This window comes from Eschrichtius robustus, chromosome 8, assembly GCF_028021215.1.
Source record: "Eschrichtius robustus isolate mEscRob2 chromosome 8, mEscRob2.pri, whole genome shotgun sequence".
Lineage (NCBI taxonomy): Eukaryota > Metazoa > Chordata > Mammalia > Artiodactyla > Eschrichtiidae > Eschrichtius > Eschrichtius robustus.
The window spans coordinates 111,705,244-111,849,422 of record NC_090831.1 but is presented as its reverse complement, the minus strand read 5'-3'; the positions used below and the strand labels follow the sequence as shown (position 1 = coordinate 111,849,422).

Below are 144,179 nucleotides of genomic sequence, written 5' to 3'. Positions count from 1 at the left end.
CAATATCTAAAAGCATAATATTACTTTCATAATTGCTTGAAAATGTCCCATGGCACTTTTCTTATGCTGCAGTGCAGCTTTGGGGTTTGAAAGATGTGAGTTTGAATCTTCGCCTTGCCACTTGCTTTACTGGGACTTTAGACAAGTTGCTTACATTCCCCTAGGACTGTTTCCCAGGATGCGGTGTGGGCCAGTGGGGACCAGGCACTCCCACTAGCGAGTACTGTGTGCATTAGGGAGGCACTATAATGGAGTGTCTAGTTCTGGGTCAGCTCCTCCCCTGTCTAGGACACTCTGGGAAGGACAAGTTCCAAAGTCTCAACACCCCGAAGAAACCTCTTCTTGGGAGTTAGGGTTTGGTCAGGACTCCCTAAGAGCTGCCTGAGTCATAAGAAAATATGAGTGCCTCATGCTCCCTGAAATACTTCCAGAATGGGGTCTCCAGGGCCCACCTCACGCAAAACGCATCGGGGAGGAGGTTCTACGGTTCCTCCACGTTAATCTGCAGTAGGTTTAGCACATCCACTTGCTTATTAGCAAAGGGACCTCTTTGCTGGGTAGTTTCCCCTGTATTTTGGGTGTATCCCAGGCCCCTGGATCTCTGGCAGCATTCAAGGTATTACCATACAGTAGTTACCAAGGTGGCCCAGGAATATTTAGCCATTATTTTTAAAAAGGTGTTGAATGGATTTGCAGAAGGACTTAGCAAAGGGCACTTTGGAGTTTGCAATATTCTGTCAGAAAGGTCTCTGCAGGAACATTACTCCTGTAGGTTCTCGGTTATAAATATTTAAAAGTCTGAGTCCACGTGTCCGTTCTCTACGTCTGCGTCTGGGGAGGGTGGGATGAATTGGGAGATTAGGTTTGACATAAATACACTACCATGTGTAAAATAGATAGCTAGTGGGAACCTGTGGTATAGCACAGGGAGCTCAGCTAGGTGTTATATGATGACCTAGATGAGGGGAATGGGGGTGGGGAGGGAGGTCCAAGAAGGAGGGGATATATGTATATGTATAGCTGATGCACTTCGTTGTACAGCAGAAACTAACACATCATTGTAAAGCAACTATATTCCAATAAAAAAAAAAAAGTCTGAGCACACAGAATGCCAAATTTGCCTATCAGCTCTGCAAATAAAACTACCTATTATTTTTCCATTTAGTACTACACATTTCCTAATTTATACATGCCCCAAATCAAGCTGTTCCTGCCTTATACAGTGGCTTGTCTTCTCTCTGGAGTGGCCTCAAGTGAGCCAGCTGCTAAGAAGACTGATGTTTTTTATTTGCAGTTTGTTCTCAGTCCTTGACCTCAGAGAAACTACTTTCATGAGAGGTTAGGACTCTGCTATGGTGGGAGCAGGGGTAGGGGTGATAGTGGTGAGGGAGCAGCTTTTTCTGGAACAAGACCATCCAAGGCCCCTTCTGACCTGCTCCATGAGGCCTGTGAAGAGTAAGGGTCTCCTTTCTCAGGAAGCCTTTCTCCTCATCTTGGCAACACCAGAGACCATGTGTACACCAGCATTAACACATTTTGCGGGGCAACAGGCAGAAGGGAATCAAATCTATCTTTGCCTGAGGACTTGAGAATTTTCTGGCCCTTTCTTACTCACAGTATTTCTTATGCCTGCTTTCTAGCTCTCTGTGTAGAAGGAAGCAGAGAAAAAAGAACTAGCTGATTGCTGTTTAAGAGTGAGGTGAAGGACCACATCAGTCGTTCTGAAATTAAGCCTAAAGGGAATTCCCTGGTGGTCCAGTGATTAGGACTCTGCGATTCCACTGCAGGGGGCACCGGTTTGATACCTGGTCGGGGAACTAAGATCCCTTGTGTTGCGATGCAGCCAAAAAAAAAAAAAGGAAAAGAAAAAGAAAAAGAAAGAAATCTTTATTTATTTATTTTGAATTTTATTTTATTTATTTTTTTATACAACAGGTTCTTATTAGTCATCAATTTTATACACATCAGTGTATACATGTCAATCCCAATCTCCCAATTCATCACACCACCATCCCCACCCCGCCGCGGCTTTCCCCCCTTGGTGTCCATACGTTTGTTCTCTACATCTGTGTCTCAATTTCTGCCCTGCAAACTGGTTCATCTGTACCATTTTTCTAGGTTCCACATACATGCGTTAATATACGATATTTGTTTTTCTCTTTCTGACTTACTTCACTCTGTATGACAGTCTCTAGATCCATCCACGGCTCAACAAATGACCCAATTTCATTCCTTTATATGGCTGAGTAATATTCCATTGTATATATGTACCACATCTTCTTTATCCATTCACCTGTCGATGGGCATTTAGGTTGCTTCCATGACTTGGCTATTGTAAATAGTGCAATGAACATTGGGGTGCATGTGTCTTTTTGAATTATGGTTTTCTCTGAGTATATGCCCAGTAGTGGGATTGTTGGGTCATATGGTAATTCTATTTTTAGTTCTTTAAGGAACCTCCATACTGTTCTCCATAGTGGCTGTATCAATTTACATTCCCACCAACAGTGCAAGAGGGTTCCCTTTTCTCCACACCCTCTCCAGCATTTGTTGCTTGTAGATTTTCTGATGATGCCCATTCTAACTGGTGTGAGGTGATACCTCATTGTAGTTTTGATTTGCATTTCCCTAATAATTAGTGATGTTGAGCAGCTTTTCATGTGCTTCTTGGCCATCTGTATGTCTTCTTTGGAGAAATGTCTATTTAGGTCTTCTGCCCATTTCTGGATTGGGTTGTTTGTTTTTTTAATATTGAGCTGCATGAGCTGTTTATATATTTTGGAGATTAATCCTTTGTCCATTGATTCGTTTGCAAATATTTTCTCCCATTCTGAGGGTTGTCTTTTCATCGTGTTTATGGTTTCCTTTGCTGTGCAAAAGCTTTGAAGTTTCATTAGGTCCCATTTGTTTATTTTTGTTTTTATTTTCATTACTCTAGGAGGTGGAACAAAAAATCTCTTGCTGTGATTTATGTCAAAGAGTGTTCTTCCTATGTTTTCCTCTAAGAGTTTTATAGTGTCTGGTCTTACATTTAGGTCTCTAATCCATTTTGAGTTTATTTTTGTGTATGGTGTTAGGGAGTGTTCTAATTTCATTCTTTTACATGTAGCTGTCCAGTTTTCCCAGCACCACTTATTGAAGAGACTGTCTTTTCTCCATCGTATATCCTTGCCTCCTTTGTCATAGATTAGTTGACCATAGGTGCGTGGGCTTATCTCTGGGCTTTCTATCTTGTTCCATTGATCTATGTTTCTGTTTTTGTGCCAGTACCATATTGTCTTGATTAGTGTAGCTTTGTAGTATAGTCTGAAGTCAGGGAGTCTGATTCCTCCAGCTCCGTTTTTTTCCCTCAAGACTGCTTTGGCTATTCGTATCTCCATACAAATTTTAAGATTTTTTGTTCTAGTTCCATAAAAAATGCCACTGGTAATTTGATAGGGATTACATTGAATCTGTAGATTGCTTTGGGTAGTATAGTCATTTTCACAATATTGATTCTTCCAATCCAAGAACATGGTATATCTCTCCATCTGTTGGTATCATCTTTAATTTCTTTCATCAGTATCTTATAGTTTTCTGCATACAGGTCTTTTTTCTCCCTAGGTAGGTTTATTCCTAGGTGTTTTATTCTTTTTGTTGCAATGGTAAATGGGAGTGTTTCCTTAATTTTTCTTTCAGATTTTTCATCATTAGTGTATAGGAATGCAAGAGATTTCTGTGCATTAATTTTGTATCCTGCAACTTTACCAAATTCATTGATGAGCTGTAGTAGTTTTCTGGTGGCATCTTTAGGATTCTCCGTGTATAGTATCATGTCATCTGCAAAGAGTGACAGTTTTATTTCTTCTTTTCCAATTTGTATTCCTTTTATTTCTTTTTCTTCTCTGATTGCCGTGGCTAGGACTTCCAAAACTATGTTGAATAATAGTGGTGAGAGTGGACAGCCTTCTCTTGTTGCTGATCTTAGAGGAAATGCTTTCAGTTTTTCACCATTGAGAATGATGTTTGCTGTGGGTTTCTCATATATGGCCTTTACTATGTTGAAGTAGGTTCCCTCTATGCCCACTTTCTGGAGAGTTTTTATCATAAATGGATGTTGAATTTTGTCAAAAGCTTTTTCTGCATCTATTGAGATGATCATATGGTTTTTATTCTTCAGTTTGTTAATATGGTGTATCACATTGATTGATTTGCATATATTGATGAATCCTTGCATCTCTGGGATAAATCCCACTTGATCATGGTGTATGATCCTTTTAATGTATTGCTGGATTCTGTTTGCTAGTATTTTGTTGAGGATTTTTGCATCTATATTCATCAGTGATATTGGTCTGTAATTTTCTTTTTTTGTAGTATCTTTGTCTGGTTTTGGTATCAGGGTGATGGTGGCCTCATAGAATGAGTTTGGGAGTGTTCCTTCCTCTGCAATTTTTTGGAAGAGTTTGAGAAGGATGGGTGTTAGCTCTTCTCTGAATGTTTGATAGAATTCACTTGTGAAGCCATCTGGTCCTGGACTTTTGTTTGTTGGAATATTTTTAATCACAGTTTCAATTTCATTCCTTGTGATTGGTCTGTTCATGTTTTCTATTTCTTCCTGGTTCAGTCTTGGAAGGTCATACCTTTCTAAGAATTTGTCCATTTCTTCCAGGTTGTCCATTTTATTGGCATAGAGTTGCTTGTAGTCGTCTCTTAGGATGCTTTGTATTTCTGCAGTGTCTGTTGTAACTTCTCCTTTTTCATTTCTAATTTTATTGATTTGAGTCCTCTCCCTCTTTTTCTTGATGAGTCTGGCTAATGGTTTATCAATTTTGTTTATCTTCTCAAAGAACCAGCTTTTAGTTTTATTGATCTTTGCTCTTGTTTTCTTTGTTTCTATTTCATTTATTTCTGCTCTGACCTTTATGATTTCTTTCCTTCTGCTAACTTTGGGTTTTGTTTGTTCTTCTTTCTCTAGTTCCTTTAGGTGTGAGGTTAGATTGTTTATTTGAGATTTTTCTTGTTTCTTGAGGTAGGCTTGTATAGCTATAAAATTCCCTCTTAGAACTACTTTTGCTGCATCCCATAGGTTTTGGATTGTCGTGTTTTCATTGTCATTTGTCTCTAGGTATTTTTTGATTTCCTCTTTGATTTCTTCAGTCATCTCTTGGTTATTTAGTAACGTATTATTCAGCCTCCATGTGTTTGTGTTTTCTACATTTTTTCCCCTGTACTTCATTTCTAATCTCATAGCGTTGTGGTCAGAAAAGATGCTTGATATGATTTCAATTTTCTTAAATTTATTGAGGCTTGATTTGTGATCCAAGATGTGATCTATCCTGGAGAATGTTCCATGCACACTTGAGAAGAAAGTGTAATCTGCTGTTTTTGGATGCAATGTCCTATACATATCAATTAAATCTGTCTGGCCTATTGTGTCATTTAAAGCTTCTGTTTCCTTATTTATTTTCTGTTTGGATGATCTGTTCATTGGTGTAAGTGAGGTGTTAAAGTCCCCCACTATTATTGTGTTACTGTTGATTTCCTCTTTTATAGCTGTTAGCAGTTGCCTTATGTATTGAGGTGCTCCTATGTTGGGTGCATATATATTTATAATTATTATATCTTCTTCTTGGATTGATCCCTTGATCATTATGTAGTGTCCATCCTTGTCTCTTGTAACACTCTTTATTTTAAAGTCTATTTTATCTGATATGAATATTGCTACACCAGCTTTGTTTTGATTTCCATTTGCATGGAATATCTTTTTCCATCCCCTCACTTTCAGTCTGTATGTGTCCTTAGGTCTGAAGTGGGCCTCTTGTAGACAGCATATATATGGGTCTTGTTTTTGCATCAGTTCAGCAAGCCTGTGTCTTTTGGTTGGAGCATTTAATCCATTCACGTTTAAGGTAATTATCGATATGTATGTCCCTATTACCATTTTCTTAATTGTTTTGGGTTTGTTTTTGTAGGTCGTTTTCTTCTCTTGTGTTTCCCACTTAGAGAAGTTCCTTTAGCATTTGTTGTAGAGCTGGTTTGGTGGTGCCGAATTCTCTTAGCTTTTGCTTGTCTGTAAAGCTTTTGATTTCTCCATCGAATCTGAATGAGATCCTTGCAGGGTAGAGTAATATTGGCTGTAGGTTCTTCCCTTTCATCACTTTAAGTATATCATGCCACTCCCTTCTGGCTTGTAGAGTTTCTGCTGAGAAATCAGCTGTTAACCTTATGGGAGTTCCCCTGTATGTAATTTTCATTTTTTTCCTTGCTGCTTTCAATAATTTTTCTTTGTCTTTAATTAAAAAAAAATTAATTTAAACCTAAAAACTCAATCTGAGGTGCTGGTTAAAATGCATATTCCTTGGCCCCATTTCCAGCAAATCTGGTTCATCAGTTCCAAGCCCCCTGCGGATGGCTTCCAGACTAGTTACTGGGGTAACTCTGGCAATTACTTAATCCACCCCAGCTGATACATCCCAAGGTTTTAGACTTCATTGTTCCCCAGCCTGGGGCCAAATATCCAGTCTTCATCGAACTCTTAGCCAGTCACTGATTCACTGTTATTTGTTTTAACTCTGCTTCCTGTTCAAGTACATGACCACACGGTCCTCCTATATAACAACAATTCAAAGTTCCTGTGTTCCTCTTCCTCTGTTGTCGGGGACACCCCCACGCAAGGCAAAGGGAAACAAGAGCAGCTGTTTTTCAGTGGAGTGAAAAGGCTCTTTGGTCCATCTTTCTCTCCCAATGCTTGCTCCCCTGACCCATCCCCTCCTCCAACTGGCATATTGGTCATTTCTCACATTTTTTAGTAAATAAAATCACAGTCACATCAGAGCTAAGCAGCACCTTTGAAAGGACCTGATCCTACCTCCTTATTTTCCCAGAAAGTAAACTAAAGGAGAGAGAGGTTAAGGGACTTACCCAAGGTCACACAGCCAACAGGGGCAATGGTGGGGTTCAAACCCAGGCAGTCTGGCTCCAGCACTTCTGCTTTAACCTCCATGCTCTATGGTGCATAGATTTAGTGAGAAAGCTGCTCTAAGAGTGGAAGACAGCCTGGCATAACTACGTTGGGAAGACACATGTAAAGTTTAGGGGCAAGGCTATCCTTACGCTATTCTTGTGATTTTGTTCTTCTGTCAGTTTGTGGGTAGAAAAATAGGCAAAGCTGAACACTGTCTTGACTATTCGGAAACACAAATTACATCAGAGAGGAGATTAAAACCCAGATTGTAGGGTTATTTGGCCTCTGTCACTTCATGCTTTCCCATAACTCACAAGAAGAGGCAGGTAGCATGGACAGGACAGGGAGCCCTGGTTGACTCCAGAAGCCTGGGATTCTACTCCAACTCCCAACTCTGCCTCTTCCTAATTCTGTTGGTACAGAACTTCTCTTCTCTGGGCACTATTCCTTCATCTGTAAATTGGAAAGAGGATTTGTTCAAGGTGATTGCTGAGCTGCTTCCAGTTCTATGATTGGATGCGTGTCTCACCAAAGAGTTGGCAGGGGTGTTTGTGTTGTCTCTGGGCAGCTGAGGTTGAGGGTAAATGTCTTGGTCACTTGCATTTCTATTGACTGGTTTTGTGTCAATACATACCCTTAGGAATGGGGAGAACCTTCACAGCCCTTCTAACTCCCTCAGTATTCTGCCAGTGACCGGTATTGAATAATACTGCTGAGTGGCTGTGTACAGGGCCAGAGCCAGCTGGGGACCCCCAGAGTCTTCATAAGGCTGCCCTCTATAGAATCCTCCTGCTCTCTTCCTCTTCAAGAAGTCATTCTGGAGTTTAGGGGGCTCAAGTATTCAACAAACAGATCTGAGTGACCCTCTGACTCTGTCATCTCATGGTGACTGGGCAGGAAGACAGCCTATCTCTCTGACTCTTGTGAGGCTGCTCCCCTGACCTGTATAGATATCTGACTGGAGGCAAAGGATCCCTCATTTTGCTTCTTGCTTGGGTTGTCTGGGGTGCCTCAGGGTGTCTTTGACAAAACAGAAAGTGTTCAAAATCTTAAAAGTATCCCCCTGTCCCTACCTTTGACCTACAGCCCCGTCATCACCAATAATTAGTCAGTTTCATCTCTTCTCCCATATCCATATCTCCCATATCCCTGGGGTAGGGAGATGGGTTCCATCCTGGTTTCATGACAGAAGGGTTATGAAGATCTGTGTCAAAGCCTAAGACTGTATAAAACCCAACAAATTATTTGCTGCAAAGGTAAGAACTTCTGTGCTTTCATTATGCTATGGCCAGGTAAAATTCCACTTCAACAAATATCATGGTAACTATGCAAGTTTTTTGCATAGCCCAGCTGTTTTCATATTTCCTTGTTGACTTGTTACAACATCCCTTCACAAAGAGTTGTCCGAGTCCATTCAGGCTGCTATTAAAAAAAAAAAAAAAAAAGCCATATACTGGGCAGCTAATAAACAACAGAAATTTATTTCTTTTAGTTCTTAGAAGTCCAAGATCAACATGCCAGCAGATCCGGTGTCTGGTGAGAGCCTTCTTCACGGTTCATAGATGGACAATTTTTTGCTGCATTCTCACATGGGAAAAGGAGTAAGGATCTTTCTAGGGCCTCTTTTTCTAGGGCACTAATCCCATTCATGAGGGCTCCACCCTCATGACCTTATCATCCCAAAGCCCTACCTCTAAATACCGTCATATTGGGCATTAGCATTTAACATATGAATTTGGGGGCGGGAGACACAAACATTCAGTCTATAGCAAGAGTCATTTAGTTGAACAAACTAATTATGTCTCTTTTTTAGATAGAACACGTCCCTTCCTCACAAAAGTAACCAATTGATGGCACCTACCTTATAAGAAGAGTAGACCAGAGTTCAGTGTAGTTATGTCTGACTTCAGGGCATTCTTGATCTCCAGAAAGCAGCAATTCCTTTTAACTCCTCTTTTATCTCTTTTCATGCCACAAATCCCACTAACACGCCTAAAACCCCCCAAAATTTAATCAGACCCTTGGGGATGCATGTCACAGTGCTTTCCTCTACTGAGAGATTGAGCATAAAATCTCCTTCACTCCTTACTCCTTTCAGACTACGCAATGGTGTCTGGTGGTGAATTGTGTATACATTCCACCAAAACGAGCCAACGAAAAATGGAGTGAAATTGGCTCATTTTTTTGCTGTATGGATTCCCGAAAGTTCCATCACATTGTCAAGTAGGCTTCCAAAATGGATAAGCAATGGTCAAAAATCTAGATGGCAACATTATGTAGAGGAACAAGTGCTATCAATAGACTAATGTGTTTCTCCCTTAATTTTACTTGTTAGCTGTGTGAACTTAGTAAAGCAAACAGTCTCTCTGAACAGAGATCTTCCTCTGTGGGCTGGATGATCTCTCAAGTCTTCCCAGCTCACTGATCCTGTACCTTTATTTCCCTGCTTATTTATAAAGCTTACCTTTTTGCATAGGACATCTTTGTTCTGCTTTTCTAATTTTTAAAAATATTTAATTTATTTATTTGGCTGCGTCGGGTCTTAGTTGCTGCACACAGGCTCTTCCTTGCAGTGTTCGGGCTTCTCCCTAGTTGAAGCACGTGGTCTCTAGAGTGCGTGGGTTTAGTTGCCCAGCAGCCTGTGGGATTTTAGTTCCCTGACCAGGGATCGAACCCGCGTCCCCTGCTTTGGAAGGCTGAGTCTTAACCACTGGACCACCAGGGAAGTCCCACTTTTCTGATATTTTAAGAGAGTAAAAGTTATTTTGCAAAAAATATTGAACTTCCCAATTTGCCATATACATTATTTTACCTAAAATGTCAGTTTCCCTATCCAGAACTGAAAACGTTCATTGATATAGTCGACCATTCATTTGATGTTATTTCTTTCCACTCGGCGTTAATGTGAAAGAGCTAACTTTAGCTCATAAGGAAGGAACGACTGTTTCCAAAACTTTGGGAGAAGAATGAGGGAAAGAAGATTTCGTGTTTGTCTTGCTTTTATTTTAGTTTTTCCTCCGGAAGAACTCCTCCTATAGTAACCGCACCAGGACCCATCAGAGGGAAGAGGGTCCTCACACCTATGTTCAGATGCACGAAGGGTCTTGGGCACATTATCCCTCACTCGTCCTTCCACCCCAGATCCTCACTGAGGCACGTAAGTCATGTCCTATACGGGAACTCTACCTATGCCCACAGCCCCTGCTCAGACCCCTCCACCCAGCTGCAGTTGCCACCCACCCCCCAAGCCTGGGACTCTGGCCAGGGAATTTGGCTCACCAGGCAGAACCAGCTGGATAACAAATGGTCCCAATTAAGGTGCTCTCTGATCACATTAAGGTGTGAACCTCTCCAGCACTATTTTTATTTTGTCTCACCTAGAGGAGGACTGTCTGAAGGAAGAGTGGGGAAGTGTAAACAGGCAGTGAGGTTGGAATATTCTGAAAGCCCAGTACCTCCCACAGCTCCTGGACTGAGGCAAGCATGAAGGCTGCCCAGAAAAGGGGCCATCATGAAAAAAAGCCACTGACCGGAAGTCAAAAAGCCCCATGAAATATGTACAGCATTGGAGTGCGTAACTCGAAAAGGGAGCGGGGAGCCTCCAGAGTCCCGCCCATCCCTTACCACACACAGTGGTGCCGGAGGCACCTCCTTGGGTGAAAATCATCAGTGATCACTTCCGAGGGAATGTCCAGCTGGAATAATTTCAGGAAGTCTCACTGCCTGCTGTGTGGAGGCCTTGATACCATTCCCTGATAGAAACAGCCAGAGGTGCACAGGGAGCTTCTGCTTCTTCTATAAAACTCTCTACAACCCTCACTTCACAGTCTGTGCCTCAGCATCCTTCTATCCTCATCCCAGCGGCTCCACCCTCACACCCACACACCCCACCTCCATCATATCAAGCCATTCACAGTTGTCCACATCCTTTCACTTCTCCATCATTGGGATGCCTTTCCTCTGGGCGAGCCTCTTCTCAGCCTTTAAAATTCAGCTCAGATTGTACCTGTTAAAGCATAACCTTCTCATACTGGCCTGAAGTCTACCCTTCTTGGTCTTAGCTTTGTATTCACTCCTGAATATGATGTTTGCCAAAATCATTTCTTCACTTCTCTACTTGACTATCAACTCCTTAAGGTCAGGGACAAGGTTATATACATCTTTCAGCCCCAGGGCTAAATACAGTACTTTTACACATGATAGTTACATTTCTGTGTCATCATGGCTAGCTATGGTGCACAGTTGTTTCATCAAAACCAATCTAGATATTGCTGTAAAGATATTTTTAAGATGTGATTAACATCTAAATCAGTAAACTTAGAGTAGAACAGATTACTCTCCATGTGTGGGTGGGCTTCATCCACTCAGTTGAAGGCTGTAAGAGAAAAGACTTAAGTCCCTGGAAGAGGAAGGAATTCAGCCTCCAAGCTCCCTTCAGACTTGAGTCACTACATCAAACTCTTGGAATTTCTAGGCTGCTGTGCTGCAAATTTTGGACTTGCCAGTCCCCACAATCATGTAAGTTCATTCCTTAAAGTAAACTCTCTGCCTCTCTCTGTCTCCATTTCTCTGTCTCTGTGTCTCTGTCTCTGTCTGTCTCTGTCTCTCTGTGTCTCTGTCTCTCTGTCTCTCTCTCTCTATATATATATATATATACACTATTGCTTCTGTTTCTGTGGGGAACCCTAACTAACATAATGCTTGTTTACTGCACCTCAGACTTAATAGCAAAGAAAGGAATATGGCAAATGGGGCTAAAGGCTGAATAGGAGAGGGAAAATGGCTGAAAATATGTGGATACGTAGACAGATTGAATGACCAGAAAATAAACAACATGCCACTATTTTTGAAATAATGATTTCTACATTTATTATGCACCTGGGTACCATATGTGCATAGAAATATTTTAATGCAATTGGATATCCTTAAATTTTAGAGGTTCCCATGTAAATATCAAACTTTAAGGTAGAATGGGATTAAGATATGGAAAAGGGGATTTAGGCCAACATAAAGCACATATAACAAAGCGTATTTATATTTTGTAGGGGATTTTCTGGAATCTTTAGAGTCTTTTGGGACTGGATTAATTCCCTGGGATTCCTAAACCCTTAGGAGTCCTCAAGCTATTTTCAGCATTTTTAGAAGTCACATTGAAGTCCTACCCCTGCCTGCTAAGACTGCATAGGCTCATTAAAATGTCAAATTTTGTTTGCTTTTGGCTAGAATTCTCTTAAACCAGTGTGATGACATTGGTTATCCTTTGCTGCTCAATATCTCTATTTGTTAATTGTATACAGCTTTGATTAATTTTTTAAAAATGGAAGCATAGGGCCTCCCTGGTGGCGCAGTGGTTGAGAATCTGCCTGCCAATGCAGGGGACACGGGTTCGAGCCCTGGTCTGGGAAGATCCCACATGCCGTGGAGCAGCTAGGCCCGTGAGCCACAACTACTGAGCCTGCGCGTCTGGAGCCTGTGCTCCGCAACAAGAGAGGCCGTGATAGTGAGAGGCCTGCGCACCACGATGAAGAGTGGCCCCCGCTCACCGCAACTAGAGAAAGCCCTCGCACAGAAACGAAGACCCAACACAGCCAAAAATAAATAAATAAATAAAGTGTAAAATTAAAAAAAAAAAAAATGGAAACACAGCTCAACTAATTAACAAATATAAGATTTTGATAGCAAAATCTCTTCAGACAAAGGGGACCCAAGAGGTGGAGAAAAGTGGGGAGATAATGAAAGGAGTTTCTGGTGATGGAAAGGTAGGAATGCTCAGACTGGATGATTGCTGAGCTCCTTCAAGACCCCAGAGCTTAGTGAAGTCAGCCCAGTAGCTTATTAACCACTAGGCTTATGGTGGCCAAATGATAAGTGCCTGCCTTCAAGTTCACATGCAGGTGAAACAAGTAAGATGGCTTAGAGAAGCTGGTCCAGCCAGCCAGTGGGTCCAGCTGAGAGGCAAGGTGCTAGAACAGCAACTGCGGTGGTTCTGCTCCTTAAGTCTTGACTGTGGGATGTTGAAGCAACACCCCTCAACCCAAACTGCCTAACTTTGAGTCCCAACTCTGTCCCTCACTAGGTCTGTGACAGCTTTGTGCCTCACTTTCCTCATTTGTAAACTGATGATGATGTGTTCTAGATTTGTTATAAGGATCAAATACTTTAACATGCAAAGCACCTGGAACAGTGCCAGGAACAGAGGAAGCCTCCAATAAAACTGGATTTTTGTTATATGTCAGACATTGTATCAAACATTTTGCATACACTTTCTCTGTCTCCAGAATAACCCCTCAAGGTAGGTACTATTATTATCTCCATTTTACAGATGAGAAAACTGATGCTTAGGGAGTTTAAGAAACTTGTCCAAAGTCATCCAGCTCATCAGCGTCCGAAGCTGGACTCAGACAAACCTCGACATTGCCAGTCACTCTTTGCCTGCCCCAGTGGGGTGAGGGGTGTGCCTGTGGGAGACCCCAGAGTTGCTCACACACTGTGTGCCTCTGGGCAAGTCACCCAGCCTTCCCAAGCTTCCATATTTTCATCTGTAAGGCTAGAGGGTTGTTTCCCAGTTTTGATAATTTATTAAGGTTATGTATACTGTTATCTTTGGGGAAAGCAGGGTGAAGCACAGCAACCTTATGCACTAACTTTGCAACTCCTTTGGAACTTCTAAAATGATTTCAAAGTAGAAATTGTAAACACTACTGTAGGGATATGCTACTTGGCATTCTTCTTGATGTCAGGCACTGTGTTTTGCACACAAATGGTGCTCATAAATCCTTACTGATGTGACCTATTTGATTTCTAGAAAGTGAAATGTGACCAGTACTGAGCAGATTGCTCTGTGTGATACAAAATACAGAGGTCTCTCTGTAAAGTCTTGATTTAAGTAGCAAGAACAAGTAATTTAGATGATGAAAACATCTTATTCTTTAAAATAACATTTTTCATGCATTAAGAATTTTATATCAAAAAAAATCCATCACATCAACAAACTAAAAAAGAAAAATCATGTGATCATATCAACAGATGCAGAAAAAGAATTTAGCAAAACCTAACACTCACACATGACAAAAACTCTCAGTAACTGTACAGCACACAGAATATAGCCAATCTTTTATAATAACTATAAATGGAGTATAATCTTTTAAAATTGTGAATCACTATGTTGTACACCTGAAACTTATATATGATATTGTAAATCAACTATACTTCAATGAAAAAAAATCTCCAAAAAGTCCTCCTTTAGCTATCTTGTTAGTGAGTATTTTAATTCTTGGACTGTCTTATGTGTGATAAATGTTTTATCCAGTTCATCATTTATATTTGCATGTTTTTGTATATAGTCATTAAACATTTTTGTATACACTTCAAAAAAAAACACCTCTCAGTAAACTGGGAATAGAGTGGAACTTTCTTAACTTGCTAAAAACTATCTGCAAAACTCTTAGAGCTAACATTATACTTAATGGTGAGAAACTTGAAGCTTTCCCACTAAAATCAGGTACAACGCAAAGATGTCCTCTCTCACCAGTCCTTTTCAAACATCCTAAAAAATGAAGGAAATGGACTCCATGTTCATGGATAGGGAGACTCAATATTGTCAAGATGTCAGTTCTTCCCAACTTGATCTACAGATTCAATGCACTCCCAGTCAAAATTCTAGCAATTATTTTACGGATATCAACAAACTAATTTTGAAGTTTACATGGAGAGGCAAATGATCCAGAATAGCCAACACAATATTGAATAGAAGAGCAAAGTTGTAGGACTGATGCTACCTGACTTTAAGACACCTTAAAGCTACAATAATCAAGATAGTGTGGTATTGGTGGAAGAATAGACAGATAGATCAATGGAATAGAATAGAAAGCCCAGAAATATACCCCTTTAAATATAGTCAACTGATCATTTGCAGAGAAGCAAAGGCAACACAATGGAGCAAAGGTAGTCTTTTCAACAAATGGTTCTGGAACAATTGGACATCTACATGCAAAATAAATGCATCCAGACACATACTTTATATCCCTTCACAAAAATTAATTCAAAATGGATCATAGACCTAAATTTAAAACACAAAACTATAAAACTCCTGGAAAATAACATGGGAGAAAACCTATATGATCTTGGGCATGGTGATATCTTTTTAGACACAATATCAAAGGCACAATTCACGAAAGAAATAATTGATAAGCTGGACTTCATTAAAATTAAAAAGTTCTGCTCTGGGGGATCCAGTGTCAAGAGACTTAGAAGGCAAGCCACAGATTGGGAGAAAATATTCACAAAGGACACATCTGATAAAGGACTGTTACCCAAAAATACATAGAACTCTTAAAAATCAACAAGGAAACAATTTAAAAATGGGCCAAAGATCTTAACAGACACCTAACCAAAGACACATAGGTGGAAAATAAGCATGTGAAAATATGCTCCACATCATATACAGGAACTATCATACATTGCTGGTGGGAATGCACCAGTGGGGTACAGCCACTTTGCAAGACAGTTTAGTGGTTTCTTACAAAACTAAATATACTCTTACCTTATGATCCAGCAGTTGCACTCCTTGGTATTTACTTAAGATAGCTGAAAACTTACGTCCGCACGAAAACCCACACCTAGATGTTTATAACAGCTTTGTTCATAACTGCCAAAGCTTGGAATCAACAAAGATGTCCTTTAGTAGGTAAATGGATAAATAAACTGTGACACATCCAGACGATTTAATATTATTAGACACTAAAAAGAAATGAGCCATCAAGCCGTGAGAGGACATGGAGAAAACTTAAATGCATATTACTAAGTGAAAAAAAGCCAGTCTGAAAAAGCTACATACAGTATGATTCCAACTCTATGAAATTCTGGAAAAGACAAAACTATGGAGATAGTAAAAAGATCAGTGGTTGCCAGGGGTCAGGGAGGGGCAGGAGAGATGAGAAGGCAGAGTCTAGAGGATTTTTAGGGCAATAAAAATACTCTGTATGGTATTATACTGATGGATGTATATCATTATATGTTTGTCCAAATCCACAGAATATACAACACCAAGAATGAACCCTGAGGTAAACTATGGACTCTGGATGATTATGAGGTGTCATTGTAGGTTCATCCTTGGTAACAAGTGTACCACTCTGGTGAGTGATGCTGATCTTGGGGGAAGTTATACATGTGTAGGGGTAGGGGTGTATATATGGAAAAGCTCTGTACCTTCCTTTCAATTTTTTTGTGAAACTAAAACTGCTCTAAAAAAAATACAGTCTTTAAAAAGAAAAACAACTTAGAGGGCTGGATGTAGGGTTGTCTAAGGGTCCTTCCTGGGGTAGGACCACTGTCTGCAATAGAACAAGCCTCTCCCATCAGATTCTCTTCCAGCAGAAGCAGAGGTTCTGTGCACACCCTGCCCATTGCCGCTGGCTGCCAGTCCCGTCTTCCGTCTCATTCAGTTTGGACACTGCCTCAATGGTAAATACTAGCATGCCCAACCTCCGCCCTTGATGCAATCACTGCTGCCTTCAAGAGCAGCTGGAAATCCTTCCTGCCAGGTGTATTTTGTCTGATAATGTTGGTCACTGTGGAGGTGAAAACAGAACTAAAAGGCTCTCTGTGTTTCAGCGAGCTGTGAAAATCTGGGGCCAGGCAGGTGGGCTCCAAGCACCATTTCCAGAAATAGCAACAAAGGGATTCTTTTAAAAGCCTGGTGTTTTCCTTTTGATTGAACACTCTCTTAGCGACCAGGCATTTTGCTCTGGACAGAGAAATCTGTGTGCCTTTCTTTGTTATACAACAGTCAAGCAGAGCCAGGACACATCAGTCAACTGCTCTGTGCCTCAGTTTACCCACCTGTTATAAATCACCTCTACTTGGTGGGAAGCATGTCATTTGTACAATGGGGAGGGAGAAGGAGGGAGGGAATTAGAATAGAAATGAAAAGCTTCTTTTTTCTTATTTCAGTCCATGGCCAGAATGTAAACAGCAGCCTATTTCTAAAACTCAGCTGACAGAGGAATAGCAGTGAGCCAATGCTGGCGGGGCCCGGGACCAGCCTGACCAGAAACGACTGACATGGTTCTATCTTGGTCCCTTCACAAATAGTGCTCACTGGGGGTTCCTCCTCAAGGCCAGGCCTCCTGGGCTGTCCTGGGCGTCAGATGGAAATGATTTGGGCACATCCGGTATGGCCTGAATTTGATCCTTTGGGTAAGATTTGAAAAAGAAAAGAAAGAGAAGAGGGAAGGCAAACCGATTCCCTTAAAAACTATGCATACTGAAAGCTTGATATTTAAGGCTCACCCCTTAGAGCTGTATTCCTAACTCTGGGTTTGTAAGACACAACATGTTTTTCCCCTAATCCTTTCCAAAAATGCATTCCATAAATTGTTAACATCCCTGCCAATGGCCCCAGTAAACTCACATACCAGCTTTAAAGTCAACCCCTTTTAAACCAATGCATCAGTCCTTTGAGTTAAGGGGATATTATTTCCAGATTCCTATAGCTGCTAGCTTCTTTTTAAAGTTGCAAATGATCCTGTTTCTTTGTTGCTGTTAATTTTTAGAGAGAAATAGATACAGTGGCAGCAATACATGTATACAGTAGCTGTGACATCCTCCACGGCCCCTTAGTACCCTAAGATACTCTGACAACCCCCCACCACCTGCCTCCTTGTTTAATTGCCCCTCTCCTAAGGGCTCAAAACTCTCCTTGTTCAGAATGACCAGAAGTTCCCATATATGGTATTACTGTGCCACTGCTATTATTATTTGTTTTATGACAGAGAGTGAAGTGTGGTGGTTTAACACATGGGCTCCAGAGCCAAACCACCTAGGTTTGAAGTCCAGCTCTACCACTTACAGCTGTGTGACCTTAAGCAACTTGCTTAACCACTCTGTGCCTGGGTTTCCTTATCCATAAAATGAGAATGATGACAGTACCTTCTTCATTCACTAATGTGTATAAAGCAGTTAAGCAGAGCCTGCACAGAATAACTTCCACCCAAGTGCTAGTTGCTATTGCACAATTTTTCTAGGTAGTACATTCAGCCATCGGGGACTGCTCTAATGACTCAACCATCAACATGGAAAATGTCTAGAAAGATCTGGGGACCAGTTAAAATGTATGCAGGGAATACAGGAAAGCAAGCCTCATGACTTATGGCCCCTCTGGGTCACAAAGGCTGCTGAAGGAGAGCATCTTAGACTTTATGGATCAGGGTGGGCCTCAAAGACTCTCAGGCCCTACCCCTCAGCCTAGAGCCTCTTGTTGACAAGTTGAGAGCAAACCTAGTGCCAGTCTCTAGGTCTCCATGTTTTCTGTCCCCAGACCAAGTTTCTCCCATTGCCTGGAGCTGCTCTCAGAGGGGAGAGCTGTCATTCCCCACCCAGGTCCTCATCACACCCAGTCCTTGGGTAGTGAGTCTCCCTGTTTGAGTTTTCCCTGCTCTGATCCCCTTTACATCTTTTTGCCAGAACAGTTTTGCTCAAATACAATTTTTTCTCACTGAACTCCAACATCTAAGGATCTGCAGGTCTTCTCTCCTGTATGTGACGTGCCGCTGATTTTCATGCAGACATAAGAAACCAGTTTCATTGCTTCTCATTTTTTATGTGACTTCTTTTTCTCTCCAGTGCTTAATAATTTGCTTTCCCAAAGGGTAAGTGTTCAATAAATGCTTATTGCCAACAAATAGGACATTGGGGCCCTGAGATATAAATACAGAGACAGAGATAGAGATAGAGATAGAGACAGAGAAAGAGACAGAGTTAGAGATCCTCTGGCTCCCATGCACAATCCCTGAGCAGAACAAGGTTCATGGAGTATGTGCCTTGCTCTAAAACAGGACTGCCAGATTCTCAAAGCCTGTCTGCGATGTTCTTCCAGGAAAAGCTACTTTTTGATGAACTCAAGGAGACTTTATCCATCATCTGGGCCAGTGCAGTTCAAACTGTCCCAAAGTTCAGATGAGGTGCCACATAGGCCAGGCGAGGAAGGGGGGGAGTGAGCAGGGAGAGTTCTGGGGCCCTGGCTCCACTTCCAATGGGACAGCTCTGCTTTCACAGTGTCCTGGTTTAGAAAGAAGGAAACCATAATCTAGAGCACTGCCCAAGGCAATTAAGTTTCAGAGATGAAGCAAGTGACCACAGGTCATTCAGCTAGTTAGTGGCAGAGCCTGGAGTCAAACCCAAATCTTGGGGTCCTTTGCATCTCTCCATGCTGTACCACCAACTGTCTCATACATAAGATATCTCAAGCATTCTGTAGAATGCTCAAATACTGCTTTTTAAAAAGCATTAGGAAAGAAAGCACCAAAATCTCCATAAAGTGTACACAAGACTATCTATTGCCAACAGCCCGAGACAAAGATATCTTCACACCCAGCTTGAAAGTGTACTGTTTTCTCTCCTCCACCCCAACTGAAGATAAACAAGGCCAACGCTTAGTGTAAATAGCTAGTCAGTAACTTTTTTTTCCAGGTCTTTCTTCAACATAATGCTTTCCTCTGCTTTAGCACCCTTTTCCTCTGTCAAAGCAGAGGGAAATCTACCACCGATAATTTTACCTGTGGTTCAGTTTACTGACTACTTTTTTCTTATGAATGGGTGTCTTCAGTATGCTCTATTCCTTAGTGGTATTTGCTTTAAAAATTTTATCTCTAATGATTTCATAAAGATTTTTGGTCCCTTATTAAAGGAATTTCAGGCATGTGTGATGGAAAAAGGAAAGATACTTTTTCTTAGTGGTTGGGAAGATCTTGTGATCACATTAGGTACTCATTCAAGGTACCCTTAAGGTGACTTAGAAGAGCAAATGCTATTTTGATCTTTCAAAGGCAGAAATCCCTACCTAGTCCTCTGGATCTGGGTAGAACTTGAAGCATCCCTGGTTGATTTTTTCAACCACAGGCTACCTCAAAAGCCCTCACATGCATATTTGCCAGAATTCTGCCTGGTGGGGAGAGAGACATAGGTAGCTGGGGTGCCCTATTCCCCCGCCCCTTGTCCACCTCCACCAAAAATCTGAACCTTCCACTGCCTCTGACAACTCCCCTGTTCCAGGAAACGAGGAGTCATTCTTTATTTCTTGCTCCATAAGGGGAGGGCCCCACGTGACTCCCTGTGGAAGGGGACGGTGGGGTGGGGAGGCTGAGTGGCTCCTCGGGAGCCCACAGCGGCCCCGGCTCAGGCCTCCTGGGGGAGGACAGGCTCTGTCCCTTGCTGCTCAGCATCACCAGGCTGGAGACTGACTCCCCTTGGTACAGCCCCACAGCAATGCCCTCCTTCCCCTCGTCTTCCCCACACATCCCGCCTTTACTGAGCTTTCCCCTCCCTCAGCCCCAGGGCTCCTGCTTGCATTCTTTCTATCTTCTGGCATTTTTGTCATGCTGTTTTACTTTGTATTTAATAATAGCTCTACCTTTTTTTTCTTTATCTAAAATCAAGAATCATGCCTGTATCATGTGTTCGCTTTGGGAATAAAATTTATGGCAATGCTTGCCATTGGATTAATTGCTTTTCATTAGCTTCATGCTTCTTAATGATTACAAATTGTTTGCCTGTACAAGAAACAGTTCCATCCTGTTCTCCGAATTTACTGGCCTTCAATTGCAACCAGAAACTGGAAGTCTTGGATTGCCCATGCCTGCGGAATGAGGTTCCTGGCTTTTTGCATCAGGGTCTGGCTATACTGAGGGTGGGTAATCCTAGATCTTTAGACTTCAAAGCTCAGATCATGGTCCATGGGCCAAATAAAAAGTGAAGTTAGCTTTTCTAAGCCATAGACTGTTCTGTGTCTTGGTTCTCAAATCCATAAAGTGGAGTGAGAAAGACAGAAAGACAAGATATAGATATTTAATAACCAGTTTACTTTAAAATCAGTTTCAAAAAACCTATACTTCATATAATGAATGGGGTTTTAAAAGCAAGCAGGAAAGAATATACCCACCAAAAGGGAGCAGCAGAATAAATCCCCATGGAAAATGTGTGCCTTTCTGTGGTCGGAGTCATTTGGTCAAGAAATGATGAAATTACAAATTTCTGAAAAGGGTGTGTGTTTTGGAGTTACTGAGGTCCAGGTCTCAGCGTGAGATTTAGGCAAGGCCAGCATTTAACTTCGATGCAGAATAAAGAGAAGGAAGTGGTCACGACCAGCATTCTTTCCCACCAAGGCAGCACCTCCCTGGTCTAACGTTGCTCATCTGTCTCTTCGTCTCCTGAACTTGGAATCCAGCTCTCTCAGCAAGCCTGTGCGCCCAGCATTCCCTGCGAGACAATTCATCCTTTAACTCTATATGGGAATGGTTGGTGAAGAGCGAACTGCGGCTGGAGGTGCAGGGGAGCTGGAGCCGTCCGGCCCTGCACAGAGGACCTGCGTGTGCAGCAGTATCAGCCGCTCTTGGAGCTGAGCGCTGGCGCTGGGGAGCAGCAGGAGTTTCTCCGTGCAGAGCAGCACCGCTGCCCTTGCCCACAGCCCAGCTATTGACTTTAGTCCTCTCAGTAACTAGGATCCGCCTCGGACTAACACCTAGGAATAGAAGAAAGTACACCCAGAAGAACCAAGCACTCCAGACCAATCTGTATGCTTTGCTCCCATAAACACAATGGTTCACTTATTCAATCATCCAACAAACAATTGGGTACCAACTGAATGAGGAAAGAAGCTAAGCTATTATGACAGAGAGGCATACACTACACTGACACTGGCTTAAGAAAGTTTCTCTCTCTCTCTCTCTCTCTCTCTCTCTCTCGTCCCTGTTACATAAGATCATTTAGTGACCCAAATTCCTTAACTATAGTTAACCTCTTTTCCCCTAGCGCTATTCAAAGTATGGCCCAGGGCTCCCCTGGTGGCACAGTGGTTAAGAATCTGCTTGCCAAGGCAGGGCACATGGGTTCAAGCCCTGGTCCGGGAAGATCCCACATGCCGCGGAGCAACTAAGCCCGTGCGCCACAACTACTGAGCCTGCGCTCTAGAGCCCGTGAGCCACAACTACCGAGCCTGCGTGACACAGCTACCTGTGCCCGTGTGCCTAGAGCCCGTGCGCCACAACAAGACAAGCCACCGCAATGAGAAGCCTGCACACTGCAACAAAGAGTATTGTTGCTCACCGCAACTAGAGAAAGCCCTCGCTCAGCAACAAAGATCCAACGCAGCCAAAAATAAAAGTAAATAAAAAATAAATAAATTTATTAAAAAAAAAAAAAAAGTATGGTCCAGGGATCGGCAGCATCAGCATCACCTGAGAGCTTGTTAGAAAGTTCAGTTCTTAGGCCCCAATTCAGAGCTGTTGAACCAGTATTTCTGGTGGCTGGGCCCAGGAATCTGTATTTTACCAAACTCTAGGTAATTCTTTTTTTTTCAATTTTTTTTTTTATTGTGGTAAATTTACGATTCTAGCCATTTTTAAGTGTATAGCTCAGTGGTATTAAATACATTCGTAATGTCGTACTACCATTACCATCAGCCACCTCCAGAATTCCTTTTATCTTGCCAAATTGAAACTGTACTCATTAAACAATAACTTCCCATTTCCCCAGCCCCTGGCAAGCACCGTTCTACTTTCTGTCTCTATGATATTGACTACTCTAAATATCTTACATAAGTGGAATCATACAGCACTTGTCTTTTTGTGATTAGCTTATATTACTTAGCATAATATCTTCAAAGTTTATCCATGTTGTAGCATATGTCAGAATTTCCTTCCTCTTTAAGGCTGAATACTGCATTGTATGTATATATCATATTTTGCTTATCCATTCTTCTGAACACTTGGGTTGCTTCCATGTTTTAGCTATTTTAAATAATTCTTCTGTGAACATGAGTGTACAAATATCTCAAGAGCTTACTTTCAGTTATTTGGGATATATACTTAGAAGTAGAATTGCTGAATCAAATTGTAATCCTATTTTTAATTTTTAGAAACCGCCATACTGTTTTCCACAGCTGCTGTATCCCTAAACATTTTCTACAGCTGCTGAATGTAAAATTCCCATCAACAGTGTACAAGAGTTCCAGTTTCCCTACATCCTCACTAACACTTGTAGTTTTCTGTTTTGTTTTTGTTTTTGATGGTAGCCATCCTAAAGGGGGTGAGGTGACATATCATAGTAGCTTTGATTTGCATTTCCCTAATGATTAGTGATGTTGAGAATCTTTTCATGTGCTTATTGGCCATTTGTATATCTTTGGAGAAATGTCTGTTCAAGTCCTTTGTCTATTTTTGAATTGAGTTGTTTTTTTATGTTGAGTTTTAGGAGTTCTCTATATATTCTGGATATTAATCCCTTATCAGATAGGTGATTTGTAAATACTATTTCACACTCTATGGGTTGTCTTTTTACTCTGCTGATATTGTGTTTTGATACACGAAAATTTTTAATTTTCATGACGTCTAATTTGTCTATTTTTTCTTTTGTTGACTGTGCCTTTAGTGTCATGTGAAGAAATCATTGCCAAATTCAATGTCATGAAGCTTTCTTCTAAGAGTTTCATAGTTTTAGGTCTTATGTTTAGGTCTTTGATCCATTTTGAATTAATTTTTATACATAGTATTAGGTAAAGGTCTAACTTCATTCTTTTGCTGGTGGGTAGCTATCCAGATGATGCTTATGCACTTTGGTTTGAGAAGCCCTGGTCTCTAGCACTGTCCTCATTTACATGGTCAGAGCCAGGACTCTGGATGTTTTTGTGCCAGCTTGAAGGAAGGGAGGAGAGAAAGTAAGTCCAGGGCAGCAATTTCCTTTTAAGGATGTGAGGGTGGGAAGTTGAACTCTTCATTTTAGCTCACACTCCATTAGTGAGAACTTAGAAACATGGCCACTTGAGCTGCAAGGGAGGCTGGGAAAAGTAGTTTCTGGCTGGCTGGCTATGACCCCACCTGCAGTGTTTTATTATACAAGGAGAGAATGTGTCTTAGGTGGGTATCTAGTGGCCTCTGCCACTCGTGTCATGTGCTAGGCACGGTGCTAGTGGGAGGAGATGATGCTTGCTCTTCAACAAGACAGTCCACACACTCAAAAGTGGTCTAATAAGGTGTTCCCTCCTGGTGCAATGATTAAATAACAGGGCCTGAGTGTGGGATAGTCCCCTCAAACTAGAGTGCACTAAATATGCAAGTCTCTCATCTTTAAAAATCGGTATTAATATCTATGGACATTCACATCCTAATAAGGCCACCAAAGACATTGCTCCAAAGTGGGGATTGGCCAGCTCTGACCAGTGAACCAAATCTGGCCCACTGCCTGTTTTTGTAAAAAGAAGTTATTGGAACACGGCCACATCCTTTCATTTTCAAATAGTCCATGGCTGCTTTTACACTACGACAGCAGAATTGAGTAGTTTTGATGGAGTTCATACGACCCACAAGGATGGCCGCATTTGCCAGCTAGCCCTTCACAGGAAACGTTTGCCAAGACCTTCACAAGCACTCTTAGTTGTGAAGTTCACAAACCATTCTTGGTGGTGGGTGCTTAGTAAAGGCTTTTCAGGTGGTCTTGGCAGATCCAAGGAGACACCCAAAGTTAGGCTCCCCCATCATCAAGGGAGAAGAGGGAAGTCAGGTAAGGAAGCTGTTTATTCTAGGGGCTGAATGATAATTTAAACTTTCTTCTGCAGCTAAGCACTATGCTAGACATTTAGATATGTTATCCTACCTAACTCTCACAAAACTCCACAACGTAGGAACCACAGCTGAGCCAAGCTGAGCCCCTTGGCTTCTCTCTTGTGGTCCAGGGCTATGTTTTTAACTGGTCACAGGACATGCCTATGTAGATAATCTATTGACACCTTAAGCCCAATGTATTCAAAATAACTGATTGTCTGTTTCCCTAAACCAGTCCTTCGCTTCTTCTTTAGACTGTAAACTAACACCTATTTCATTGATTTCTTATCATTAGCATATCCTAGATTGGTGCACTTATGAATCAGTTCCTTATTAATTAAGGTTATTCTGGTCATTCCTGTTTAAAACCTGCCTTAGTCTGTCTGGGTCTTCCCATTTACTCAGATCCCTTCTAATCAGTCTCCAAGTCCTGTGAAATTTATTCACTCCTCTGGCTTCCTGTCCTTCTGTTGTGATCCTTAAAGCTCAGTGTCAATGATATCACCCTCATGAACATTTTGTGAACCTGCAAATGAGCACCAACAGCATTTTATTGTTCCTGCTTCATGACATTATGCATATTCCTCCTAGAACCATAGCTAATGACAAACTTGAGTTAAGCTCCTTAACAGAGAGTAGGCTTCTTGAGGACCAAGAACTTGCCTTCGTATTAGCACTGAGCCAAGATTCCATCCTAGGATCTTTGCTTATAATGTGCTGAGCACGTTTACCTACACTGACATCTGTAAGAGTTAACAGCAAGTGAGAAACCATAGCAGAGACCTGTAGAGATTGAGATACTGATTTCCTCCAAATTATGCTTTTCATAGGAGATGTTTGTCTGCTTATTCCCTACAATCACCTGAAAGTATCTCTACCCAAGTCTGGATACTTTGATAATTGCTTGTAAATGATAGAACAGATTTTGACAGAGGGACCATCCTTTGAATTTTAAGAATTTAGATGGTAATTGGAAGAGATAAGACTATATTAGCAGAACTATTGGCTGAGCTGAAGCCATAATTTCTCTTTTGCTTTGCCCCAAACAATATAGTCAATAAGTACATTTTGACTAGGGGGTCAAAGTAACCTCCATTCTAGACCCAGATTTTTATTTATTAGCAGTTTGATATTTGGCAGGTCATTAAGCTTCTGTGGAGCTCAATTTCCTCCCCCTTGCAATATGGGGACTACATACCTGCTCCTCCTGCCTTACTGGGTTATTGTGAGCAGAGTAAAGTGAGATAAGGTAAGTGAAAAAAATGTATAGCGCATAGCTTTTGCTGCTGATACCCTAAAACACAGTGGCTTAAAATAATAGCCATTTATTTAGCTTATGACTTTGTGGATTGGCTGGACTGTGTAGTCTGGGGCAGCTTAGTTGATCATTGCTGGGCTCACTCATGTGTTCACGCTGAGCTGGCAAATTGGCTAGTGGATGGGCTCAATCACATGGCTGCTGTTTGTCAAGCTGTAAGTCTGGGTAACAGGAGTGACTGGGCCATGTGTATCTCATCATCCAGGAGGTCAGTCTGGACTTCCTCATGGGCAGCCTCGGGGTTTTAAGACAAGGCAAGCTCCATTGTGCACATGTTTTTCAAGTCTCTGCTTATGTCACATTTCCTGACATCCCACTGGCTGAGCCCAGAATTAGGTGGGAGGGCATTCAAAGTTCCATAGTAAGGAAGCATGGATGGATGGATAAGGGAGGAGAAGAATGTATGGCCATTTTTGCCATCTACCAGACCATTGCCAATTGGGATAACAGCAGCAGAATTTCTAGCACTCAGTGAAGACATGCAAGTTTCTCACCTTTTAAAAATGGTGTTAATATCTATGAACATTCACACCCTAATAAGACCACCAATGACATTGCTCTAGAGTGGAGATTGGCAAACTCTGGTTTGTGAATCAAATCAGGCCCACTGTCTTTTATTGTAAATAAAGTTTTACTGGAACACTGCCACACCCATTCATTTTCATATAGTATATGGCTGCTCTCACACTACAACAGCAGAATTGATGGTAATTTTATTTTTAATTTTTTAAGGAATCTCTATACTGTTCCAGCATCATTGGTGGGAGCTGCAGTATTTGAATCCAAGTGGCAGGGGCATTGGAGTCCTTGCTGGAGCCATCCCACACTGTGCTTCGTGTATTATTCTCAGCTGAGTAGCCTTCCAAGCTTAACTCTCTGGCCTTCCCAAAGAGTCTGTGAGGCATCTGATCTCTTTTAATAAATTCCTTTTTTGTTTAGACTAGCTAGAGTGGTTTCTACTGTTTCTAACTAACTAAGGATCCTGACACTGATAGTTTTCTAAGGCTGGGGTTCTATGGCTTCAAATACCCTATGCTGAAGAAGGCACAATGCTTTATTTTTTTGCAAATAAAATGTTTAGTTTACCTACTCCTAGGTATGCATTCATATAATCCAATTAGGCATTCATACACCAGCTCTGGACTCCCCAAAAATCGAAGATGGTTTGAGAAAAGAAGGAAAGCAAACTCCATTTTCTCCCATTTAGAAAAGCAAACACTTCAATTTTGTTTGAAAAATCTAAGCTCACTAGCTCCACTCAGTGTCCTGATGAACTTATGTGGCACCATATTTGTTTGTAAAAGGATGAAAATAGCTTCATTGGACAACCTTATTCTTTGGCCAGCTTTATAGTTTTATGTCTTATGGTTAGGTATTTAATCCATTTTTGAGTGAATTTTTATAAATGGTGTAAGTGTCCAACTTCATTCTTTTGCATGTGGATATCCAGTTTTCCCAGTGCCATTTGAGAAGAGACTGTCTTTTCCCCACTGTGTAATCTTGGCACCATTATCAAAAATCATTTGGCCATATGTGCAAAGGCTTATTTCTGGACTCTCTATTCTGTTCCACTGGTCTCAACATCTGTCTCTTTGCCAGTCCCAGTGGTCTTGATTACTATTGCTTTGTAGTATGTTTAGAAATCAGGAAGTGCAAGGCCTCGAAATTTGCTCTTCTTTTTCAAGATTGTTTTAGCTATTGAGGGTCCTATGAGATTCAGCTTTAAGATTTTTTTTCCTACTTCTGCAAAGAATGCCATTGGGATTTTAATAGAGATTGCACTGAACCTATAGATCTCTTTTGGTAGTATGAACATTTTAACAACATTAAGTCTTCCCATCCATGAGCACTGATAACTTTCCATTTATTTGTATCTTCTTTGATTTCTTTTAGCAATATTTTGTAGTATTCAGTACACAAGTCTTTCTTCTCCTTAGTTACATTTATTCCCAAGCATTTTATTGTTTTTGATGTTATAGTAAACAGAGATTGTTTTCTTAATTTCCTTTTCAGATTAGTGTATAGAAACACGTGATTTTTATGTGTTGATTTTGTATCCTGCAACTTTGTTGAAATAATTTCTTAATTTTAACCATTTTTTTTGTGGAATCTTTAGGGTTTTCCACATATAAAATCATGTCATCTGTGAACAGAGATTATTTTACTTCTTCCTTTCCAATTTGGGTGGCTTTTATTTCTTTCTTTTTTTTTTTTTTAATTAATTAATTTATTTATTTATTTTTGGCTGTGTTGGGTCTTCGTTTCCGTGAGAGGGCTTTCTCTAGTTGCGGCAAGCCGGGGCCACTCTTCATCGCGGTGCGCGGGCCTCTCACTATCGCAGCCTCTCTTGTTGGGAGCACAAGCTCCAGACGCGCAGGCTCAGTAGTTGTGGCTCACGGGCCTAGTTGCTCCGTGGCATGTGGGATCTTCCCAGACCAGGGCTCGAACCCGTGTCCCCTGCATTGGCAGGCAGATTCTCAACCACTGCGCCACCAGGGAAGCCCTTATTTCTTTTTTGATATCAGAGTAATGCTGCCCTCATAGAATGAATTTGGAGTGTTCCCTCATTTGAAATTCTTTGGAAGAGTTTAAGAAGGATTGGTATTAATTCTTCTTTAAATGTCTGGTAGAGTTCTCCACTGAAGGCATCTGGTCCTGGACTTTCCTTTGTTGGGAGGCTTTTGATTATTGATTTAATCTCCTTACTAGTTATATGTCTCTTCAGATTTTTAAATTTCTTATGATTCTGTGTTGGTAAGTTGTATGTTTCTAGGAATGTATCTTTTTCTTCCAGGTTATTCAATTTGTTGGCAAATAACTGTTCATAGTACTCTGTTATAATCCTTTTTATTTCTGAGACATTCTGAGTTGCAATGTCCCCCATTTCATTTCCAATTTTAGCTATTCGAGTCTCATATTTTTCTTAGTTATTCTGCCTAAGGGTTTTTCAATTTTGTTGGTCTTTTCAAAAAAAAAAAACAGCTCTTATATATCCGGAGAAAACCATAATTTGAAAAGATACATGCACCTTAATATTCATTGCAGCACTATTTACAATAGCCATGGAAGCAACCTAAATGTCCATCGACAGAGGAATGGATAAAGAAGATGTGGTACATATATATAATGGGATATTACTCAGCCATAAAAAACGAACAAAATAATGTCATTTGCATCAACATGGATGGACCTAGAGATTGTCATACTGAGTGAAGTAAGTCAGACAGAGAAAGACAAATATCATATGATATCGCTTATATGTGGAATCTAAAAATGGTACAAATGAACTTATTTACAAAACAGAAATAGAGTCACAGATGTAGAAAACAAACTTATGGTTACTGTGGGGGAAGTGGGGTAGGGATAAATTGGGAGATTGGGATTGACATATACACTCTACTATATATAAAGTAGATAACTAATAAGGACTTACTATATAGCACAGGAAACTCTTCTCAATACTCTTTAGTGACCTATATGGGAAAAGAATCATAAAAAGAGTGGATATATGTGTATGTATAACTGATTCACTTTGCTGTATGGCAGAAACTAACACAACATTTTAAATCAACTATACTCCAATAAAGCTTTTTTTCAAAAAGCTCGATTTTAATTTTTTCTATTGTTTTCTATTCTCAATTTATCTCTGCTCTAATATTTTTTATTCCCTTCTTTCTACTAACTTTTGGTTTAGTTTGTTCTTTTCTAGTTCCTTGAGATGTAAAATTAGGTTGTTGATTTGAGATTTCTTCTTTTTAATGAAAGCATTTGCCACTAAAACTTTCTTATTACTGCTTTCACTGTATTCCGTACATTTTGGTATGTTGTTTTCATTTTATCTCCAGATAGCTTCTAAATTCCCTTGTGATTTCTTCTTTGACTTGCTGGTTGTTTGAGTCAATTATTTATTTCCACGTTTTAGTGGATTTTACTGTTTTCTTCCTGCTGTTGATTTCTAGTTCCATTCCATATGGTCAAAGAAGATATTTTATATGATTTCAACTTCTTAAATTTGTTTAGACTTGTTTTGTGGATTAACATGTGGTCTATCATGGAGAATGTTCCATATGCACTTGAGAATGTATTCTGCTGTTTGGGGTGGAGTGTTCTGTATGTGTCTGTTAAGTCTAATTGGTCTAACTGTGTTGTTCAAGCCCTCTGTTTCCTTATTGATCTTCTGTCTGGTTGTTCTATCCATAGCTGAAAGGAGGGATTAAAGTCTCCTACTATTATTATGTTTCTGCCCATTTCTCCCTTCAGTTCTGTCAATGATTCATACATTTGGGAGCCTTAATCTCTCTTTAAATAATATAGGATTTATGATTCTTATAGGGATCATATTTCTCAACAGTGGAATGTAAATGTTGCCTTGGGGAGAAAGTGTGTTCATGTAGCTGAAGCTCTTCAGTGGCAGTGAGGGCTTGGGCCACTGGACCACTCTCCTGTTTAGAAGAACTTCTATATCTTCCATACACCCCACCATGGCCCAGTCTGGCTTCTGTCTACTTCTCCAATCCCATATCATGATGCTTCATTGCTCATAACCATTCTCGAGCTATCCTGATCTGTTATCTGTTTCTTAAACACCTTTTTCTGCCTCAGCACCCACACATGCATGCATGTGTACACACACACACATACACACCTGATTCAAGGTTTATTTTTGTTATGAAGATATATTTGTAAAGGTACATAAAGTGTTAGCTTGATTGATATTTTAAAATATTTGGACAAATAGTATTGGGCCTCGTAAACATTCAGGAAGGGCCTGGAGAGAAGTTATATGAACAGAATTAGTTATTATAGCAGAACATTGCAAGCATCTCATTGTTTCCCTTTGGGACATTTAAATTCTATCCAAATAATGGAATGGTATTTATCCATATAATAAGATTGCTTGAAGCCCATGAAGCATGGAGAAATGCTTATGATGAAGAAAAGCATACAAAATCAAATCTAAATTAAGAATATATCTATGTGAAAATGCACATAAGAAAGAAAAAAATGAAATAGTTCTCAGGATTGTAGGATTAAGGAGTTTTCTCTAGTTATTTTCAAAATATTTATATTGCTACATTTAACTCTATAATTTGAATAAAAGGCAAGAACACAACTCATTAAATAACCTGTTTCCACGCCATTATAGCAGCTGCCTATGGAGAAATGCTCTGAGATGAAGGACTACTCAGCCTCACTTGCCTTTCTATCCACCAGCAGCAGGGTTTCCAGCTTTGCTTCCATGGATTCACACAGTGGGAAGACAGCCACGAAGCACAGTACAGATTAAGGTCAAATATCTCTAGACAAGAAATATTTTAAAATAAATCTACAAAAAAATGGACAGTTTAATGCTCAAGGGAGATAAATTTGGGGGATTCTTTTTAAAAATTTTTTTAAAGTATTTATATATTTATCTTATTTATTTAGCTGTGTTGGGTCTTAGTTGCGGCGCACAGGATCTTCACTGTGGCGTGCGGGCTCCAGAGCGCGCCGGCAGGCTTCTCTCTAGTTGTAGTGCATGGGCTCCAGAGCGCACAGCCTCAGTAGTTGCGGCACGCAGGCTTAGTTGCCCCGTGGCATGTGGGATATTAGTTCCTCTACCAGGGATCAAACCCACATCCCCTGCATTGGAAGGCATATTCTTAACCACTGGACCATGAGGGAAGTCCCTGGGGGATTCTGAAGAGTAAGTTTGCATGACCTTGTCTGGCACCCAGCTTCATGAGGCAGAGAACTTGAATTCATTCAATTCTTCTGCCAGTGAAAAGACAAAGGAACAGGTGAGATCCAGCACAGGTAAATCACAGGCATCCATGGGAGGCTAAGAGCTCTGAGGGATAAGCAGATGTTAGACAGGAAATAAAAAGAAGGCAAAGTGGGGCAGGCGATGGAGGGGAGGTGAATGCAAAAGCGAGCCTTAAAGAATGCTCGTGTCTCTGAAAGTCTGCGTGAAGTTCCGTGTGGTAGACCTTGTGAAAAGTCACCCTGACAAATCTTGGAGAGGATTGGAGAAGAGTAAAAGCAGAGGCAGGAAGATCATCTAGAAGACTGTTGAAATGTTTAAGGAGCGAAAAGATGAGGATGTGACTCAAGGCCTGAGCAATGGGGACAGAGAAGAGATGAATTTGAAAGGTATGAGGAGAGAGAACCAGCAGGACTCAATAAGTAATCAGAAGAAGGAAGGTCAAGGATGATGGCCAAATCCTGCCAAACATCTGAGTGCATCCGTAGGAACAACGTTGCCAGACAAGTCTCCAGAAACCAACAAGGACTTGGTATTAGTTTGTATTTTAGATTGAAAACTGTCTGCATCTTTCCCAGGTTACAATCCCATGGGGATCCACGATGTTTATATTTACACTTTATGTTTACCTAGGCTGAGCTCTGTAGTTACATAATCAGAGAAGGAAATCCCACAATCAATTCCAGGACTCTTTAGACATGACCTTTTGTAAATAGCCAGAGCTAGGTTTGCAGTCAAACCCAGAGGCATTTATGAATAAATACTGACCCCCAGTGTCTAGGTGCAGAAATAAAGATTAAAAATAAAGATAAAACACCAAGACTCTTAGGCGAGTACCTGGAATTCCAGCTACAAATAATGCTCCCTGCAATCCAATTCAGAATCCTGGGGTGCTTCAGAAACAAAAATACTGACTAGTATTTTACGATACCGATGGCTAGTGGCTGCCAGGAGAACTCTAGTGAATGTTCTATAGAATAAGTGTCAGAATGGATTTGGTCTCATTCATGGGTGTGTAACTATGTGATGGTCTTGGCCCTCTCTGCTCCAAGGTCCAGGTTTAACTACTCCAAAGAGTCTTCTCACTAAAAGAGTAGATTTTTATGCAATTAATTTGACTGATACAAACTCCAGCTGCGTCTTATTCCCCACCTAGGTCAGCATTACATCAAATGAAGTTTCCTCTCAAGTGGATGCAGGATAGTGTGGTTGGTGGATGTGCCCTTTTCAGTATGTGTGTGGCTAGAGTGAATTCATAAGAAATTCTTGAGTAAACTCTCTGCAGCAAAATAGCTCCTTCTGGACTTCCCTGGTGTCACAGTGGTTAAGAATCTGCCTGCCAATGCAGGGGACACGGGTTTGAGCCCTGGTCCGGGAAGATCCCACATGCTGCGGAGCAACTAAGCCCGTGCGCCACAACTACTGAGCCTGCGCTCTAGAGCCCATGACCCACAACTACTGAAGCCCGCACGCCTAGAGCCCGTGCTCTGCAACAAGAGAAGCCACCGCAATGAGAGGCCTGCATACTGCAACGAAGTGTAGCCCCGCTCGCCGCAGCTAGAGAAAGCCTGCGCACAGCAACGAAGACCCAACATAGCCAAAAATAAATAAATAAATTTATAAAAAGAAAAAAAAATAGCTCCTTCAGCTGCAGTTGCTGTCAAATGGCATATGTCTTTTGCAGACTGGAAATGGGGCACTGGCTGTTTGGAGACAAGCTTATGTCACTTTCTGGTCTATGCTGAAGTTTTTAAGAACTTGGCTTTGCAGAGAATTAAATGAAGCTGTCTTGAAAAGGTAGAGTTTCCTTCATGAAAACACGATCGTTTTCGTGAACGTTGTTTTTAAAGTAAGAATAGACTTCAGGCTTAAGTGGTCAACCACAACATAAATAAAAGGCCAATCTTTAGTGCCAACAGAACCTATTTGACTTCTGCTTTGGGCAATGAGAAGCATTCATTACAGGCTATTGACCCTCAGCAGTCTTAGCAGAAGGAAGCATGGAGCAGCAGTAGAAATCATGGCTGCTTTGAGGTCACATGGATTCAAGCTGGGCGATGGCACTGAGCTGAGTGACACAGGGGACATGGGAGGTGGCCGCTGCAGGGAGCTAAAATCGAAGGAAACGGAGGCCCAGAGATTAAGTAGAGTTTAGGAGCCAAACGGTGGCATTAAGAAGGTATGCCATCCTAAGGTACTAAAAGATTAAAGTAGAAGGTTTTGTATCAGGAGAAATTCTATTTGTTCAGCTACAAGGTGATGGCAATCATAATCCTATTTTTGACTTGTATTAGCAGAGAAGCTAATTGTCTGATACATAACCGTAGCACTAGACCTAGTAGAAAAAAATGAGTGTACAACTTGTTTCTTGACAATACAGACTAAAGAAGTTTTTCCTTTACTAACAAAAACTGAGATTTCAAGAATAAAAAGTATAGAAGCCAGGCACCTTTATCCAGTCACCGCATATAGCGTAACATGTTTTAGTGACTGTACTTAATACAAGGTTGTTTTAGTTGCTTCTTTGTCAATATTTATTTATTTGGGGGGGGGTTTATCTTGGAAAATGTCAAACCTACAGAAAAGCTGGAAGAATAGTACATTATTAACTCTTTCCTCATCAATTATAACATTTACTAGATTTGCTTTCTGCGTCTCTTTAAATATATAGGAGCAATTGTGTTGGCTCAAACATTTTAATGTGAGCTGCAGACATAATGACACCTCACCCTTAAATTTTTCAGGCCCCCAAAATATCCTCTATAACTTTTAATTAAAATATCGAATTAAGGTTCAAATCTTAAAACCCTAATCCCCGGTGTGATGGTATTTGGAGGTGGGGTCTTTGGCAGGTGCGCAGATTTAGATGAGGTCGTGAGGGTGGATCCTTCATGATGAGAACAGTGTCCTTATAAGAGGAAGTGACCAGAGCCCCCTCCCTCTCTACCATGTGAGGACACAGCGAGAAGGAGTCTTTCTGAGCACCAGAAAGAGGGTCCTTATCAGACGCTAAATCTGCCAGTGCCTGGATCTTGGACTTCCCAGCCTCCAGAACTGTGAGAAATGTGTGTTACTTAAGCCACCCAGTCTGTGGTTGTTTTGTCACAACAGCCTGAACAGACTGAGACAAATGTTCTATAACCCATTATTGTTATTCTTTTCTTTCATCTCAAACGGTCCCAGATTTGGCATTTGAAGCCAATTTTTGTGTCCCACCAGTCTTTGGACATTTTTTTCTTTTCTGACTCAAGATGTTCTAAGCTCACCTTATACTTTATCTGCCTCCAACCTGGAATCAACGATTTTCCCAAACATGCCTGGGTCTGTGGAACAGTATTTAGAAAACAAGATCAAGGGAACTACATGTGCTCATTATTACTAGGTCATGGCTTCTAGGCCCTTTCAGAGCACAGAGCCAGAGCTGGGGTTGGGGGGTGGGGGAAAGGTGGGGTGGCATTGGGAAGAAAGAGAGAGGAAAATGCACACACATTCCTACAGGTATCTCCAGCTCAAAACTAGTAACACGGGGGTCTTCTTTATCTTCCTCCACTTTCTATCTCCCTTCTCCCATTGTGAGTAACCTAATTTACAATAACATCAACAAATTTGCTCAATTTTTTAAATCTATGAGATTCAGAATTACATCCTAAAAACACTCTCCGGAACATTTTCATCTTTAAACACTTGAATTTAACATCAGCGGTACCATATCATCCCAAATTATCCCGCAGAAGTCACACAGAGCAGACTAACAGCTCTTTAAACAGCAACGAGAGATAATGCACCTATATATAGGACTCGAATTGGACAACTTAGCAATGGCTGTTTCTTGAGAGGACCAAAGAGGACAAATTTAGAACAGATTACTGTGGCTTCTGCTTTAATTGGTTGAAGACTATTTCAGGTGTTTCCTTTTCAAAATTTATCCTGTTTGATGTTTGGCATTTGTTTCAAAGCAATCCAGTGGACAGTGTGAGAAGATACACATACTGGTTAATGAGGTGGTAGTGGCTGATTGGTGAGTGTTCTTTGTGTTATTTATACTCTCAGCTCTTGTGGATGTTTAAAATTTTTTATAATAAAAAGATTTTTAAAAATATATTCCTGTCAGAGTAAGCATAAGCTTAAATGGCTAGCCCCAACTCAAATAAACGGCAAATAAGATGTGGCTCTATTATGTGAAAATAGGAAGTACTGATGACAATCTAGCTTATCTTTAAAAAATTGTCTAAGGAACTTTCATTTTTTTTGGACTTAAGTTCCGTGTCTTAAAGGCTAGTCTACATAGCTAGATTATCCTCCAATAAATAAAACTTCACCAATTGTGGAAAAAGATTGACTTAAATTCTGCCTATCATTTTGCCAGATAGCTTTGTCACTAGAGGGAGATTGTATGATTAAAATATTCTTATAGTATGGATGTTTCACATTCCCCTTGGGATCAAAGTCCCCTCACAGACCGATGTGGAAACCATCAGGCTACAGCATAACATGGCATCTGCCACAGCCAGATCTTCTGAGAGCCCAGGCATGATTTAATACAACGAATAGTGTTACATAAGTGAGCCCCAAACTTGCAAAATCCAACCATGCAGAAGACAAATACAGGAGAAATGATCAGGGTCTGCAATGTTGAGGTAATTTGAACATATGAAAGACTTTCCAGGTAAGAGGAAAGCTGAACTTTGAAAAGAGGCTTGCCACTTTATGTAAAAGCATAAAAATAATTAAAAATGACGCTGGGGATGATGAATCTTCTGTCTAGTAAAGCTGGTTCCTCTACCTCATTTTGTCATAAACACAAAGGAGCTAGAAAAATAAAAAACTATAACTACATAGTAGGAATGGGGGGAAATGTACATGACCTCTGACTTCTCTTTCCTGAGACTGTCATCATGATCAGGAGGATTTCTGCTTGTGGCCACCAAGTTGGCCAACTGCTGTCCAATGGGGATTGGCTTTAACCAGCTCACACACTAACCAAAAGAAAGCATTTTCACAACAAACCTATAGAGCCTGGGGAGGCTTCCCAGGCCAGAAGACAAATAACCACTGCCATTAATGTGCACATGGAGGGACTGCATTTTAATAAAAGTGGTCATGACCCAAGATGAGAAATAGTCTGCAAACTTGGAGCAAAAGAATCTGGCTGAGCTTGGAAATAGCCAGATCATGTTAAGAAATTTGCCTCGTACATCTTATCAAGGAAACATACACGACATTATGTACTCTAACCGAAGATGCTTTGTTAATTCAGTGCTCAAATTAGTACTGGATGATGCAAGAACTTCCATTTTCTGAGGCAGAATTTCTGTTCTTTCAGAAAAACAAAGTCTGAGTGTACTGGGATACACTACTCATCTGAGATATTTAAAAATTAAAACTCTAGGAGTAGCATCTTGCTATGGCTCTTTATCTCACCACACTGGACCGGCATGAAACAATCATTACAGCCTGGGCAAAAGACACATGTCTAACTGGCTCCAGGGCAAGCCCAACCTGGCAGCAGGATGGGCTGCGCTCTCCAAGGACCAAATTTCTGGATAAGCTGTCTATCATTTTTTAAATTTAAAAAAATCCCCATTTTTTGGTCTTAGCTTGACGTGGTACAGAAGGATGCCAAGATGAGGATGCAGGTTAGGCAGATTTCAAGATACCTACTTCAAAAATTCTGGATCCCTTGTAAGCCATGCAAAGAAAACAGATTCACTAGGTGGTCTCAAGGTTGAAGTGCTGGAGTCGTTAAAAATAATTTTACATCAAGTTTTCATAAATATCTCTTCGTTTATTTCAGCCAAGATCTCAAAAACCAAATTGTACCAGAAAGTGTCAGCAAAAATAATCCCTCTCTTAGGAAGTCTGTAAGATTCCAAAGTGACTGGGTATGAGCACAGCTCTGTGTGCAGGAGCACATCATGCTGCCGGGTGTCCACTGGAGGTGGATATCTAGATGCAGGACAAGGGAAGAATCCAACTCTAGGCTCTTGAGCTGTGTTAAGACATGGTCACTTCTTGGGCTGGAAAATTCAGACGCCAATTCCAGAGATGAAGCTGTTCAAAAATGGTCTGAGTTGAAGCTTAGCCATAGGTTTGGAATTCTAGGAAGATCTGGTAGTTGTATTCTTGGCCCTGATCTCTGAATTATAAACAGTGTTATTTGGTTAGGCAACAGAACTGTGAAAAGAAGGACTATGGCAGAAAAGCCAGTAGTTGGTCAGGAACGTCAAGCATCCACATTCCATGTCCTTATGCATCACAGATGCAGCCAGCTGTGAGCAAACCAGGTTCATTTCTTCTTTTCAGCCATCTTCATCAGCTGATGCTCTAAGTCTTGATTTAAGGATCAGTACAGACCAAGCAGTAGCAAGGGTTTTAGAATTAGTTTCCTTCTAATGACAGTTTTACTATAAAATGGATACAAATAAACCAACCCACCAATGGAAAACCATGAAAAACTGCTGATATCTGTAACAGCTTTTATAGTTGTAAATTGTTTACATGACTTTATCACTGAAATATATGTCACTTGCTCTGAAATAAGGCAGTAGCTTAAAGAAATGATCACTTACCTATCTCCAGCATCTAAAAACATTCTATATCATTAAGATTGATAAGCAGTCAATTCTGTCTGTGGCCTACCCTGAATACTATAGACTACGTACCATAATGTTTTGCCCTCAGCAGATAAAGAACAAATGTATGTGACAAGTGCGACTATACCATTTCCCCTGTTCAAGTGAATAAAATTACACCCACTATATTCTACCTTCCCCTGACCCGACCTTCAATTTTTAGAGAATTAGGCATGTCTACGTGTGGAAATAAGTACAACTCTTTGTGTTATAGGAAGATAAGAGCAGAGAATAATTCAGCAGCCTATACTTAATATTTATGAATCATATGGAAATTCTTGGGATGGTACCATTTTCAGTCACAGAACTTATTTTTAAATTAATTTTAAAGACCCCAAAATTAAAGTTTAAAAAGCAAAAATAAAACAAAAAGAGAACACGAACAGCTATAGCTGTCTATATGCTGCTAATTCTAGCAGCCAGAGAGGAATTCCACCAAATGTCATGAGGCAAAGGGCCTTGGTGTTTGTTGTTGGCTGTCTTGGAGGAATCCATCCGTGACTCTCCCATTTAATGGGCCTCTAGTCTTAACCTATCAAAGCATCCCTTTCCCTAGAGGAAAAGACTAGTAATAAATACTTAAGTATAGTGTGTTATCTAATGCCCTTTATTATCATCCTAGAAAGTCTCAGTAAATATAAATGTGAACTACTTATTGGAGTAAGTAGTGCCTGTCAGTGGTCACTCTATACTGATTTACTGAATGAGGAATACCTTGAACTTGACCTCCACTTGTTGCTCCCCCATCTCGGAAACTTATGACATTGATTAAGCCCCACTGGTGACCAACTTAGTGACTAATTCAAACGGGGCCGGCAGGGGCTAACGCACAAGGCTTACGACATTAGCACTCAGGCATCCTAAAGCCTTTATCTGGGCCAACATAAGTTACCTAGTTACTTATACAAACTCTACCCCACAGCCTAGATCTGGGAAAATCAGGAAAAATCAGCGGGGGAGAAAAAAAAAAAAAAAAGCGAGATCAGCACCCACAACACACCGCATACCACTCCTCCTGCAGCTATCCCTAGCTAGCACGTGGGAAAGATTTTATTTGTCAGCGCGTTTCACTTTTCCTTGATCCTCTACTTTCTTAATGGCTGCTTGGATAGCCTCTTGGTTGCCCAGGAACTGGTGAGGTCCAACGGCATGCAGGTTCTCGTCCAGTTCCAGGAGAATGGGGACTCCAGTAGGAAGAGTAATGTTGATAATGTCTTCATCTGAGATACCTGGAGATTAAGAGAGGGAGGAGCAAGGCGTTAAAGACAACCCAGGAGGAAGCTGTGTTTACTTATTTAACTACACATTCACTTAGTCCCATATTAACTGCATGTTTGGAACCACACCAGGTACTGTGAGGGATTCCAGCTATAGTTGCTGGAAGCCAAGGGCATCCCAGAAGTTTTATTTATTTATTTACTTATTTATTTGGTTGTGCCAGGTCTTAGTTGCGGCAGGTGGGCTCCTTAGTTGCGGCATGCGAACTCTTTAGTTGCAGCATGTGGGATCTAGCTCCCTGACCAGGGATCAAACCCTAGGCCCCCTGCATTGGGAGCGCAGAGTCTTATACACTGCGCCACCAAGGAAGTCCCTCAGAAGTTTTTTTTTAAAAAAAAAAAGCTAAGACAGAAATTCAAATTACATTAAATCTTGGGACAGTAAATACCTTTTGGGGCAAATTGTTCCTGGTTGTTTCCTATCTAAATCTTAAAGGAATGAAAATTATTCTCTCCATGCTCACATGCGTGTTACTGGTTCTCCACAGAAATCAATCTTGAAAAATCTGAACGTGAACTAGGGGGGGTTTCCGGTTTTTTTCCTTTTATATGTTGTCCCCAGGCTGGCTAAAATTAACCTCAAAATCTAGTTCAATTGATTAGAAAGTGGCTGGTTTTCCAACACTGAGTGAGCATGGGATGCCCTGGGCTAGACCCAGTCAAGGAGGAACCCTCCCCTAGGTGCTCAGGAAACACAATCAAGAGGAATCAAAAGAAGGTTGATCGACATGCCTTGTAAACAGGTCTCGTTCCCCTGCTGTCCCTTAACAGCCCAACTGCTCGGACAGCAAGCTATGTGTAATGGACAAATCACCTTCAATTCTTTTTTTATTTTATTTAAAAAATTTTTTATTTATTTATTTATTTATTTACTTATTTATTTTCGGCGTGCTGCGCGTCCTGCGGGATCTTAGTTCCCTGACCAGGGATTGAACCCACGCCCGAGGCAGTGAAAGCGTGGAGTCCTAACCACTGGACCACCAGGCAATTCCCTCAGTTCTTTTTTTTTTTTTTAAACCTTGGGTTTATTTATTTATTTATGGCTGTGTTGGGTCTTCGTTTCTGTGCGAGGGCTTTGCGGTGCGCGGGCATCTCATTATCGCGGCCTCTCTTGTTGCGGAGCACAGGCTCCAGATGCACAGGCTCAGTAATTGTGGCTCACGGTCCCAGTTGCTCTGCGGCATGTGGGATCCTCCCAGACCAGGGCTCGAACCCGTGTCCCCTGCATTGGCAGGGAGATTCTCAACCACTGCGCCACCAGGGAAGTCCCCCTCACTTCTTTTTTAAATAGCCTGAATCAGGGAATTCCCTGGTGGTCCAGTGGTTAGGACTCCGCGCTCTCACTGCCAAGGGCCCAGGTTCGATCCCTGGTCGGGGAGCTAAGATCCCACATGCCGTACAGTGCGCTCCCACAAAAGTTTTTTTAATAAATAGATAACCTGAATCATAGGTTGTTCAATTTTGACCAGAAGAGCTGGAGTTGTAGCAAGGGTGGTAGCAGCAGTGGTCGTGATAAGGTTTCTATTATTATGAGTGTTTTTAAAAAACAATAAACAGCTAACATGTACTGAGTACATTCCGCATGCCACGTACTCTTCTAAGCACTTTATGTGTATTAACTTACTTAATCACCGTTGCAATCCTAGGAAGATATGCACCATTATTTTTCCATGTAACAATTTCTGACACAGAGAGGTTAAGCAAACAACTCAAGGTCACACAGGCAGTAAAACAGCAAAGCCTGGATTTAAACCCAGGTGTCTGTAACTAGTGCACAATATCTTTCAAGTTTCTCTGAGTTCAAAACGGGCAAAGAGAAGAGAGGAGACCTAAAGAGATGGAGTTAAGCTAATTAAAAGGTGACTGAAAGTATTCAAATTATCTACTTTAAAAACATACCTTTACTATATAGACTTCTAAATTCTAACCATATGCTTCTATTCTTTATTAATAGAAAGGACCCAGGGTAGAGCAAGTTCTGAGGGGAGTGCAAGGGTCCATTTTGGAAGGTGAGAATGGCAGAATAAGTTAGTAGAAGTTAGTTATCAATGCACTTTGTCATTTTACCTTTGGTCATAACTATGAGCACCAGTCATAGAATCATAGCACTGGATCTCAACCGCTGGGGTGGTTCTTTATTAGAATTTCATTTCTAGGTCCAGAAGAGCTGCCTAAGAACTCTTATGCACAAACTGTATACTCAAACAGCTATGAAACAATGGAGAGGATCACAACTTGGAAGTCAGGGTCTATTCTAAGTACACATCCCATCTCCTCCTCTGCTAGTCCCCTTCCAAATACTAACTAGCATAATATATACCTTTAGGCAAGTAACCTCTCTGGGCCTCCACTGCCTCTGTCTAATTAAAAAAAGAAACACACACTCTTCTCTACCACTATTACAAACCGTGTGGGGCAGGAGGAATGGACTTAAAAGAGAACATACATGAGAAAGTATAGCCCAACAAGTGTTTCTTCTTTCTCTACTACGAATTCTCTTCTAGGTAGAAGACATAAAGGGTAGGCTACTAAAACACTACTTTGCCCTGCCAAGCCCCCATCCCCACACTGCAACCCTACACAAGATTACCATCCCAAACTAAAGCTGGCAAGAACAGATAAATTCAGACCAGACAGCCAGCTGTTTAGCTGGGAGATGACTGCCTTGGATTCTAAAAGCCCTCAGGCTCTCTCAGGTCAGATCTGTCAGCTGGACGCATAGTAGCTGCCACCCGCATCCCCTGGAGATAGCCAGAGCGGAATGCAACAGCACGTGGTTTAGAGCCAGGTGACCGCTAAGGATATAGAGAAACTGAAATCCTAATACACTGTAAAATTAAGAGTATAAAATCCTGTGGAATCTTTGGATAACAGTCTGGCAATTCCTCAAACAGGTAAGCACAGAATTACCATGGGACCCTGCAATTTCACTCCTAGGTATATATACCCAAGAGAAATGAAAACACATGTCCACACAAAAACCTGTACACGAACCCTCCCAGCAGCATTATTCATAATAGACAGAAGACAGAAACAGTCTAATGTCCATCAACTGATGAATGGGTAAATTAAATGTGGTAGATCCATGCAATGGAATATTATTTGGCAATAAAAAGGAAAGAAGTGCTGATGCATGCTAAACATTGACAACCCTTGAAAACATTATGCTAAGTGAAAGAAGCCAGTCACAGAGTACATATTGTATGAGTCCATTTATATGAAATGTCCAGAATAGGCAAATCTATAGTGACATAAATAGATCTGGGGTTGCTTAGGGCCAGAGGGAACGGGAGGACTGGGCAGTGATAGCTAGGTATGGAGTTTCTTTTGAGGGTAATGAAAATGTTCTGAAATTGACTGTGGTGATAGATGGGTAACTCTGTGAATATACAACTCTGTGAAAATACAGCTCTGTGAAAAGCCACTGAACTGTACACTTTAAATGGGTGAACTGTGTGTCATGTGAATTATACCTCAAGAAAGCTGTTTAAAAAACTACTAAACAGATCCAGAGACGTTAAATAAAACTCTTCGAGTCACCAGACTGTTAAGGTAGTAAAATTAGACCTTTTTTTAAATTCCCAAATTCCAGGACCTCAACTCTGGTCATCTGACTTGTCTATGGCTATTTCCACCGCAGCCTAAGGAGAGAGGAGAATGTGTTCATGCTCTGCCCTTGTGAAGGGCTGGGTGCTAACTGGACACCAGCACCAAGTGTTCTCATGTTTTCAAGACTAGTCCAGGGATCAACAGATTTGTCTGATCCCCTTGAAACAGCTAACACACTGGGATCATGATGGGCCAGGTTGAGGGTTTGCAGTCTGTGACCTCAGAAAAAAGTTCTGGGTCTTTGGCAGGGGGCGAGGGGCACACATGGAACTCATCTGACCATGGCCTCGGATCTAACAAGCCCTTTCTTTAAGAGCACCACTCTCAAGCTCATGCCTATAGCTTAGATAAAAACCCACTTTTGTGTGGGACCAAATGGAAGAGCCAACTAACAAAGGCCACGAGAACTATAATGTTTCACCTATAAAGAAAGGAAGGCTCAACAAAAATAGAAATGTTTCCAATAAATAAAGTTGACATTCCACTTTAATGACTACTCAAGCCATTCACACAGCAGACTAATTACTTCCAAATATTTAAAATACTTAGACTGGTTAATAATCAGTCAATGAGACTTAAGCGACTGGCTTTTTAAAATAGCAAATGAGGAAAAACCACAATGAAGCCATTACTCATTACTCAGTTTTGGCATAAGCCACATTCTTTGTCCTAAGAGAGTTAAGCAAGCAGAACTCCTAAGGCTAGAAAAATGCATCTGCATTGGATTAAACCAAACTGAATCAATACTATATTATGTAATATCGTATTACAAATTCATTAACTGGAACATCGTATGAAAGTTAAAACGCATGGTCAGATATCACATCCTCTAATAACGGCTTAGATTGTTTTATACAGCATCCAAGAACGTTCTGAAGGGAAACATCTAATGCTGCATCAACCCATCTCTATCACTGCCCCTTCACCAACCCCCAACCATTGTCTTTAATTCTTGAATCTTCATGTAGGAGCGTCTGGGAGTTAACTGCTATCCATTTAAATGATTGGGATATTTTAAGTAAGAAATAATGAAAGTTTGGTGGTAAGTCAAAGGAGTAGCTCAAAGCCAAAACAGGAAGAAATTCAAACAACTTCATTTTCTGCATACAGGACTAACTTCAGAAAGTCAAATCTGTACCTTCGATGACTCCCCTGAGTCACTGCAGCAGGAACAGGAACCACAGACAGTAACTAAGATTACTGCACATATATACAGCACTCCCACTCGCCTTCTGTTAGAAGTGGCTGAGCAAATGCTCACTTCTCCCACCGGGATTATAAGGGACCATGTTTTATACATCCTTGTGTCACCCATGCTTTCAGAACAGTGCCTTATATGCTGCAAGACTTTAGTAAATGTTTGTTCTACTGTAAGGAATTCTATCATGTGTTGCTGCTAGGATCCAGAAATGATTTAGCTTTATGATCCAATATTACAACTATATGTATTATATGAATCTGCTTCTTACATACAAATAAAGGCTATTAGGAATAAAATGTTAACTAGAAACTCTAATGCCTAAAGCCTATATGTGAAAGCACTCTGAGGACTTTCTCGGAGGTACAGTACCGGCTACGTTTCAGAAGGAAATCAAAAGGGAGATGTATGCTCCTCAAAAGTAAGGACTTTGTATGTCCAATTCTAGGTGCTGTATCCCTGTACCAAGAATAGTACAGTACCTGATTTAATGGACCCTTGGCATATAGATGAAATGAATGAATCTGAACTCTCTGAGCTTTCAAATTAAATCTAGTCCTTTACTGTTGAAGCCTTGGTTAAAGATTGTGTTTCCTTTATTACCTTATTAAGAAAAAAAGTCAAATTAAATTTGTCTTCTATATATATTTTCTTTGGTTTTCTCCAAACTGTGTGCTCAAAATCTTTGAATATCAGGAAACAGGAGGAAAGATGTTCAGGGAGACAGATCTGTTACAGGACAAGAGGAAACCCCAATTCCATAATGCTTATTTTTGAGGATGACAGAGAGAGAGGAAAACAGCTCCGATCAAATCATTCAGCTGTGAGGTTCCACCCCTGCCCTGCTTCCCTTTCCCAATTGAGTTAGTCACAATCCAAATCCTACTGATGGGTGATCTGTGATAAGAGTACTGTATTCTTCTATTGCCAAAATAAGAGCTGACAGAAGCGATTCTGAATTCCATATACGGCTTACCTATTTTTAATTATAATTCTTTTAGGTTTGAATGCTATCCATGTACAACTTAAAGATTGGCTGGACAGCAATCAGAGAAGACAAAGAAATAAAAGGAATCCAAATCGGAAAAGAAGAAGTAAAGCTGTCACTGTTTGCAGATGACGTGATACTATACATAGAGAATCCCAAAGATGCTACCAGAAAACTCCTAGAGCTAATCAATGAATTTGGTAAAGTAGCAGGATACAAAATTAATGCACAGAAATCTCTTGCATTTCTATACACTAATGACGAAAAATATGAAAGTGAAATTCAGAAAACACTCCCGTTTACCACTGCAACAAAAAGAATAAAATATCTAGGAATAAACCTACCTAAGGAGACAAAAGACCTGTATGCAGAAAATTATAAGACACTGATGAAAGAAATTAAAGATGATACAAATAGATGGAGAGATATACCATGTTCCTGGATTGGAAGAATCAACATTGTGAAAATGACTCTACTACCCAAAGCAATCTACAGATTCAATGCAATCCCTATCAAACTACCACTGGCATTTTTCACACAACTAGAACAAAAAATTGCACAATTTGTATGGAAACACAAAAGACCCCGAATAGCCAAAGCAATCTTGAGAACGAAAAATGGAGCTGGGGGAATCAGGCTCCCTGACTTCAGACTATATTACAAAGCTACAGTAATCAAGACAGTTTGGTACTGGCACAAAAACAGAAATATAGATCAATGGAACAGGATAGAAAGCCCAGAGATAAACCCATGCACATATGGTCACCTTATCTTTGATAAAGGAGGCAAGCATATACAGTGGAGAAAAGACAGCCTCTTCAATAAGTGGTGCTGGGAAAATTGGACAGATACATGTAAAAGTATGAAATTAGAACACTCCCTGACACCATGCACAAAAATAAACTCAAAATGGATTAAAGACCTAAGTGTAAGGCCAGACACTATCAAACTCTTAGAGGAAAACATAGGCAGAACACTCTATGACATACATCACAGCAAGATTCTTTTTGACCCAGCTCCCAGAGAAATGGAAATAAGAACACAAATAAACAAATGGGACCTAATGAAACTTAAAAGCTTTTGCACAGCAAAGGAAACCATAAACAAGACCAAAAGACAACCATCAGAATGGGAGAAAATATTTGCAAATGAAGCAACTGACAAAGGATTAATCTCCAAGATTTACAAGCAGCTCATGCAGCTCAGTAACAAAAAAACGAACAACCCAATCCAAAAATGGGCAGAAGACCTAAAGAGACATTTCTCCAAAGAAGATATACAGATTGCCAACAGACACATGAAAGAATGCTCAACATCATTAATCATTAGAGAAATGCAAATCAAAACTACAATGAGATATCATCTCACACCGGTCAGAATGGCCATCATCAAAAAATCTAGAAACAATAAATGCTGGAGAGGGTGTGGAGGAAAGGGAACCCTCTTGCACTGTTGGTGGGAATGTAAATTGATACAGCCACTATGGAGAACAGTATGGAGGTTCCTTAAAAAACTACAAATAGAACTACCATACGACCCAGCAATCCCACTACTGGGTATATACCCTGAGAAAACCATAGTTCAAAAAGAGTCATGTACCTAAATGTTCATTGCAGCTCTATTTACAATAGCCAGGACATGGAAGCAACCTAAATGTCCATCGACAGATGAATGGATAAAGAAGATGTGGCACATGTATATAGTGGAATATTACTCAGCCATAAAAAGAAATGAAATGGAGGTATTTGTAATGAGGTGGATGGAGTTAGAGCCTGTCATACAGAGTGAAGTAAGTCAGAAAGAGAAAAACAAATACAGTATGCTAACACATATATATGGAATCTAAGGAAAAAAAAAAAAAAAGGCCATGAAGAACCTAGTGGCAAGACGGGAATAAAGACACAGACCTACTAGAGAATGGACTTGAGGATATGGGGAGGGGGTGGGGTGAGATGTGACAGGGTGAGAGAGTGTCATGGACATATATACACTACCAAATGTAAAATAGATAGCTAGTGGGAAGCAGCTGCATAGCACAGGGAGATCAGCTCGGTGCTTTGTGACCACCTAGCGGGGTGGGATGGGGAGGGTGGGAGGGAGGGAGATGCAAGAGGGAAGAGATATGGGAACATATGTATATGTATAACTGATTTACCTTGTTATAAAGCAGAAACTAACACACCATTGTAAAGCAATTATACTTCAATAAAGATGTTTAAAAAAATTAAATAAATAAATAAATAAATAAATAATAGTCAACCCATCCAAAAAAAAAAAAAAGATTGGCTGGGGAATAATTGGAAATGGGTTATTTGAATCATGTAACATGATGACAGTATAACGGCCTCTAATTTAGAATAAGGCAGAGAGAAGAATCCATTCTACATCTAATTTTATAGTTAAGTGGCCTACAACTTTTAAAAATGAAGGTTTCTATAAATCAGTTATACTTATAATAAGAGAAAGCTTAGCCACACCACTAGATAAGCATTTGCTTCACAGAAGAGAGGCCTGACTGCTACTTCAGAAAATATCCCACTACAAAATGCCAAAGGTGACTGACTGGTCAGTCCCCATCCCCACAGCAAGTCCCAGCTGACCTTTCCTCCTTGAATCTCTAATTTTACCTCATCACTTCTTTGCCTTGTTATATGTGCAGCTGCACACAGTTCTTCAGGGGTCAAGTCTGTCTTGCATGCCACTCTTACTCCAAACTTGAAACTGCCTATTCCTTTCTTGAACCCAGACTAAACAATCCACTCCTGCTGGCAAGATGAAGACTACATCCAGTGCTTCAGTTCAGTACCTGGCTTCTCCTTCAATGTGGGCCGGCAGGAAACAAACAGGAAGTGACTACGCCAACCGCAGAGAAAGAAACACACGCCTGTCTGGAGCACTAAGGAACAGGGTGTTGTTAGACACTAAGCCTGGGTTAGGAGTGTTTGTGGTGGTGCTTGGTGAGAGGTGGGCCCTGCTGTAATCCGGACTTGTTAGGCAATTATTTCTGCTGCCACAAATCAGTAAAGCAGTCCCTTAAGCAGGAATTTTCTCACTATATAATATTTCATATGTCTGTTTTAAGTCTTCTTTCTTCTGAAGGGATTAAGAACTACTATCAAGTTAAAAGTAAAGCATTCCATGGGACTACACCAAACTAAAAAGCTTTGGCACAGACAAGGAAGCTATCAACAAACCAAAAGGCAGTATTCTGAATGGGAGAAGATATTTGCCAACGATATATCCGATAAGGGGTTCATATCCAAAATATACAAGGAACTAATATACCTCAACATCAAAAAACCAAACAACCTGATTAAAAAATGTGCAGAGGACCTGAATAGATATTTTCCAAAGAGGAAATGCAGATGGCCAACAGACACATAAAAAGATGCTCAACAGTACTAATCATCAGGGAAATGCAAATTAAAACCACAATGATATATCACCTCACACCTGTCAGAACGGCTATCATCAAAAAGACAACAAATAACAACTGTTGGCAAGAATGTGCAGAAAAGGGAACCCTGTGCAATGCTGGTAGGATTGTAAATTGGTGCAGCCATTATAGAAAGCAGTATGGAGGTTCTTCAAAAAATTAAAAATAGAACTACCATATTATCTAGCAATTTCACTTCTGGATATTTATCCAAAGAAAACAAAAACACGAATTCAAAAAGATACATGGAATTCTCTGGTGGTCCACTGGTTAGGACTCTGCACTTTCACTGTCGAGGGCGTGGGTTCAGTCCCTGGTCAGGGAACTAAGGTCCCACAAACCATATGGCGCAGCCAAGAAAAAAAATTTTTTTTTCAAAAAGATACACACACACCAATGTTCATTGCAGCATTATTTATAATAGCCAAGATATGGAAGCAACCTAAGTGTTCATTGATGAATGGATAAAGAAGATGTGGTGTATATATACAATAAAATATTACTCAGCCATTAAGAAAAAGAAAGCTTGCCATTTGTGACAACATGGATGGATCTAGAGGGTATTATGCTAAGTGAAATCAGAGAAAGGCAAATACCATACGATCTCACTTATATGTGGAATCTAAAAAACAAAACAAACAAACAAAATAAAATGCAAACAGTCAACAATTGCTCAAACGAAATTTAAAAAACATGACTTAGCTACATTAAATAGCAGAGTAAAACAAAGTATTGAACAAAGTAAAAATACTGAACCATAGCTTTCCAGTGAGTTCAGAGACTTGTTCTAGTTCCTACAAGAAACACGATACATATGTAAAATGCCTAGAACTGCGTTTAGCACACAGTGTGCACTCAAAAAAGGGCCACCTGGTATAGCTATACTAGGGAGTGTCATTCACAGACCACAATGTTAGGGTAACAGCAATAATAATGTAAGACTCAATTAGTTGCATGAAATTACCTTTTTATGGTTTACTTGCCAAAGATACTCTTGACTCAGCTTCTCACAACATACTATTCCAAACAGAATAGATCAACGGAAGGGCTACTTTTTAGAAAAAATTTAAAACAAAACAGCCCAGGTGGTAATTGTGTGTGGAGACTCAGTGAACTGGGTTTAGGCGGAGTTCATGACTCCAACTACTTATCGTGATCATGGCTAAGCCATCTGAGGTCTGTCTGGGTTTCATTTTCCTTCAACAGCATCTGTCTTCTTTCCCACAAATGGAAGAAGTGTCAGGCAGGACTTGACTGACTATAGGGTAAAATCATAGCACCAAATATTTGAAAAACAAAATAACATCTAAGGAACTAACAATACTCTCCACTGTTGAGGTACATACAATCTAGTAAATGAATAACTCTACTATACTCTTAGTCAAAGATCTTAAGGCACTTGGAGACTTCAGGGTAGACCAATTTCTTAATTAGCTATGTGACTGGGTCATCATTCTTCCTACTTCAAAGTTACCATAAAGTATTTTTATGATAGGACAGTATGCTGTCATTGATGCTATGAGTTACCACACTCCTCCCCAGCAGAAGGTAAGATGCTTGAAGTCTGTCAAGCACATGCATTTTTACTTTTGTGATCAATGCAAAGAATTTAGCAACTTTCATATTTATAGGGAATATGCAATCTGGTCACACCCATTTCAAAGATTCATTCTTAATACAGATGAAAGCTAACTTCCTTATAACGTGACCATATAATCCTCCAAGCTGGGCACTTTTGAAAGTGAAAGGAGATGCTGTTAATAATTGCAGTGGGATAACAGGTATTAACCAGAAAATAGGGGGGTGTGTAGTCATATAAATTCACTGTAAAAATAAATTGGCAATTAAGATGTTACACTTTATGACTTTTTTAACACAATAAACACATACACACAAATAAATTAGCCAGTAATCTTTCCTATAAAACAAAAATCTATATTTTCCCCTTAAAGTAAGGGAGATTCACTTAATATTTGGAGTCTTGGAAAGTCAGTATCCAAATTCAATAGGATGTTTTCTTTTAGGTTGAGAATTTGTCAAGTACCACAGGAAGCCTTCATACATGAACTCTTGAAAGTTAGACATGCGAGCAGAAGCAAGAAGAACTAAAATCTTCCAGCCTGTGGAACAAAAACCACACTCACAGAGAGACAGACAAGACGAAAAGGCAGAGGGCTATGTTCCAGATAAAGGAACAATATAAAACCCCAGAGAAACAACTAAATGAAATGGAGATAAGCAACCTTCCAGAAAAAGAATTCAGAATAATGATAGTGAAGATGATCCAGGACCTTGGAAAAAGAATGGAGGCAAAGATTGAGAAGATGAAAGAAATGTTTAACAAAGATCTAGAAGAATTAAAGAACAAACAAACAGAGGTGAACAATACAATAACTGAAATGAAAAATACACTAGAAGGAATCAATAGCAGAATAACTGAGGCAGAAGAACGGATAAGTGACCTGGAAGACAGAACAGTGGAATTCACTGCTGTGGGACAGAATAAAGAAAAAAGAATGAAAAGAAATGAAGACAGCCTAAGAGACCTCTGGGAAAACATTAAACGCAACAACATTCGCATTATATGGGTCCCAGAAGGAGAAGAGAGAGAGAAAGGACCCGAGAAAATATTTGAAGAGATTATAGCCGAAAACTTCCCTAACGTGGGAAAGGAAATAGCAACCTAAGTCGAGGAAGTGCAGAGAGTCCCATACATGATAAACCCAAGGAGAAACACGCTGAGACACATAGTAATCAAATTGGCAAAAATTAAAGACAAAGAAAAATTATTGAAAGCAGCAAGGGAAAAACGACAAATAACATACAAGGGAACTCCCATAAGGTTAACAGCTGATTTCTCAGCAGAAACTCAACAAGCTAGAAGGGAGTGGCATGATATACTTAAAGTAATGAAAGGGAAGAACCTACAACCAAGATTACTGTACCCGGCAAGGATCTCATTCAGATTCGATGGAGAAATCAAAAGCTTTACAGACAAGCAAAAGCTACGAGAATTTGGCACCACCAAACCAGCTCTACAACAAATGCTAAAGGAACTTCTCTAAGTGGGAAACACAAGAGAAGAAAACGACCTACAAAAACAAACCCAAAACAATTAAGAAAATGCTCATAGGAACATACATATTGATAATTACCTTAAACGTGAATGGATTAAATGCTCCAACCAAAAGACACAGGCTTGCTGAATGGATGCAAAAACAAGACCCATATATATGCTGTCTACAAGAGACCCACTTCAGACCTAGGGACACATACAGACTGAAAGTGAGGGGATGGAAAAAGATATTCCATGCAAATGGAAATCAAAAGAAAGCTGGAGTAGTTATACTCATATCAGATAAAATAGACTTTAAAATAAAGAATGTTACAAGAGACAAAGAAGGACACTACATAATGATCAAGGGATCAATCCAAGAAGAAGATATAACAATTATAAATATGTATGCACCCAATATAGGACCACCTCAATACATAAGGAAACTGCTAACAGCTATAAAAGAGGAAATCAACAGTAACACAATAATAGTGGGGGACTTTAACACCTCACTTACACCAATGGACAGATCATCCAAAATGAAAAGAAATAAGGAAACAGAAGCTTTAAATGACACAATAGGCCAGACAGATTTAATTGATATTTATAGGACATTCCATCCAAAAACAGCAGATTACACTTTCTTCTCAAGTGTGCACGGAACATTCGTCAGGATAGATCACATCTTGGGTCACAAATCAAGCCTCAGTAAATTTAAGAAAATTGAAATCATATCAAGCATCTTTTCTGACCACAATGCTATGAGATTAGAAATCAATTACAGGGGAAAAAAACGGAAAATACACAAACACATGGAGGCTAAACAATACATCACTAAATAACCAAGAGATCACTGCAGAAATCAAAGAGGAAATCAAAAAATACCTAGAGACAAATGACAATGAAAACATGACGATCCAAAACCTATGGGATGCAGCAAAAGCAGTTCTAAGAGGGAAGTTTATAGCTATACAAGCCTACCTCAAGAAACAAAAAAAATCTCAAATAAACAATCTAACCTTACACCTAAAGGAACTAGAGAAAGAAGAACAAACAAAACCCAAAGTTAGCAGAAGGAAAGAAATCATAAAGATCAGAACAGAAATAAATGAAATAGAAACAAAGAAAACAATAGCAAAGACTAATAAAACTAAAAGCTGGTTCTTTGAGAAGATAAACAAAATTGATAAACCATTAGCCAGACTCATCAAGAAAAAGAGGGAGAGGACTCAAATCAATAAAATTAGAAATAAAAAAGGAGAAGTTACAACAGACACCCAAAAACTACAAAGCATCCTAAGAGACTACTACAAGCAACTCTATGCCAATAAAATGGACAACCTGGAAGAAATGGACAAATTCTTAGAAAGGTATAACCTTCCAAGACTGAACCAGGAAGAAATAGAAAACACGAACAGACCAATAACAAGTAATGAAATTGAAACTGTGATTTAAAATATTCCAACAAACAAAAGTCCAGGGCCAGATGGCTTCACAGGGGAATTCTATCAAACATTTAGAGAAGAGCTAACACCCATCCTTCTCAAACTCTTCCAAAACATTGCAAAGGAAGGGACACTCCCAAACTCATTCTAAGAGGCCACCATCACCCTGATACCAAAACCAGACAAAGATACTACAAAAAAAGAAAATTACAGACCAATATCACTGATGAATATAGATGCAAAAATCCTCAACAAAATACTAGCAAACAGAATCCAACAACACAATAAAAGGATCATACACCGTGATCAAGTGGTATTTATCCCAGAGATGCAAGGATTCTTCAATATATGAAAATCAATCAATGTGATACACCACATTAACAAACTGAAGAATAAAAACCATATGATCATCTCAATAGATGCAGAGAAAGCTTTTGACAAAATTCAACACCCATTTATGATAAAAACTCTCCAGAAAGTGGGCATAGAGGGAACCTACTTCAACATAATAAAGGCCATATACGACAAACCCACAGCAAACATCAAAGCATTTCCTCTAAGATCAGGAACAAGACAAGGATGCCCACTCTCACCACTGTTATTCAACATAGTTTTGGAAGTCCTAGCCACGGCAATCAGAGAAGAAAAACAAATAAAAGGAATACAAATTGGAAAAGAAGAAATAAAACGGTCACTCTTTGCAGATGACAAGATACTATACATAGAGAATCCTAAAGATGCCACCAGAAAACTACTACAGCTCATCAATGAATTTGGTAAAGTTGCAGGATACAAAATTAATGCACAGAAATCTCTTGCATTCCTATACACTAATGATGAAAAATCTGAAAGAGAAATTAAGGAAACACTCCCATTTACCAATGCAACAAAAAGAATAAAATACCTAGGAATAAACCTACCTAGGGAGAAAAAAGACCTGTACGCAGAAAACTATAAGACACTGATGAAAGAAATTAATGATACCAACAGATGGAGAGATATACCATGTTCTTGGATTGGAAGAATCAATATTGTGAAAATGACTATACTACCCAAAGCAATCTACAGATTCAATGCAATCCCCATCAAATTACCAATGGCATTTTTTACAGAACTAGAACAAAAAGTCTTAAAATTTGTATGGGGACTCCAAAGACCCCGAATAGCCAAAGCAGTCTTGAGGGAAAAAAAAACGGAGCTGGAGGAATCAGACTCCCTGACTTCAGACTATACTACAAAGCTACAGTAATCAAGACAATATGGTACTGGCACAAAAACAGAAATATAGATCAATGGAACAGGATAGAAAGCCCAGAGATAAACTCACGCACCTATGGTCAACGAATCTATGACAAAGGAGGCAAGGATATACAATGGAGAAAAGACAGTCTCTTCAATAAGTGGTGCTGGGAAAACTGGACAGCTACATATAAAAGAATGAAATTAGAACACTCCTTAACACCACACACAAAAATAAACTCAAAATGGATTAGAGACCTAAATGTAAGACCGGGCACTATAAAACTCTTAGAGGAAAACATAGGAAGAACACTCTTTGACATAAATCACAGCAAGATCTTTTTCGATCCACCTCCTAGAGTAATGGAAATAAAAACAAAAATAAACAAATGGGACCTAATGAAACTTCAAAGCTTTTGCACAGCAAAGGAAACCATAAAGAAGACGAAAAGACAACCCTCAGAATGGGAGAAAATATTTGCAAATGAATCATCGGACAAAGGATTAATCTCCAAAATATATAAACAGCTCATGCAGCTCAATATTAAAAAAACAAACAACCCAATCCAAAAATGGGCAGAAGACCTAAATAGACATTTCTCCAAGGAAGACATACAGATGGCCAAGAAGCACATGAAAAGCTGCTCAACATCACTAATTATTGGAGAAATGCAAATCAAAACTACAATGAGGTATCACCTCATACCAGTTAGAATGGGCATCATCAGAAAATCTACAAACAACAAATGCTGGAGAGGGTGTGGAGAAAAGGGAACCCTCCTGTACTGTTGGTGGGAATGTAAATTGATACAGCCACTATGGAGAACAGTATGGAGGTTTCTTAAAGAACTAAAAATAGAATTACCATATGACCCAGCAATCCCACTACTGGGCATATACCCAGAGAAAACCATAAATCAAAAAGACACATGCACCCCAATGTTCACTGCAGCACTATTTACAATAGCCAGGTCATGGAAGCAACCTAAATGCCCATCGACAGACGAATGGATAAAGAAGGTGTGGTACATATATACAATGGAATATTACTCAGCCATTAAAAGGAACGAAATTGGATCATTTGTTGAGCCGTGGATGGATCTAGAGACTGTCATACAGAGTGAAGTAAGTCAGAAAGAGAGAAACAAATATTGTATATTAACGCATATATGTGGAACCTAGAAAAATGGTACAGATGAACCGGTTTGCAGGGCAGAAATTGAGACACAGATGTAGAGAACAAACGTATGGACGCCAAGGGGGGAAAGCGGTGGGGGGTGGCGGTGGTGGTGTGCTGGATGACTAATAAGAAAAAAAATAAATAAAAAATAAACATTAAAAAAGAAAAAGTTAGACATGCAAGAGAAGAGGACAGATGTTAGTATTCTTATTCCAGTGAGCATATACATCTACAATAAATTTTAAAAGGGCTGAAATCTCACTAAATTAACAGAAATGATGGGAGAAATAACATACACTATTTCTTCTGATCTTTGGGAAAGTGACTTATGCTTAATTCTTAGAGCTGTGACATAGAATAGTTGGATCTTATTTTTCAGTACACACTGCAAGAGAATTCTATTAGTGGAGATTGGCCTTTAGAGGACCCCTAAAACAAAAGATGACAACTAATGTATGATGTGATCCTAAAATCTAGTCCAGTCTATTTCAGGCACATGAAGTAATTCTTCCATGTGAAGCATGGAAGTTACTACAGGGAATCTTAGCAACATCAAAGAATTTGATGAATCTTAACAACAGTACCACCAGGGGGTACTATAGGCCAAAAGGGAACAAAGTTGTTCTCCCCAGGATGGCTGAGCTGAGACTACAAACCACTCTTATGTCTTCCTATGGACAAACCACAATCCTCACTCCACTCCATTTGCTTCCCCAGCTATTGGCTTGTGCCTAGTGGTATATTCTGGCTTTTCTGCCAGTTGTTTTTTCCTGAATGTCTGCCATCCTCCCTGGCCACCAGCCCTACCATTTCTATTCCCTGTCTCCCTCCCATTCACTTCCCTTCTCCTCTCCTTCAGGCATCTGCCAGCCTCACACCTTTCTCTACACACACTTCCTACTCTTCATACAATTTACCTCTTCCAGTATGAACACCACTGTTTTAAATCAATTATCCCCCAAATAAAAACATTTTCTATATAGCCTATTTATAGTGATAGGGATAGGAGTTATAATTTAAGGTTGCTTCTATTTCATTAATCTCTGAAAGTTAATTTAGTTCTGTACATCCAAATTAAAAAAAAAAAAAAAAAGACCTTCAGAAGAAAAGTTAAATGAAGCCTGAGGACAAATGCCTGCTTATTTCTCAGTAATCCCTGTAAATACATTTCTGCCCCAGTGGTCAAAGCTGTGTTTTAATTCTTTTCTTTATTCTATACTCCACATCCATGCATATCTCCTTTGTTATCTGTCACTTCCACGTATTTGCCCTAAACTATTGCTTTCTAGGCCAATGTCAAATCCTTTCATCTTTAAATCTCATTGGTTAAATTATTTTGCAGCTTTAATGAGATAATTCACTTACCATACAATTCACCCACTTAATGTATACAATGGCTTTTAGCATATTCAGAGTTGTACAACCATCACCACAATCAACTTTAGAACATTTTCGCCACCCCAATGAGAAACCCTGCACATATTAGCAGTCACTCTTCAATCCACCCTCTTCCCCTCCACACCAGTCCTAGGAAACAAATCATCTATTTTCTGTCTATATAGATTTGCCTATTCTGGAGATTTTATACAAATATAATCCTACAATACGTGATCCTTTGTGACTGGCTTCTTTCTTTCTTTCTTTTTTTTTAAACAGGGCAGACTTTTTTTTTTCTTTTTTTAATAAATTTATTTACTTATTTATTTATTTTTGGTTGCATCGCGTCCTCGTTGCTGTGCGCAGGGCTTTCTCTAGTTGCGGCGAGCGGGGGCTACTCTTCGTTACAGTGTGCGGGCTTCTCATTGTGGTGGCTTCTCTTGTTGTGGAGCATGGGCTCTAGGTGTGCGGGCTTCAGTAGTTGTGGCTCGTGGGCTCTAGAGCGCAGGCTCAGCAGTTGTGGCGCACAGGCTTAAGTGCTCCACAGCATGTGGGATCTTCCCTGACCAGGGAGCGAACCCGTGTCCCCTGCATTGGCAGGCAGATTCTTAACCACTGCGCTACCAGAGAAGTCCTGGCTTCTTTCATGTAATCATGATTTCAAGATTCATCCATGTTATAGCATGTGTCAGTACTTCATTTTTTTTAAATGCAGAATAATATTTAATTGTATGGACATACCACATTTAACTTATCTAATCACTTGTTGATGGGCATTTGGGTTGCTTCCACATTGTGGCTATTATGAGTAATACCGCTTTGAAGGTTTGTGTACAAGTTTTTGTGTGGACATATGTTTTCACTTCTCTTAGGTATTGTTATGAGTTGAACTGCATTCCCCCGAAAAAGATATACTGAAGTTAACCTCCAGTACCTCAGAACGTGACCTTTCTTGGAAACAGGTCTTTAGAGAGGTCATCAAGTTAAAATGAGGTCATTGGGGTAGGCCCTAGTCCAATATTATTGGTGTCCTTATAAATGGGAAAATTTGGACACGAAGAAGAGACACACAGGGAGAACACCAAGTGAAGACGGAGGGTTGCACTGATGCATCTACAAACCAAGGAACGTTACAGATTTCTGGACTTCCCTCGCAGTCCAGTGGTTAAGCATGGTCCAGTGGTTCTACTGCAGGGGCACAGGTTCGATCGCCAGTCAGGGAACTAAGATCCCACATGCTGCACAGCGTGGCCAAAAAAAAAAAAAAAAAACATTTCTAGCAAACACCAGAAACTACAAGAGGCAAGAAAGGATTCTCTCCTAGAGTCATTAGAGAGAGCAGGACCCTGCCAATACTTTGATTTAGGACTTCCAGCTCCCAGAACTGTGAGACAATTATTATCTGTTTTTCTAAGCCACCTAGTTTTGGGTACTTTGTTACAGTAGCACTAGGAAATGAATACAGGTATGTACCTAGGAGTGGACCTGCTGGCTCATATGGTACCTCTATGTGTCACCATCAAGAAGCTGCCAGATTGTTTTCCCAAGCAGCTATACCATTTGGTTGTTTTTCAATAAACTATTAATGGTTTCAAAACCTCCCTCAAATATAGACAGTCAGCTTTTCTATGTGTTACCTTGCCCTCGACAGGTAATCTTCCCTGCATCCCTACAATGGTGGCAGTCTTCTTCACCACCATTTGTTAAACCTTCCTATTTCTTTCAAAAATAACAGTAACAAATGGTTAAGTTACCAACACACTAATGGAAGGGGGTATCTAGAATACGCTATGGTCGGGGCTGCAGGATAATCTTAGTGCTCTAAACCTGAAGATGGGTAAATGGTGCTAACCAGCAGGAAACTGTCTTTAAAAGGAGGATTTCCTAGCTGAGATGGGGAAGAAAAGAGGCTCCTGAAGGAGATGATGGCCTTTTCTTAAGGGAAGGGAATCTGGCCACAAAGAGATCTAAGTCCCATCTCTGGAAAAAAGGAATTGGCATGGAGAGAGAGAATACATCTTCTGGCAGAAACTTTGAAATTCTGAATTTCAGTTTGTTGTTGTCCTAAGAGGAGCTTCAACTCTTCTTCAAACAATAAAGTACTATAATAAATCCAGTAATGATGAAGTTATATATAGATATTTAATCAAATACATGACTATTCTGAACAAGGAAGAATAATACCCTTTATATAGTTGAGTAAATAAGATATATACACATACACAAACAGATCAAGTGCCATGTCTGGCCAATGATGTTTTAAATAGCCAATAAAGCCTGTTAGATTTTAGATCTCTGCACAATGAATGGAGGTCAGGTATATGAGTAATGACTTGGCTCTTGGCCATGTTATAAAAATTAGGGGGGAAAAAACACATGCTAAAAGGTTTACATTAAAATCTTATAAAGATCAGTTCATTTTGTTAACAATAACCTATTTTCACTTATTTCATGTGCAAGGTCAACTTTTTCATTTTTCACAGCCTCGTATAGAACAGTAAAGCAGGATGAAGAGGGAATGTTGGAGAAATGCATTCTAATGCCAGTGAGCTGACTGCTGACAGTGACGATAGACAGGAAAGCACCAGACAGAGCAGATCACTCAAAATGCACAACCGTCCGCGATTATTTACTGAAGGGAGAGAGTGGAGGGAGAAACCCCCTGAAGGTGTCACTGTGCAATCACTGGTGCCCAAAACTGGTGAGCTCAAGTCCTCAGAGGAGTTCATTTGGTTCATGTCACTTAAGAGGAAGGTAACAACATAGTGCTTTCTAGAACATAACATCAAGGAGTTAAAATAAAATTAAGGCTACTAATTATCTCCAATAAGCCATCCTTTTATTTTCCTACTCCTGAACTTTCTCCCAGTCGATGACTAAGCCTGGTCTGGAAAGAGAAGACTGGAACAAAACAATTATTCAGGAAACCTAGGCCTGAAAACACAGCAATGATTGTTTAAAGTTGGAAGAACGGGAGCAAAACTGAAGTCTATATGATTTTACTTATCTTGAAAGACTCAAAAGAAAAAAAAATTTACCTTGCATACCATTTCTACAAAAATTTCTTCCCTCCCTAGCCTCCTCTTACCTTGTTACAACAAAAGCCACAGAATCTTTTAGATCAGTGGTTCTCAAGCACTTGGAGAAGCCCAAGCATCAGTATCAGCAGCACCTGAAAATTCCTTAGAAATGCAAATTACTGGGCCACACCCCAGGCCTACAGACTGAGAAACTACAAGGGTGCGGCCAGAAACCAGTGGTGGTCCCAGCGCTCCCTCCCTCCAGGTGATTCTGATGCTTGCTGATGTTAGAGAATCACTGCTTCAGATAACACGAATGTAAAAGGCCCAGGATTTTTTGACTGACAGAACAAAAGGTTCCTGAAAAGACTGAAAGGACAAAAGGTAATAGGGAAGGAAAGTCTATTACGGAAACTGTGCGTTATTAGCTTAGAAACCAGTTCCTTTCTAGATTAAGGCCCAGTAGCAACCTTCAGTAAGTAGTAGCATAAAGATGGTACCTTCCAGATGTTTCAGGAGTGCCCGGCTGCTATTTCCATGAGCAGATATCAGAATGGTTTTACCGCTTAATACTTCAGGAGCAATCCTTTCATTCCAATAAGGAAGGAGTCTCTCCAGAACATCCTTTAAGCTCTCGGATCGTGGCAGCTGATCCAAAGGAATGTCGCACACTTTATATCTCCGGTCGTTGTAGATCTCGTGGTAGTAAGGATGGGACTCCTCTATGGGCGGTGGGGTCACACTGTAGCTCCTTCTCCACAGCCTCACTTGTTCCTCGCCATGATTCAAAGCCATTTGCTCCCTGTTGAGACTGATCAAGGCTCCATAGTGACGCTCATTGAGACGCCAGGAGCTTTCCACGGGAACCCACTCCTGCCCCAGCTCTTCCAGGATCAGCCAGGCTGTGTGGATGGATCGGTTCAGGATGGATGTGAACACAAGATCAAACTCAAAGTTTAGCGCTTTGAGTTGCTTCCCACAGTTCCGAGCTTCTTCCATTCCTTCACTGTTAAGTTTCTGATCCACCCAGCTACAAAAACGGTTCTCTTTATTCCAAGCACCCTCTCCATGTCTTAACATAATCAGTTTGTACTTGGACATACTGATGGCTGAGCTTCTCTAGTGCTTTCCAATGGGCCAGTGTTCAGTGACAGCAATACATCTAGAAAGAGAAGAAACAAAAAGTGTAAGTTGTATTCTTCATTCAACTAACTACCTGGGGGTGGAAGCACAACTTTTCAACAGCCAGTTTCTAAAACACACTGGAATGATTCCTTGAACAGTTTTGACATCAGACATCTGGCAACTCATACATACTATGGCACATACAGGCAGAGTCCACAGATAATTAATTACAGGGAACCTAGTTAGTTGACAAATTTTCTGATGGCTGGGTAGTAAGTTAATTGTATGGCATAAAACAACAGAACACTTCATTCTATTGGCATGCTACATTTCCACCAGATAAAAAGGCAGTTTCTGCTTACAGAAGACATGATTTAATAGAATGAGTTGTAGGTGTCTAAAAGGATGACTTGTAGTTGGGAACTCCCAGGTCTGAGAAGCTGACTCGAGATTGAAGGCACCCTTCTCATTTTGTTTTCCCTCTGGTGGAGAAATAATTTACCATTCTCATCTTATTATTGAAGTTATTAAACATGTTAATTCAATAAACCACCACATTCATCTGGTATGTAAATCATTGATTGGTGGCAACTAGTTCTTCAATGCCACAGGCTACACCACATACAAGAAAATCTAAGGTTCAACATTTAAACATTAAAATGATTCAAATCAACATTATCACCCAATATGGTACTCACCTAAATAATCTTTCACCTGCCTCAAGATAAGAGTTTTTGGCAGGAATAAATTGGATGCAAAACAAGCTATCAAGTTAAGCAGCTGAGAGATGCTGCCTGTAGAAACAGATTACCAGGAGCAGGTCTGTAGGAGTGAGAGGAAGCACACTGATAAGGAGGCCTCCCTCTCCTTCTCCCAACCCTTCAGCTGTCCTACACATGCCAGCCACATCTCAGCAGGCGAAGACTCTAGTAAAGTGGGACAGGCAACCCTAAAGTGTTTCTGAACTTCCTAAGTGAAGCTGCCGGCCCAAAGATCTACTGGGCCCACTCTGTCCCCTGGAGAATCTTCGGGCTGGCTGCATCAGCCTGCCTCGCTCTCCTTGCAGTGGACAGATCTACACTGACAAACGCTGCTCAGTTTACTTGCCCAGCACTTTCCACCACCAGCCCAGCACTTTCCACACTGGAGAGTAGAGATTATATGAACATCAGGGCCTGGTCTTCTGCCATTCTTGGCAACTTCTATTAACTGGAGATTTTCTGTCCCACTTAAACTGTGATTCACCCACAGTTATATAACAATCAATGACAAAGTTAATTGGAATCTAGATCTAATTTCTTCCTTTCTTTAGTAATTCCTAGAGATTCTCAAGGGGGAAAATGTCTTTAAAACAAAGCTTCCAATGTCAGTGGAGGGCCAACAGAGGACCCAAGGGAGGAAGCAGATTGAGGTGATTTGCAAGTGGTTGAAAGGCTACAATGGCTAGGTTTATGACTTCCCTTTCTCATCAGGCATCAATAAAATTTGATGCTTTATTTAGTGCATGTGGAGTGGGGAAGCATCAGGTCACTGGAAGAACCTGGGCTAAGGACTCAGGTGAAGGTACCTTGCAGAGCTAAGACTTTCCAGAGGGAAAGCAATGTCTCTATTCTCAGCCCAGATGGGCATCGGGTGGCAGAAGAACAGAGAATGGGATGAAAGACAACTGGGCAGTGTTTGGCTAGGTGATTACCGGTGCCCGGAAGAGGAATAATCATGAAACTAATGAAGCTCAAGCTTCAGGGCCCCTCACTTGAACAAACTCCTTCTAAGGCACTGGGAGAGACCAAATAATGAATTCACATGGATGAGAATGTGCGTGTGTGTGTGTGTGTGTGTGTGTGTGTGTGTGTGTGTCTGTATGTAATCAGCAAAAGAAAGACACTTTTGTATTGCTTTTTTTTTTTAAAGGGCCCACCCCAATCCACTAAGTACTAGAAGTTTCAGGCCCATCAAAAACTGGATCCACGCCCACGCAACATTTACTGTTTTGTTTTTGGTGGTGGTTGAGGAGGGGGATGGAGAAAAGAGAAGCTATCAATTGTTCTCTACCTCAGCCCTTACTGTGTCTTGTCAAACAAGAAGCTCCTTAGGCTGATGAAGCTACTTTCCCTTCAAATGAAGAAGGTGTGATGGACAAATATTATAGGCAGAGGCACTTCTCCATCATCTTTTGATTATAAACTATATGGAGGGAACAAAAAAAATGTAGCAATAATATCATGAACACTGAGGCAACTATCACCAAGCTCTGCAGTATTTTAATCTGCTCTATTTGCTTACTTTAAAAAATAAAACAATTTCTGTTTCTTCCCTTCAAAATATATATATTGGAGCAGAGAAATAGTGCTACAGCCACAAGGACTCTACAAATACACACCTGTGCCTTACTCCGGTGTACAGAGGACGAATACAGGATAAGGTACCAAACTGGAGCATCTACCTCAGGTCAACAGAAAGTCCCTTCCCTCTCTCCTCCTTGCTATCAACTGATCTTTGCCATTTAATTAACTACTGAATATTCACAAAGGAGCTGTTGAGGTTTACAGTTTGCATTCTTTACGATTTAATCATTGTGGGAGCCGGTATGTCAAGTGTCAGCAAACACAGCACTGTAGTCAGTTTCATTTAAAGTTTCAGGCAGATCTGTGAGGAGCAGTGCTTCAGGGCTGCAAGGTGGTAGGAAAAGTGCTGAACTGCAGGGAACACACGCGCTTCTCTGATGGACGCAACTCGCAACTCGTGTGCCTGGACAAAGCATTTGTATAATCTGGTCTCGCTGAGCTAAGGGTACCATTCTAGAACTTTTCTGGAGAACAAGGAGAAGCTGGGGCTGCTGAAAACAAAGACTGGAGAGAACGCAAGACTCAGACCAGAGAGAACCTGTGGATTCTGTTTTGTTTTTAGGGTAAATGTCTTTTTTTTTAATGTGATCATTTCAGCTCTTAGAAGCTCAAATGAAAAATGAAGGGAGTAGCTGCTACGTAGCTCCAGCCCATTTCTCTGTGAGACTGAGGAACTGGGGTCCTCAATCTTCCAATTCTCAAAAGAACTGGAAATGTGAATTTTATGTGATATCCGATACAAATACTAGCAACTAATTTGAATACATTTAAAAAATGTGAGCTAAACAAGACATTTCTGAGGGTAGATTGAGTCTGCTAGTGTATGACTGTTACTTAAAGAGAAACCTCCTCCAGGCCACAGGTGAATGAGGACCACCCCCCCCAGCCCCACCCTCCTGCCCCCTGGAGCTAGTCAGACCCCAAGCCTCCAGGCTCTAACCCCAGCCTTCGCCTGTGGTTGTCCAGCGCACTCTTTCAAAGGACAGACCCTCTAATCCCTACATGTGCCAGGCTTCCTTGTCCCTGACCCTCTCTTCACCAAAACTTCGCCAGTGCCCTGCAGAGTCCCAGCTCTGTAATCAAACTCCTACTCAACTTTGGACTCTTCTGGAATGTTTCCTCTAGCTCTCAACTTTAACCAAGCTGAAAATGAACTGAACACCAAACTATTCCCAGGTGTCTGCTTCTCTCTTCAGCAGGGGTGTTGGTGCCTCGTATCCTGGGGCAGGGGCTGCTGACGAGCAGGGTCCCGCTCCCGACTTCTCAATAGTACTTCCTGTCCAAATTCCTCCATCCCCACCATCTTTTGGGCAGGTGGGGGGAGCTTTGATTCTGAGCCTTGCAATAGTCAGCTGTAGCTCTCTTGCCCTCATGTATTAGCTACAAACTTCCTGAAAACTGAGTACCCTATTTAAAACCCTCAAATTACTTCCTGTTGATCTTAGGACAAAGCTCAAAATCCTTAATGTGACTTGCAAGGCTTTGGTTTTCTTTTATTTCCTTGAACATGCCATGTTCTTTCTGGCCTCAGGACCTCTGCACACACTGTCTCCTACACAGAACCCTCACCCAACACCCCCTCCCATCCACCGCCGCTTCAGTCCCTCCCTGCTTTGGGGACCTGCTAGTTGTCCTTTTGATCAGCTGTGTCCAATCAAAATGTAATGCAAGCCACATATAATTGGCTTTTTTAAATTGGTAATTTTAAATTTTCTAAAAGCCGTACTAAGCAGCAAAAATAGGTGAAATTCTAATAATACATTTTATTTAACCCTTTAGGTTCAAAAGATTATCATTCTAACATATGATCTATATAAAATTCTCAGTGAGGTATTTTACTTTCTTTTTTTCTTAGTAAGTCTTTGAAACCTGATGTGTATTTTATACTTAAAGCACATCTCAATTTGGACTAACCACATTTCAAGGGCTCCACAGCCACACATGACCAGTGGCTACTGTATTGACTGGTGTAGCTTTAGCGCTTAGCTTAAATGTTATTTCCTCTAGGCTAGTCATCCTCAAACTTTAATGTGCATCAGAATCACCAAGAGAACTGGTTCAAACAGGCTGCTGGGCCCCACTTCCAGAGCCTGAATGAGGAGGTCTGGGGTGGGCCTGAGAATCTGTATTTCTAACAAGCTTCCAGGTGACGCTGAGGCTGCTGGTCTGAGGACAATGCTTTTAGAGCCTCTGCAGACTTCTCTGCGCTTCTTTCCCACCCACTGGGAAGCGGTGAGGTGCCTCCACAGCCCCCTGCTTTAGGACACTGGGTGCCGTTGTGATGGGTCACTTGTGACAGATCACTTGTTCCACGTCTGTGTGCCCTGTTAGACTGTAAGCTGCATCAAGGTTGGTCTGACTCACTGCCCCATCTCTAGAACCCAGCATGACACCTGACACATACTAGGTACTTAGTAGGTGTGTTGACTGAATCAAAGTTAGGCAAAAAGGATTAGCTTGTGCCAATAAGGCTAAGGCCTGACATTTTTAGGGGTAACTACCAAAGCAAAAACAGTCAGGCCCGAGACGTTAGGAGGCTTTAACTCAAGAATTCCAATGTATTTGATGGCAAAGGCAGAGCCAAGAATAATCATCCATTATATTTTTCTTTTGTTACAGTTTAGTATGTTCATGAACGGCCATAATAATCTCCACAGAGAATAGAGAGACACTGATTGACTTGTCCAAAAACACACAGCCACTAAATGGAATTGGAGCTGCGATCCAGGTCTGTGCCTGACACCCGCACTCTTTCTACCTCACCACGGAAGATTTGTGAGTCTGGGTGTGAGCATCTAGGCTCACTAGGCTTCCCTTCACAGGAGCATCTCCAATCACAGCTTGTCTCCCCAACCCAGGCAGACATTTCATGAAATACGCACAAACAAGGTGAGTATAAAGGAGGGCTCGGCGTATGACTGCTCTTGAGAAGAACCTCAAATCACAAGGTCAAGTTAGGCAATAGTCACCCCCAACTTATAATAAGGTGCCACGCTAAGAATTAAAAACTATCCTTTTTAAAAATCAAGCTTTGTTTTTTTTGTGTTGCTTTTGGTAAAGCTCACCACGCTGGAGTTGGTTCTTAAAGGTCCTCATATTTATCCGTTGGCAAGGGTTACTGGCACTTGAATTAAGCACTAATTTTAGTCAATGATTTACTTCATACTCCCAAAGGGCCACACGGGTCACTAAATTACCATACCCCAGGGTTCCTTCCTTTTTAAAGTATGGTGTGGCTCAAAGAAAAAAATTACTAAACAAACATATCTTTTACATGACTCTGCATCTCATCTTCCTGCCGCTTCCTCTTGGCTGTTTTTCCCTTCCTTCTGGCCATTACTTTCTTAGTCCTCTGACACCTAACTTATACCTTGCCCACTCTACTGAAATGCACTCTCAAAAGACTGCTGATTAGTTACTTCTTACTAAGTGAAGACCATCTTCACGCAGGACTCACACTGCTTTGACCCCTCTGAAGCTGACTACTTCTATCAAGGGAAGAAAAAATCTTCTAAGATTTTGGTGCTGCATTTCTCCCAGCTCTTCTATTGTTACGTCCCGGTGTTGAATCTATATTTTCTTTTTTTTTTTTCAATTTAATTTAATTAATTTATTTTTTATACATTCGGGTTTTTTTTAAAATAATTTATTTATTTATTTATTTATTTATTTATTTATTTATTTATTTATTTTTGGCTGCATTGGGTCTTCGTTGCTGCACACGGGCTTTTCTCTAGTTGGGGCGAGCGGGGGCTACTCTTTGTTGTGGTGCACAGGCTTCTCATTGCGATGGCTTCTTCTGTTGTGGAACACGGGCTCTAGGCGCACGGGCCTCAGTAGTTGTGGCTCACGGGCTCCAGGGCGCAGGCTCAGTAGTTGTGGTGCACGGGCCTAGGTTGCTCCGCGGCATGTGGGATCTTCCCAGACCAGGGCTCAAACCCATGTCTCCTGCATTGGCAGGTGGATTCCCAACCACTGCGCCATCAGGGAAGCCCCAGCAGGCTCTTATTAGTTGTCTATTTTATACATATTAGTGTATATATGTCAATCCCAATCTCCCAGTTCATCCCACCAACACCACCACTCCCCCGCCCAGCCCCACCACTTTCCCCACTTGGTGTCCATACGTTTGTTCTCTACATCTGTGTCTCTATTTCTGCCTTGCAAACCGGTTCATCTGTACCATTTTTCTAGATTCCACATATATGCGTTAATATACGATATTTTTTTTCTTTCTTACTGAATCTGTATTTTCTGCCCGCCAGCAACAGTACTATGACAATGAAGACAGCATATGACACCATAGCCGCTACCTTTCTCAGAGTGCTCACTGTGTGCTTGGGACTATTTAAATCCTCAACCACCATTCTGCAGAGAAGTTACTATGATTACTCCAGTTTTACAGATGCAGAAACCTAAGAGGTGAGGTTAACTTGCCCAAGATGACAAAGATTGTATTGGCAGAACTGGATTTCAATCTCAGGCAGGCTGGACCCCAAAGCCTATGCATATGCCTTGAACCACTCCGCTCCACCGCCATACTGGCACCCAAGGCTCTGTCCTCAGTCCTTGGAAACCCAACTTTTCTCACTACTTAAATTACGTTAAAATGGATGATTTATACATTGACATTCCCAAATACTCATCAGTCTACCATGTCTGGTCAATTAACTCATTCTTCAAACTGTTACAAACTCCATTTGAACATGGCATAATGCTAGGCCTGTGAGGAATATAGAATCCAACATGAATGATGTCTCCAAGCGACTAATGGGGGAAAGGATACGTGTGTGTATCACTAAAGCAGAAAGTAAACCACAACATGAGAAACCAGTTCATGTATAAGGGAGATGGGAAAGGAGAGATTTTTTTTCTTGAATAATGCTTCATGGACATGGCACTATTTAAGCTGGATTTGAAAAGATGTTTAAGATTCAGATTTATAGAAAAAAGAAAAGGAATTCCAGCCTAAGGGAACAGTGAGTAGAGGGCAAGGGAATGGGTGTTTATGGAGAAATGGTGAGCCATTCAAACTGGTTTGCCTAGAACAGTCTTGCTTTAGGCCTGTTTCCCCAACATACTTATTATAGGGCCCCTTTCACACTTGAAGGTCCCATCTGGAAAACTGTATGATCACCTTAAACTAAGTATAGGGTATAACAAGGAAGTAGGAGGAGACTAGTCTAGAAAGATAAGACTGAATAGTGGCCCCAAAAAGGGCCTTGTGCCAAAGAACGCAGGTTCTTCTGTAAGTACTGGGACATCATTAAAGGGTTAATAATGTGTATTTTAGGAGGATCAGGCAGCACCTACAAGTAAGAGAGATGGGAAAACCAGGGATTTGAATACTTGTGAGGCTTTTGCAACCATTCTGGTAACATTTAACGAAGACCTGGACAAGCATAATGGCTGTTGAAAAGGGGTAAAGGCGATGATGTGAAAAACACTCCAGCTTAGCTCAGGTGGGGGCAGCTTTTTCTGTAAAAGGCCAAAGAGTAAATTTTTTAGGCTTTGTGGGCTATGTGGTCTGTTACAATTACTCAATTCTGCTGAAAGCAGCCATAAACAATGCACGTATGAACAAATAAGGCTGTGTTCCAATAAACATACTGGAACTCTTTTTGTCTTTTACATATGGACAGAGAAATTAGAATCTCATATAATTTTCATGCATGTGAAATATTGTTATACTTTGATTTATTTCAACCATTAAAAACCATTCACAGTTTGTGGGCTGTACAAAAACACGTAGTGGGCCAGAAGGCCTTAGTTTGCCAAACCCTGGCCTAGCTAGGATTACTCAGATCTACTAATCACATCAGCATTTTGAACCTTTAAGCATCCTGTCATGGGATAATCCCAACATTATTAAATCACCTGCTTTCAGTCTTGACCAGAACTGCAAGTGCCTTGAATAATGGAATCCCATTCATAACTGTTTTTATCCCTCACAGAAGACAGTACTGAGCACATTTAAATCAGTCTGAGTAGTTTATTTTGCTTCATCGAATTATTTAATAATGGGTTCAAGATAGAACAAGAGGGAAAAAATTATTCATCTTGTTAACCAACTTCAAAAATATAATCTGTCATTTTGACATGCATTACTTTTATTAGACATCTTTATAAATGCTTCACACTTCAGGTGAATGTATACCTGCTCAGGAATGGGTGCTATGGAATTGCCTTGGCAAAAGAGAAACAAACAGGCGATTCGAAGAAAACACAATTTGCAGGTGACTCATATTTTCAAAGACCTTTTGAAATATATATACATATATGCATTTTTCCCCACCTAAATTGGCTACAGGGTAAAAAATATCCTTTCCATAAATGTCACCGTAAAATCGAGTTATGTTTCAAGATTAGCATCCTTTTGGCAAGGTAGGGATGGAGAGGGTGGGTAGGTAGGTAGGAGACTGGTACACATCAGGCCCTTGCATTTCCTGAGGTTACTTCTACAATACTTCCAGAATCTCTAGGCAGTATCAACAAATGTAGCTAATAATCTTGCTGCTGCCTCCTACACCTGCTCCTCATTAAACCATATAATTTCACGTACCTCTCCCTCACCCACCATAACTGAGTCTCGTCCTCTCTCCCAAACCAATGTTCCTGGGACAGTGCTTCCTCCTTCCCTCAGGTGTTTGAAAAGTAATAATGTCTAATACTCCAGTATGGCAACTCATGAACAGGTGGGGAAAATTGTAGGTTAAAGTCCAGTCTAAACACTTAGTTTGTTTTCTGTTTCCAAAATTGAGCAAGAAACTTGGTCAATGATATAATGTTGAAGTAATATAAAATAAGGCATGCAGAGCCAGAGTTGCTTTGAGCCAAAGCTTACCCTTAAATATTAAATATTCAAATCCTACCCTTGACCACTTGGATGTTTTCCCTGGTCCAAATCCTCACTACATACCTTTGAACAACTCTTAACCTCCACTGCATTAGGGATCTAACTCTATATAGATAGGCTGGCTAGATTTGAGGATAGGAAAAAGGTTAACCGTGTTTCTGATAGACTAAAAAGGAACAGTTCTTAAGGGAAATGAAATCTGGAGCTCAGTTCCTTAGGGTCTTAAAATATGCCTTTCCCCAAGCCCAGCTCAATACGAAAAGTTCAAACATGACTATATCCAAAAGTACCTATTGTTCCATCATCTATTACTTTTCCTAAAGCTTTATGTTAACGTTTCCATTTGTATTTGCATTATAAGAACAACTCTTTACCAGGAGCAAACGCTATTACTTACAGGTGTTTTCCAGACACTATTACCCTGTCATTCTCCAACTTTATACCTATTAACCACTTGTTACAGAGGTAACAAACCATAGCAGGTAGACCCCTCTTCACAGGAAAGGGACACACATGTGTAATGACATATGTGTGTGCTTGGGGCATGTGGCCTGTTCCAGCCTGCGTGGCATCACCGATGTGCACAACACCCGCTCATGACATCTCCTTCCTATCTAATTACTATTCTCAAGGGGCTATGAAGACTAAATGAGATTATGGTGAAGTGGTCTACCAAAGAGTGTGAGGTATTCTGGGTTGAATGGAGCAGACTTCGACTAACACATGAAGACTGACACAGACCTCAGGCCCTTGAGAGTGATCCTGCCTTGCTGATGGTATGAGCAGAAGCAAAAGCTGGGAATAAAGCAAAATGAGGGTGGCGGTAAGGAGAAAAGGTTAAATTAGACAGTGGAGGTAGGAATGCAATCAAATGTTGTGTGTGTGTTTCAGGAAAGAGGCGTTGACAGTAAGATACAGTCCTAGAAGCATACCAAATACTAAGCAATATTCTACAATCCAAATGCTTCAGGGAAGTGGCTAACATTTATTTTACATTTTATAAACTATATTTTATCCATATTTGTGGCCAAGTTTCAGTTAAAGAGTTTTGTTATTAAGTGATACTTTTAGTCCTATTTCCCCATATAAATATCCCTTCACACCAGATTTCATTCCAAGGATGTTCAAGTGACCTAACAGTTCAGACACTGGCGTGTCCTCTGTGCTCTAGGCACCAGACACACAAAGATGAAGGCACAGCTGAATTTAGATGTCATTACTTAAAATGAAATGTGCCACTTAATTTCAACCAACCATAGAAGGCAAAAGAGGAAGAGAGACTGAAAGATCTACCCGGACACCAACAGTGGTTGCCTCTGAGTGATGGAATAAAGGATGACATTTTCTGCCACATTATACTTCTGTACAATGTTCATTCTGGACAGCGGCCAAATTTTCTACAATGATCCACTTGGTTTGGTTTAAATATGGACACAAAAGAACAGGTACTACCCTTGTAGCTGGGAACTTTTATTTGCTAACAGACTGGTTAGGAATTTACTGCAATGAGATTTTGCTGATGTACTTGTGGTGGAAAACGTCTAAGGATCTTTAGTTTAAAACAGACTTTGAACACAGGCATGGACCTTGGAAATAATCCAATGCGACTTCCACTTTTTAAAGATGAGAAAATTAAGAGCCAGAGAACTGAAATGATTTAAGATCACACAAATAGCTTCAAGACTAAAACCCAGGTGTCTTGACTGCCAACTCAGAGCTTCTTCCACGACACCATTTGTTTGAATTATGCTTCTCTCAACCCCACCACAATTGAGTAGCATCTGTGGTGTGTGAGGTGCTACAGGAACACAAAGATGGATCAAATCTAGTCCCCTGGCTTCAGGGAAGACAGTTTTAAAATAAAAGACAAAATGGCATGTGTTCTGCTTTCATTATAGAAAACCCTAGTAGCTACTGGTGAAAGATAGCATTTGATTTTTTTCCCCAAAAGTGTGCATTCAGTCAGTTAACATTCTGGTACCACTCACAAGCTATAAAGCCTCCATAATTTGGAAGGGAGGTGGTAGGGGAATGAGAGTTACAATAAGTTAACTAACAACCAATTATCCTTAAAACGTAACTGTGAACTTCACTTCCATTACACATTTCTATTGTTCTTCTCCAGTAATACGGCCCCCATCCCTTCGAAAGGAGAAGAAATACTTACTTTTTCATTTGTAGTGGTTCGAAGAACCTGTGATTTAGCTCCAGACTAGAACTCTCCATGAAACCATTGCAGATATTCACCTTTCTCCTTTCATGACGTTCAAGTTTTTTCTATCTACTGAGACTTTTAGGGCCAGGTCTGCCATGGCCCTCAATATAGTGGCACAGCCCTGAAAACACACCGAGCTCCCTTCCAGTAGGAACCCTACTATTGACGGGGCTCTGTCACCCCGTGCCTCAGACGTCCAGGGGAGTTGAGTTCATCACTCCCTTCAACCCCTGTTTATTCTTGCCGTCAAGGTACCTCCACCAAGCGGAATTCTCCTTTCGGCTGTCAGACCATAGAGGCTTATTCTGACAAAGGGACAGCTGAGCGGGACCTGGGGGATAAGTGAGGGTCGGAGCTTGAGGGGTCGACGCGCGAGTGCCAGACTCCCATCAAAGACTGAACCCGGGGAGGAAAGGAACTGGCCCTCCCGCACGCCAAAATAAACCACCACATCATTGAGAAATGGAAACGTTCGCAACAGCAATATTCCAAAACAAAACCACTCACCTGCAGAAAGACCACCAGCAGCAGCCGCTCCTCGGAACCGCCGAGCAGCCACTGCCTCCCAAGACTCATCACTGCTGCCGGCATCGACTCTCTTTTCTAGCCCCGGAGCCAGAAGGGGCAGGCCCTATGGCTCTGACTATTGGAGGGTCAAGCTGTCACTCATTCACAGCCCCACCCTACTCCCAGGAACAGGTCGAGGGCTTTTCCGTTTTTCAAATCCCCGGCGTAGAAAGTAAGGCTCTGAATGGCTCGTTGAGGAGACGAGCACACTTCCGGGCCAGTGAGGAGCTAGCTTTGACGCTAGCGGGCGGGCTTCTGCCTAGGGAAGTAGAAAAACAAAGCCGGGAATGTCGCCACGGCAATTGGAAAACTTCAGGAGCTCTTAAGCGGTCGAGGTGCTAGAAAGTGTTTGGCGTCGTGAATGAAATACCTGCCAACGTAGAGAAGGGTCGACGGGAATCTTGGAATTGATGAGGTGATACCTTCCTTTACTCTTGGGAAACTGCAGTCTGCGGATGAAGGTGGGCACTCCTCGCGGAGGAAAGCTCCTGCTTTCCTCTTGGTTTTAAGTCCTAAACGGTGATTAAAGCAAAAGCCTTTAAAGTGCCCGATTTATGGGCAGTAATTCGTCCTCACTCTCTCCTAGTGTTGATACTTTTATAGGGATTTCCCCCTAGGCAATCCCCTGACATTATTTTCGTTGGGGGAAGAACAGTGAACATGGAAGGCACTAAAAGCTTATAGGACAGACGAAGAGAGGATGGAGTGATATGAGAATGATAAATTGGGGGGCCACAGTTACTGAACAAGAGAAATCTATGAAAATACTCGAAGCTCGGCACAGGGCCTTGTAAGCTTCTTCAAGTAGGATTGAACTACCACACAAGCCTTTGAAGCATAAAGTGTCAGAACCTTTGGGTGGGCGTGAAAATAGTAAGGATTGGTTTGTTTGCCTGACCACATGGGTGGGAAATTCTGCTTCTTGATTTCTAAAAGCTGTCCTACCTAGTGTTTAGTATCCTCTTTTGAGTTTTTCCTATTTCATCCTCATAACAAGTCCAGTAGATACGTGATGGCCAAGCAGGTCCTCAGAATAATTAAACATAAATTTGAAAAGCTAATTTCCACGTTTTAAACCCTGTGACACATTATGTATTGAATTCGTTAAGATGTAAGCATTGGTAGTTAGTTTTGTATCTCCTTTATCCTTCTTGGAGCATAACAATTCCTCCTAGGGTGTCAAAGAACAGATCCTTACTTCTGGGAGAGCACAAATCCAAGGCCTGACAGATCCCAGCAGGTGATAGGTACCATCTAGGGATAGTCAAATTAAACTTGTACGGGATTAACTAGAGGTCAGGTCAGAGCAACTGGAGGAGGCAGCTTCTGGGCTTGACTCCCAAGAATGCAGCTTCCAAATCCTATACTCTTACCCACTTCCTCTTCCTTTTTTCTGTACCAGGTGAGGACAAAGTGAGGGGAAACCTTTTCTGCTAGTGTAACATCAAAGCTTCCTACTTAGAGTGCCCACCATCCATACTCTGGAGGATAAAGACAGGATAAAGACAAGTGTCAGTCTTATAGCATTTAGCGATGCTTATCTGGACTTAAGGGCTCACTGGATTTTGTTTTACTGTTATGTATACCTGTGGAATGCTGGTTTGTCACATGGAACATTAACAACATCAAACATCACCTGCCTTTTAGAATCTCCTTGTACAGGTGAGGAATCTGAAATTAAGAAGTTTATTCAGAATTACTTAGCTGGTTGGGGGCAGAGCCTGGGCAAGGATCCAAGGTTGCTAATTCATAATTCTGGGGAAAATGCTTCCTCTCCTGCTGCCTCTTGCTCCCCCCTAGCACACACACACAAAAGCAATATTTTTTTAAATCAAGATTACTAATTTAATAGTAATTTATTAGTAATTTTATGGAAAATTTATTTCCATTAAGACCGGTCATGAAAATTTACTTCTGATGTAGCAAACAGTATAGATAGTATGAAAATAACTCAGGGTCCCAGTTCACTACTTCAAACAGCTTTTGGTGTAGTCCCATTTTCATCCAAATAAGAAATGAAAATGCAGTAAATTATTATAGCCATGTTGTCTTTCTTTCTGTTATGTGAGTGTATCAAAAAGTCAATATTAACACATATAGTACTTTAAGGATTAGTAGCAGATTTTCGTATTCAGGACCTGAATAAAATACAATTTTATGAAAGCCTACGTACTGGGCCTAAATTTCACAGCCATTTACACAGGGCCTTTGCAGGTAGGGTTGAGCTGGTCCACCATGCATCAAAACATCATCCAGAGACCTAGGCTATTCTGCCTTGGCTCTCTCCTTCCCTCCAGCAAACTCCAGAAAGTAGTTGATCCTATATTCCCTTTACAGATTGTCTCCTTAACAATCTTATCATCATGATCTGGTTGTTTGCTGCTAGTATCTTGTCTCCCACCATACGCTACCTTCTTTCAGGGTCAGATTAAAATCTGCTCCCCGTAATCTAGTGTAACAGGCCCAAAGTGTTTGGCTCCCACCATTGACCTATTCAGTACACGACCCCTCTACTGAAACCAAAAACTGGAAATGCCCTTTGGGATCAGCCATGTAGAACCTTAGAATAGACTTTGAAGCCATCTGTCCCTTCATTTTACAAGTTAAAACAGAATGCTCATCTCACAGAGTAGTGCAAAGAATAACTGAGGCCATTTTGAAATAGTTTTGCAATCTCTGAAGCACCTTACGTCTGCTACTTCCTTGCACTGGGAACTTAGGCACGTTGTCTGACCTCAGCCTGTGTCTTTATCTGTGAAATAGGGATAATACCTAAGTGGCCATTGTGAAAATTAAATGAGATAATGCGGATGTACACAAGGAAAGTGTTCAGTAAATGGTAGTTATTCTTAACAGCTACAGTAATGATAAATGTAAAGTGTTGTAACTACTTACATGTACTCTTGTTTTAAGAACTCAGGAAAGTCTGGGCTTTGTGCTTTCCTCCCCTTTCCCTGCTCTCTACTCACATGGAGACCTGGCCTCCTGCAGAGGCTATAGGACAGAAATTTCCTTAGTTATCTTGCTGCCACCCAGAGAGGTGACTGTCAAGATGTGAATGCCAAAGAGAGTACAGATGCACTGTGGGGCTGGGAGCCTCTGGTATTGGGAAGTCTGAACTACATGAAATTTCCCTACTGTACAACGTGGAGCATCATGGAGTGAACGAAGTTGTCATAATTTCTCCCTGTGGAGTTGTTTTTCAAATGCTATATCAGATGTATGTATTATACTTTATATTAAAAATATTATGTTTATTGCATAAGGCTTAGAAAAGAAAAAATTTTAAACACCCACATTCCTACCACTTAGAATTTATTGTTAATTTTTATTTCCTTCTATTTTTTCCCTATAAATCAATTATTTTAAAAAGACGGGAATCCATAGTATATATACTGGTTCATGGCAATATTTACTTAATTCATTATGAACATCTCATGTCATTTAATATTCTTCTTCAATTACAATTCCATCAGGTGACTGTGCCTTTGGGTATTATGTCTCACAATTCAACCAGTTTCCTACTCTTGGGCGTTGAGGTTGTTTCAGTTTCTTTCAAGGATTCAGGGACGTAAATGGGCTGCTGCTTTCCTTAAATGACAGGGTGCTCTGGGAATGTCTGTTGAACCAAAGGTACTGACTGCTGGCCTTCTCCGCAGAGAGGCTGATAAAGTCGCCAGGCATTCTTTTCTCTGTGCCCTGGAATTGCAGAGCTAAGAAAGCTGAAGCCAGGGAAGCCTGAAAGCTCCTGTAGGGTAGCCCCTTCACCCCTGCTCCCCACAGAGTTTCCTGCTCTTCAACCTGAAGAAAAGGTATTGAGGTGAAAGAAATTGAGGAAGGGGTTGGAAATCAGGGCTCAATTAATAAAACCTCACAAAACTCCTGGCATATGTGTCTCCAATTTACAGATGAGGAAACTAAGACACAGAGACAATCTGTACAAACCTGCACAGCTAATTAGAGAGTCCGAGTTTGACTTGGTTCTGAAATCTGAACTCTCCCTACCATGCTTCCTACTTCTTCTAAAAACCGATGGCTATAACTTCATTCTTCTTTTTTTTTTTTCTGTGAGAAATTTGTTGTCAGTCTCCTAAGGTTTATTGGTTACCTGCTCCCTTAAAAAAAAAATTCCCTCCTGACTGTCCAAGGATTTCTTCTGCCTGTGGATTTCCCAAGTTGGCTCCCTCTTTGCCAAAAGAATATATCCTCATTCTTTGATGAAGAATCAGACAACGTAGCTTTTGTTCCCCCTCCCCCCACATTTGCTAGTTTTCTTACCAAAGTGTCCTCACTATATGCGTTGGAAGGTCAAACTCATAAAAGGATAGCTGCATAAAGTTAACAATGTTACACATAGTTCCTTAGCTTTTGGGATTTATAAAGTATGACTATATGTAGAGCAATAAGTCTGTTTTTCTGGTTTGGTTATAACCTGGTTCTAAAGGAAGTTCTAAAAGAGGCTTTACAAAATTGTTTAGAGCCATGCAGCATCATTAAAATGGGTGTATAACCTACCAATATGACACTTTGAAGGCAGTAACACATATTTGGAAGTGTAATTTCTGGAATGTTTTGTTCAAGGCTCTCTATATAATCTAATCAGAATCAGTTTCAATCAAGAAGATATCTTTTCTCTCTTTTTTTTTTTTTTTTAGTATTTATTTATTTATTTATTTATTTATTTGGCTGTGCTGGGTCTTAGTTGCAGCACATGGGATCTTTGTTGCGGCACGCAGGCTTCTCTCTAGTTGTGGCACGGGGGCTCCAGAGCGTGAAGTCTCAGTAGTTAGTTGTCCCGGGCATGTGGGATCTTAGTTCCCCAACCAGGGATCGAACCCGTGTCCCCTACACTGGAAGGCAGATTCTTAACCACTGGACCACCAGGGAAGTCCCAAGAAGATACCTTTTTTCCATCTTCCCTGCCCCACCCCCCATACTATACCAGCACCCTAGCCCAAACTACCATCACCTCTTGCATGGATTTTCTCAGTAGCTTCCTAACAAATCTTCCTGAATCCACCTGTGCTCTCTTTTAGCCAGGCAGTGTGATCTTTGTGATCATGGTACAGCTAATCCCCTCCTTCCCCCAGCTTGAAACACTGCAATAGCTTCCCACTGCCCCTGGGACTGGCCTTCTTTCCTCTTCCCTATGGCCATTAGACCTTGGCACAAGCATTTTCCCTACCTAGAATGCTCTTCCTTTCCAGGTAGTTAAAGCACAGAATAAGAACCCAATTTTCCTAATTCCCAGGCTGAATCTCTAAGGTAAGTGTGTTCCTGGGGATTAGTTGTTGTCCAGCAGGGGGAAACATGATTTGGAGGTTCAAAGGAAATTCAGTAACGCAGGGGATAAGAGTGTGGGCTTTGGGGCCAGTCCGCCTGGGTTCCAGTCCAGTACTAACCATATGATCTTGGGCAAATTTTTTTTTTTAACACCCTTGCCTTATTTCTTCTGTTGTATAATGGGCCATGGTAAGGTTATCTACCTCATAAAGCTATATTGTTTAAATAAGTTAACACATGGAAAGAGCTCAGTAAATTTTAACTTTAATAGTAGTCTCAACAATAGATTAAGGGCCCAATATAATTTCTTATGTAGAGAGTAAAATCAACCTTGTTAATTTTCTCTTGTTTTCTTCTGGAGAAAAACAGATACAGCAAGCAACTGGGAGGCCCTCCTAGGGCAGCGAAAGGCTGGTCCTAGCAGATAAGGCTTCAGGGGCTGCACTATGTAGGGAAAGACGTATGATTACGTAGTCAAAACAGGTGCCAGGCCACAAATGCTAGTGAGCTGAGATAACATGAAGCCTAAAGGGTTTAAAAAATACACAAGGAAAAATAAATTAAAGAAATCTAAAATAGTATTTAAAAAATCACAACAGCGGACAAAAGATAATCTGTTTACAGATGAAATCATTTTCAGCTTCTAAACTAAGCCCTGTCCTATAAAATATCTTTTCCATGTATAATAAACATTTTGGAGGCTACCTGAGGTCCCAGAATTTTTTTACCAGAATGTTCTATGGTAGCTTTGAGATCTGTCATTTCTAACTACTTCTAGGTACTAGTAGAAGAAGCTAGTAGAGAGAAGCTACTTTACCTATACACTGTTACTCCAGCTTGAGTTAGACAAAGTTCTTTATATTCCCCATTTAAATCCTTACAGAATCCTTATTAAATAAATTTAGAAAATAGTTTGACTGCCTTCACTTATTAGTGAGTTTTCAAGTAAAGAATAATGAGAATACAGAATTTGTTACCAGTTTGGTAACCATCAGTGACTTACGGCCACTGGAGTGTCGGTCTCTTTATGCCAGTTGAGTCTCCTAACTAGTCTCTGCCATCATCTCTCTGTGAGGTCAGATAAGAGGAACAGGTAAGTCTCCTGTCGGTAGCCACAGGATATAAAAATTAGCAAGAAAGGCTATTCTCACACGTGGTGTTCTGTAGACTATTATTAGACTTATGAGTAATGGCAGAGGCTCTAACACTTGATGGTTCTTGGAGAGATGATGGGCTGAAACTCCGGTTGTTGTGATCCATGATTATTCAGTGACAGCTGAAGCAGAGAACTGCAATGCCAAATGACCTACATTTCTTCACCTTCGAAACTTTAAGCAATTATATAAAGGCCAGGCATCTATAGCTTGCTAAAACTTCCCTACTGTTGAAAATTATTTTTAGGACCATTAGGAAAGAACCTATGTTCTCAGATTCAAAGTCAGTTATATTAGGCAAAATATTAATAACAGACCAACTTTTAACAAAATATTATGGTAAATATTTCATTTTTTATCCAAAACTGGTAACTGTTGATTTTTATATATATATATATATATATATATATATATATATATATATATATATATATATATATATTCCTCTTTGCCTTAACACATATATTTCTTTATGCTTTGTTGCTTCTCTACCTTCTCTAAAATGGGTGAGAAAGAAGAACAAAAAAAGGAAAAGGAAGAAGGAGAAAATAAGTAAAACCTTCAGAAATGCACAGGTCTGGTCCCAACCAGCAAATCAATCCAAAAAGTAACCAATTATTCATTGAATGTTGCCTAATGTTTAAGAAATTGTATTAAGAAGTTCTTAAACTTCCTAATTTTGAAATTTTGAAGGAAGAGAATTAACAATATTATTAATGCCTACCATAAGCTCTGCCAGGAGCAAGAGTTATTAAGATAAATGAAACATGATCTTTGGCCTCAAGGAGCATGGCCCAGTAAGAGAGAAACCAACTCATGAACTATGAATCACGGTCCAACAAATACATGTGCAAGTGCAATCATTGAGGACTCACAGGGTGTTTTGTTTGGATGGGGGAGGGGGAGTTCTTAAGTGTGCGTGGGGAGGGGCTGGGGGTGAGAAGAGTTGGCAGGGATGTGAGAATTATAGATACATAATGGAAGAGGTAAAGTCTGAGCAATGTTAAGAAATGAGTAGACTTCCAGCCAGAATCCAAAACTGGATTGTGGTGATAGTTGCACAATTGTATTAAACTCGTTGAAACTCATTTGGATTATATGCTAAAAATGGGTAAATTTTATGGTATATAAATTATATCTCAAACTGTTGTTTTTTTCTTAAGAACACTGGCTTTAGAAACAGAAACACAGATTCCTGCAATTGGCTTGTTTCAGAGAGAAAGTGCATGAATGATCTTATCTGTAACGCCACTGCCCTTGCCCGATAGACCTCAGGGTCTAGTGCTGCCTGTCTGGATGGATAGTCAGTCTGTCTAGGTCTGGGGATGGTATTAAGAAGCTTATTGTTGCCTCATACTTGAGCTACGTTATCCAACAACTTGATCAGGCATACAGCTGATAGTCTACTTCCTACCTTTATGACACCTATTTCTTTCCATACTTAGTTACCAATTTTACAACCTTGGACTGGTGAAAAATTTATGTTGAACTAAATTTAGACTGATAGAAAAGTTGCCGGAATAGTACAGAGTTTCATGTATCCTTCACCCAGCTTCCCCTAATGTTAACATCTGACATAAGCATACTACAGTCGTCAGAATCAGGAAATTAACATTGGTACAGTACTACTAGCTAAACTGAAGACCTTATACAAATTTTGCCACTAATCTCCCACTAATGTCCCTTTTCTGTTCCAAGATCTTATCTAGGATCTCACATTGCATTTAGTTGTTAGTTATCCTTGGTGCCCTGAGGTCTGCAATAGCTCCTCAGTCTTTCCTTGTCCTTCATGACCTTGATATTCTTGAAGAGTGTAGATGATTTTGCCAAATGTCTCTCAGTTTGAGTTTGCCTAATGTTTTTTCATGATTGAACTCAGGTTCTGCAGTTTAGGTGAGAATACCATGAAATATTGTGTTCTCTTCACTGCATCGTATCACAGGGTTCATGATTTTGATATGTTTTATTATTGGTGGTATTAACCCTGATCACTTGGTTAACGTGGTTTCTGCCAAGTTTCTCCACCATAAAATTACATCTTTCCCTTTGTAATTAATAAGTATGTTGGGGGAGATATTTTGAAGTCATGAAACTTTGTTTCTCCTCAAACTTTTACCCACTAATTTTATCATCTATTGATGCAATTTGTCTACAACAGTTATTATTGTGGTATTTCATGGTGATTTTATATTTTTCTCTTTCCTTTTACATTTATTCATTCAAGTTCTACCATAAGGAAGAGTTGTCCCATCTCTACCACTTATTTATTTCATTTATTATTTTTATCAGTGTGAACTCATTTATTTATGGATTATAATCTAATACTATAATTATATGTTTTGCTGCTCAAATTGTTCCAGCTCTGGCACTTAGGAGTTACTTTGCCCCTGTGTTTTGTTTTGTTTTTGGAGCATGTTCTTACTTTCTGGCAAAAGATGTTCAAGGCTCATCTTGTATATTACCTGCCTTGGCCCTGGAATCAACTATTTCCCCAAGGAACTCTGGTTCCTTTTATTAGAGAGTGGTGTTTAGAATCCAAGATCTGAGCACAAGGTTTGAAATAGGCTAAGATTTCTCACAATTCCAGGTTGATGAAAATGGGGACTAATTGGAATTCATACGCTTATGGGAATTGGTACAATCAGTTTGGAAAACAATTTGGCATTAGCCACTAAAGCGTAGGTAGGTACATTCCATGAATCAGTAGTTTCACTGGAAGAACTCTTGCACATGTGCAACTGGAGTTGTATGCAGTTTTGTTTAGAATAACACATAACTGAAAACAACCCAAACGCCCATCAGGAGGAGAACAGATGAATAAAGTGCAGTATATTCATACAATGGAATATTCTAAAGCAGTGAAAATGAGCTACAGCTATACACATCAACAGGAATGAATCTCAGATGCATATTAGCCAAAAAGAATACAGACAGTATGATTCCATTTACAGAAAGTTCATCAATATGCAGAATAAAGCAATATAGATATTTGTAGGGATGCATAAGTGATAAGATGATAAAACAGGAAAGAAAAGGTAATGATAACTACAAAATCCAGGATAGTGATTACAGTAGGGGGTGGAATGCATGGGGCTTCAGAAGTATTGGTAGTATCATATTTTTTAAGCTGAATGGTGGGTTAATGGGCATTCATTTTATTTAGATCAGACATATGTATATGTGAAATATTGCATAATGAAGAAAGAGGGGGAGGAGCTGGGGGAAGGGAAAGAAGAGAAAAGAAGAAAAGAAGGGAGGGAAAGAAATAAAAAGGGAAGGACAGAGGGAGGGAAAGAAAGAAACAAAAGAGCATTCCTGTACATGATGTCTTAAGATCTGGGTGGTAGTTCAGATTCTGACACCAAATATCTCTTTGGCTTTGAATGAGTCACTAAACTTTCCAGAGCCTCAATTTTCACACCAGTTAAATAGGTAAAATGTACTTTGTCCCGTGTACTTCACAGTGTTATTTTGAGGAAAAAATGAAATATGTATAGAATAGTACTTCAAAGAAGTAATAACGTATTCTAAAATATAAAAGAAAAAGAGTTAATACCTCAAATTACCTTGCTTCCTAATGCCAGAAACCTAGTGTATCTCGATATTTATATATAATTTTATATTCAATCACTAACTTATATCCTGCCCACTCCTTGCTGAACTAACATATCAGGAGGAAAACAGATATTTTGCTTATGCCTTTCAAGAAGGTTGGTTTGCTCTTCTGACAAAATTCATGAAGAGTGGCTTAACCCGAGCATTTCTGAGGTCTCAGGCTGCAGAACTTAAGGGCATTTCTCACTTGGGAAGGGCAATGTTGATGTGCTCTCCGGTGGTCAGAGGAGAAAGCACGTGTGATGAAGGGGTTGGCGATTGGCCTCATTTTCAACAAATACAATAATAATCAATATAAGATAAGGGCTACTATGCCTTACTATGGGCCAGACTTTGTTCTAACTTCTTCATTTTCATTATCTCATTTAATTCTCATAACAACCCTGAGAGATATGTCACATTATCTCCATTTTACAGATGGGAATATAGACTCCGAGAGTTGAAGTAAATGACCCAAGGTCACCAAGTGAGTGACGAGGGCAGATTGCCTCCTCAGGGCCACCTGTAGCCAAAGCCCACTCTCGACATCTAACCCAAATGTTTGTTGATAAACTGAGTTCTCCTTAGGGATCTTAACATCTCACGGGTATAATCTCTGGGCTAATATGACTTCTCATCACCAGCCAACTTCACAAAGAAATCTGTGATTTTATTAGATATTACTAATTTTTTAAAAATTCCAGCTGTACTGGTAGCACACCAATGGGAGCCTCATGGGGAATACTAAACAGCTTGAATTATTTGTGCTAGGAAGGATCTTCCTGTTGTAGTTGAAGGACCCCTAAGGGAAAAAGAAAAAACAACAGGAAAGATCACCAAATGTCTAATTTACAGACTCAACCTGTATACTTTAGTTTTCTCACTGTCCCTGCTGTTTGCTTGGAATAATCCTCTTCACCTGTTTTGACTGGACCCCCTGGCTGCTTCTTCAGCCTCTGATTTCTGCTATAATGACTGGTTCCTGACCTTCTGCTTTTTAAAATCTTCTATTAATAAAAGTCATTGGTTGATCACTTTATAGATATTCTAGTATTTAACTATCTTTTAATTTCTGAAGTAAAGCATATTTGGGTGCACTGTGGTTTACAAATATGCCATTAGAATCAGTTGTTATATATTTTATTTATAATTTTTAGTTTATATTTTTTAAGAGGCTGTTCTACAGTTTTGAATGATTCTTGGCAAGATTTTGGTCCCGAGGTTATTCTAACCTTGTAAGATGAATTGGGAAAATGCCTTCTTTTCTGATGCTTTGGAATAATGTGAATATCACAGATATTACCTGCACTCTGAATGTTTTTTCTTTTTAAAAAAAAAAAATTAATTAATTTATTTGGCTGTGTCGGGTCTTAGTTGCGGCATGTGGGATCTTTTAGTTAAGGCATGTGGGATCTAGTTCCCCGACCAGGGATAGAACCAGGGCCCCCTGCATTGGGAGTGCAAAGTCTTAGCCACTGGACCACCAGGGAAGTCCCCTGGGTGTTTGATAGCATTCTTTTGATTAATCATTCTAGCTTGGAACTTTTTAGAGGGTAGACATTTTTACATACTTTTTACCCCTTCAACCCCACCTCTCACCCCTGGTGCAACCCAGTCTACTGAGGTTTTCTTTTTCTTCTTAAGTCAATTTTTGTAATTTGTGTTTCCTATGTAATCATCCATTTCTTTCAAGTTTACGGCACCAACATTTTATGTAGTGTTCTCTTAGAACATTCAGATATCTTTTTGACTGTACTTATAACCCTTTTGTTATTCAAGTTGGTATCATTTCACTTTGGCTGCAGTTACCTCCTGACTAGTCCCCCCATATCCACTCTAACCACACTCTCTCTGTGTGTATCTGCCCCATCTTTTATCATTCCCTGCTATATCCATCAGTGGCCCAATGGGACTATTTAAGTAGTAAAACAGGGGTAGTTTCTTTCTAGATGATCTGTAACAAATCCTGGCTGTGAGCTGTGGGACAGTCTTATGTCTATTCTTGGACATCCAGAGTTGTCATTATGTTACTTACATCTCTAGCTCTCCTCACCTATATATACATACACCTGTCCTTCATGGGTCCTTGCTCAACTCAGCGCAGCTGCATCTATCCTATACATCCTCCCCACCCTGCCTCCATAACTCATTTGTGTTACTGGGGAAGGAAATTAAGATGCCCTGTACATGTTCTCTTGGATTCCTAGTATTGTGTAAAACAACTGAGCACCTAATGGTCAAATGAGAGTTCATAGTGCTAAAAGCAAACCCTCGACCATGTGGCAGCCTTTTACTAAAGAATCGCTAAGGAAACTCCAGTTCAGTTCTACTCAGTCTCACCATGAAGGGAGGTAGAAAATAGACAAAGACAGTGTACACTGAGTCTTCACCTCTTCAAAACTTCCCCCAAATCAGCTAAGCATATCCATCTTTTAGAATTTTAGGTCCCAGCCTGACTGCCTCACACATGTACAGCTCTTTCTTTCCCTCTTCACCTCTTTGCTATTTATGTCTCTGTCTGAGACACCTTGATTCTTATGCACAAATCAGCTCTTTCCTGATCTCTAACTGAAGTTCTATTTCTTGCTTACTCCTGGGCAGTATCCTTAACCACTGAGATTAGGAGTTGAACTATTACCAAAAAAATTTTTTAAAAATTTGGCCTTACGGTGCAAACTATTTTTTAAAAATATACAATAGAGTATTTATATTCATAGAAAATATGTGCTTCTCTCAGCAAACAAGGTTATGTATGAAGTCATCAGTTCTGTAAAAGGAAAATAAGAAAAACAACTAGTTCAAAGAGAGGATTTTCCCCCTTCTTTTTGGTATGCAGTGCCACACACTTGAACAATTCATATTGACTCAATTCAGTGATACAGTGTGGTATAATACACAAGAATGGCCTGGAGTCAGGAGATTTGGGGTCTACCCCCACGATCTGCTATACTAGCTGTGTGACCTCAGGATAAATTGCTTAAAACTGTTATCCAAGTTATTTGTCTGTAAATTTAAGATGTTAAACTACATAACCTTTAAAGATCTTTTTAATATAGCAGTCTTGGATCCCACAGAGTACATAAGTACTTATCCTATGTTGGGGCCCTGCGTAGTATGGGAGAAATATAGTCTTTATTCTCAAGAAGCATATCATTTCATGAAAATGTGACTTATTTTAAGTAGTCAGTTATAAGATGACATTTTTCTTTTTTGCTCTTTAGGGTGAATTTGGTTCAAGCCATTTTAGCCCCATTTATAACTAACTTTTCTCCATCTGTTCTGCTATCTCTCTTTCTAGCCCCCAGAAAAAGACACATGATACAATCATGGTCCAAGAAACCAAATCCTGTTATTCAGCACATCTACATGGCTTATTATTTGTTTCTCACTTCTTTTTTCTTCCAAAGTTACAACCTTCAACTGATATAGATTAAACTTTTTCTAATGCTTTTCACAGCTGAGATTATGATGGACTAGACAGAATGACTCTCCCACTACTAGATGACTAGAACCTGGATAAGTTTCAAGCATAGTTTTAATACATCACTGACATACAAGAAATAAGTGGTATCCGCATGTGCCAAAAATGGAAAATGAAAACAACTAAATTTGGAATGATGAGCAGTTTAAACAAATGAAAAGGCTAGGATTGCCTTGAGGGAAAAATGTCAATACCAGCACTGGGATTAGAAAATTAAGCCTTGGGATTTCTGCAAAGTGGAGAAATAGAGACACAGATGTAGAGAACAAACGTATGGACACCAACGGGGGAAAGTTGCGGGGTGCGGGGGGGATGGTGGTGGGTTGAATTGAGAGATTGGGATTGACACACATACGCTAACATGTATAAAATGGATAACTAATAAGAACCTGCTGTATAAAAAAATAAATAAAATAAAATTCAAAAAAAAGGCAGATTTCAAAAAATTAGAACCTTTATAAATAAAATATAATTATTGAAATTAATAACTCAGTGGATGAAGTAAACAGCAGAATATATGCAGGTGAAGAGAGAATTAAATCTGAAGGAAATGCTCAGATATAATGCATAAAGACAAGGCAGTAAATTTGAAAGAGAGGTCAGCTACATGGAAGATATAATGAGAAAATATAACACATCTAATTGGAGTTCCAGAAGGAGAAAATAGAAAAAAAAGGCAATATTTGAAGACACAAAGGCTGAGAATTTCCCAAAACTGATGAAAGGACATGAATCCACAGACAAGAGTCCAAGACAGAATAGATGCATAAAAAGAAAGTCATACCCAGATATATTTTAGTAAAACCAAAGAATATCAAAGACAGAGAAGATCTTAAAAACAGGCAGAGGAAAAAGGTAGATAATTTACAAAGGACAACAAGTAGATATCAGGTTCTCAATAGCAGCTATGGAATCCACAACACAGTAGAATGATAGCTTCAAAGTTCTGAAGAGAAAATAACCATCAACCTAGATTTGTAGGTTTAGCAAAACTTTTTTTCAAGGACAAGGGAAACAAAGACATAGTCAGACTGACATAGATTGAATTTACCTCCAAGAAACCTTCCCTAAAGAAACCTTCCCTAAAGGAACTTTTAAAAGAATGCACTTTAGAAAGAAGAAAAATGATTCTAAAATCAAGTTCAGGATACCCACATGCAAAAGAATGAAGTTGGACCCTTATCTTACACCACATACAAAAATTAACTCAAAATGGATCAAAGACCTAAATGTGAGAGTTAAAACCATAACACCTTTGGAAGAAAACATAGGGGTAAATCTTCATAATCTTGGAGTTGGCAATGGTTTCTTAGATATGACACCAAGCGCACAAGCAACAAAAGAGAAAATATACTGGACTTCATCAAAATTAAAAAATTTTGTGCATCAAAGGACATTATCAAGAAAGTGAAAAGACAACCACAGAGTGGGAGCTATTATTTGCAAATTATATAAATGATGTGTCTAGTATCCAGAATTTATAAAGAACTTGTACAACTCAACAACAAAAAGACAATCAAAAAGTGAGCAAATGAGTTGAATAGATATTTTTCTAAAGAGGATGTGCAAATGGCCAACAAGCACATGAAAAGATATTCAGCATCATTAGTCATTAGGGAAATGCAAATCAAAACTGCAATGAGATACCACTTCATGCCCAGTAGAATGGCTATGATTATTTTTTAAATAAAAATAAATATCACAGGGACTCCCCTGGTGGCGCAGTGGTTAAGAATCCACCTGCCAATGCAGGAGACACGGGTTTGATCCCTGGTCCAGGAAGATCCTACATGCCGCGGAGCAACTAAGCCCGTGCGCCACAGCTACTGAGCCCTCGAGCCCGCGTGCTGCAACTAGTGAGCCTGTGCGCCGCAGCTACTGAGCCCATGCACCGCAACTACTGAAGCCCGCACACTCTAGGACCCACGTGCCGCAACTACTGAGCCCGCGTGCTGCAGAAGTCTGCACACCTAGAGTCCATGCTCTGCAACAAGAGAAGCCACCATGATTAGAAGCCCGTGCACCACAGAGTAGCCCCTGCTAGCTACAACTAGAAGAAGCCTGCATGCAGCAACGAAGACCCAAAGCAGCCAAAAGTAAATAAATAAATAAACATCACAGATATAGAAAACAAACTTATGGTTATCAGGGGGAAAGCGGGGAGGGATAAATCGGGAGATTGGGATTGACATATACACACTACTATATATAAAATAGATAATTAATAAGGACCTACTGTATAGTACAGGAAACTCTACTTAATACTCTGTAATGACCTATATGGGAAAAGAATCTTTAAAAGGGTGGATATATGTATATATATAACTGATTCACTTTGTTGTACACCTGAAACTAACACAACATTGTAAATCAACTAGACTCCAATGAAAATTAAAAAAAAAAAACAAGTATTGGTGAGGATGTGGATACATTGGAACCCTTGTACATTGCTGGTGGAAATTTTAAATGGTGCAGCCACTGTGGAAAAATGTTTGGTAGTTCTTCAAAAAGTTAAACGAAGAATTACCATATGACCCAGCAATTCCATTCCTAGGTATGTAACCCCCAGAACTGAAGACAGCTATTCCAACAGATAATTGGACACAAATGTTCATAACAACATTAATCACAATAGCCAAAAGGTAAAAACAACCCAAATGTCCATCAATGGATGATGGATAAATAGATCTGGTATATCCATACAATAAAACATTATTCACAAAAAAGGAATTAAGTACTGATGCTTGCTGCAATATGGATGAATCTCAAACACATGCTAAGTGAAAGAAGGCAGACACAAAAGGTCACATATTGTATGATTGCATTTGAAATGTCCAGAGTAGGCAAATCCATAGAGACATCAGGTTACTGGTTGCCAGAGGCTGGGGAGAGGAAGGAATGGAGAGTAACTGCTTAACTGGCATGGATTTTCCTTTTGGGGTAGTGAAAATGTTCTGGAACCAGATAGTGATGATGGTTGCACATCATTGTGAATGTACTAAATGCCACTGAATTGTACACTGTAAAATGGTTAAAACTGTGAATTTTATGTGAGTTTCACTGTAGTAAAAAAAGTTTACAGGGGCTTCCCTGGTGGCGCAGTGGTTGAGAATCTGCCTGCCAATGCAGGGGACACGGGTTCGAGCCCTGGTCTGGGAAGATCCCACATGCCGCGGAGCAGCTAAGCCCGTGCGCCACAACTGCTGAGACTGCGCGTCTGGAGCCTGTGCTCCGCAACAAGAGAGGCCGTGATAGTGAGAGGCCCGCGCACCGCGATGAAGAGTGGCCCCGCTTGCCGCAACTGGAGAAAGCCCTCGCACAGAAACGAAGACCCAACACAGCCATAAATAAAATAAATAAATTAAAAAAAAAAATCCTCTTCATCTTGTTTAATGGCTTTCCCATCCCCCTTCCCCTAGAATGTCTAACCCCCACCTTTAGAATTTAAGCTCCATAAAGGTTTGTTGATGTACCCCAAGGGCCTGGAACAATAAAAATTAAAAAAAAAAAAAAAAGAAGTTCACAGATGTAATTAGCAAACGTGGGTAAATCCAGACATTGTATATTGTGATAAATGATTATTTGTGTTACTCTAAAAATGAGATAAAAATAGTACCCAACACTTGGGGGCTTCCCTGGTGGCACAGTGGTTGAGAATCTGCCTGCTAATGCAGGGGACACGGGTTCGAGCCCTGGTCTGGGAAGATCCCACATGCCACGGAGCAACTAGGCCCGTGAGCCACAACTACTGAGCCTGCGCGTCTGGAGCCTGTGCTCCGCAACAAGAGAGGCCGAGATAGTGAAGAGGCCCGCACACCGCGATGAAGAGTGGCCCCCGCTTGCCACAAGTAGAGGAAGCCCTCGCACAGAAACGAAGACCCAACACAGCCAAAAATAAATATAATAAATAAATAAAAGATTACTATAAAAAAAAAAAAATAGTACCCAACACAACATGTGAGTTGAGAAAGGGGTAATCAGTTAAAGCATTTTAAAGTCCTTATGAGATCCTGTGAGAGCCATTGACTTTCAAGTGCTTTTGACTGTAATCCAGTTAGAAAATTGCCACCCAGTGCACACACATACATATATGACTGAAACAAAAATTTCATAAAATAATGCTTGCTGTGTTATATGCTGATATTTTCTAATCTAATTAATTTCATTTTTTAAAATGCTGATTGTGTCCCACTTAAGTTGATTTCATGACCCACTAAACAGATTAAACCCACCACTTGAAAAAACTAGTGTAAAGAGCATGTGGTGACACCCAAGTAAAGATATGGGTAAGAAGAGAAAATAAAGAGAAGAAAGGGTCTTGAGCAGTTCAGTATTGACTCTAATAACTGTATCCACAAGCATCTGCAAGTGGTGAATTGGCAGTATTTTTCAAAATCTTTTGAAGATATCACCCTGTTCCAGTATTGGAATCTCCATGGGGCAAAATATTTCTACTAGTGCACTGGGAACCTTTTGAACAGTTGTGTATTTGTATAGTATTCAGTGAATTGCCAAGATAAAGTTATCTTGAGTTATTCAGTATGGATGTAGCTAATGGAAAGCATTTCATATCCATGCACATTGCCAAATAGTCTACTTCAATTTGAGGAAATCAGAAGGTCTGAGTGGTGGTCTTACACCTTGTTACCTTGGACAAGTCACTTCATTTCTCCTGGTTTCAGCTCCCTTATCTGTAAATTTTTTCCTAAAAAAGAAATCTTTAATTCACTCTAAGTCTACAGAAACCCCTGACTTCACACACTTACACATATACACACAAATGCATTGCATTGAGATTAAGGAAATTTAATGTAAACTCTATGAACCACCCATGGCATTGGCAGTAATCTGTTTTAAAACAGAAAATGATGAGAAGTGATGATATATTAAGCATATTTATTTCACATCTTTATTGGAGTATAATTGCTTTACAATGGTGTGTTAGTTTCTGCTTTATAACAAAGTGAATCAGCTATACATATACATATACCCCCATATCTCCTCCCTCTTGCGTCTCCCTCCCACCCTCCCTATCCCACCCCTCTAGGTGGTCACAAAGCACCGAGATGATCTCCCTGTGCTATGTGGCTGCTTCCCACTAGCTATCTATTTTACATTTGGTAGTGTGTATATGTCAATGCTACTCTCTCACTTCGTCCCAGCTTACCCTTACCCATCCCTGTGTCCTCAAGTCCATTCTCTACATCTGCGTCTTTATTCCTGTCCTGCCCCTAGGTTCTTCAGAACCATTTTTTTTTTTTTTAGATTCCATATATATGCATTAGCATACGGTATTTGTTTTTATCTTTCTGACTTACTTCACCGTGTATGACAGACTCTAGGTCCATCCACCTCACTACAAATAACTCAATTTCGTTTCTTTTTATGGCTGAGTAATATTCCATTGTATATATGGGCCACATCTTCTTTATCCATTCATCTGTCGATGGACACTTAGGTTGCTTCCATGTTCTGGCTATTGTAAATAGAGGTGCAGTGAACGTTGTGGTACATGACTCTTTTTGAATAATGGTTTTCTCAGGGTGTATGCCCAGTAGTGGGATTGCTGGATCATATGGTAGTTCTATTTTTAGTTTTTTGTTTTTTTTTTTTAATTTATTTTATTTATTTATTTATGGCTGTGTTGGGTCTTCGTTTCTATGCGAGGGCTTTCTCCAGTTGTGGCAAGCGGGGGCCACTCTTCATCGCGGTGCACGGGCCTCTCACTATCGCGGCCTCTCTTGTTGCGGAGCACAGGCTCCAGACGCACAGGCTCAGCAATTGTGGCTCACGGGCCCAGCCGCTCCGCGGCATGTGGAATCTTCCCAGACCAGGGCTCGAACCCGTGTCCCCTGCATTGGCAGGCAGACTCTCAACCACTGCGCCACCAGGGAAGCCCCTATTTTTAGTTTTTTAAGGAACCTCCATACTGTTCTCCATAGTGGCTGTATCAATTTACATTCCCACCAACAGTGCAAGAGGGTTCCCTTTTCTCCACACCCTCTCCAGCATTTACTGTTTGTAGATTTTTTGATGATGGCCATTCTGACTGGTGTGAGGTGATACCTCATTGTAGTTTTGATTTGCATTTCTCTAATGATTAGTGATGTTGAGCATTCTTTCATGTGTTTGTTGGCAATCTGTGTATCTTCTTTGGAGAAATGTCTATTTAGGTCTTCTGCCCATTTTTGGATTGGGTTGTTTGTTTTTTTGATATTGAGTTGCATGAGCTGCTTGTAAATTTGGAGATTAATCCTTTGTCAGTTGCTTCATTTGCAAATATTTTCTTCCATTCTGAGGGTTGTCTTTTCGTCTTGTTTATGTTTTCTTTTGCTGTGCAAAATCTTTTAAGTTTCGTTAGGTCCCATTTGTTTATTTTTGTTTTTATTTCCATTTCTCTAAGAGGTGGGTCAAAAAGGATTTTGCTGTGATTTATGTCATAGAGTGTTCTGCCTATGTTTTCCTCTAAGAGTTTTATAGTGTCTGGCCTTACATTTAGGCCTTTAATCCATTTTGAGTTTATTTTTGTGTATGGTGTTAGGGAGTGTTCCAATTTCATTCTTTTACATGTAGCTGTCCAGTTTTCCCAGCACCACTTATTGAAGAGGCTGTCTTTTCTCCATTGTATATTCTTGCCTCCTTTATCAAAAATAAGGTGACCGTATGTGCGTGGGTCTATCTCTGGGCTTTCTATGCTGTTCCATTGATCTGTGTTTCTGTTTTTGTGCCAGTACCATACTGTCTTGATTTCTGTAGCTTTGTAGTATAGTCTGAAGTCAAGGAGCCTGATTCCTCCAGCTTGGTGCTTTGTGATGACCTAGAGGGGTGGGATATATATCCCAATATATCCTTTGGGATAGGGAGGGTGGGAGGGAGGCTCAAGAGGGAGGGGATATGGGAATATATGTATGCATATAGCTGATTCACTTTGTTGTACAGCAAAAACTAACACAACATTGTAGAGCAATTATACTCCAATAAAGATGTATAAAAAATTTACAGCATGAGAAAGAAATATTATTTTCTTGGAATATAGGCACGAAGTTCCCATTGACGAGAAAGGCACTGCATTGTGTTGCTGGCTGTGCTCTGTAAAGCTCCTCCTCTGACCTGTTTCCAATGTCTTCTATGAAGACAAGCAGAAATTTTCTCAAGCCTCTCTTAGCCTGACCTTCAGTGACTGCCTGGGGGTTGAGGAGAGACATGCAAGGATCTGTGTGGGAAGAAAGTAGGGCTGCTATCACAAAGATTACAGTTTATGCTTTCCTTATCTTGCCACCCTTGGTTGCTCTGGCCTTTTGGTTTCCTCCCATTAACAGGAAGCTTAAATAGTGCGTTTATAATCAGTTATGCCTCTGAAGTAGATACTTTTGGCACCACTCACATCCCCTTGGCACTCAGTATTCCTGTACTGTACAGGATACTGATTCCTGTACACTGATAGCTTTCTATTGCCAGTACCTGCATCCCTTAGCCTGAGAGCTTCTCTGACCATACGAGCATGCTGGGTGCCAAGCTGACTGGAAGTGCCAGGGAGTTAACATCCTTGGGAACTGCTCCCATGACAGATGGGAGTTAGTAGCTAAATTCTCCATCTTTCTCATCCTTGAGGTGGGACAATTCTCAGGTGTGCTCTCCACCACCTCCCAGGGTTGCACAATAGAAATGAGCCCCAGTTCCCCATGGTAGTAACATACTTGTGAATGCATCCTCCTCTGGCTACCTTCCCTTCCCTGGCTCACTGCCCCCTCCCCTACCAATGCTTCTGGAGATCATCTTCCAAATAAACTAGCCTCAATCCTAGTCTCAGGGTCTGTTCTGGAGAAACCTATTCTAGGCTAGTTTAATATCAAGCAAACTAATAATATTAGAATGAACATATTGGGACTTCCCTGGTGACGCAGTGATTAAGAATCTGCCTGCCAGTTCAGGAGACACGGGTTCGAGCCCTGGTCCGGGAAGATTCCAAATGCCACGGAGCAACTAAGCCCGTGCGCCACAACTACTGAGCCTGCGCTCTAGAGCCCGCGAGCCATAACTACTGAAGCCCGCGTGCCCTAGAGCCCGTGCTCTGCAGCAAGAGAAGCCACTGCAATGAGAAGCCCATGCACCGCAATGAAAGAGTGAGTAGCCCCTGCTCGCCGCAACTAGAGAAAGCCCACGCGCAGCAACGAAGACCCAACACAGCCAAATAAATAAATAAATAATGAACATACTGTTAATAAATCTTCTAACAGTTTAAATGCTTCACTTCACATCCAGCAATCCTAAAGACCTAGAATTCGCTTCGAGTTTACCTGGTGTTATCCCTTCAGTATTATTGTTAGAGAATTCTTTTCAGGTAAAGATCGAGCTTAAGGAATAATCCCCAAACCAAGGAAGTCTGTCCCACATATTTGAGTTCAGATGGATAGTTAGCTACTTGCTTTCTCAAAGCAAATTCGTATAATGTATATTATTTCTCAGCATATTAAGATACTTCTGTGTATAATAAAAGACATTCTTAACGTATTGATGTTTTGGTTTTACTCACCTTTGCCCATTTTTGGAAACAAAAATGGAAAGCGAGGATAACTTTGCTGAAGGAAGAGAGATGGCTGACGCTGGTGCATGTATAGGCATGTATGTATGTGTGGACCAGGAGTCCTCAGCATTCTTTGCCCTCCACGCTCTCTTCCTTCAAAAACATGAACACAACGACAACTAAAATATTCTGGCAAGTTTAGGTTTATGGATGTGCCATGAGTTAAGTTTGGTAAACAGCTCCACTTAATATTTTTATAGGTCAAGAATCGTAAGAGTATCACAAAATTGAAACAACATCAGGGTCCCATAGCCCAAGATGCTAGAAATCTTCTAGCACCAAGATAAATTTTACTCCCCAGCCATTAAAATATTTCTTCTTCAATCCCAATCCCAAATCCAGAGATTCAGGCCTGAAGCTTAGTTCCGTAGCCTGCTTCGAATATTTGTCTTCCAGGTAATTTAATATTAATTTCACTGTTTTTTTTTAACAGTGTAATTGCTACCTGATAAGGACTGAACCTTATTCTAATTTCATGTTTAATTGAAGTACATATACTCTATGGTTTATATGAAGAAGAAGAAGAAAAAAACTCCTAGTGCCACAGGTTTGTGTCATAATACTTTCAAAGAAATCCTTGAGTCAACATAGTGCAGTGCAAGGATACCTACTGGTCCAGTCCCAGATTTTCTAATTCTCCATCTCTTTGCTCATCAATTCACAATGAAAGACTTTGTACGCTTTCTGTAACCAGTATCCTTGTAAACATAACACCTTTCTCGTCCTCCCTTCCCCACCCATGTCTTCTTTCCAGAGGAAACTGGGGCAGGCGTTAATAAACATCTATTCTGGTTATCGTTTGAGCCTCCCCAGATCCATTCTCTGTTCTCCTCTGCTCTGTTCTTTGTACTGGGAGGCTGGCCTATGTGAACTGTGTCATCCTCTGACCAGTGGGAGGCACCAACAGTAGACCAGATTGTAGGAGGAGAGAGATGCCAGGGTGTTTATTCCCTCCCGCTCACTCACTGCCTCAGTGTGGTTCTATCAGTGGCCTCATCACCAGAACTACAGCTGTGGTTGGGCAGTCCCCTCTTGACTCCAGCTGTCAACCAGGCTCTGGAAATAGGGTTGACTCCCCCTGCTGTTCAGGCCGGGGATTACAACAGCCCCCTCTGTCCCGAGTCTCTGGGGGAGTCTCAACATCCCTCGCTGGCTCCTCTAACTCTGCCTATATCTCTATAAATAGTTCCTTTATTGAAAAGCCTCTACACAGTAAAGTTGGGTATGCTCTCTATTTCTTGCTGAGCCCCTGGCTAACATAGCCTCCGACCTTCAAGTTTTCTGCAGTCCATGACACAGTGACAGATTTAGGGATCGCAATCATTTCTCTGAGCCTGGAATCAAGTAAGTACCTGTGCAAATAGGGACATCACATTTCCCTCTGAGCACTCCCAATGCTCAGAGGGAAACGATGTCAGAAATTTAGAAAAAAAATAGAAGAAAAATAGACGTGTTTGTCTGCAGCACACTGTGCCATTTGATCTAGAAGCTCATAGAAAAATATACTTGCATCTTTTAGGGTCAAGAATGGTATTTTCTGGGAACTGAAACAGAATTGGGGAAAATCTGGTCATTTATTTAGCTATTGGTATATATATATCAGTTAGCTGTGGCCCCCCAAATTCTGTGTAACAAACCACCCCAAAGCTCAGTACCTTAGAATAATAATCGTTTAATCTCACAAAGCTGCAGGTCAGCTGGGCAGTGGCTCTTCACCCTCCTTAGATGGATGACTAATTAAGACATGCTCTTCTCATGGTGAAGACAGAGGTACAAGAGGCAAGCCCAACCACTCAAGCACATTTCAAGCCCCTGTTTATGTCACATCTGCCAAAGCAAGTCACATGGCCAAGCCCAGAGTCAAGGGGTGAAAGGGAGAAGGTGTAAATATTTTTGACAATAATCTACCACAGCAGGTAAACTACAGGAAAGTCACTCAAAGGCAGGCTACAATTTGTTCAGTTAAAGTGAGGAGAATTTTGGTTTCAGTTTTCCTCTCATTCATCACGGGTGAACTAGAGTGACTTTTTAAAATAGGCTAAATTTCTTGGCATCTAGAAAGTTTCTTATTACAGAGATGATATTGCCCTAGAAATAGAGGCATTTGGAGGTTTCAAATATTAAGCAAATGTTGTTGTTATGGAGGTTCCATTATCTGCTCATGACTAAACTGGGATTGCCAGACTTGAGACCTGAATCTAGCCTTGTCCATTTTTTTTTTTTTCTTGCAAGGTTCAGATCCCAAAAGAATTACTCTCATTCTGAATCCTGGGCTGAGAATCAGCACATCCCACTGAATATCCCTGTTTGTGATTCCACAATCTGGATAGCCAAAAAGAGGTCAAAGGATCCAAAATGAATACTTTCTTATCTACACAGGCTTTCCTTAATTAGTGACTAATTTGTACTTTAACTGAGGTTTATTCAATTTGGAAGGGGTTAAAGTTGAAGATTCTAACAGCTCTCACCAGTTTAGAATCCACTAATCTTTCTTAGCCCAAGGAGAGGGGAAAAAGTGCTTCCCTTGCATAGTATTGAAAAGGAGCAAAAAGTCCTTAGTTATCTTGGTCATCTTTGGGAAGGAAAGAATTGTTTAAAATGCTGAGCCCAGCAAAGAAAACGGCTAGAAGATCTGCAAGAAATCTCCGTTATGCTGCCAGCACAGTGTGTGAAGCCAATGAGTGTTTATAAATGATAAGTTAATTTCAAAAGAAACATTAGCTTGGGATTCTAGCTGTCGAGGGACAGTATAGAAATTCAGAGTAGAGAGGTACCAATATAGTTTGCAGTCATGACAAACCATGTAGTTCAGATGATACTGGGACTGGACTTGAATAAGTCGGTTTGAATAAAGAAAAAGGAAAATGCACTGGGAGACAGTAAGAGTAAAGTTTGGAGTTATGAATAAACATGATACATGGGGTAGTCTGTAGGGGGTAGTGAGGAGACCATCTTGATCAAAATGGAGAAGCAGTCATGAATTAAGTGGGTTAGAGGTTGTACTGCCAGATCGTGAGGGTCTTAATAGGTGAAGGCCATTTCGATGTTATGTGGTGGATATTAGAAGCTGTTGGGTTTCTTGGTGGGGAGATTATTTAGTGCAAACATCTCCAGTTGTCACAACAGGCTGGTTTTCCGTATGATGCTAGGACAGCTTTTGACTTGATAGTAATGATTGTGGTGGATGAGAAAGGAAATGATTCACACGTATTTTAACTTCTTTACAAACTTGTTTTTAGCCTGAATCATAGGGAGAGTCTGTAGCCTTTTCCCATGGTTTTTGTTGGCAGCAGCTGTGTGTTCCCATGGGAACACACATACTTACCTATCCAAACCTTCCTCTTTGATTCATGCCCTCAGCTTCTGTTCACTTGGATGTTTTCATCTTTTCTATGGAGCATGTTCACATATAAGTTTAGAGCACAGCCCAGTTTTCTTTGGCAACTGAGGACTCATTCTGAATATTTTCAAATATATAAAACTCCAGGTAAAACTCCAAACCAAATATGATGGGAGGAGGCATTTGGATAGACCATAGAGTGATAACATCACTTTGAACACCATCTGTGGTAAACATTTTAGCTTTCTTCAGTGACCAGATAAAGGAAAGATGGCTCAGGGTGCTTCTTCGGTGGCTAATTCTGGAAAGCCTTTGCTAAATTTTAATCCAAAATAGGAAGACTCTCCCTCCCTCGTGTTCAAGAAGCTTGCAGTGCTGGGGGTGACATTGCCCTTTTCATCTCCTGGAGAGAAGTTCTCCTCTGACCATAACAGCAAATCAGCAAACACTTACTGAACTCTTTACTCATAGAGGACACACTAATTTCTACGTTACTTTGTTCCTTGCCAAATTCCAATGGCTTGAAATCCAAAATAGATGACGTTGAATAAGAGCAGTTGTATGTTTTCAAGAGACTCTTGAGTTTGGTTACTGTAGGTTTTCTAAGATACTGCTTTCTTTAGTTTATGCCAAAAACGTCTATTGAGCTAGCTTCTAGACTAAGTGCTGGTGATTCACACATGAATAATACTTCCTCTGGAGTGTTTCAGGTAAGACAAATACATAATAAGCTATAATAAAATTTAATAAGTCCTTCAACAGAAGTGCACAAGTTCTGTGGGAATGTTGAAGAAAACAATTCTGTGGTTCCAGGGTGGCCTTCACAGAGCACAAGGCATTTGGGCAAGTCTCAAAGGGTGAGCAGGGTCTCCCTAAGTGGAGTAGGAGCACTAAAGGCAGAGAAGAGAATGAGTAAAAGCACCAGTACATCAAAGTGCAGTGCTGGCTGTTATTTCTTTTCATTCCAGATGACACAAGTCAGGAATCCAGGGAGAGACAAGTGTCTGGGAGGCTGCCCTCCTCACGGATGGTCTTCCCAGCTCAGCCCTGCTGCAAGCAGAAATGTCAGGACTGCAGAATCAGGCTGATTAAATCGTAAGGGTAAGACTTCCTGAGGAGCGGAATATTTGCAAACACTTTCATGGAAATGGGACAATGGACTCAAAATAACTGCAGGTTTTCCAGACTATCCGGAAACATGATTTCTGGAGGAGGAGCCATACTCTTCTAGAAGGAATCTAAGGGAAATGCCACAAGGTTTTAAGAACTTCAGGTGGTCCCAGCCTCCTTCCATGGTCCCAGGAATGCTTCCTTGTGGTTTTCCTGACCATGTATTCTTCACTTTACTATGAGTTCACTCCCTGTATTGTTTTCCTAGGGCTACCATAACAAGTTACCACAGGCGTGGCTTAAAACAACAGAAATTTATTCTCTCACAGTTCAGGAAGCCAGAAGTCTGAAATCAAGGTGTCAGCAGGATTGGTTCCTTCTGAAGACACTGAGGGAGAATCTGTTCCATGCCTCTCCCCTAGCTTCTGGTAATTACCAGCAATCCTTGGCCCTTATAGATGCAGCACTCCAGCCTCTGCCTCCATCTTCAAAATGCCTCCTTCCCTGTGTCTCTGTGTGTCTTAAAGCTCCCTCTCCCCCCTCTTTATATGGATACTAGTCATTAGATTTGGGGCCCATCCTAAATCCTGGATGATCTCATCCCAAGATTCTTAATTACATCTGCAAAGATCCTATTTTCAAGCAAGGTCATATTCACAGGTTCCAGGAATTAGAACTTGGACATACCTTTTGGGGGAACAGTATTCAACTCACTACGTCCCCCCTTTCATTGCCCACATCCGGTGGCTTCTGAGCACTTGTAGCTGGGCTGTTAGACCTTGTCCACAAACTGGATACTGGGATGGAAAGACACAGTACCGTAACTCCCATTGGCGAGGAGTAAAACAAAGGTCCAGATTATCCAGAGTTTTCTTACGAGAATCTTTGACCAGAGGCTCATCAAAGATGTGAGCTCTACCTGCAAAAGGGCCAGAGTAAAAATTTTTACTAGAGAAAGGTGGGGCTACTTCAAACACACCTTTTTTGCTTTTTACAATCTCTGTGGTTGTCATATGTTCATCCTCTTGTGAATGGGAACAGATTATTTATAACACTAACAGTTAAATGGAATGTTGGCTTCTGATCCCTTAGCTAGTAGGCAGCTGCAGGGTCCACCAGAGCCAAGAGGCTCAGCGAGGAAGTCTAGTTCACAACATTTATTGAGGGTAGAAGGGTTAGCCAATTGCTTCCTGCAAAATCCCAGATCAGTTTTTGTAGAGCAACACTTTCAAAATGGATTGAGTAAAGCTACTTCTACCTTACTTTCCCACAAATCACTTTTCTCTCTTTGCTTATAGCATATTCCCAAGAATCTTGGAATTCAGGATGACTTTGCCAAGAAAGTTTTATTTCTTAGCTAATTACTATATAATTTCCTGGAGCAAAATCACAGGTTGGGGGTCATAAATAAAGCCTGCTCAACCTTGGTCAAATCTAATTTCCCCTACTCCATGCCTGCATGCAACAGCTGAACATGGCTGGAGAAAGACCCAACCTTGCTGACTGCTCTCACTTTAAATTATGATCACTAAGCTCAAGTGGGCCTTTGGTGCTACTTGGCCATCTCTCTCCATTTCTCTCATCTATTCCCAATCCTGAATGACTATCCCATACCTTCTTCTCTCTCCTCAATCCTCCAACAACTCTTCCTCCTCAATTCTCAAATACCAGCTGACTTCGTTGCTTCTGTGAAAAATATTGCAATTCAGAAGAGAATCTCTACACACTCCCCCACTCTCTGTGGCCATAGCTTCTGCCTTCTCTCTTTTACCCTCGATGAACGTGTGCTCCTAAGGAAGCCCCCTCCAGTTGTGCACTGATCCCATTCCCTCTCATTTACTAAGGATATCACTTCTGTAGTTTTCCCTCTTTTTCCTGCCTCATCAGTTTTTCCCTCTTGACTGGATCAGTCCCATCAACATGCAAATGTGCTGCAACATTTCCCATTTTATACACACACACGCACACACACACACACGCAGAGTCTCTCTCTCTCTCTCTCTCACACACACACACACACACACACACACACACACACGCCCCTCTCTTTGAGCCCCACATCTCCCTCCAGCCACTGTTCAGTTTCTCCACAACAAAACTGTTTGAAAAAGTTGTCTGTACAGGCTGTCGCCGATTTCTCTTCTCTTAGGAACTCACTCCCTATCCTGAAGCACACCTCCAAAATTGATCCTGCCAAGGTCACCATGGTCTGCAAATTGCTAAATCCAACCATCAGTCCTCAGTCCTCACCTTAGTTGGCCCTTCTGCAGCACGTGACACAGTCACTCTCTTCCTCCTGCTAGGAGCACTTTTTAAACTTGCCTTCCAGGACTCCACTCTCTTTTTCACCAGCCTCTCCTCAGTCTCCTTTGCTGGTTTCTTCTCATTTCCTTGACCTCTAAATGTTGGAATGCTATAGAGCTTTGGACAGCTTTTCTCTCTAACCTCACTCGCTTTTGGGGTGATGCTAGATCATTTCATGCTGTGGCCGCCCCACCTGTATCCCTTCCAAGACTCGCCAGTACACACAGAAGGCTGCTTGCTGGCAACCTTTCTTCTGAGTCTCCCTGGGTTAGGGGAGGGGTTAATGGCCCCCGGGGCGAGGGGCTGTCCTGTGAGGAAGCTGGAAGTGCTGGAGAGTTAATGCCCCCAGAGCAGCCCTCAACCGAAGATGGACGGTAGTTTGGTGGATAATTAACCTAGCTTTCCAATCCCTCAGTTAGGATACCTGTCACGGAGCCCAAGCTCGCTCTGCTCGCTGCACAACAGGCCAATAAATTGGGAGACGAGTTGTTGGGGCAAGGAATAACGACTTTAGTCAGAAAGCCAGCAGACCAAGAAGACGGCAGACTAGTGTCTCAAAAATACCGTCTTCTCTCAGTCCGAATTCGGGCTCCTTTTATACAGAGGAAGGGGGGAGGGGCCCACCGAGATGCCGACCAATGGCTGAGCGGGACTGCTAACGGTCGCTTGGTAACAGTTGCTCCCTAAGGTCGCTCGTTTGGGAGAGGGGCCCCCTGCGATGCCGACCAATGGCTAAGCGGGACTGCTAACATCGCTCGCTAACAGCCGTGCGCCTGCCCCGCCCCTATTACATTCCTTGGAAGCCTGTTCTACATTCTCTCCCAGAATTCCACAATGGGACAAATTTCAGTTGCCAACGGAGGTAACTTCTTTCGTAATGCACATTTTATTGATTCTCTTCCTTTTCCTGTCTCACTTCTCTTCTCTACTGGTAATTCTTGAACTCTCCTCACAAACTACTTGCGCTCAAATTCTTGTCCAGGTCTGCTTCTAGGGGAGCCCAAACTAAGACACGTACTGTTTATATGCCCGTGACCACCACACTTACATCTCCGGTCCAAACATCTCCCAGCTTCCAGAATCACTGTTCAATAGCCTTCCCCCACAGCTGTGTGTGGGTGTCTAATAGCCGTGTCACACTTCATATGTCCCTAAGTGAGCTCCTGGTTTCCCCTCCAAACCTGCACTCCTCAAGCTGAGGTCAGTTTGATGCCAGTCCTTCTTTCACATGCACGTATAACCCAACAACGACGTCTGTAGGCTCCATCTTCAACGTAGATGCAAATCTTACCTCTCCTCTACCTGTTGGCCCTCACCCAAGCTACCTTGCCTCGATTATTGAGATAATTTCTAAACCGTTTTTTCTCTTGGTCTCTCGCCCCATTAAAGTTTCTTTTCCTCACAGCAGCCACAAGGATCCTCTTAAACCATAGTCAGATCATGTCCCTCCTCTGCTCAAAACTTGCCAATGACTTCATCTCAGAGCAAAAGCCAAAGCCCATCGTATGGCATATAAAGCCCTATATGGTCTGCTGCCTGTCTTTCCCTCTGATCTCATCTCCTACCACTCCTGTGCTGTTTCTGTTGTAGGATCATTCGTTGCCTGTGCCCCTAAACATGCTCTTCCTAGGGCCTTTGCACTTTTTCTCCTGCAACCTGGAACATTTTTATTCCAAATATCTGCATGGTTTGCTTCTTTACTTCTTTAAAGTCTCTACTGAAATATCACCGTATTTAGAAGGGTCTTCTTTGTGTGGTATGAGGTGCATGTTCTCTGATCACGCCCTTGCTCAACTCTGCTTTCTCCTGCATGCTGCTTTTCTCAGACTCCTATGTTAGCTGGCTTCTGGTCAGATTCAATCAACTCACAAGCTTGGAGAGTTGGAGGAGGGAAAAGGGAGGGAGGGATATTTTCTCCTGTCTCAGGCTGCATCTCCAGGCAGCAGCGAGTCTCTCTTATGGCTCCAGTTCCCTTTGAACTAGCTTCTAGCTTCTTCCAGGACACCCCAGCCTCCAGGATCTGACAGCACAGTATTTTTTGTCCCTCCATCATAGGAATGGTGGTGGCTTCCATCTGTTGCTGATTTCTGGGTTCCTTTGCTCTTACTCATTTGGCCTCTCAGGTCTTCCAATATCCATGTAACCAATTCTTTCCATTAAATTTCTCTCTTTTAAAATACTCAGAACTATTTCTATTTTATCCATTGAATCCTGATTGACACCTTGTATCAGTTTCAGTCCCCAAAGGAAATTTGTAATTTGAGGAGAGTTCAATAAAAAGGACTATTTACATAGGTGTTGGTTTGGTTTTAGGAAAACAGCAAGGGTTTGTACAGTAACTCTTGGCTAGTAACAGGATCCAATACATAGAAAACCCCAAAGGAGCCACAAAAAAACTACCAGTTCTAACAGATGAAGCAAAGTGGCAAGGTACAAGATCAACACTAAAAAATTAGTCATGTTTCTATACACCAGCAATGAACAATTTGTAAAGAAAATTAAGAAAACAATTTCATTTACTGTAGCATCCAAAGAATGAAGTACCTAGGAACAAATTTAACCAGAGAAGTTAAAAGACTTGCCTTCTAAGAACTACAAAACATTGTTGAAAAAATTAAAGAATACCTAAATAAATGAAAAGACATGTTCTGTGTTCACTGATAAATGACTTAATATTGTTGAGATGGCAAAATTACCCAAGGCATTCTACAGATTCAATGCAATCTGTATCAAAATTTTAATGACCATTTTTGCAAAAATAAGAAAATCCACTTCTTAAATTGATATGGAATTTAAAGGGTCCCAAATAGCCAAAGTAGTACTGAAAGAGAAGAATAGAGTTGGAGGACTCACATTTCCCAATTTCAAGACTTATTACAAAGCTACAGTAATCAAAGCTATGTTATTGGCATAAATATAGACAGATAGGCCAATGGAATAGAATTGAGGGTCCTTACTAAAACCCATACATCTATGGCCAATTAATTTTAGACAGAGGTACCAAGATCATTCAGTGGGGAAAGAATAGAAATCTCTTCAACAAATGGTACTGGAGCAATTTGATATCCACATGCAAAAAGATTGAAGTTGGACCTCTACCTCACACCATGTACAAAAAAATAAAATAGATCAACAATCTAAGTACAAGAGTTAAATCCATAAAACTGTTAGAAGAAAACATGGGTATAAATCTTCATGACCTTAGATTTGGCTACAGATTTGGGGTATGACACCAAATGCATAAGAAATAAAAGAAAAAATAGATAAATTGGATCTCATCAAATTTAAAAAACTTTGTGCATCAAAGGACATTATTGAGAAAGTGAAAAAACAATAAAGAGAATGGGATAATTTATTTGCTAATCATATAAATAATAAGAGTCTAGTATCCAGAATATACAAAGAACTTTTACAACTCAACAACCCAATTTAAAAACAGGCAAAGGACTTGAATAGACATTTCTCCAAAAAGGTATACAAATGGGGCTTCCCTGGTGGCACAGTGGTTAAGAATCCGCCTGCCAATGCAGGGGACACGGGTTCGAGCCCTGGTCCGGGAAGATCCCACATGCCGCAGTGCAACTAAGCCCATGCACCACAACTACTGAACCTGTGCTCTAGAGCCCATGAGCCACAACTACTGAGTCCACGTGCCACAACTACTGAAGCCCATGCGCCTAGAGCCTCTGCTCCGCAACAAGGGAAGCCACCACAATGAGAAGCCCGCGCACCAGAACAAAGAGTAGCCCCCGCTCCCCACAACTAGAGAAAGCCCACGTGCAGCAACGAGGACCCAACGCAGCCAAAAATAAATAAATAAATAAATTTATAAAAATGATATACAAATGGACAACAAGCAAATGAAAAGAGGCTCAGTATCATTAGTCATTAGGGAAATGCACATCAAAACTGCAGTGAGATACGACTTCACACCCACTAGGATGGCTATAATTTTAAAATGTAAAATAATTAGTGTTGGCAAGGATGTGGAGAAATTGGAACCCTCTTACAGTGCTGGTGGGAATTTAAAATGGTGCAGCCGCTGTGGAAAACAGTTTGGTGGCTCCTCAAAAAACTAAACATAGAATTACCATATGAACCAGCAATTCCACTGCTAGGTTCATACCCAAAAGAATTGAAAACATGTACTCAAATACATGTGCATGCACGTTCATAGCAACACTATTTACAAGAGCTAAAAGGCGGGACAATCCAGTTTCCATCAGTGAATGATAAATTGTGGATAAAAAAATTGTGACATATTCATATAATGGAATAATATTCAGCCATAAAAATAATGAAGTTGATACACATTACAACATGAATTGTAACAAAAACATTATGCTAAGTAAAAGAAGCCAGGCACAAAATGTCACACATTGTATGATTCCATTTATATGAAATATCCAGGACAGATGCATCCACAGAGACAGAACACAGACTGGTGATTGCCCAAGACTGGGAAGAGGGGGGATGGGGAGAAACTGCTTAATAGTATGGAGTTTCCTTCTGGGGTGAGGAAAATGTTCTGGAACTAGATAGAGGTGATGACTGCACAGCATCGTGAATGTACTAAATGCCACTGAATCAAAAATGGTGAATTTTATGTTATGTGAATTTTACCTCAATCTAAAAAAGTCAAGTATAAAATGCTCAGGAACTTAAAAGTTACCCTAATTTTTTTAATGGATTTTTTTCTAGTAAGAAGAAAAGTAGTAAAAAGTATTAAATTATTAATTTAATTATTTAGTACTAATTAAGGTATTTAAATGATTTGGAAGAGGAAAGTATATGTTTGTTAATGTAAGATGGGGAGAGGGAAGGGGAGGGACAACATGGGGTAGGAGAAAAAAGGGTTATTATGGGATTATATGAAATCGTCTGTGTGAAGCTTTTGAAAATTATGAAACACTATAGGGACTTCCCTGGTGATCCACTGGCTGGGACTCCACACTCGCAACGCCGGGGGCCTGGGTTCGATCCTGGTTATGAATTAGATCCCACATGCCACAACTAAAGATCCCGTGTGCTGTAACGAGACCCGACGCAGCCAAATAAATAAATAAATATTTTTTAAAAAGAAAATTATGAAGCACTATAGAATTTTAAAAATCATTCAAAAAAAAGTAAATAAATACAAATACATAAATACTGGACTGTAATAAGAAATCATATGTTCTGGAGATTTAATATATTCTCCTGAAAAAAAGTTTTGAGTCTAGCATGTTGGGAAGTTAACAGACTAACACTGGTGAGTTATATGGCTCGTGGGTCATTTTTGTTAAGAAAACTACAGCGTATGTCTTTTCTATGGTGTTTTGTTGTTGCTATACTCTGCTGCTAGAGGGGTTTCCGTGATTTGATGTTTTGGGCCTTAGTCTGACGTCTGTATGCCAATGCACTGCATTTAATTTTTCACTTACGTAACAAGAATTTTTATATTGTGATAAGCTAGAATGGAGAAAATTAATCTAACAAGATGGAATTTAACAGACATGAGAAGTCCTTTACTCAGATCTAGAACAACAAACAGCTGTCCAAGATCTGGGTGGGGGAGAGATGGTTTAACAGTATCACATGGAAAAAAAAAAAGGCTCAGGGGTTTCCGTTGGCTGGAAGCTGAATATGAGTCAATGGCAAGTTGTGGCTTCTTAACAAAACATAGCAAAACAAAACCCTAAAGAAATCTTAGCTTGGAAAAACGGAATTGTAGTATCTAGGCCAAGATGAAGAAACCTTTTTGTTTCTCCTTCACTAATCAGCCCATACCTGGGGAACTGAGTACTGCTTCAGGCACTGCATCATAGAGGAACAGCATCAAGCCACAGGGGTCCAGAAGAAGGGGATGGGAAGGTACAAGGCTCAAACCATCCACCTGAAGCGTGTCCACAGGAATGGCAAATATAGTGAGGGGTGTATCTGCGCTGGGCAGGGAGGTTCAAGGAGGGATTGTGTAAGAGATCAATTACTTACTCTGTGCCACTCCCTTCTATAGCAAAATGATAGAAAGGGGACTTAATATTGAGTGTCTACTCTGTGCCAGGAAGTGATAACCACTTTACACGTGCTGTCACATTACTTCCCTGCACCAACTCTCTAAGACAATTATCGATATGTTTTCAACACCTTAGCAGCATCCTAATAACTCTCTTCCATTTGAAGATCAAGTATATGCTGGCTAATGTAAGCATAGTCTCTTGATACTGGGCTCCAGTATTCAACCTGAAGGTTAAGCAATCAACTTCAGAAGAAGGCCCTTTGCTCCCAGGATCTGACACAGTGGTGTACCATTCACTTTCTGTACTCAGACCAGGAGCAGACTGGGGCAGGGCCGAAGGTGGACTTCAAGGAAAGAGGGATTTATTGGAGGATGCCAAATCCAGAAGCAGTGCCTGAGTAAGAGGCGCCCGCCTCCTTCCACCTCAGCTGTTGCTGGCTGGTGGACAGAGACCGATCTTTAGGGCTCTCTCTGTTTGCCAGGTCTTTCCCATCTGAGCGGCATGGTACAGCCACTCACCCCCCACCACCCCCCCTTCACTGCTCTGCTTCAGCAATTACCTGCCCACTGGCTCCTTAGCAGATTCTTACTCCCACTTGCTCTGTCTTGAGACTCGGTTTAAAAACAACTTGAAAATCATATTCAGGAAATTCTTTGAAAAATACTAGGGCAAATATTTGAATTTCAATCAATCACTCCTATGCCTCCATGTGAAATATAAATCCTGCTCCCTGCTGTCCAGGACTCTCCAGGTACAAGTCAAATATGTTTTTTTCAGGCATAGTTTTCCATGACATCCCTACGTGGATGTAATGTAATGTTTGCCATTACAGTCCTTGTTTCATCTAAATTGAATTTCTCATCCCTAGTAACACACCACTGTGCCTTTTCCTGTCGTTCGACTTGGAAAGACTTCTTTTTATATATCTTTCAAAATCATACTCAGCATTTCAAGTCCTTTTAAATATCATCTGCTTCATGAAAGCTTCTTTGACCAGCACCCCCCATATCATGGTTGAGGTTTACCCTTCATTGAGCTCCAGACCTCATGGCTAAGACCTTTGTATGGCCCTTATGTCACTACTTCTCAACTTCTAAGACCGGTTCACATACTATGGTATGCAGATTTAATATATTTTGTTCCCTGTGTTTATAAAAACAGAATGCTTAGTGGTTTCACTTGCATAATGGCTCATTGTAGCCCATTTCCTAAATGGAAAAGACAACTCAAAGAACTAGAAGGTAGCAACACAATTTTTGCACTTCAACACTTTTGCAACTGGTTGTTTGAACCATTTATAATTGATAATGTACAATGAGGGATCCACTCTATTTTTCTTTTACCTTTGCCTTCAAAAACACTGTTGGCTGTCCCTTCCCTCTTCCTCAGAGATACCATGGGCAGATCCAATGGCTCCCCGTTCACTTTCTATTCACTGTTGGGTATTAAATAGTCTGATTTTTCAGGTATTAAAAGGTACTCTCCAGCCAGAAACTTCAACTTGTCATCCATTTCAAAGTGTTTCCCCTCCCTCAGCTTAGAACTGATTTTGGGTTTGAGGATTTACCAGTGGGACCAGCTATGCGGTCTGTTCTTTCACTCTCCTTGCTCTCTGCTTTCTCCTCCCCCAGCTTGTCCTGGCAAGGGCACCTGGAGCCACTCCTAATAAACTCCTGGAATATCTCCTCAAAGTTTGGGAAAAAATGATGCCTACAGTAAATGAGGTGGAGATGATGGAAATTCCTCATCAGAGGAAGGGATCAAAGGCTCAGAAAGGCAGGCCTGTTAGAACTGACTTATTTGTGCAACACCAAAGAATCACCAGATGACTATGTTTCTCAGGAAGGTGAGTGAACTCTCTTTTCACTAAAGTAAGAAGTGATGCTTCATGAGGGAGACACTAGAACCTTAACAAACTCAGTGTTTTCTGTCCTCTGTAGGCCATGGTTGTAGGCCAAGTAGGAAATACTGCTGGGAAAACTGGGCTCCCTGATGTCAAGGGGGATGATAGAATTCTGGAGTAGAAGAAGCAAGTTGAGAGCATATAATTGTCAGAGCGAAGGTAGGATTGGTGGAATTAATTTGCTGTGTTAATTGCTACAATAAGTCTAAAGGAAGACAGGTTGGTGTGATTATCCTAATGGATAACAAGGTCAGAGTGACGACCAAGGGGCCTTGAACCACAGGAATCTGTGCCAAAGACTAACAAACCATGGTATCCTAGGAACAAGCTATAAAGGCAGGCAATTGCTTGATTTATATATCCAAGAAAGATTTTGAGTCAGTCAGCACCACAATGGAAAATCATGGTCTCTTGTCTAGTTTCAAGAGTTGAGGCAATTTTCAGACTCAGAATCCATTGATTGAAGAGCCATGTCCCCTTGAAGAAAGTCCCTGAAACACCATAGCAAGTAGTTATCATAGCTATGAACAATCCTTCCTCAAAAGGGCCTGCAGACATTTACCAGATTAACTACACACTGGGGAAAGTGAATATTCAGGTATTTTGAAGGCTGCGGATAAGTCAACATGAATACCAAGCAACCCAAAATAGCATCAGCCTCCTTATTAGAGTGGGGATGATTAGAGGACAATTGATAAATGGAGTCCTACCCCAAGTCAGGGGGCTGTGGAATATTTAGCAACTGGAAGAACCCTCACATTGGTTCTCTGTGGAGTGAATCTTTATGGCAGGAAAGGCTAAGTGGAAACCCCTAAAAGTCCTCTCCTGATCTAAAAGATAGTAAATTGAAAGGACATCCTGCAGTGATTCATGTCACCCTCAACCACTTAAAGGATGCAAGAGTGATGCTCTCCATAGTACCCCATTCAGTTCACCAGTTTGATCATCACTTAAAGTATATAGATCATGGATGATAATGATGGACCTTGATTGCCTGGACATTCTGGTCACTGGTCCACTATATTGATGACACCATGCCAGTTGGACCCGGTAACAGAAAGTGGCAAGAGCTTTGAATACCTAATTAAGAAATGTGCACCTCAGGTGATAGGAAATAAACCCTACAAAGATTCAGGAACCTGAAAGATCTGTGGAACTTTTAGAGGTAAAATGGTCTAGACCAGTGGTTGGCAAACTATGGCCTGTGGGCCAGATCTGTCTATTTGGTATGGTCCACAAGCTAAGAACGGTTTTAACATTTTTAAATGGTTTTTAAAAATCAAAAGAAGAATATTTTGTGATGTGAAAAATATTTGAAATGAAGTTCTGTTGTAACACAGTCACACTCATTCACTTATGTATTATCTATGGATACATTTGAGTTTCAACAGCAGAGTTGAAAAGTTGCAACAGAGACCATATGTGGAACTCTCATCACTTCATGCTTATCACTCAATGAGTCATAACTCACTCAAAACAGTGTTACAAATGCTAAGCATTTTGTTATACCATTTTATTTTATTTTATTTTGTTCTATTTTATGTTACCAGGACATATCCTTCATGTCTAAACAAGAAAAGTGGACTTCAAATGTTGCACTTTTAAATCACTGGTAGAGGGTGGTTTGTTTGTTATTGAATTATATTTATTAGGCAATGACACTATAACTGTGCTAAAATAACACAAGATATGTCAACATTTCCAGGTTAAGCACTCATCACAATATCCCAAACTCACAGGAAAGCAACAGTCGGAAAAATTAGGAAATTTAAAATGGAATACCTCATTATAGCAGAATTTCTTCACAAGAATTAAAAATGTAAATGAGGCTGCAAACAAAGTGCGTTTCTGAGTGGCTCACTTGTTAGCAAGCAAGGAAAGCCATTTACCAATGGCAAGTTAATTAAATTGTGTTTGATCATAGAAGCTGAATAAATGTGTCCGGAGAAAATAAACCTGTTTAAGATGATCAGCCTTTTGATATGAACAGTTGTTCGGAGTTGAGGACCTTGGTAGCAACATCAATAGTTAGTTTTAAAAAAAAAATGTTAATGGTTCTGAGTATTCTTCCTTGTATCTTCATGAATTGACAAGATGGTACTGATGCTGGTCAGCTGTTGTATACTTGGACGTGTCAATGCCAAGTTCGAAGTGACTGAAGAACTGGCTTCTGTGAATAGTCTGTGTTGAGCTACAAGCAAGAATATTTTCAAAGAAGTTGAGAAAATTTCGAATTTAGTACAACCTGCTAAGATGTATACAACTCCTGGTGATAAAAATTGGTGTGGAGCAGGAAAAGGCTTAGTTGGACAAATTTACAAAGCTTGTGGAAAAGAAGGATATTAAAGATTGTGATTATTCTTTGTGTGATTCATCAGCAGATACTTCAAAGGCAATATTTGAATCTATCATGAGTTATTGAACCAATACTGTAAAAAAAAAATTAACTTTATTCACTCTTGTGGACTTACACAACTTCAGTTCTATTAATTTTTGTCAGCAATAGAAACTGAATATCCTGACTTGCTCAACTAAACAGCGGTTTGATAGCTTAGCAATGGTAAAGTTTAATTGTGGGTTTTTTTTTCAGCTTGAAATTTTTCTGAACAAGAAAAACTACCCTCATCCACTATTTAACCCTGAATGACTCTGGGAATTTTTTGCTAATTTTTAGGTGGGAAGTGGTATTAAGAATTCTTATCTTTTAGAGATATATACTGATATATTTCCAGATGAGAGGATATGATGTTTCAGATTTGCTTTACAGTCTATTTTTTATGTTTATTTATATTTAAAATTTATTTTCTTTATTTTTTTGGCTGCATCAGGTCTTAGTTGGAGTACACGGGGTCTTCGTTGTGGTGCACAGGCTTCTCTCTAGTTGTGGCGTGTGGGTTTTCTCTCTCTAGTTGTGGCACGTGGGCTCCAGAGTGCATGGGGTCTGTAGTTTGCAGCACACGAGCTCTCTCATTGAGGCGCACGAGCTCAGTAGTTGTGGCGCGCGGGCTTAGTTGCCCCGCGGCATGTGGGATCTTAGTTCCTCGACCAGGGATCAAACCCGCATCCCCTGCATTGGAAGGTGGATTCTTTACTACTGGACCACCAGGGAAGTCCCTCGGGTTTGCTTTAAAATAATCAGGGTGAGGAATGGAAAGCAAGGGGGTACAGATGAAATCATATTGGCCATAAAATGATAACTAAAGTTCAGTGATCTGTACATCACATTCAGTATACTATTTTCTATAATTTTGTATATGTTTGAAACTTTCCATGATAAAAAGTTAGAAAAAATAAACAATATCCATGATCGTATCTGACAAAGAGAGAAGTCATCTGATAGATAGGTTGGCCTGTAAAGATGTCTCAAGAATCAAGAGGCAACCAGAGTAGTCATCAAAGTGTTCACGGTAGCAGTCACCCTTCAGGCAACTAGGAGTCTGGAGAGCCACTGCAAACTTTGGCTATTGAGCTAATGAGCCACAGGGAAATTAAATCAGAGGGTCAGCAAGAATGAGTCAAGCAGATGATTTGGGCGAGCTCTCAGCAGAAATGTAGAATCTACTACGTAAGGAATTAAAATTCTCTAGAAATCCTCTACCCTTCAGGGAATAGAGAAGGGAATCCTTCTGGTTCGGCCAACGACCCAACTGACTGAGAACAGTGTGGTCAAGAGCAGAGCTACCCAGGAAGCAGAGGTACAGGAATTCCAAACTTCCCAGGAGAAGTATGGGAAAGTAGAGTAATTAACTTCCAAAAACTTTTACAAACTCAGAAAGGAGGAAAGAGGTGATGGAGTTTGAAGGGTACAGAAACTTGCCTGAGATCAAAGGAAGTCAAATTGCCTAAAGCCAGGGCTCTTCTTTCATAGGCCACACATTCCTTTAAGAATTATTACTTTTTTTTAATGAGAGAAAGTAAAGAAGTATTCACAAGCATAGAATTTTGCATTTGATTTCAGGGCCTCCCCAAAGCCTGGGATCCATGACCACTATGTTAAGAACTCCTGGATGAAAATCTTCCTTACAGAAAGTTCACAGTGGAAAATAAATGGCAGGGTAGGTAAGAAGGGCAATTCTGAGTGTGGTTTGCCCATTTCAGGCAATGAGCGCGTAGCAACATCGTGGATGGATGCTTTCTCGCCCTAGGAGGATATACGTGAAACTGTAAAGTACCACGTAAGGGGAGATTTCCCCAATGGCCATGTGTTGGAGCAGTCACTGAAAGGTTGAAAGCAGCTACTTAACTTGAGAAAGCCAAGTATTTGAAACCAGCTCAGCCAGATTCCAGTTGTCATCTCCACTCCACCCCCTGCAATCACCATTAGTGATTTTTCAACATTCAAACCAATTCAACCAACATTTTGTAGACAATGTGTTGGGAAGTGTGGGAGATGAAAAATATTATTGAAACATGGACTCTAACACAGGGACGTTCATCTCCAAGTGGAGAATGTGAATGGTGCTTGCGACAACCTGGCCCTGGATTCTTTGACCTTCAACTTTATTGTCTTCAGGACATTTTTAGAAGCACACAACCACGGCTACTCCGTCGGTATTGATACCTAATACTCCTCTGTCATCAAGATTTTAAACTCTGAAATTCTGTTAGGCCACAAACTCTTATTTTTCTGTCTTTCTCATACCTACTAATTTTTTCTTTACCCTCATCAGGGACTCCAGACCCCTTGAATGCTCATACCCGAGTATTCAGGTATGAATATTCAGCTCTGTCTTGGTTTCACTTGCCTCTTCCTAGCTTGGATACCGTGGACATCTGAAGTGACCAAGGACCACCAGGTGGCAGCAGAGTCTCAACTAAACTGTCCACCAACTTGGGCACCAAGTCAGGTATGGTAATTGTTATTTATAACGGGAGCCTCAAGTTTGAAGGGGAGGTGGAATTAAACAAAGGATAGAGCATACAGGGAGATTAGCCAGCAGGGGACAAGAAGATCTTGATCCTCATATAAGTATAAACCAGAGAAGTGGCTAGACCCAAGCAGTGGGGGAGATGGCAGGGTTCTCCCAGTTTCATTGTCTGTAACCATTTCATACCTATACACGTGGGTAGTCTCCTCCTGCTTTGAAACATCCCTTGCCCAACTGCTCTGAAGCTCTTTCTAGTTAAGGGTTAGTTACTTAATGTCAGCAAGCCTCCTGGAATCCTTTGCTCTTAACTGCCTTGCCAATCCCCAGTGCTAGATGGAATCGACCCTCTTGTCTCTCTCCTTCCAGGCGGCCAGGTGCTCCTGCAGAAAGTTACAAAAGTCTACACATTGGATCAACTCTAAATCCATAATATGTAACCTCAGTGGTAACCTCAAGGCTGCTGAAGTTTCCTCTTTTCATCCTTAGTTAATTCCTTGGGGCATTGCTCATAGAAGCAATTCTAAGCCTTCTCCACTCCCTGAAGTCCCTTTCTGCATTTCAGCTCCTCGACCACAGCAGATGACCTCACATCCTCCTTTGTCTGGAAGACTGGGACCATCCACCCAGTCCTCCTCTGCAGGCCCTCTCTGCTGTAGACAGAGCACAAGACCTACAGAGTCCTCCATGGTACATTTCTTGAGCTGAATGGGAAAGACATCAGAAATTTCATCCTTTTCAAGGCAAAGTAAGAAAACAGATAGCCTACATCTCATCTCAGAATCAACTTACTACTCTGAATGATATGTTACTCTCTTAGTCAGCTCGGGCTGACAAAATAACACAGCCTGGGTGGCTTAATCAATAGACATTTATCCTCACGGTTCTGGAGGCCAGGAAGTCCAAGGTCAAGGTGCCAGCCAGTTCGGTTCCTGGTGAACATCTTCTTCCTTGTTTGTAGACAGCCACCTTCTCCTTATGTTCTTATGTGGTTTTTCCTTGGGTGCATACAGAGCGAGAAAGAGGTCTCTATCTCTCCTCTTCTTATAAGGCCACCAATCCCATCATGAGGGCTTCACCTTCATTATCTAATCTAACTCCTATGGCCTCATCTACAAATACCATCACATTGGGGATTAGGGTCTCGGCATATGAATTTTGGGGACAGAAATATTTAGTCCAGAACAGTTACAAATGTTGATGGCTGGAGTGTTTCCTAACTTAGTACTGGGGTGGCAGCTCTTACAAATCTCATCTGCAAAGACAGTGCTTTCAAACTTTTCATTGAAAAATTCACAAACTAACATAAAATCTATTCTGTCCAATTTTAATTGACCTTGTTCTTCCTGTGCAATGATTTCTGATTCATTTATTCAGTCATTCAATTAGTAAATACTTAACTGACTTGAGCCAAGACTCCTAACTACTACGTACTGCCAAGTACAGACATGTGATGATAAAGCACATTTGTGGCAGATAAAGAATATTTGACAAGAAGAATCATTCATCCAGAATTTGTCAGACTCCCCCTTCAAGCACTATGGAAAGAGAATCCACTCACTGGCCCACAGGCATAGGCCAGTGTGCTCAGCTGGGTGCTCAGTCAAGAGGTAAGTGCCTCAGGCTAAAGTTTTTTATAATCTTAATAACTATAAAGTTATTATAATTGCTCCCGATATTCAAGTAGTTTTCAAAGGCTTTCTATCTAATGAAAAGATAATGTGTGACTAGCAGATACATGTATGTTCTAGACTGCATGATGGGTACCTCTCTCAGAGCAGTCACTTAGAATCCTGCCCCATTTATCTGTTTGTTATGAACTAGATTATTATGGATTATCCCAACTCAGATCACTCCTGAGTAAACTAACAAAGATGAACTTTTAAATTTGCAACACTGTAGACTAGACCTTGGCTTCAAAATGACCTCACCAATGCGCTGGCTGGCATCCTTGAAGGTTCAGCTTGATCCTTCTTGTCTCTTAAAGCTATCAGTACTAAATTAAAGACACATCCATTTTAAACTGTATTAATTGAATTTAATTAATTAATTTACTCTTTTGATTTAATGTTAAAAATTAATTTATGAGATAATAAATGTATTAATAAATTAAATTATTAAAATGAATTCATTAGTTTATTTTTTATTTTTTGAATTTTTGAATTTAATTTATTTTTTTATACAGCAGGTTCTTATTAGTTATCTATTTTATACATATTAGTGTATATATGTCAATCCTAATCTCCTAGTTCATCCCACTACCACCACCCCCCCACCACTTTCCCCCCTTGGTGTCCATACGTTTGTTCTCTACATGGGTGTCTCAATTTCTGCCTTGCAAACCAGTTCATCTGTACCATTTTTCTAGGTTCCACATATATGCGTTAATATAGGATATTTGTTTTTCTCTTTCTGACTTACTTCACTCTATATGACAGTCTCTAGATCCATCCACATCTCTACAAATGACCCAATTTCATTCCTTTTTATGGCTGAGTAACATTCCATTGTATGTATGTACCACATCTTCTTTATCCATTCGTCTGTATCAATTAATTGGTGATATTTACCCAAAACAACTGGGTATAACATAGGACTATAACAGCTATATCAAATATTTGTAGGGCTTTCACAGCATTACCAAGTCCAAACTCATACTGCTCGCTGCATGACAGGCCAATAAATTGAGAGACAAATTGCTGGAGCAAGGAAATAGCGACTTTATTCGGAAAGCCAGTAGACTGAGAAGGTGGTGGACTAGTGTCCCAAAGAACTGTCTTGCCCAGGTTTGGATGCTAGTTTCTTTTATAGAACAAAGAGGGGGAGATGAAGAGGTAAAGTAAAAAAAGGCAATAAGTTGTTGCAAGTATTTCCTGGTTCTGGCCAGACTCCAGAGGGGTTATGTTAATTTCTTCTTTCCTGCAGCCATTCACAGGTGGGCCTGGTCAGGATGTTTCCCGTGAGCTAAACAAAGGTATTTTAGCTTAATGCTCATTGCATGGGAGGCAGGGTTCCCAGAGATAGGCCATTATGTATATTTTAGGCTATAGGCAACATCCCTTTAGTGACTAACTTGTAGCAAAAGCAATAGAATACAAAGGTTAAAATAAAAGAAACAGATCCAATATGGAGTCAGATTTGTTCTTCCTTATTACACAAGGATCAGGATGCTGTGTGGTCATAGCATACAGAATTGAGATCTATAGGTGGAAGATATAGGAAGGCATATTTTACCTCAGCATAAGAAAGACCTCTCTCAACACAAGATTTTTCTGAATACTAGTTGGCAGAAGTGAATTCCCGGCCACTAGAGAAGGCTGGGCATTAGCCAGACTGTGATGTTTGAAGACCTGGAAGACCTTCAGTGCCTCTAAGGCCCCACCAGCATTGATAGCCTGTGAGTCTAGCCTGGCTGGTACCAGGTGAATCTCTTAAATCAGCCCTATCATTTCTGCCACAGCCCAAAATGCACAGCTGCACTTTAGCCTTGGGGCTCCCTCAGCTGCTGGCTCTGGCCTACCTCATACACAGAAGCAGGACATAACTCCAGGGAGACAAACCTATTTGTTCAGCAGAGCTTGTAGAGGATGCAGCTGTGAATGTGCCACTTATCCACTGGTAGATTTGCAAGCAGAAGAAGAGCAAAGAGTGTTTCGCTCACCATCCAATTCTACGAATATTAACCCACTGCAGTGGCTGACCAACAGTGCATCCCTTACTTCAGACAGAGGAGACTAAGGCGATAACAGGGTGAAGAACTCTGTGCTCCAGACAGAGGAAATGAAGATGGTAACAGGATGCTCTGTGCTTCTGACGAGCAGGCCCCTTAGATAGTTAGATGTATATCTCAGGAAGAACTTTAATGAATCCAGCTTCTTGCATTTGCCCATATATAGTAAAGCACTAAAATCATTGACTTGAGTTACCTGTTCTTTATGACTAGCAGCAATCTTTTACCAAGATGCGTACTTGACTGCACATATTCCCCAGCCCCCCCCCCCACAAAAAAAATCATATATGAACTAGCCTTCCCCCCTACCTCTTTGGAGTACTTTCTCAGAGCTACCAAGAGGCCATAGTCTCCTGGGCTATAGTCCTCAGTAAGAACATGAATATAACTTAACTCACAACACTCACATTGTGCGGTTTTCTTTCAGTTTACAGATTCATAGTGGTTGATGTTACACGGTTGATAGTTAGGATGAAGCAAATATTTAAATCCTTGTCTGGGTGCTTGGCTTCCAGCTTATAGGTAGAAATGAAATAAGTTATGGAACATTAGCACACAACAGTTACAGCAGTTATTTTCTGCTTTTGAATATCACCTGTTGGTTTAGAGATAAACCAAGCAAATCTGAAAGAAGCTGCACATTTGAAGTTCTGAAATCAGAGAAGAAAGAATTAGAGGGATGTATTTTCCTGAGATCATTCTTTTTCCTCTGAAATCTCAAGCAGAAATTAAGGAATTAGTTCAGGAGTTCAAGGGCCCTTAGGACTAGCTGGTTTCAAATTTTTGCCAGGAAGTGGGAAGTGTGGGGTCCAGGAAGAGCTACATCATCTGAGAGGCAGGCAGAAGAGAGGGAGCTTTATTTTGGCACATGTACAATTATTAATACTTTCGGAAGAGTTGTAGGTTCTAACTTCAATCTACTAACCTGTTTCTGGACTTATAAGAAAATACTTGGTATTTGATTTACTCTGAAGAATATATTTGGGTGATGTGTGTGTTGCTTTATTACAATAACTAACATCAGGAAAAAGAGGTTGTGAAAAGAAAGAATGAGCTGGGGCTTGTGGATAATTTGATTTTCAGAGACCTGCCGCTTCTGACTCCACTGCCCTTGGCTTGCTGGGAGAGAGAGCGACAGCCTTGGATCAGAAGGCCAAAGCCCCAGATCCAAAGACAGGGTGAGGAGGATGCAAAGTCATGGTGTGGGGAACTTGGCCAACCATGTAACAATTGATAAGATTGTATTGATATTTGGACATGGTAGTGCAAAGTGCAGAGAAACAATACACATAGAAGGCAGTGGGGCTGCTCAAAAAGTGGAACCTCATGACCTTGTTTCTGGTCATGTCTAGAGACTAAGGTCACCAAGACAATAAAAAAAAAAAAAACAGGGTGATTTTTTTAAAAAACAGAAACTAAAAAGTAGTCCTATGTATTTATTGCATGCTGAATTCTAGGAGAAATATGTAAAAAAAAAATCAATAAATATTAATTCCTTTTAAAATTTAAAAAAACTATTTAAAACCCTGCTTATTGCTGTATAAAGGAGTGGCCTGGGACCTTGACAAAACCCTTGGCATTTCTGTGTACTTTGAAAAACATTAATTACATTCTTAATATGCTGTAGAAAGGAATACTCTATTTTTCCATCCCTTTGAGCTTCAGCTTTGCCATTTTGATACATAACCACTGATTTTGTCGAACAGCTCTCCTGATGGGATTGTTTGATGTTTCCTCATGTTTATATTCAAGTTATACAACTTTGGCAGGGATATCAGAGATGTGATGCTAGCTTCTTCTCATTGCATCCTAGCAGGTGATACATAATTTCAATTTGTCCTATTACTGATAATGTTAAACTGATCACTTGATTAAGGTGGGGTGGTAGGCAGAATTTTAGGATGGCCCTATGACCTTGGCCCATGGTGTTGCTGCCATGATTTTGCTTAGTTATATGGCAAAAGGAAGATTATCTGGGTGGGCCTAGTCTAATCACATCAGCCCTTAAAAAGCAGAGTTTTCTCTGGCTGGTAGCAAAAGGGGAAGTCAGAGAAATGCAAAGTGTGACAGGGATTCAACTCCAGGGAGGTCTACCTTGTTGAGTTGGAGAAAACCCATGGCAAATAACTGTGATTGGCCTCCAGGATCTGAGCGCAGCCCCCAGCTGACAGCCACAGGGAAATGGGGACCTCAGTCCTACAGCTACAAGGAACAGAACTCTGCCAACAACCTGAATGAGTTGGAAGGAAAATTCTTCCCCAAAGCCTCCTGATGAAATTCCAGCCTGGCCAACACCTTGATTTCCGTCTTGGGAGACCCTGAGCGCAGAACCCAGTTGGATCTGACAGAGCTGTGAGATCGTAAGTGGATGTTGTTTCAAGCCATTTGTGATGATTTGTTACACAGCAGTAGAAAACTAATACCAGAGGTATCTGCCACCTTTCTCTGCTGTAAACTAACTCTTTCCCCTTAGTAACTGTTTTAGACAGCTTGGGCTGCTATAACAAGTTACCATGGGCTAGAGGCAGCTTAAACAACAGGAATGTATTTCTCATAGTTCTGGAGGCGGCAAAGTCCAAGATCAAGGTGCCAGCAGATCTGGCACTTCCTGATTTGCAGATGGCCATCTTCTCATTGTATCTTCATACGGCAGAGAGCAGAGAGAGAGAGAGAGAGAGAGAGGGAGGGAGATCTCCTGTGTCTTCTTATAAGGGCACTAATCCCATTCATGAGGGTTCTACCCTCATGACCTAATCCCCTCCCAAAAATCATACCTCCTAATACCATCACATTAGGAGTTAGAATTTCAACATACGAATTCCATAACAAACATTTAATCTATAACAGTAATTAATACAATTTATGATTAGCTGTAGAGTCCTTCATAGAATCACTTCAGCGTAGGTAGGTAGGTAGGCACCATGGCTTGTAACAATTAAGAGACCTGGTTTCAGTTTTGTCATCTGAAACATCAGAATAAAAATAAAATAAAAATAAACAGACAGGGCTTCCCTGGTGGCGCAGTGGTTGAGAATCTGCCTGCTAATGCAGGGGACACGGGTTCGAGCCCTGGTCTGGGAAAATCCCACATGCCGCGGAGCAACTAAGCCCGTGAGCCACAACTACTGAGCCTGCGCGTCTGGAGCCTGTGCTCCGCAACAAGAAAGGCCACGATAGTGAGAGGCCCGCGCACCGCGATGAAGAGTGGCCCCCGCTTGCCGCAACTAGAGGAAGCCCTCGCACAGAAACAAAGACCCAACACAGCCAAATAAATAAATAATAATTAAAGTGCTAATAATTTAAAAAAAAATAAAAATAAATAAATAAATAAATAAATAAACAGACAAAAATTCCTGCTCTCATAGAGCTTACATTTTATTAGGTAGAAACAGAACAAGCAAGCAAGCAAACAACAAATAAATAAAATACATAATATGTTAGGTAAATAAATGCTATGGAAAAAAGGAAAACAGAGAGGAGAAAGAGGGAGCACCAGAGAAGATGGATTAATTTTAAATAGGGTGGGGAAAGAAGGGCTTCCTGAGAAGATGATGAATGAGCGAAGACCTGAAGACTATGAGGCAGAGAATCACTCACACTATCTGAGGGTAGATAAAGCATCCCAGGCATTGAGAATAACCAGGGCAAAGGCCCTAGGCCACAAACACAGTGGTAACCTCAAACCACCTACCGTGCGTAACTTTTAAACAATGGTCAAAGTCTTCTCCTTGGTCTTTCCATCTCTCCCTAACTGACGTGGGGCCTGACCATTTTGAACCAACAAAAGTGCTCAAAGGTAGCACTTCCCTGGAGTTGCTGGGGAAACATTTACCCTACTGACAACAAATGAGAAAAGAACAAACTGGATAGAATTTTAAATACAATGTAATCAAATTCCACCGCGTAGTACACTCAGGGTGTTTGTTTACTAAAGTTGAAAGACCAACTGAATGAAAATAACTTCAAGTAAAAAATGTTTCTTTGATTTGACTTTCCCCATAGGTGTGTGAAATAACTGATTGAGTTGGATCCTTGTTATTTTTTTTTAATGCTTAAAAAATGTTTAATGTTTACATCTCTGACTGTAAACATGAATTTCCTATTTTAGAAAATATGAAAATTATGTAAGAGAATAACAAACATGAAATTCACTGGTTACCACATAGAAAAAAAAACCTGCTTACATATTTATTTTGCTAGATAGATTTTTCTTTTATTTTAAGCTTTATTGATTTGATAGTATAGATAGCTTGTTATAATTTGCATTTTTGGTTACTAGTATGAATAACTTTTCATGTTGTTTATTGGCCAATTTTCATTCACCAACTTTTCTTTTGACATCTTAGATTTTTCTTACTGATTTGAATAAGCTTTTTTGATTGTAAGAAAATTACTCATCTGTTTTCTGTCACATTCATGGCAAATGGTTTTTTCCAAGATTCTTTACAGCCTATTATTTTTGCATGGTTTTTACGTTCAGTTTTATGTTTCACTCTTATACTCATGTGTACTCAATATTAAAGCAAAAAAAAATGCTTATTTCTAACAATGTTCACTGATGAGGGTCCTTTCAAATTTTACTGGAAATTATTTTCTACAGGAGCCTCTCTCTAATCTGTACCCCTTTTAACTCTATAATGTATAGCAAAATCTCACCATAATGCAATAAGTAGGGTACAAAATTCTAGTCATGTAAAATGCAATTATTGCAAGTTAATGAATGACTAAAGCAGGCCTGAGAGTTTGGGCATTATGGGGTCTTATTGAGAAAGTCAAATCCCTCCAGGTCCCAGTTGGAGTTTGGCACCATCTGGCTGGCATTTACCAGATCTGACTTATTCTTTTAAATCTTCATATCCTCAAGATGGCAGAGTCCCCGTGATCAGATCAGAGATACAGCTGTGCTCAGACCTGACAGGACCTCACCGGCTGCTCCCCCAGCCCATCCTTGGTCATTCATCTCAGCTCTGAGGTCAGCTCCCTGGCCTGAGAGATGGCAAGGTGCTGGGAAGGGGGAAGAGCCCACAGAAAACACAGGGACAGCATGAGAGGCCTGGTGAGGGAATCTCTCCCGTCCCCTCCTTCACTGAGAAAACCAGGACCAACCAGCTGGAATCTTACCTGAAAGTTCTCAGCGATGCGTGCTGGCGTCACAGACTTGGGAATTACGACCACGTTCCTCCTGATATGGAACCAGATCAGAACCCGTGCAGAAGGGGACGTGGTGTTTCCACTTATCTACAAGGACTGCTCCCTCTGCATTTTCAGAAAAATAAAACATCTCTGCCACTCACTGTATCTTTAGTACAGCAGCTAGTGTTGACTGAGCACTTTATAACTACCAGACGCTTGCCAGTCCTCTGCCAGCTATCTCCCTTAATCCTCACAACAACTCCATAATCTTCCTTTTTTAAAAATAAGGAAAGTGGCTTGGGACAGTGTTTGGGGTCATGAGGCTGATAAGTAGTGGAGCTGGGATCTGAACCCAAATCTTTTGTCTGCGTAGCCATGCTCTTCTTCCTGGACAACAGGACTCAACAGAAGCCGTTAGATGCCATCTTTGTTTCAGTGATAACCATGGGATTTCCTGGAGTTCCAAACAAACAGGCTTTCAAGGAAGGGCCTTAATGGGCTTCCTGTCCTGTTCTTTTCACCTTCAAGGAGTTAAATGAAGACAACACAAGGAATAAAACACAAGACTGATCTGCTGGACGGAAAAGAAACTATGTACCTTGTACCTGGGCTGTGGATTTTTTGTGCTTTGCAGCAATCTCCTTAATCTTGGGATCCTCCAGTAGGGAAGAGTCCTAGATTAAGGACCCTTGGCCCTAGAGGGAGAAAGATGGCTGGTGTGAATAATCACCATGGCTACCATATGTAGATGAATATTACTCCAGCGATGGTCCCAAGGCTGATCATCAGTCTTCTCCATGTGGGAGACAAGGCAGCAGGATTTGAAAGCTTCATGTCTTACCCATGGGCTTTGAAGCGTCAGTATTTTTGCACAGGTTGATCCAGTGCTGGGTGGCTGAACCGGAGTAATTCCAGGGGGTCAGGCATGTTGCTGTTTTTTATAAAGTTACCATATTTTCCCCACTGTTTGAGTATGCCAGGCACATTGCATTACACGCATTTTTCTTTCTGATGGCTTTTTAAAAAATATATATCTTTATTGGAGTATAATTTTTTGGAGTATTATTTTTTCCAATAATCTTTATTGGAGTATAATTGGAGTATAATTTTATACTCTTTATTGGAGTATAGTGTTGTGTTAGTTTCTGCTGTACAACAAAGTGAATCCGCTATATGTATACATATATCCCCATATCCCCTCCCTCTTGAGCCTCCCTATCCCACCCCTCTAGGTCGTCACAAAGCACCGAGCTGATCTCCCTGTGCTATGCAACAGCTTCCCACTAGCCATCTGATGGCTTTTCTTAAAGAATGTCAAGAGGAAGATCAGATGCCTCGCCCAGGTCTATCTGGAGAGCCCAGAGGGCTGTAAGCCATGACAGTGATGCCCTTGGACTGGCAGTACTGGATCAGTTTCTCCTGCCTGAGGAATGGGTGACACTCAGTCTGTAAAAGCGAACAATCCTCATCACTAGGAAAGTCCACCTGCTTTTTGAGCTGCTCACAGGGAGTTCTACACACAAAAAAAGACTGTCAAGCAAAAGCCAAACACTGCCCACTGCTAGCCTGGCTAAACCAGACCCCAAGAGCTGTCTCACATGACCAACAAAGTACCTGATGACTGACCTTCAAATGAGACTCGGTGCAAAGCATTGAACTTGCCTCCAAATGTTTAAGAAGTAATAGCGCAGGACCCTTACCCTTTACTAAACAGAATTTACCTGGTAAGCACTGGTTTGTATGTCAGTCCAGGTTTGTTCAAGAGCCTTTCGATCTGGAAGTGGTTGAAGTTGGAGATCCCAATGTTTTTCACCAGCCCCTCGTCCACCAGTTCCTCCATGGCCTGTCATAGAAAGGGACACCTTTGGGCAGTGCTAGAGGGACCCCAGGGATCCTGGCTTGGCTTAGTCCTCTCTGGGACAGGAGTACCTGGTACAGGATCCACCATCGTAAGGATTAACCAAAGCGTGAAGAGGAATTTTCCATTCAGCCCATGGGTAGAGAGGAAAGCAGGAGGAAAGGCTTTGAGGTGGGGATAAGCATGAGGTGTTCAGGGGACACTTCAGCCAGTGGTTCTCAAATGTGGCTGCAATTTGGAATCACCTGACCGCTTTAAAATATACTGATGCCCAGATCCAACCCCCAGAGTTTCTTACCAAACTGGTGTAGGATGTGGCCTCAGCGTTGGGATCTTTAAAACTCCCCAGGTGATTTTAATGCATAGAGGGCCACTAGGGGTAGATGATGTTGGTCTTTGAACTGGGCAAAAATGTTTACAATTGATGAGATCACAAGGTCCCCGAAACAACTGAGTTGGGCAATGACACAATGTAACAGTTTCTGTGTACCATAGAGAAGGTATAGGTGGGTGTATGATACATCTTGACATCATTACACTTTTTTTCTCCCATCTGCTTCAGGGTGTTCAAGAAGGTTTCTATTGAACTGGTTGTGGGTCCACATAAACATCAGTTGCTTCAGTCCTGCCTTTTCATCTTAGAGCCTCTGACCTTGGTCATCAAAATCTTTTCACGCCCTCAAAATCTTTCATTTAGCAGTCATTCTCAAATCCATTCTAAGGATACAGCACTGTGAAAATCAGGGTACTTTTTACAGAGAACAATGACATAGTTGCCACAATGAATACTATTGTTACGAATGAGGGCAAAAACTCTTGTGGAACCAACGCTAGAGGTGTGTTAGTCTACATATTCCACAAAGAATAATTCCTAAGATATTTCAGAGGTCATGTTTTACCAGGGTAATATATATGACAGAGCCTTCTCGTCAAATTTAGTGCAAAATCTGAGTCTACTGAAACCTTAGGCTATGTTGTAGGTTTTGCCACAATTTTCATTCTCAGGAATAAAACATTCATTGAGTTGAGTCCATATAATGCACATAAACCATTATATCATTCATTAAGTCATCACCGTGAAATATTTCTCTTACAGGAGGTTGTTCGTGGTAGGAAAATAAATATGTTGCCTTTTTTTAAAATATAGTTAAGCACCAGAATTTGCATTTCTTTTTATGGCTACAATTTTGTCACTAGCAAAAAGAAAGTAATATATTTTCTTAAAGATCCAGGCTTAATATATTTATTTTAGTGAATATATCAAACAAGTATTTAAGACTATGTACTTGGATAATGACTTGTGTGGTCATTAAGGTAAAAATGAATATGTAAAAATAAGAAAAAACAGCATTTTTCAACTTGTAGTTCGAACCCACTTTTGAGTATGTGGGCTCAAACAGCTCATGCCTTTTACAGCAGTGATGTTCTGTCACATTTACCATGGATTTATATTTAATTATATGCTCAAGATAGCAGAATGAATGACAAATAGATGTCTTCATAAGATTTCCCCAAGACTATTTGATTTACTTCCACGTATAGTCTCTTGCTCATGAGATATGATATTGCCAATAGGTTATTATTTAGTATGGCTCTTAATTACATAAATCATTGCTTTTTTTTTTTTTTTTTAATTTTTTGGTCACACCACACGGCACATGGGATCTTTAGTTCCCCGACCAGGGATTGAACCCTTGCTCCCTGCAGTGGAAGCACGGAATCTTAACCACTGGACTGCCAGGGAAGTCCCTGCTCTTTTATTATTGCTAATTTTGACTTACAGAACCTAACTGCAAATGATAAATTCTTGTCGAGGAAATCAAATGGTAATTCTGAAGATCTTTATCATATGGCTCTTGATCCGGCTGGTAGTTTATGTTTCCTTTTTTGTTTTCCTTTTACATACAACCTAGAGAGCTTCATAACAGTCTTAAAAATTCACACATAGAAATCCAGGGAGTTTTCTCCATACTTCTTTTTAACAGCCTTTCTGCTGCTAGAAGGCATATTTAATGATTTACTTGCCAAAGACAATTCCCTTCAAATACATTTACAGGATTGCTCACCTTGCCATCATGAAATGATGGCTTCTCTGCCTCATAACCCTTTCCCTCCATCATCAAGTCAATTTTGCTACCTAAATTTTCTTACTGTTACTTGTTAAAATTCAAAGCCACAAGAATGCTGTGCTCACAAATAAATACCTTTGAAAAACAACCCACAGAAAAGTTATATTTCATTTAATTATAACAATTCTAAGATTTTCAGAGAGGTTAGGCTTAATACAGGTTTAACCTGTAAAACACAACACAAACTCATAATTACATGTGCCCCCAAACTGAAAGCTGGCAAAACGACACAATGAGCTCTTGGAGTTTTTGTCACTATTCATCTGCAGTTTGCTCATTCACTTTGTTCTCTCCTAGCATTGGCAAGAGAGAACAACGGTTTCAGAAAGAAATGATCAGCGAAAGACTTCCATTCCTTAATTCAGTTTTGAGTGCGAATTAGGTGGAATAGGTCATTATTTGATCTGAGAAGCAGGACACTTCTCTCCCCTGATGTGTGAATGTGTATATTTACTGTGTGCTGAGCACCATGTTAAGGGTTTCAGTGGCTGTATTTTTGAGACAGAGACACTGCTCTGTCTCACACCATACGTGACCTGAAAAAGTCACCAATCTCTACGTCTCAATGTCCTCATTTGAAAATGAGGATGATGCCAGTAATTAAATAAGCTATGACTTCCTGCACTCCATATGTGTCAGCTATCTTAATATTTAAATTACCATATCCTAAAAGATATATGTTATTAGTATCTATTAGAAGATTTTTTTTTAAGAAGCAGGAGAAACTGAGGCTTGGAGGAGTTACATAACCTATACTAGGTTACTTAGCTAATCAACACATGCAAACCCAGGTGAGAGAGCTGGGAATTCATGTCCCTCAGCCTCTCGGGCACAGGCAGGTGCAGAGCCCCAGGCAATGAGCTCTGTTTCTTCACTGAGGCCTGGCTACCATACTTGGGCACGACCATACTTGGGCTCTTCTCCAAAATGGCATTCCCAGTGCTTTGGTTAATGAGAAGGTTGAGTCCTGAAAAATTATTATGTAAGAGCTGCCCTGGGAGGGGAACTCTCAGCATGGAATCAGGACCAAGGTGACGTGGCAGTTACGGTTTGCCTGGGCTGCCAGAAATCATAGTTCTCTCAGACATAACAGAGAAAACCAAGGCACGTGGTCACCTCCACAGCAGTACATGGACTCGGTCTCCCTTTCAGGCCAGTGCCGTTCTGCTCCACTGTCTCATCCTGACAACCTTCCCATGAAGTCCTGAAGTGCAAGACCTCCTGCTTCGGCTCCCCCTGGTCTCCAGCCCCCAGCTCCCTGACCCCCAGCCCTAGCAAAGGTGCTATTTTCCAGCACCTGCTTGGGAACTAGAGATTGGGACAGGGAGTAGCTTCAGCCTGTAATCCCCATGGCCAGTGAATAAGATAGAGGTCCAGATAGTCCAGTTTCAAATCCTTGAGGGTCTTCTGACAGGCTTCCCTCACTAGATGCTTCTCCAAGAAGGTGGGCCACAACTGCAGAGAGCACAGAATTGAGGTGTCAGCACTGGACAAAGAAGGGGCCATATCATACTCGCTCTCCCTGCTTTTTGACCTTCACCCTGATCTAACCCGGGGGCACGCTGTTTACAGCACAGTTGGTTAAGATGCACGATCCAGGGATCCAAGGTCACCAGGTCGCTCAGGAAGTCAATGACCTCTCTTAAGTGTCGAGGGCAAGTTATCTTTTCAACTCTCCTGGTGTTCTATGTATCTCTTACATTGCATAGCATATTTGGGCATGGATTCAGTGTTTGTTTACATGTACCTTTCTCTTCCTCAGCTGTAGGCTTTCTGAAGTCAGGAATTGCAACCAGCTTTTAAGTTCTTAAGCCTTTGGGAGCAGGTGGTCCTCTCTCTGCTCTCCCATGTGTCCAAGCCCACGGGCTCCAAGTGATGACTCTGTAAGGAGTTTATCCAGACTCAACCACTGCATACAGTGGAGTCTATTTGTCCCCCTATAGATACGTGCACTTTCCAAGTACCTGTAACTGGTGCCTTTTAGCAAGTTGGATATAATACAGATTCAGTGATTCTCAACCCTCTCTCACTCAATCCCCCCACCTTTTAAATAACATTTTGTAACTTGCCTTTTACTAGACTGAACTAAAATGAAATTCATATATGACAATAAAAAACGCTCCCACCATTTTCCAAAATACCTGCTGGCTGAGAACGTCTGGGCCACAACCATTGAGACCACAGTGCTGAAAGGTGGAGCTTCAGGATCCATTTCTGACTGCAGCCTTAGCTTTTAACTGCCACGGGGCAGATGGAGCCCACTGATGGGGAACGGGGACGCTAAGGGCACTGCCATGGCTCAGTGGAGCCATTCCCACAAAGGGAAAACCCAGTCGAGATGGGTAGGGTAGCAGCAGCGTCTCTGCACACCAATACTGGGCTAGAGTGTGGATGTTTGTATCCAGGGATGTTACAAAGGCAGCGGGGGAAATGAAGACGGCTGGGGGAAATGACCAGAGTACTTAGAGCAAAGGCTGGCAGAGTTCGGGTGCTGACCAAATCTAATACTTCCGCCTGCCTTGAAGTGCAGTCCTCCCACCTCCTGCTTCACAACCTTCTCTCGGATCTTCTCTTGGATGGCTTCCCCCACCTCATGCTCGTTCTCGTAGGCATAAGCACAGTCCAAGTGGCGACATCCTACGTCAGTGGCCACCTTCACAGCCTCTCTGACTTTGCCTGGGGTAGACCAGAAGGAAAAAGAAAAGACCATCATAGACTTATCCCCAGACCACCTTCAACAGGCTCTCCTATACAGTCCAGCTTCTCCAAACCAAGGTTTCCCTGGGGTCCCCTTTTCCAGGGGACACCTGGGAAGAAAACGTGGTTTGGAAAACTTTTAAAGGAAAGTGAATTAACTTTATGATTATAGCCTCCTGTTGTATCCTAGCTGAAGCCCACTCCCTTCTAATCCAGGTTCACCCTCCAGCCAGGAAATGTCTCCAAGTATGTGGAAGAGACTGCAAACTCCTAATGACCAGGCTGAAGACTGGATTTTGAAGTAACTCAAAGGAATCTTCAGAGAGAGAAAATGGTCATTACTGCATAAATCCAGGCTCATCGCATACTAGGTGTGTGGCCTGAGCAGATTACTTAACTTCTCTAAACCTAGTCTACAAAATGGGAATAATAACAATAGCACCTGCCTCATGAGGTCATTGTGTTAAGGGCCACAATGAATGTCATTTGCAGCACAGCACTGGGCACACACCTAAGAGTCAATGGATGCAAGGCATTATATAACTGTTGTTTCAGAAAAAGGAGAAATAGAAAACCTTGTAAGAATGGGGTTTATTCCTCCCCCCCACCCCCACAAAGCAAGAAAGACAGAAGAGAAAGAAGGAAGGAAGGAAAGAAAGAAAGAAAGAAAGAGAAAGAAAGAGAGGAAGAGAGAAAGAAGGAAGAAAGAGAAAGGAAGAAAGAAAGAACGGAAGAAAGAGAGAAAAAGGAAGAAAGAGAGAAAGGAAGAAAGGGAGAAAGGAAGAAAAGAAAGAGGAAGAGAGAAAGGGAGAAAGAGAAAGGAAAGGAAGAAAAAAGAAAGGAAGAAAGAGAAAGGAGGGAAGGAAGGAAGGGAGGGAGGAAGGGCATTAAAAATACCACATTCTTTCTAATCTAGCAAAGCCAAACAATGAAAAAAAAGTACTTAATACTGATCTTTCACAAAATCTTTTTCAAATCTCTTCTATCATCGTGAAATAATAAACACATTCAGAAGCATCCCTGGGGACTTCCCTGGTTGTCCAGTGGTTAAGAATCCACCTACCAATGCAGGGGATGTGTGTTCCATCCCTGGTTGGGGAACTAAGATCCCACATGCTGTGGGGCAAGTAAGCCCGAGCGCTCTATAGCCCGCGCTCCGGAACCAAGAGTCCACGCACCGCAACCTGCATGCCCCAACTAAGACCAAAAGCAGCCAAATATATAAATAAAAATAAAAGAAAGAAGCATCCCTGGATGCCCCTCCCAATCACTACACCCTACTTTACCTTCACTGGTAAACGCATAAGCCATAAAAAGTACATCATCCCTACACCTTGAAAATGTTTCCCTTCATAATCCTTACATCTAATTCTGAAATTCTGAAAATAATTTTTTGGGTAAACTTTTTACTTATTTATTTATTCCAGTGAAAAATCACTTATTAGAGTAGATCCAGTATTGCTTTGTAGGGCTAGAAGAAGAAATATTGACGAAGCATAGTTGAATTTAGTGATCCAACTTTTAAGTTGTCTTTTCAAAAGTAATTATTGTACAAAAATAAAGACCAAAAGTACATGGTATCTTTGATAAATACTTGGTATCAAATACTTGGCATCACATTGATTATATCTTTATACAATACTGCTTTGAGTGCTATATTCTTTTTGTTTCCGAATTTTTGAATTTTATTTATTTTTTTATACAGCAGGTTCTTATTAGTTATCCATTTTATACATACTAGTGTATATATGTCAATCCCAATCTCCCAATTCATCTAGCTTTATTTTTTTTTCAGATTAGTGAGGTTTTTTAAAATAAATTTATTTATTTATCTATTTTTGGCTGCGTTGGGTCTTCCTCACTGTGCGCCAGCTTTCTCTAGTTGCCGCCTGCTGAAGCTACTCCTGATTGCGGTGCGTGGGCTTCTCACTGCGGTGATTTCTGTTGCGGAGCACGGGCTCTAGAGCGCAGGCTCAGTAGTTGTGGTGCACGGGCTTAGTTACTCTGTGGCATGTGGGATGTGGGATCTTCCATGGACCAGGGCTCAAACCCGTGTCCCCTGCACTGGCAGGCGGATTCTTAACCACTGCGTCACCAGGGAAGTCTCCTTTTTGGGTAAATGTATACGAGGTGAGCAGATTCACTGGAGATCTGGAAGCAATTATTTGTCACATCTGTGTCAAAGTCAAAGCTCTGATTTGGAGAAAAGCAGCCCTGTTCAAGCAAGAGAAGCTGGGATGAATCAAGCTGGAATTAATCTGCTCGCCCAGATTATCCGAGAGAGCTTCCTGAGAATGACCCAGTCCCGGGACTAGGAGGGAGCCTACCTGCAAACCCAAGAGAGGAGATGAGAAAACCAGGTGCAGAGAAGGACAAAGTCAGAGGAGAAAGACTCAACAGAGGGACAAGAGAGAAGAAGGTACGTAGAGAACTGGAACTAGTTAGGATGGCGCCATCACGGACGGAAGTGAGAGCGAAGGCAGTTAGAAAATGATGGGAAGACACTTTAAACTTATCCTAAGAGAGGCTCGGGAATCTGCTTCCCTGAGCACTGGGAGTGCCTTTCTGGGTTTTGCCAGCTCACTCTAGCAACACCTGGGGAACCCGAGCTCCCCGACTCCCAGCCCAGGCGCCCCTCTCTCTGGGACCGCCCTCCCTGTGGTCGCAGCCTTCTCAGACTCTACTATGCTCTGGAGATTGTTAAAGAACAGGTTCCAACTCAGTAGCCTGGGGTGGGGCCTCAGCTTCTGATTCTCAGCACTCTCCCCGGGAGTGCTGATGCTGCCCGGGCAGGTTCCACCCTAGGCAGCGTGAAGTGCCAGAGCCTCCTGAGCCCTCCCAGCCCCTCCTCCCAACCCCCCAGGCCACAGCAGCCAACCCAGGGCCCTCTAAGTGTCCCAGAGCCAGGGGGAGTTGAGAGGGAAAGGCTGCTGAGAGAGGAAGTGCCCAGGAAAGCAAGTGTGTTTTTTAGTCCCCAAACTGCTTAAAACTTGATACTTGCTAGCAAAGCTCTCACCACTGCTGGAAAAAGCCAGTCTTGGAGCTTTGCAGCCTGAATCAGCCCTGAGAAAGCAAAGCAACCTCGGTCCTGCCTCCAGGGCCCAACATTTACCTCTCCAAACCCTTGCCTCTGAGCTTTCCCTACTGACAGGAGAAAATGCCCAAAGCCCCTCGAGGGAAGTAGGTGTCCAAATCCTTGCATACATTCCTTCCAGGTGCCCAGGCCCAAGATGGGCATCTTGGCCTTAGTACTGAGCTCCGCAAAGGTTGCCATGGTGAGTGCAAAATAGTCGTGAGTGAGCAGATTAATTGTCTTCTGCCCCGCTTAATGGTGCTGACTCTGGCTGCAGAGGGAGGAGCTAGAGGCTGGGTGTGGGCAGACACTTCCAACCCTGGAAGGAACAGGAAAGTCCTTTCAGCCTTTTGTAATACTGATTCATGTGAATGAACTTCAAATATTGCAACCTTGTGTCCAGTTCTCCCTGATTCAAAATGCATGGATTATTTTATGAGAGTGACAGAGATTTTATCCATTTTTATTTTATTTTGCTAGTTTAATAAATGGAAAATAAAAAAGGTGCATGTATTTTAATTTGTTCCTATCTAACTGCTCAACAGTTGTAAATTTTTTTGCCTCAGAACATGGAAATTACAGAAGTATAAGAATATGTTTATCTGTTAACCACCTGGACAGGATGCTAATACTCTTCGTATATTTATTTAGTGATTCTTGTCACTTCCTTAAAGAAAAAAAACTTTGTGATAACAAAATGATATATGCTCATTATAGTAAAACTAGAAAATGTAGATTATAAGTAAGGAAATATTAATCATCCATATTCTCACCACTCATGATACCATTACAAGAGTGCTGTTTCTGTGCATATATATACAGGGAAAAGAGGAAGGGGCTACGTGCTGAGGAGAGGCTTGTGGGGTGTGTGATCAGCTCATGGACATTCTTCTGATAGGTTGGTGGTGAGGAAATCGGGAGTCAACATCATCAACCTTATTGGTTCCAGCTGGTCTAGGGTCTCCGTGCTTGTGGGCGGCATACAATTAACTTCTTACACTTGATGGGGGTTTCAGTATCTGGAAAAGAGCTTGAAGGACCTGGCTCAGAACGTTATCTATAGCCCTTGAGGAGGAACTAAAGGTCCTTGACTTTGTTAAATGGTTAAACTATTATTATTGTTTCTTGCTTGACTATTTTCCTTTCTGCATCTTCTCACTTCTCTGATTAAATTTATTCTTTGGCTAAAGTTCTTCTACTGACAAGGGGCAGGCAGAGGACATGGGGGGAGGTCAGTTCCAAGAAGGCCCCATAGGGTCGTGCTCAGTTACACATATAGTTTTATACTTAGGACCACAAAATAAACTTTTCTATACGTTCATAAATACTCTTCTTAAAATTGTTTTTACATCAAACATTTTTAGTTGTTGTAAAAAATTCTGTTTTATGGTTATAATGTACTCAATCATTCCCCCTATTCTTAGACATTTAGTTTATTTCTAGTTTGTTTCTATTATAAATAATATTTCAAGGAATAGCATTGTGAGTAAAGCATTGGACACATTTTGATTAATTTTAGGCTTGCTCTCCAGAAGCAGGATTATGTGGTCAAAGGAAATTTGTTTTAGTTTATCATGTGAAATGTGGTTCAAAATTGAGGTGTTTTTCTTTTTTTTTGCATTACCATTTATAGAATAACACACCCTACTGTTTGTGATGTTACAGTAATTATTTACAACTTTCATTTTTTAATATTATGTTCTTTGTAAAATATAAAAAGAAAAATCAGTAGAGAATGCAGAATAGATTAAGTAAGAAAATAAAACCCATCCATAGTCCCACATTTAGAGGTGATTATTGTTAATATCCTCAGGCATCTGTGGATACCCTGTTGAGATGCGACGTCCCAAAGTAGAGGAGAAATGTGCCTCGTTTCCCGGCGTGAGGCTGTGGAGAAGACACCAAGTCTAGGATGGAATCTCCTGGTTCCCAAAACCTGGTTCCCTGTTTCTCGTGGATCGCCACGCCCACAGGAGGTGTCCAGGTGAGTGGGCCTGAGGTAGTCTCAGGGTGTCCCATGAACCCCAGCCCAGTGCTGGGAGAGCCAGCCGGGTTACTGACGTCCACTGGCAAAGTTGGCTGAAAGGAAGTGTAACCGAGCAAGTGGGGCTGTTGCCCTGTGTAACAGCAAGACCAAAAGAGGCAAAGGTCTTTTGCAGAAAGAGAAAAGCTTTATTGCAGGGCAGCCAAGTGAGGAGACAGGAGGAGACAGGATGAGCTTTTGAGTGGGGTATTTATCGTGGAAGTAGGGAGCAAGACAGGGAGGGGGTTCGGAAACGATTGGTGGAAAGTAAGCGGAAGTTTCAGGAGTCCTCTGTGCAGGTGTGTGACTGTCCTTCATGTCTCTTCATGAGTGGCATGTGCAATATCGGGAGAGTTCCATATGTTACGCTTGGTAGATTTTCGGCATATGATGTCCAAATTTCATGATCAATCATTCTAGTCCCTCAACGTGCCTGTGTGATGCTCAGTGGAAGGGGCTGTTAGTGCTTCCATACCTGGTTTCCCTGGTACTCTGCAAGACAAGCTTGCGGGTCTCTGTTAATTATTTTGTTTCTACCTTATAGGCCTTGAGTGTGTACGTTACAGGGTAAGGTTTCAGAAGGAGCGTGAGCCCCTGAACATCTCAAGGCTGAGGCTGTGAAAGCTGTGACGTGTACAAGTTCATCCTGCACATTATATTCAGGGGAGCTGGATGGAGGTTATAGAGTGGGCTGTATGGCTAGGGATTTGATGGGGATAAGGACATCTTGGATGACTGCACAAAGGGATGGATGATCACCCCTTAGCACCAGATATATGAGTCACATCTCAGGGGAAGCCAATGTATAGATGGTGATCCACACCAGGTACCATTCCCACTCTGTGGGATTTTGCAAGTCTCCCCTAAACCCTGCTGATACCTACAGAGAAGGAATCCTAAATGTAGTAGATTTTCATCCTGAAATACAAGGAAATCAAAGTAAAGACTTTGACCTAAAGGAGAAAGGCAGTGTAAGCTGGAGGTGTAACACAGAAAATTTTCAGAAGTGGATATAATCAGCCAGAAGCAGTTGCTTGCAGCCCATTTTTTAGTTCATGCCATCAGAAATTAATTTCAAGCTCATTTATAAAAAAAAAAGTAAGTTTTAGTTCCGTGATGAACCGAGGAATATCTGCTTCAGAATTTATCTCACAGGAAGAATGACCCAGGCACAAGTCTTACCTAGCTTAAAACAAACAAACAAACAAAAAGCCTTCATTGTCAGGTGAGGAGAGAGGTGATTCTGATTATGGTTTGCTATTATGGTTATTACTGTTAACAGGCCTGTGCTACATAATATTACATGTATTTGCTCATTTGCTCATTTACTCTTCCAGTAGCCTCATGAGGTAGATACGTTTATTATCCCCATTTCATAGATGAGGAACTGACACATCGAGATGTTAAGTAATTTGTTCAAGGTAAATGGTGGAGCTGGGATTTGAATACAGATTATTGGGCTCTAGAGCCATTTATTTGTTTGTTTATAGTTAGGTGCTGTGCTAAGTGCCATACACATTCTCCAATTCAATTGTCACCGTGCTATAAGGTAGATATGATTATTAATCCCATTTTATACCAAGGAGAAAACTGAGAATTAAAGAGGTACAAGGTCAACTGGAAAAGCCAAGATGCAAACAGGCCTCAGAGTCCAGAGGCTCCACAACTAACTCTTGTGCTATTCTGCTACCCTCACGCCCCAACCCCTGTATTCCACTTATTGCTACCCCTATAAACAAACACCAAAGAAGGAGAGAGACTGTAGCATCTGGTGGGGGATGGCACTGGGGATTCTTGGGGACACTGATAACTAGTGGAGGTGGCTAACATGCCCAGAAATGGTGCCAACGCCTGCAGGTTTTACACACTCATTGGACGGAGTGGTGGTGCCTGGCGGATGGCAGATGATGGTCAACAGGATGTGTCCACGAGCACGAGAAGGGTATTCTCTACTGTATTAGTTATCTGCTGCTGCACGATAAATTATCCCCAAACCTAATGGTTTAAAGCAACAAACATCTATTTTCTCATAGTTTGTGCGGGTTGATGACTTACAATGATCCATGACCAGCAACCCAGATGTCCAGACTGATCAAGCACGTATTCAACTTTGTAATTAAGAAAAAATGAGTCATCTAGAGCATAAGAGAAAACATATTTGGGGAAAAGATTGCCAGAACAGGAGAAGGCTCTCAAGGTTCATTTCTGCTCCCCAGAAAACCATGTTCTCATGAGAAGGGGTCCTCAGGTATGGGGGTCCCGATAGTGTAGGAGGAAATCAACTGTATTGGATTCCTGAGCTTTTGTCTTTGTTTCCATAAAAAATACACATTTCTAAATATCAGTGTATGTTTTCTCATTCATGTGTTTCTGGGGGGTCAGGTGCATGAACTGACTCCATGGAATATGAACATCATTGTTTCATACAAAGCCCTCTTTGTCTGTTGGATTTACATATTTATCCTGTTTTATTTCTATTGCTCATGCTCAGGCCATCATGCTAACATATTTGGTCAATGCTTTCATAACGCTTATTGGTATGGAGTGTGCCTGTGTTTGGAGTTTATGTAAACAGTGTTGTGTTATGCACATTTAGTCCACACGGTTCTCCACCCCGTGCATTCACCACGTTATGCCTGCAAACTCCATCTTTATCCAGGTAAGGACACCCTTTCTTCTCAAGAAAGAAGACAACGCAAATGGTAGACGATCCCCTGAGAAAGTCTGTCAGGCAAGGGAGAAATCAGATAGAAGAGGAACCACCCTGGAGAAGGAGAGAAGGAGAGGAGGGATGCGGTCAGCATGATGCCGAGTGCTTTTGTGCAATTTTCCCATTTAACATCCAAAGTAACTTTACTGAGTAGACATGATTATCAACCTCCTATGATAGAGGAGGGGGCTCAGAGAGGTTAGGTAAACTGTTCAGGTCAGTCAGTTTATATGAGGGGACAGTTTGTCACCTTAAAATTCACACAATTAATAAGTAAAAGATCTTTGCTATAGACCCAGATTAGGCTTTTTCTAGAGCAGTGTTTCTCGACCTTAGCTGTACAATAGCATCACCTGGAAACTTCTAACTGCAGACGCCTATGACCTCCCACCTACACGCGCCCGCACTCACACAAGACATTCAGATTTAACTGGACTCGGGTAGAGCCCAGACACTGACTTTTTTTTTTTTTTTTTTAGCCTTAAGTATTAATAGATATTTGGTTGAAGTTTAACATACCCTTCAAGACCAGTGCTCAGAACCTGGGCATAGGCTGATGAATTTCACACAGTGAACACTCCCACGTAACCACACCCATAGCAAGCAACTGAACATTACAGACACAGAAGCCCCCTCACGCCACCTCCCCAGACCCTCAAGGACAGCCATTCTCCGGACTTCTAACACCATAGAGCAGTTGTGCCTCGTTTTGAACTTTACTTACATGTTTTAATGGAACCGTACGTTGTACATTCTTGTGTGTCTGGCCCCTTTCACCGAAAAGCATGCTTGTAAGATTCATCCATGTTGCTGGATGAAGTTGTAGTTTGTTTATTCCTATTGTTGTGTAGTATTCCACTCTATGACATCTTGTTCCACGATTGATAAGCATTAGGATTTTTCCAGTTTGGGGATATTATGAAGTAGTGATGCTTTAAACAGTCTTGTATGTGTCTTTTGGTGAATATTTCTGGTGGATATTTACATGGGAGTGGAATTGCTAGTCTGAGGGTAAAACACTAGCATTGTAAAAAGCTCTCTGGGGGATCCTAAGGTGCCCTAAAGGTGGAGAAACCCTTCTCTCCCCTAGAGATTATACCTTGAGCACTATGAAGATACAGTAAGTTCCTTACATACGAACCTTCAAGTTGTGAACTTTCAAAGATGCAAACGTGGAGCTTATTAATGAAGACCTGATGGAACTGGAGGCCCAGAGAAAGGATGAAGAGAGACAAGAGAAAGAAGAAGTAACTGAAGAACCGAAGAGATTCACAATGCAGGAAATGGCAAGGGGACTTTCTTTATTTGAGGAGGCACTGTTAGTTTTTGAGGCACAGCACCCGAACGTAGACAGTACACGAAGGTTGCAGCAGCTGTTTAGAATGCAATCCAGTGCTACCGTGTTGTCCGTGGCGAGAAAAAAAGAGCTACTACCCAGACATCACTGGATCATTTTTTCAAGAGGGTAGATAGAATTGAATCCAGCAAGGAACCAGAACCTGTGCCATCAACATCAGGCATGAATGAAATTGCAGCTTGCCCTCCGTCTCCTATTGCTGACGATCCTTCAGCTCTGCCATCTCCCCCCTCCTCTCCCTCCTCCAGTCAGTAGCTCTTCTTGCCTGTTCACTCGATGCCAGCCCCTGTATGCCAGCTGTTATACTGTACTACTGTACTACTCAAGGTACTGTACTGTAAGATTAACAATGTTTTCTTTATTTTTTGTGTTTGTTTTTATGTATTATTTGGGTGAAAAGTATTATAAACCTATTACAGTACAGTACTGTATAGCCGATTGTATTAGTTGGGTGCCTAGGCTAACTTAGACTTAACGAACAAATTGGACTTATGAACGCGCTCTCTGAATGGAACTTGTTAGTATGTTGGGGACTTACTGTATTTCTTACAGTACGATCTACCAGTCACTGGCACCTAAACCAACTCAAATTCTTGTTAAAAATGAAGATTCCTGCATCCACTGAACCAAAATGGGGAGGGGGGAGGTGGTCCTTGGGAATCTACCTTTTTAACAACCCCCCCCCCCAAGTGAGTCTTACACACATCTAAGTTGGAGAACCACTGTATTATATCATATTGCAAAGAAGTCAGATCAGAACCAGTAGTATTTCTCGACCCAAGATCTTTTGAAACCGATGAAAATGGAACAACTGAATGGAATGATGGTTTTAATTGCCTTCAATGAGGATTTATGGGTAAGACCTACTCCTCTCAGGCATTGTTAATTTTGAAAGTTTGCTACAAGAATGGAGATAAAGACGTTTATAAGCTTTTGTAACTCATGAAAGTACTCTTCGGTTGGATTGCTTATCTCTGGGGCTGATAAAATATGCTTCATTTACTCGCATAAAATGAGAGGCATGAGATGGATCTAAGTCAAGGCTGTAGCATTCTTATCTGTGATGGACGAAGAACACACACAGGTTTTCTGCCAGGAATGATTTCCTGTTTGTGTGTGTGTGTGTGTGTGTGTGTGTAACACAAACAACCACCAGAAGTGCTTTCCAGGCCTGTTCAGTCTCGACCCAGCCAGAGAGGAGTCTTTCCCTCTGGCATCCCCACACCCTGAGAACAGGACTCTTCTGTCTCAGCTGCTCTCTGCTTCCAGGAATCCAGCTCCCACCTGGACGTTGCTGTGTAATTGGTACTTAATGCCTTAGTTCCTCTGAGCCCAGCTTCTTATCCTACACAGAAAATACTCTAGCTTCCCACCCTCTGCCCCCAACCAGCGCCATTCTACTCCCACTCATGCAGTTCCTAATTTGCTTTTTACTTTTTTTCCAGTAGGCTGTTTGCCCAGGCTTCTTCAAGAACAACCCCAGGCCCCTTCTTTTCTTAACATCCCGGCTCTGTGTGAAGCTCTTAGCTCATTTCCAGCTGAGCCCCAGCCATGGAGCAGGCCCACACCCAAATTCACTGGGTATTATGTTTCACTCCCACACAGCAAGGACCTTAGTATAACATTTGTGGGCCCTGGACACTTGTGCCTTTATAAGCCCCTTCTCCCATCATATATTTTAAAGTATATTTTATGACTGAGGTGATATAAAGCCTGGATTCATGATTATATTGGGCTGGCCGAAAAGTTCGTTCGGGTTTCTCTGTAACATCTTAAGGGAAGATGTTACAGGAAAACCCAGCCCAATATATGTATTATTATATTCATGTTTTCCTCCTGAGTTTTAAAGAAATTAAAATTAAAACACCTTTGTGGGTCCCTAAGAAACATCATGGGCCCTAGACCCTGTGCCTGCTGGGCCTCATGGGTATGTGGGCCCTGCATGTAGCCCGTTCCAAGATGGGACAGCCTCTTCCTTTTCTTATGACATTTTTTTTTTTCATTAATAGGGTTCATTTTGGGGGGAAGTTTTAGGTTTACAGAAATTATCCATACGTTATTATTAACTAAAGTCCATAGTTTATATTAAGGTTCACTCTTTACGTTGTACGTTCTGTGGGTTTTAACAAATATATAACGACACATATCCATCATCAAGATACCATACAAAGTATTTTCACTGCCCTAAAATTCCTCTGTGCTCTGCCCATTCATCCCTACCCCTTTCCCCTTCAACCCCTGACAATCACTGATCTCTTTACTATCTCCATATTTTTACCTCTTCCAGAATGTCATATAGTAGGAATCATACAGTGTGCAGCCTTTTCAGGTTGGCTACTTTCACTTAGAAATACTCATTTAAGTTTCCTCCATGTCTTTTCATGGCTTGATAGCTCATTTCTTTCTTCGCCAGTATCCATCGTATGGGTATATCACAGTTTGCTTACCCATTCACCTATTGAAGGACATCTTGGTTGCTTCCAAGTTTTGGCAATTCTGAGTAAAGCTGCTGTAAACATTCATGTGCAGGTTTTTGTGTGGACATAAGTTTTCAGCTCATTTGGGTAAATACCAAGGAGCAAAATTGCTGGGTCATATGGAAACAGTATGCTCGGTTTTATTCTTATGATATTTATTTTTCCTGAAACCTTGTGTTTACTTTTTACACACCCAGTGCACCTGTCCAAGGTATCAAAACACGCGCTGTGATTTTCTCTGAAAAGTGTGTGCTTGCTCCCACAATAAGAAGCCTTTCCCCTCAAGCCCCAGCATTCCTTTTTGACTCCATCCTGCTGACAAGTCCATGGGACTTCTAACTACATGGCCTCTTTATTGCTGTCTGGGGGATGCTATTTCACTGATGAAAACAGGGGAGAAACAAGATCTAAAGGGCCCGTTTCTGTTCAGTCAGGTTTTTGCTAACAGACCTGAATTAAGTTTCAGAGCCCTAGATCACATGTGCGATAGAAGTTTCTATTTGTTCATGGTAAGGCAACAAAGTCAGTACAACTGGAAGTTGGAAAGGTGGACTTCTTTTGTGTAAAAGGATCTCAGCTAGAGGAGAGAGAGAGAAGGGGAGGGAGGGAGAAAGGAAGGGAGGGAAGGAAGGAAGGAAGGATGGGAGAAAGGGACTCTTCTTGCTTTGTGATTGTTTCCACTGTGAAATGGAGTCTAGAAGAGGAGAGAGGAATAGCAGTGCCATCAGTGCTGAAGGTTGCAATTCCAGGCTTAGTTGCGAGACGGCCAAATCCTGATCTAAGTCAGCTGTGACTAGTTGGGTAGTCAGCAATACAGAGGACATGACAGAGACTCATGGCATGGCACAGCATAGATTTCAGCCTGCGGGTAGGGAGGTCTTCTGTCTTTGTGTTCTCACTTGTTTGTGAGTTGGCTTTGATTGACTCTTGAAGTGAACATTAACCTCTAGACTGTGGATTATGACATAGCTCGTTGGAGTCAATTGGCATGATATTTGCACCTACGAACGGAAAATCTTCAGACTCCATTAATGTTTGTTAAATTATCTACTTCAATATCAGGTAACATATGCATGTCTCATAACTGTGGCCACTGGGTTTTAGTAAAATCTCGTGAATCCACATAAGGGCATCTTACTGTCCCAGCACATAGTGATGATATGGCAATGGAAGAATTATTGAATTAGTAAATTCTTTGTGACTCACAGAATACAGAAAGGTGTGTGATCCCTCCTGATATTTCTTCTAGAACCACTTAAACTATGAGCCAGTGAGAAGGGAGATCTTTATTGGATAACTGGGATTAGGAAGGTGTATCAGCTGTTTCTTCGTAAAATATGAGCTCTTTATAACAACAACCATTTATTTGCTCATGATTTTGTGGGTTGGCCACTTGGGCTGAAATCCGTCAGTAATCCTGTCTCTGCTCCACGTGGTTCAGCTGGGCTCACTCATGTGTTCAGCTTCATTTGGCTGCCGGCTGCCAGCGATGACGGCTGAGACCACTCTCCACACATCCGTCATCCTCCAGGAGGCTAACTTGGACTTGTTCACGAGACAGCAGCATTTTAGGACCTATTCTTAGAACATCTGCAGTGTTAATTCCAACACATTCTATTAGTCAAAGCAGGTCAGGGGGCCAACACAGATTCAAGATGTGGGAAAACAAACTCCACTTCTTGTTGAGAGTTGTTACAAAGAATTTGTGGCTATTTTTGATCAACGCCAGGAGGTTTAGTAAGAGCTTTGATTAGGTACTTTCCAGCTTCATGGTTTTATACTTTTGAGAAACTGAACTCCTCTTTCATTTGGTCTGAGGAATATGTATTTATAATAAGTTTTACTTTGTGTAAAATAAATACAAGTTAAGAGAAAATTATTTTATAGAAGAATGAGTGAGGGGCAGTGACCATTTTTCACCCTCTGTAATATTCCCACATCAATGTATCCAAGAGGGAGAGGAAGCAGCAACTCATGTGTCTGTTAGAAACAAGGAGGAAAGGAACAGTTCCAAGAATGGTGAGACACAGAACTTTCTGGGCAGAAGAATAGTATAAACCAAGGTCCTGCGGTGAGAGACACTGAAATTCATTGGAGGAAGCCAGTGTGTGGACGCTCCAAGAGCAGAGCTAAGGATGAAGCCAGAGAAGTATAAAGAAACCAGATGGTCCAGAGCCACGAAGTCATGTTCACAGAGGTAGATTTATGATGAAACT

General features: G+C 40.9%; 2 protein-coding genes and 1 long non-coding RNA gene across 7 annotated transcripts; 1 reads left to right on the top strand and 2 right to left on the bottom strand.

Annotated features, from left to right (window-relative positions):
- Positions 1–37,359: 37,359 nt before the first annotated feature.
- On the bottom strand, positions 37,360–73,190 carry BPGM (bisphosphoglycerate mutase). Its single transcript, XM_068549480.1, has 3 exons — positions 73,100–73,190; positions 60,552–61,213; positions 37,360–39,456 (listed from the first exon to the last, which is right to left on the bottom strand). The coding sequence occupies exons 2-3, from the start codon at positions 61,150–61,152 to the stop codon at positions 39,278–39,280; spliced, it is 780 nt and encodes a 259-aa protein (XP_068405581.1). The 5' UTR covers positions 61,153–61,213; positions 73,100–73,190; the 3' UTR covers positions 37,360–39,277.
- Positions 73,191–73,451: 261 nt separating this feature from the next.
- Positions 73,452–135,343, top strand: LOC137768569 (uncharacterized). 5 transcript variants are annotated; one of them, XR_011074762.1, is made up of 7 exons: positions 73,452–73,620; positions 99,564–99,696; positions 113,870–113,970; positions 114,667–114,758; positions 115,342–116,386; positions 120,651–120,866; positions 135,210–135,343. It is a non-coding gene; the product is annotated as an uncharacterized lncRNA (long non-coding RNA). The 5 variants fall into 5 exon arrangements; XR_011074761.1 differs by having other exon boundaries at positions 115,146–116,386; XR_011074764.1 differs by lacking the exon at positions 73,452–73,620 and adding an exon at positions 95,716–95,802 and having other exon boundaries at positions 115,146–116,386.
- On the bottom strand, positions 123,463–133,597 carry LOC137768723 (aldo-keto reductase family 1 member B10-like). The gene is made up of 10 exons (XM_068550290.1): positions 133,528–133,597; positions 132,623–132,634; positions 130,145–130,302; positions 128,965–129,081; positions 125,361–125,482; positions 124,979–125,110; positions 124,590–124,602; positions 124,246–124,313; positions 123,628–123,712; positions 123,463–123,510 (listed from the first exon to the last, which is right to left on the bottom strand). The coding sequence occupies exons 1-10, from the start codon at positions 133,595–133,597 to the stop codon at positions 123,463–123,465; spliced, it is 825 nt and encodes a 274-aa protein (XP_068406391.1).
- Positions 135,344–144,179: the final 8,836 nt, after the last annotated feature.

Excerpts from the sequence above, each read along its gene's own strand:
- BPGM (XM_068549480.1), bottom strand. The coding sequence starts at position 61,152 with ATGTCCAAGTACAAACTGATTATGTTAAGACATGGAGAGGGTGCTTGG. Across the intron at positions 39,457-60,551 it reads ACTCCTGAAACATCTGGAAG|GTATCTCAGATGAAGACATT; the intron begins GTACCATCTTTA and ends CTTAATCTCCAG.
- LOC137768723 (XM_068550290.1), bottom strand. The coding sequence starts at position 133,597 with ATGGCAACCTTTGCGGAGCTCAGTACTAAGGCCAAGATGCCCATCTTG. Across the intron at positions 125,111-125,360 it reads TACAAACCAGTGCTTACCAG|TGATGAGGATTGTTCGCTTT; the intron begins GTAAATTCTGTT and ends GGACTTTCCTAG. Across the intron at positions 123,511-123,627 it reads GCATCGCTGAGAACTTTCAG|CACCTTGCCATCTCTCAGGC; the intron begins GTAAGATTCCAG and ends CCCCCTTCCCAG.